A 144179-nucleotide genomic window follows, 5' to 3' on the forward strand; every position below is an offset into this window, starting at 1 on the left:
CAGAGCAACATGGGCAACGTTGGATGTACGAGCTCCCACAAAGCACACACCGCCTCTTCTCTAAGTAGGGCCCTCCAAGGACTGCGAGGCTCCTCGAGTGGAAGTGGAGTCACTGCAGCTACCTCAGTGTGAGGCCCTCTCTTGTTTTAGTGCCCTCACTCCCAGATGGCATCGCTTCATCAGGAATTGTTTCACTGACAAGCAAATGCTTCTATGACTTCCCCTTCAAAAACCACCACCAGAACAAAGTTGTCTGAAACCCAGCTGTGAAGTACTACAAAATCCAGCAGCTGAGTTAAATAGACCAAAAATACAGAGCATTCTTGACAGCTTGTTCTAACAATAACTTTGCTGAATATTCCAGTTAAAGCAATCAAGATGTTTGACGATTGCTTTAACATTTTTAATGTTCAAGCATTTCCACAAGCTGAGGAATAGAAGAAACAAAAATAAGAGATAATGATTAAATAACTAAGTATCCTGATTTATTTATTTTTTTAAAAACATCCATTCACAGTTGGAATCACATTTGATCGTGTTGCAGGTGCCCCGCTGTATCACTGCCCTACTCTACTGATCCCATTACACATAACACTTCAGGGTCAGGTCCCCACTCCTGTTGATGCCTGTGGGTTCTTCTTATTAACGTTAATGGGAGGTGTGTATGCACATCAGTGGGAGAGTTAAATGAATGATGAACTTTTACTGAGAATTCAGCTAAAGGAGGAAGTCAGTATGCCTTGCCGCTGGACAAGCCATAATATTAAAATCTGCTTTAGACAAGACAGCCATTTTTCCTCCAGAAAAGTGTGATGAATAAGAGTTTAACTGGACTCTTGGTTAAATGAAAGGGTAATGTGTTCATAGTTTCACATTGAAACGCTCAGGCCAAGAGGCTTCCCCTCAAAGATCATTCTCTAATTTTACCACAGACTTTTTGTTAGAATTTATATGTGTGGGAGCGATCTGTATTCAATCCATCACACCTTGCCTAACTTCTGCCTTTACGCTCAGACTCACTGCTTGGTCACTGTGTGGCTGTCCCTTAAGTCCTGAGCATGGAGCAGCACCACAGGGACCAAGCTTTGAATCCTACCAGTGCCATCCTCCTAAGCAGGGAGCAGAAGCATGGCTCTGCTTACTCTGTGCCTCCACAAATGTGGGAGACAGCAATGTCCTACACAGACCGTGGGCCCTCTCATCCTCCTGCACAGTGATTTCATACTTGTCTGTACAGATGGCAACCTTGCCCATACCACATACTGAAAGGAATGAACCACCTTTCCTCATAGCTATGATACTTTAAGATGACTTTACCTTTGAGAACACCTATGTGAAATATTCTAAACATTAAAGCAAATAGATTACATGCAGAAAGGATGAAATATTTTCCAGAATAGAATCTGTAAGAACTTCACTATTCTACAATTATTTAAGGCTACACTGTCAGAAAACTAATTCAAGAATTGTAATCTCTACATGGTATATTGGCACACAGAAAACTGATTAGATAATTTGATAAACTCTTCCAAGTACTAATTGTACTTTTGAACAAAAATAAGCAACAAAAACTATGAAGAAAGCACCGACAAGTCTGAGGAAAACATAACTGTCTCTTTCTAATTTGCTTCAAACACTTTGTTCTGTAGAAATTCTGTTCCATGCTTGAGATTTCAGTTAATGCACCAAAATGCACTATATGCTTAAGCCCCTATGGGGGCTTCTGCATCTAAGGCAGATTTCAGATAGGAAAGTATCGGTTCGCATAAAGCAGTAAGAAGAATATAATGACAAACAATGCATAAGAATGGGATCTACAAAGAAAGAACAACATGACAACTACTGATACTGTAACTAATTCATAAAAATCCCAGGGTGAATCCAATTATTGGTGTGACTGGTTTTGCATGGAAAATCCATATTCTACTGCCTGAAAATTAAACATTCATTTCCATTCTTTACACATTCAGTTTCCAGCCTTTGTACAGAATAAATCCAAATAAGGCAAACCTTCTTCCGCGTAGCACAAACTGGACCTGACTACTGTGGGAAAAGTCACATAATCTAGAAAGAGATTCTTCTTCCCAAATGTGCCCAATGCAGATTATTTTCAGTCTCTGCTATGTCTAAATTAAGGTTTCAGTGTCTTAGAAATCTGAATGATTAGATGTAAAATTGAAGTAATGCAACCCACAAACATAAACCCAAGTCATGACACTATTAGTTTAGTTTGGATTCTGTAAGAGGTTACTTGCTGCACCTTCCAAACTCATTTCTTCAATGGCAATGTTAAATATATTCTCCACTGGAATTAACTTCATCAGTTCCTACTGTTAAAAACTGTAAATTATTTTAAATCAAAATCTGTACAAAGAGACAACCAGTAAGAGACAAGTTTCAGCTTTAGGAAAGAGCGTTCAAACATCCACAAACAGAATGAGTAAAAACACTTCCACATCCATTGAAAGTTGCTTTTGATCAGCTTCTAAGACAGTTTCTATCATAGGAAAGCTATAAGGATTGGGAAAATCTGAGCATTTTCCTTATGCATATAAAATTAATGTTGATTATTATTATTATTATTAAATTCTACACTCAACATTACGTTTTACAAACCGAGCAACAAAAAGGACTAAAAGAGACAACTTGTAGCACTGCAAGATCATTCCTGGTTAAAGAGTTTTTGGATTATTCGTATTTAATAAATAAAGCTTCTGTAAATGAAGCAGCAATGTAATAACAGATTGAAAATCAGGCCTGTTAACCTTTAAATCTGAAAACCTGGCTCTGCAAATAAACCCTTTGGAAGGCACCAAATAAACTAAGAAGTGGAATTACAGTAGTCTTTAAAAAGGCCCTAGTGAACTTGTTAAGTAGTATGAAAATTTGAGAACCACATGAAACGTCTTTAGTATAGTATAGTCACTGTCTCCAATCTCACTGTACTTGACTATATACCCTAAAGCCAGGATGGTTCAAAGGTATTAAAAAGAAATATGAGAGAAAAAAATATAAATTGTCCTAATGATAATGGTCTAGGCTACCACTAATTCTCTCAATAGTATCCAAAACTTCTGTCTTCTACCCACCAAGTGCTAAAAAACAGTAAGACATCACCATCATTTATAAGAAAAACAAATTTGCTTGCTTTCCATACAGCAACAATTAAAATTTTAAATGAGACGTCATTACAGGCAAAGACAGTATTTGAATTGGGAAGCATTTTAAAAAAATAACATTTACTCAATAATCCACAATTTCAGTAATCTGACTTGGATTCAGCAGTCGGACAGTTAGTGTGATTCCAGTTAAAATATTTGGGACAAATAGGAATCTCAGAAGCACAGATATTTCCCTAATTTTAGTGGAAGCCAGAAGTGTTCACTGGTAAACTTTTTTTGTGATACTGTGGCTCCTTTTGTTCTTTGAAAGCTGCTGTTCCCAACCTGAATGTAAGCAAGGAAAATTTCTTTGTTGGGTGTGAATATTAATTCATTTGCTGGCAAATCACTTGGGGGAAAAAAAAAAAAAAAAAAAAAAAAAAAAAAAAGAACTCACTAATGTTGTCTTCTCCAAGAAGAAAGGTAAAAAATTCTGGTCTGACCTGTACTTCCAACAAAGGGCATACAGTAATCCCTAACACAGCTCAGAAAAGACTCAAACGAACGTCTATTCCAACAGAAGTCACAATATTTCTCATTCATTCTGAGCAGTTCAACTGCTTCCACCTCCTTCAGTCTTTCAACCTAACTTCCAACTGCTGACATTTTAAAGAAATACATATATATATATATATTTTTTAACGAAAAAATATCTTAGTAAAATCGTGCTCTATGAGCTTCCTACATTGGAATACACGAATACAGGAGGTGCTTTCAACAGAAAGTTACATAGTTTTACAGTACAACCTGTCTAAGGAGATTTGGAAGGGACCAAACTAATGATCTGGTCTCTTTGGATTAGGCAGAAGTACAGGCAAGAGGGAAAACCCCAATTTATGCCATATAGAGAGCTCGTTCCTGTCACAGACTGAAGAAACATTTATTTTATGTCAAAGTTCACCTGATGCCCAAATGCTAGTATTTTTCAAACCAACTGGATATCAAAAATGAAAACTTAATTGTACTAAGCTCCTGGAAAGAAACTCGGCATTAAACAACAGTATATTCATATATGCCATATTACTAAATGTTCTTCTCCACTGGTGGGCTTGGTTTTTGTGGTGGTGTTTTTCACTGTTGATTTTTTTCTTTACAGATCATCAACTTTTTCTTTTTTAGTGCAAATTATTGACCCTTAATCTGAATGCAGGCAGGTCAGAAGCTACAGTGTAAGAGCACTACAAAAAGTACACAAGAAGGAGCATACGCTAATTTGGAGAACCTCACATAAAATATTACTGAATTGTAAAACACAAAACAAACCCAAATGAATACAGCATCAGGTGGCTAGGGGAGGGACTGCTAACATGTTTGCATATAGCAAGGCTCCTCTAACACCAAGGATGTGCCTGATACTAAATGACGATTATATATTAAATCCCGCCATTTTGCATGTTGTGCACTTTAAAATGGAATGTTGATCTCATTTTCCATTTCCACAACAGATCTGTAGACTGTGACCGGAAATAATGATCATCTTGAAAGACAAAATTTCCTTAGAACCACAACCGCACTTTGTACCGTCCTTTAAGATTCTAGTAAAGTATGCCATCTACATACTTGCTGTCCTTTAGATTCTTTCATCTCAGTCCAGTGATTAAGTTCATCTTCTCCTGAGCTGTTAAGACCTAAGGAAATCCACCCTATCATCTCTTTTCGTTTCATGCTGCGTTTATTATATACAGACAATATGAGTGTCACATCTGAAAGCTGAAACAGTGCAACTTGGAAAACGAAGGTTTCTTTGTATACTGGATTTGGCTGTCCTCGACGGATTGAAGTTTTGCATTTGGACATCTCTTGCCCCATGGAGTTCAGCAGTGTTAGCTTAACATATGTATCTAAAAAATAAATCATAGTTTGGAATATCAGAAGTCTTAGAACAAACGTTTTTTGATAATGAGATATTTACAAGATTCTCAAGGATATGGTGTATACCAGGCTGATTGAACACAGCTTAGATTAGACACATGAAGAAGATGACAATTAAGCAAAACAGTACAAACACAATAACAAAGTAATTAACTTCAGTACTATGTAAATGGGTTAAATTAAAGGTATACCTCATGATCCTTCTTCCCATCAAGCCCCTTATTTGTTCAAAACAAACTTAAATTAACACTTAGCAAGCTCCAACTAGCCACAACACTGTAAAGCATACCACTGAATTTTCAGAGAATAAGAATGAGGTAGAATAAAGACAATGAAGAGAAAAAGAATAAGAAAAAAGTTGATATGCAGTGATGATATCAAAACAGCCAGGATGAAATGCTTAAGAATAATCTCTGCATGGATGTGGTTCTCATTTTGGGCTTTATTTTATTCGTTTTAAAGACCAAAACATAGCAAGATGCATTCAAAAGGGAAAGTTTACAAAATAAAAAATAAAATTACTAATTTATAGATTCATGAAGGAATACACTTTGCCTTTACAGAAATCATTTTTACACAATTCAGTATGGTTGTTTAAAGTGCTCTTAGCAAGTACATTTAGGAAGCTGATGTGAGTGAGTGTGGCTAGCATACACAGAATGTTAGTATTTGGATATAAATACTTATTTTTAAAGCTCTATTTTCATTTGACTAGAAGCATCAAGCCATGCTCCTGCAGAAAGTTGTGCATTTATGAAGTCATAGTTATAACTTATTTTAAGAAACATGCCACTATTAAATAATCTTTTTTTTTTTTTTTTTTTTTTTTTTTGCATTCTTTATTCCTGCCATGAATAATAGTGAATAATATTATTAAAAATTCAAGTTTCTGTAAAAAGAAACATTGCATAATTTCACTATGCAGGTACACTGAAATCCTGAAATCCCATCATCCATAATCAGAGATAAATGCAACTTGTGCATTAAAGAGTGTCACAAATAATAAACATATACTGTTATAAACCAATAAGGTAGGCAGCCGTGTATAGCTTTACTGCTGGCAAGTTTTCTTTTGCATGAAAAAGACAACATCCAATTAGTGTCTACAGGAACTCACCTCGGATTATATAAACCTGTCCACCTATCAAGTGTTTTAGACAACAGAACAGTCCATCTGACAACAGGGGGTGGAAAGCAGTAAAAGAAATAATGACCAGATGTCAATAGCTGGGTGAGAGAGGATCAAAGGTTAGAGTTTAAGAGGAAACACTATTCACTGGAGTGGAAGAGCACAAAACCTTAGCAGCATATATCAGGAAAAGGATTGAACAAAAGGATCGTTGGGTAAAATTTCATGAAATGACAATTTTGTGCAGTTTTTGTGTAATCTTTAACAAATTACACTGCTTATATAATGGGTTATCTTAGCACTTACAGCTACTGGGTTCTAAAGCACACTGAACACAGAAAGAATCATGCAGATGATCAGGTTACAGAAGACTGGGTTAAAATCACCGTATCCATTTTATCAACCCTTACGCTTTTTCATGCAAACTCCAGCATATTAAGAAAAACTGCACATGGTGGTTATACTTATACATTAAAAGCAATAAAATGAAAAATCACTGACCTGCAAACTAAGCTTCTTGTGCCCTTAGGTATTAGTTACAGCTACATTATTTTAACACTTTACTTCTTGAGTAGAAGGAGTTGGGCACAAGAATTACTCTAAAAGTCTACCCAAAGCTGAGGGATGCTTACATCCAAAATTAATGTATGAGTCTCTCTATTTAAATGCAAAGATCTCAGTTGTTAAAATTCATATATTTATGGATCTTGTGTGTGTGCAAATACGCATGCATGCATATAACATGCAAAAACTTTTCAACAAAATGTTAAGAGATACTAAGAAGCATCCTTCTTTTCTCAGACAAAATATTAATTGTCACAAAAAGAAAAGACAGACTCTATCACCAGCTTTGACTGCTTGCAGGATTTAGCTTATTTGCTTGTATAAGTCCCTAAATGAGTTACTAAATAAAATTTAAAATATGCAGCAGAGGAGCATAGACTACCAAGAAGCAGAAATGAAGAACTTAATCCTATTTGCTGCAGAAGCATTTCACAAAAATTGCATAGCTTTGTGATCCAGGATACAGGAAGGATCACTTGTGAGAAATAAAAATTGCTATCCTTTTTATTGGAGTTTCTCAAGACCTGAATGAAAACTGACCCGTGTATGCACTTTGCAGCACTACTAAAGATTTTGGAGCACTGATTGTTCAAACAACAAATGTGGTCAGAGCATTTTGCTATCAACCTCCTGGGCCTTAGTTTTCATTTTATGGAAATGGTATCACAGAGAATGGCTGTTATATGGTCACAATGCACTTGGCAGGGAGTTAGGAAATGGCAATTGCATGCATCTGGGTCCAGGAATTCACAAGAAATTCTTCTCATTTGGTGGGGGTGCACAAAACAACCAACAGAAGAAATTTGGATTCCACAATATTGTGTGCACTGTCTTACCAGACCTAGAAGGTACATTAGTTTCCATCTTTCTAGAAAGAAAATTCTAAACCCACATATGTAGAAGCAGAAGTGCACTGTTATTATTGTGAATATCAAAACTTTCTCCTATCCTTCAGAAAGGATGACAGAAGGTAACACACAAGAGTAGTTATTTGGAAACTTTTGTCATCAGAAAACCTACTCTCCAAAAAGAAGACAGAACATGCTATTACAGAGTTGTGTGTCATGTTCTATGCTGCTTTCTTGCATTCAAAGTAAAACTTTTGACCCTGGTGGTGTACGCGACTGTTAGCACTAGAGCAAAATTTGGGAATCAACTTACAGGGGAATAAACATACCTGTCTTCAAAACAAGCATGGACTCCCTGTTCCCAACTAATTCACATATTCTAAATGTTCAGAAAAACTTGACTTTCCCTAGAGATTCCAGTGTCTGTGGCTCTTCTTGGCTTTCCTCATCTATTTCTATGCTTTGTCTCTAAATAGGTGACTCCAGGGCAGCTACCTAATTATATAAAAGTATTTGAAATTCTTCTTTGGCTTTCCTTCTTTGGCCATATTAATGAATTCTGGCTCCATCAGTGTGAAAAGTATACAGAAAGCAGAGCAGAGTGTAGCTGAGCCAAACGTAATTAATGAATGGAATAAAACATGGGTCAGGAAAGAAAGAGAACATCAGTCTCAAGTTGTTTGGCTTACTTCCTAAAATGTGAACGCAATGTGAGATGTGAAAACCACTTACAAAACATCAGAAGCCTACTGGATAATCCAGTAGTGTCATACAAATCTGGGGATTAGAAACAGAAAGATAGACTAAAACCTGAGCCTCCAAGACTAAACCAAGAGGAACAGGTAGGTGTGTCTGGCTACAACTGATATAAATCAGACTCATCATCTAAAGAACAAGGAAAACAAAAGTTCATTACTAAAATTTCTCAAGCTTTTTCAAAGAATTAGAGACAGTAAAAATATTCTGTGTGTGACATTCCATCTGGCTGAAATTTAAAAGTTTATTTCAGACAAATGTATTTTTGAACAAATGCTTGAACATGCAGTTCAAGTCTTCGCTGATTATAAATCTTCCTTCTGTACAGTATATATGCCAAAGGTCTCCATTTGTTTCTATGCTGTCTTCATTGACATTCCTAAATTAAATATATTACTACCACGTATACACAGGCACGTAAGCAATTAAAGGCCGCAGTATCAAACCCTCTAGGAACAAGGGTAACTGTTCACAGTGTTTAGATTAATATTTGCTGGCATGTACTTTCTCTTTAAACACTAACTTTTTATTCTTGGCCCATGATGTGAGGCATTAGTAATTTAGCAATTAATCACTATGATAAAGGTAATTTATTACTCAGTCATCATGAAAAATTAAAGCAGCCTTGTCAACTTTCAATTAATATTTTGAATTTCGGATTTTTGCTATTTCCCAACTGACTAGAAATATAAAACATGAAACAGATTAGTTGATGATTGCTCTATTTCATTTTGATTGGGTAAGACTAAATGATAGGACTGAAGTCCTTACTACCAAGATCCCCACCAGTACAGAGGCATTAGAATGAAAAAAGATTTTCACTCACTGGGTGGTCTGTTTGCTGCCAAATTTTTGAAGTGGCTGCCTTTTATCACTTCTGCTGATAATCTTCCAGTTGTAGCATTATAAAGGAGGCCAATGAGGATTTCTGGAGCTGAGCCATGCACCAGAGACTGACAAGAGGAGGTGCTTTCACTGCAGGACACTTCTGACATGCTCATTTGAGAGTCACAACCCTATAAAACAAAAGAAAAAGTTCTGTGCATTCTATTCAAGTATGTTATTGGGAAGTTAATTTTTAGAATAACACACTGAAAACTAGAAAAGCAACTTAATAACGAATTCCATTCAGTCACCCAATAAGAAATGTAATTCCTTAATATATACTTGGTTCACAAGTAACAAAGACTAAAGTAGCCCAGAATTAAAGTAAGTCTTAATTTTGTGTTTCTGTTGCTTCATCATTCAGAAGAAATAATTAAAGAAGATGAAAAGCAGCCTTCATGGTCCCTATTTACTTCAATAGGTAAGATAAGACTTGTAACATAATTTGTTAGCATCCTGGAGAACATTAAACCTTGGATCCTTTACTTTCCAAGAATGGAAAGCACTAGTGGAACTTTGAAGATAATAAAATGCAGGAGATTCTTATTCATTTTTTGTAAATGTTATTCTCTAGACTGAGAAGTTGTGACTAGAAAAATAACAGAACACATGTAAATAGAAAAATCAACTCTCTCTAGAATAAATTAGCTTACAAGAAATTTAATTGATTCATGGTTACAGAATTCTAATAGAACCTTAATTTTGGGTGGGACAGGAAGAATGCCATCCTAAAAGTCAGCAAGGGATGCATTAATTTCCACCATACAAGCTTCCAAAAAATTCAGCTCTCTCACACATTCTCACGTCTTTGATTGGAGTTTCTAATATTCACTTTTATCCTTTTAATCCCCTCATTCCTGGCATTAAAAAAAAGCAAAAAAATACACTTTTGCTACACTGCCATGCTAATCATATCACAGTTATTCTACTTTAACTTCCTGCTTTCATGCACCAGCATCCCAAGTTGTACCAATTAAAACAAGAAACTGGACAGTATCTAGCCAATGGCATGCAATTTGCTTGGCAGCCAAGAACTTTGAATCATTAGCGCGTCCCTTTATGACTCTCTAAAAAACACGTAAATTGGATCCACGGATTTTTCAAATATGGCTTGACTCATTTGGGAATCTGACAGCACTCTTTCAAGGAGTCATGATGATTTTGTGAAGCTGATTATTCCTGATTCCAAATGTCTCTATCATTTCCAGCAACAGCTGACATGAGCATGAGATCAGTACTAAAACCTAAATTGCACAAATCCTCATCAAGATAAAAGTTAGCTTTAAAAGCAAGTAACTTAATTTGACATATAAAGCCCAAATGCATTACAGAATCTCAAATTATAGAAGAAACGGTACCTACGAAAAGAAGCGATCAGCCTACAAGATCCTTCATACTGACATTTGAACTACTTCTCAACAAAACGTTTCCAAGAAGTTTGACAGAACCTTCCAGTAGCAATCAATTTCCTCATTAGGAAACATTCACTGGTGCTAGCAAATGTGTTCTTAAAACTAAAGAAGGACCTCAAAAAAATTCTCTGACTTCATCCACCAAACTGCAAACTCTGATTTTAAATCTTTGGTTCTTTCTCCAGTAGTTCTTTACTCAATCCCAAGAACAAATTTCAAGTGGGTTACAAATTGTAAATCGCTGAAAATGAATTACAAGTATGCATTTATTCCCTTGTTCTTGGCACTCTCAAAACAGGAGATTACAAAGTGGAAAGTTTAAAAGAAAGATAACTTGATTCAGACTACACACTGCACATACACTTGAAAACCTCAGCCTGTCATGACTGCAGATCTTACTTAAGTTTTCTAGCCTTTCAAAAATTTAACATGTTATCCCTATGGTGCTTAGTCATATTGTTTTGTTGAGCCAGGAATTTAAACACAGCCAGCCCGATACTGTTCAAAGTGTTGGTCTCTAATTTGATTGTGGTCATTCAAAAAACAGAAGTCCACAAAAAAGTCCACAAGAGAAGAAGGTGCAGTTATATTTTGTCAGTTTTCTTTTGAAAGAAAACAAAGATCCTATGTGGAAACGCAAGAAGAAGAAAGAGAAACTGGGGAAGGTAGATTCAGCAGAGACCATCAGGAGTTGGACTTGATGATCCTTATGGGTCTCTTCCAACTTGGGATATTCTATGATTCCATGATGCTATGACTTAGATCAACAACTGTGGATTTTTGATTGCACGGCAAAGTTGAAATCAGGGATACTGAGTATCATTAGATGTCTTCTGAAAAGTATTTTCTCCAGTATAGAGTTGGTTGTTCAGATTATAGAATCTCTTCAGCATTTTAAACAAGGCATTCCAGGATACTCGCAGGTGTTTGTAAATAACCTGACTTCATGACAAGTCCATAAGCCGCCCCAGAATTTAAAATACAACAGGCACTTCTCCAAGTTCAATCTAACTTTTTGTTTGTTTCTCCTGGTTACATGGTCAAAATTCAAGAAGAATGCTAACTCATCAAAAAAAGAGCAAGAAAATAAGTTGCATTTTTACCTGCTAAGAATGTAAGCTTCACGATCACATGTCAAATTGTGAAACATTAACACTAAAGCCGCTAATTAGTACAACATGAATAGAAACTTAGCTACAACAAAGCTTTCATCTCATGACATTACAGTGCTACCAGAGTGCTTTTCATCTCTGTATAGATCTACACTCAATCCTTCTGTAAAAGTATGTATAGGTCACTTTGATAATGTAGTTTCACTGTGGGAAATGTAATATTTAGACCCAAGGTTTCCATTTGTTTGAAATAATCTGTCTACATAAGTTTATTTTTATAACTCTTCACTTTCTTCCTCTATAAACACTGCATGTAGTTTAATATACTAAGTTCAATATAATGACTAAGATTTCATAATAGCAAAAAGCCTTTTAAGGTCAGTGACATACCAGAATAGGCTAGGAAGGACTGCAACTTAACTGCAGATTTTGAAGAACCTAGATGAACTGTCAAGGTACTAATGGTCTTGCCACAGTACAAGAAGCTGAAGTGGATGGTATTTTGAGGTTCTCTCCAGGACATCAGTCTAAAGCTCTAACCTATTTTTCTCAATTCAGCCATAGCAAAAATATTTTATTAAGAGCAAACATTAGAAGTAAACAAATCAAAATAAACAAACACCAATAACCCACAACTTTAGGTAAAGTCTCTTCCAAATATTTGCTTCAAAGGTTTGTCTTACTATGGTGAATTAAAAATTTTCAGCTTTTCAATTTTATATCACAGAGCCTTGCCCAAAGGACTTAAACTTTTTTGCATATACACCACAGGACAGTACTTTATTACAAAGCTAGGCTGACTTTATTTGACCAATCTGTACAAGAATCATTGCTTTGCACCGTAGTACAGAAGTAATATGTATATTCTACAAAAACTTAATTACTCCAAAATACTGGCCCCGATGACTTTTTTTTCATACTTAGAGACGAAACACCACTCTTTAATAAATACATAACAAAAACATTCCCATTAAATAGTATTTGTATTTCACGTGCTGTACAAAAGTCAGCAATCAAAAAGAAGACACTTTTTCCCTTGGTCCCAATGGAAGAGAACACATACAATGCATGATGTCAGACCTGAACCCCTAAGGTGTATTTTCTAAGAATCTTTTTGATACTCACTGACAACATAGAGAACCTTATATTTGCAACAGTATATGTAAATGGATTTGTCTTCACTATAATTCCATTTACTGTTACTTTTGTATACTACTGAATTCTGCTCTTCAGCCAAATGAAGTTAATCATGAGGAACGATGTGGCCATACTCAGACAACAGTGAAAAGTTCATTCCCCTCATTGCATAGGTTAAAAGCATGCCTCTGTAGGCTTGCAAAACAAGAACATCTGATTCTCTTGGCTTTTCAAAATATACACAGGAAAGATGAAACCTTGCTGACAATCCTTCAGCAACAAAAATCTGATTCACAGCATGTTACTTGTCAAAATGTCTCTCTCAAATTTTAAATGTTAATGTTATACCACTAATCTCTTAAAGAACTTTGTTGCACATTACTTTCTTCTACTTCTATGGCAATACAACTGAGCTCATGGAAGAACTGTGAGGATTGATATACTTAAAAACACAAAGTCCTTAAAAATATGAAAGATGTAACAAACCAGTTCCTTAAATGAAATGACTGATACCCTTTCAGTATACTAAACTTGCAGGAAGTATCACGTTTTTGCTTTTATAGGTAGAACTCAGAAGTTACATGATAGTTGTAACAATATCATATATATTTCAAATATTAAGATTATTACTAGTAATGTCAATAATAAGATTTGGAAAAAAAAAAAACTGCAAAAAAACAAACAAACAAAAAAAACAATTAAATGAATAAGGTTTCTTTTTTGTTGTTTTTCTTTTTTCCTGTTATATTCCACTGTCATTTTGAAGCTTTTTCAATTTTAAAAACTACAATTCTAAATGCTTTTCAATCTCTGTAGGTTACAGTAAAAATATTTATTTATTTAAAGAAAACCTATACTTTTGAAATCAAAGTTACCTATCTTCACAATGTATTAGGGAATAAATTCCAATTTCTATTGTAACTGCCAGTCCTATTAGTCAAACTAAGAAAACACATAGGTTATTAGTCTTGCTTTAAACTAATAACCTGAAGTTAGAAACATTGATACATGGTTTTATTCACCTCACCTAAGATTCAGTCTTAAGAAAGCATCATTATTTAAGACACATAGGTGTTTTATTGAAGTTGTTTTGTTTTATGTAATTTATTTATCTATTTATGATTTACTATAAAACTTGAAGCAGATTCCACTTAGACAGAACATGCATTTTTTACTCATGTACTTACACTTTACAGTATTAATATCTTAGTCAATCTATATCATAAACAATACAAAAAATATTCTGACAATATTGCCAATATAATGGCTTTGTTTTAGTAACAAAACAATACTTTTTTGGGGGTAGAATGTTATTCTTTAAATGTTAGCAGCATATCCTATTCACAAATTCCAACTTAAAAGAATTCATCAAATAAATTCATTCAACATTAATGGTATTCTTCACATTAAATGTGGATTTTTTTTAATTATTAAAAATTATTAATGTAATTAAAAGGCAGATTATCTGAAGTGATAAAATTCACATTTCTTGTCAAAAGCTTCTGCTCTGCCTTGTTTTTGTAACTCTTGAAAAAACACAAGGATGCATAATTTTACAAAACAAGTTGTTTTGTCATAAATGAAGCACTCACAAACGTAGATCATATGAAAAATATAGTCCTTTCTATCACTACAGACAAGAGACTGAAACCTTACAAATTCTATGCATAGCTTTAATTTACCACATACACTGTAATGTTACAGAGTATAGACGCATGATGATAACATACTAATTTCACCTTTGTGTATTTCCTACTTAAGACAAATATAATAATTTTGAAATGTGGTTTGTTTTCAAGCTTTAGGATACTATGAATAATAATGGTAAAATTAAGATGACAAAATAAAATTTATATCATCTTTATAATGGCAAAACAGAATTCCACTTTTCTGTAATATTTTTAACCAAGTTCACAGTGACATTTCAGGTGCTTTTTTATTTCTTAAGAATTAGTGTTTTTTATCTGAAAGTCTTCTAACGATCAACTCTGTAGAACAGAACATTAATTATCTGCAGATAAGGAAGCATTTAAGTTTTCTATGACTTGTTTGCATTTTAAATTACACCTTTCGTTTCCTGCCATACTGTGAAACTGCATGTAGTTGCTACACAGACTGAATGTGCCTGAAATTTGCACACCAAACCTTAGCAGCAGTGGAAGGAATTTGAAATGAACGTACAATGGAATTTACTGCATTTACAGAAGTGTTTCATCTTTACATTGCAGAAAAGTCTACTCTCTGCTTATATAGCCATAGGTGAGGGAGAGAAATTGAATTCTGTTTCTTAGGTAAAAGACACTCAACACAAAAAAAAACACTGAGGCACTAAAAGCTGTTAGATGTTTGTGCTAGCAATTCAGGTAAGAATACCTTAAATAAAATGCGGACATTTCACCTGCACTCCTGATGAAGCTATGCTAACAGTTCCTGCCAGACTCATTTCCACATCTCCTCTCTTTACCTCCCTGCCAAACGTGACCCACGGAGATGTTATTGTGGGACAGAGTCCAAGACCAGACTATGTAATTAGCAGTACTCTATCCAGACAGAGATACATTTACTTACAGATCCAAAGCCACTTTCAGAGCACCCAGGCTCATTACCCAGCTCTCAGATCTGCCTCCTTACTACCTGTTTTCTCTGAAAAATCCTCTGAGCATCTTAGTCTTGTAAGATATAGAATATATCTGAGCATAGAATATGCTCAGTGGGGAAAGCAATAGCAAGTAGTTTGATTCTTCCCTTTTCTCTCTTGATTACACTCTTTCAAATTGGGAAGGGAGAAAAAGATTCAGTGATCAAACAGTACACATAATTTGTGAAAAGTCAATCTATGGACCAGTATTTGATTGAACAAAAAGTCATGCAATTATTTTTCACAATAAACATGCCTTTTATGTTATGGATTTGCTTATGATGCATTTGTCAATTAAATTATTTCCTTTTAACAGTTCACCTGGCTCTAATTAAGCCTGCTAGTGGTACCTCTTTTCATTTATTCAGGTCATGTTTAATCCCACGATGTGACGATGGTGTTTGCAGTTGGGAGGGATCTGCTTTAGTTCTCAGAGCTCTCATATGGACTACAAAGAAGAGCAAGAAGTGGAGACAAGCTGGGTTCTCTGGGGGCCAGCTGACAGCTAACTGAGCACAAAAGACAAAGACTGAGACTGTAAAGTGAAAGATGCAGCTCAAGGGCAGATAACGAGGGCCATCCTGACAAGAGGCTAACATGATGAGACAAAAAGGATCCCTTGCAAAGGACACCCTATGAAGAGAAAATGTTTACCTTATGCTGAATACAGACAGCTTCAATACACCAAAAAAAGTAATTATCTGGAAATACTCAAATCTGAAATGAAGGACGCTAATGTAGGATGGGTACATTATACTGCAAAGCCCAGGAGAAGAAGAATCACTACAGTAAGTAAACTCAAAAGTAACATTAAAGTCCACAAACATTTAAATTATACATTTTCAGACTAGGTAATTTCATGTATTTGTGCAATATATCTGATCAGGGTTTCCCCCAATGGAAACAAATAGGAGGAAAACAGTGTAGATGCTCTTGCTGAAGGGTGCTCAAAGCTGCAAATGTAACTGTTTCTGTGTTTTCCCTTTTTATCCCCCTTGAAAGAACAAAACAATAGTGAGTAGATTCTGTGTATAGCATACAGACAAAACAAGAAGAATTCAAATCATGAGAAAACAAATAGTTAGGAAAGTTAGTATCTAAGGGAAAGAAGTTCTCCCGGATGTAAAGCTGAAAGAACTGCTCAGAGAAGACTTAAACAGCAGCTTGAAGTCTTCAAAAGTGAGAATTTCACACTAGTAACAACCTCGTTAATATTGACTTATAAACTCCTTCTTAAAAGCTACTTCTGAGAAATTTACAATATGTTTTTGCAGCCTGATTATTTTGCTTACTGCCCTTTGAAACTGTTCTTTGGATTGGTAAATCATATTTATGTCACAGAGAATGATAGTCTGAGAATCTCACAGATACTCAGTCAAATTCACATTTTTTTTTCTAGCTTTATGTATTGATTTATTCTAGATTTATTCTAGCTTTATGTAGATTTAAAAAAAAAAGTGATCAAAACTAGACATACCATATCAGATAATGTTTGTCAATGGCAGACTGGTCTTCTGAGAATATATGAGTTTTGCACAAGTGGTTTACTTTGATTCAATATCGAAGTCATTCATGGCCTGCTGTCATTTGCCTGGGACATTTTAGAAACTCAAAAGCACCTTCATAACACTCAAAATAGCAATGCTGTGTCTGAAATGTAGTAATTTGCTGATATATAGAAATATTAAAGATTGTGAGGATCAAACTGAGTAAAGTTTTTTCAAGGAACTTGATAATTAAAAGGCAAAGTATACAAGTTTTTAATTGCTATTTTATTCGGTGCACATGTATTTAGACAAACACAAGGAGCAATCTTTTTTTTCTTTTTTTTTCCTCTTCTGGCAACGTGACCTATTTAGGACTTTGACATACAAATGAAATTCAAAGGATTCTCCAAGTATCCTTATTTTCAGGGTCATGGTAACAAACAAAAGCTATTCTGTATGGGACTCAAATGGTCTCACAATCTCAATACCTAGTCAAGTGCTTCTTGGTCGAATCGACTAAGTTATATGTCACAATTTGCCACAAAACATTAGATGTATTTACAGAAAAATCAGGAAAAGCAAACAGCATGGATTTTGAAAGCTAATCAATTTTTAACTGTGACCACTGAACCCATTCAGTGGCAGGTCCTTGTAATCTGGTCAGATTCCATTTGGGTTCTTGACCCTTCATCTGCTAGTGCAGTGCAGACAATTGTTTTCAGAGCACGGCTGCCAGCCTTTGAGTTTTCCCCTATACTCAGACCTGCGGAGAGGGAGCCATGGGCTAATACTTAAGTTCTCAGCTGACAGGAGCAGTGCTGGGGGACACCATGCACCAGGTACACTGGCTGAGGCAACCATGGCACTGAGAAGAAAATGGCTGCTGCCTGCAGGGTGCTCCCATAGGGTACTGCCTTGAAATGCTGAACAACCAGGCGAACGTGGGGAGGCCGCTTCATATATGATTTACCAAATGAAGTTCTCCTGTAGCTGCAGTAACACGATCACCACTTCCCAATCACTTAATTTCCTACAAAGAAAGTGTGAGAGCCTTATTTTTTGTTGTGTTAAAGGCCTAATTCTGATCTTTCATGTTTTACTCCACGAACTCAGATGAATTCAGCCAGTTATTCCCCTGATAAGAATGTGTTTGGTATTTAAAGATAATTGCCCCTTACTTTAACAGACAGAATTTTCACAAGCTAAGTGAAAGCATTTATGCACCATTCACATAAAAACCAAGTCTTTTTGGTAGAATTTGAGTTAAATAAAATCCTATGAACAAAATTTGCTATTTGAATCTCTTTTCCTAGACAAGTCTAATCCATCTTTTTCTTAGCTGATTTAAAGTATCATAATTGTAGCTACTGTTTCATAAAATACACGTATACATGCAAACTTCAGTATTTAGCCTTCCCCAAAAAATCCTGAATAGATCATACCATAAGCACATAGCAGTAACGTCATTAGTAGGCCTACAATGCTAGGATTTGCACAAAACTTGACAGCTCCACTCCAGAGGGGCCAAGAATTTCCAAAAAATAAATGCTATTCTGAAAACCTTTTTCCTGAGTTTATGAACTGGTAACATCCATGAGAAGGAATACTACAGATATGCCACACAAAGGGTAACATGAAATGAATACTATAAGCACAACACATAAACAAGTGCATATTAGGTGAATGACACAAATAAGTACATACGAAATAACTAACCATTGTCCTCAAAAGTGAGAGCGCATTTCTATACATTGCATACAGAAATGTCTTACATCACTCAAAAAATGTAATTAAAATATTTCTCTAGTAAAGATATACAAAATAATCCTTTATGCACATAGGATTGCATATGCCATCCATGCTTTGCTATAAGGGTCACATCTGGGAGTTCAATATGTTAGAAGTGAAGAATGTTTTAGAAAGTAAGAAAATTTAATTTAAGTTTCCATAGCAAACATCTTGTTATTGACAATGATGAAAGATTACTAGATTTGCTTAGCATGAAGAAGTATGTTTGTATCTTCTAAACTCTACTTAGAAAATCAATCAAAAACAATTAAATAAAATATATAATAAATAAAACAATTATTTTGTTTATATTCTACACCAGAAAAGCAACCTGTGGGATGGTGAAGATGGCTATGCATTTTTTTCTTTATTTTTGTTCATATATATGTATAATATATAAAATTTCCAAACAAATTTACTGAATAAAATGCTTTTATGATTTTATTATCAAGTACTGGAGGCTGCTGCTCACTGTTGGAAAAACTTCTTTGTGTATGAAGAGTGAAGAACAACTGAAGACAGGGCCATGGGGACTTCTTGAAGAAAAATAAACAGCATTGCAATGGATTCTGAACTCCAAGAGAAAGGAACAAAAATTGTCAACCATTGCATTAAAACTAGAATATCTTTAAGAGCATCAGGTCTTCCTAAACAAATTATACATACGCAAAACAGCAGTGTCCATCCCTGCTATTAACTTCTGATGCAATGGCGAATTTCTATTAAATCCGAAAGGGACAGGGAGTCTGAGGTAACAGTGACATAAACAGTCATATTAGTTCTGTTGCTTCTTGCTCAGTCAAGCATACATAGAAGGCAGCTAGAGGCATTTTACTCAACATGTGATAAATATGGGGCCTGACAATACTGCGTGAAGAGGAATTCCCTGGTTACACAGGAGAACTACAGCAACTCGTAACAAAGTGGTCTTAGGGAATGCGATGAAAGAGTTGAAACTACAGGGGCAGACATGGGGTAGGATAAATCCAAAGGAAATTATGCCTCAACAATTTAACTGCTCATGCAAAATTTGATATGTTTTGAGGAAGAAAGGAGGAAATAATATATGACAACATACCTAAAGACAAACGGCAATAAGACTGTGGGCAACAGGTACTATGCAAGCATTATTTGAAGCATGGAAAGGTGAGGGATACCCTGAAATCTTCATTGAGGAAGATGATTTGTGAACATATGAATCTGAAGCCACTTGTAGCTTTGAAACCTGTTTAAGGAACATACTAGTATCGTGTATTCACCATGTCAGGTAACTGTCCACACTTTAAAAATAAGCAGAGAAAGCTGCAGGAACAGCTCACGGAAGCATACCACTATGTTTCAAAGGCACTGAACTTGATGGTCCACTTTTACACAGATTCTCTTATGAGCAGCTTTAGTATATAACTGAAAAAATACTAAACTTCACAACATATGAACTGTTCTTGTAAGATCATAAGGCAGATGATTAGCTAATAAAATACATTAATATAGTATCAGACAGAGCAAATAAAATACATTTCTGCAGAAAAGATTAGCATAGATGTTTCAATGGATTAGGAATTTCAGTGACAGAAGGTATATTTAATATATAAAATCCATATAATGAGAATCAGTGGAAAAAAACAGGGCAATTGTCATGTGTCCAAATATCTTCATAAAAAGCTGTCAAATACAAACATTTCTCAGCAACAAAATATTCTACAACTGAGCAAAGTATATTTAATTCAGAATTTATGATGTACCCTCATCATGGATTTTATAGTTACAAATATTCCTGAACAGTTGGATCTCTCTACACTGAAACAACACTTACCTTCTCCTGTTCAGTAACTCCTAAGTAGCTTATGATTAGAAGGGCATAAAGATTATTGTTGGCTTATTCTAGCAAAAGGACAGCTGAGAAGGAATACAACCGATGTGTATAAACACACCCAGAGGCAAACACAAGAGAACTAATTAAGCTAAGAACAAATGGTTATAAATTGGCCATAAAGAAATTAAGGTTGGAAATGAAACAACCTGATCTTTTCAGATGAAAATTCAATTTTTTTTTTATTTATTTTTTTAAACAGGATGACTTGGCTGTCTGTAATACCCAGGGCTTGAACTCAATGACCCAGCATGTCCTCCCACTTCCAGTCAGATACCCTAAAAACATGACAAGTTTTAACATTCTTGTAAAATAACTATACATGTATGTTAAATCCTATAATAGAACTGCTCACTGAAAAAGCATGATATAGGTTATAAATAATACAAAAATAGATACTCAGACGTGAATGAATTTCTAAAGCTGTAAAAACTGATTTGCATATATATTTTTTAAATAAAACAACAAACACAACCCATGGATGCTTATTCAAGCTATCAAGACTATGAGCGTTCCTTTCAAGCAATAGGCAAGGCTAACAGAAATCTGCCTAAGCACCATTACAGCAACAATCTCTAGACCATTTCACTTCCTACCAGTATTACTTATTTGCATTCCTTTCCTCCCAAAAATAAGGACAAGAGAAGAATGTAGGCATGGCAACTTCACAGAAAATTAATAACAATCTCATTATCTTTGATTCCTTTTGAAATTTGTTTCTACTTTCTCTGCCACAAAAGCCCCCCAAAATAATAAAGAATAATGACCAAAGTGCATATGGGATATACCAATCAAAAGTCTGGCCCAATGCACATACGGAATATACCAATCAAAAGCACTGGCCTCTTTCACTGACATTGGTAATTTTTTTCTTTTTCCTTTTTATTTTTATATTTTTTTATTATTATTATTATTATTATTAACCAGACCCAATTGAGACACACACAAATTTAGCAGTACATTTAGAATATTCAGTGCTTTTTTTTCATGGGGCCTTTTTTTCCTAGCTACTAAACTAGCAAACTTGGCATTTTTAAAGTTCACAGTAGGTAAGTGAACTACTTCATCCTTGGAACAGACTGATTCATACTTCTTCATCAGCTGATGCTCCATCAGATCCACATTTTAGTCTCAGTTTTTGCTGATTTTCTGTAATTTATTTTTAATGGTGAAATACAATTGCATTTTATTTTGAATGCCTTTGCAATACTCAAGTTTGATAGAAATGCCATTTTAATGATACACTTTTTTTTTTTTGGAAAATGCAGAACAAATTAACTGCATTTTTTTCTACCTGAAAAAATCTTTTGCTTTCTTTTCCTTCTCCTTTTTTCCTTCAAAAAAGTTGGGGGGGGAAGGATTCCCTTGTTAAGCCACATTCTCTTTCTCCAAGAACTCTATTATCTAAAAAATAGTCATATCTTAAGCAAACCAATCCTCCTTGTCTAGGAAGCCTTGACTAGAACATTACAAACATTCTCTTTTTGACAAAAGCATATTTAAATACTTACAAAAACAAAAAGGAGATACACTGCCCAGACAGTGATGCTATAATCATTAATATGAATCTGAAAACCAACCTCATGAAAGACAGGAGATACAAGCTAAAGATCCCATGGGAAAAAGGGAGTTTTATCTGGAATCTGTTGTACTATTGGTAGCCACCCTCACCATTGGACAGCTGGATAATACAGATACAGATAACTCCAGTGTTTTTTGATAGTGATAACTAAGTTTATCTCTAATTACAGTTGCTTTGCTTTATTTCAAAAAGTATCAATAAATTATTTTGGGGGGACAAAAAATTGTCCATCAGACCGTCAAGCTTTTTTCCATCAAAAAATCCCTTGCTAGTAGTTTGCACTACTTTTCACACTATTTTTCACTTCAGACTGAATCAGAAATCAATTATTTACAAGATTCTAAACTAAAGTTATTAAAATGTCTTTGCACTCTCAGAATTGCCTCTTTCCTATCTTTCCTTCATGAAAAAAAATAACTATTGCAACCAAGATTTAATTGCAACAGATGGAGGGCACTGGCTAGTATAGCTTTTTTTTTTTTTTCTTTCTTATTTTTTAATTGAAGTGCTGTGGGTAGCAGGGTAAAAGAATATACAATTAAATGCATACATATGTAGCATGCATGTATACATGCATGCATATATTCACCACTATGTGCCTACTTATAAATCGGAAATTCTAAGTAATTAAAAGGAAAATACAGGCAGCTTTTGCAGGTAGAAATTGAATGTATTTACAGAAGTTTTCAGGAAAACATCTTGGTGTTAATACGGTGCTATGACTGTTGAAGAAATTCAGTGAATGTGATGATATAAATATATACACCATTCTTACAAAATTCAGGACAATGTATATCATTGCATTGTTATTCTGCTTCATTTAATACTCACAGACAGACTGTAAGAAGGTTCCAATATCACTGGCACTGACCATCTTCCCTTGAAGATTCAATTTTGTTAAGTAAAAATCTTTTCTCCCACAATCCTCTCTTTTTTCATGCGACGTACGCTGTAAAGTCGAAAGCGAACTGCGTAATTCCAATCATCTCAGACTCAACGTGATTAAATTTGAATGTCTCTGTGAAGACAGGCACGGTCCCCGCTGGATGCTGGTTTTTGCTCTCTGTTTCTTTATAGGGAGAAGAACTAGGTGTACTTGCCATGAGCTTCCACCTGTCCTGCTGTATGTAGGAATATCTGTGACAGCTGTCACTGTCACCAAAAGCTTCTGTTCCTGTGAAGTCATAGTCAAAAGTCACATCCAGTGTGCCATATTTAGCTACTGGCTCAGGATCAAAAGGTTTAGGAAGCTGTTGAAGATGATCCTCGAGCTGACATATCCTGAAGAAGAAGAAAAAAGCTTTTATTTATTTATTTATTTGCATTATATTATTAAGCTTAGCATGGAACTATATAGCTTTCTCTAAGCAAAATGAAGGGGACTATGATCTTTTTGTTCATTTCATAAACAAAGTAATTAAACACTGTAAGCTGAAGAGATGGCTGACTAGCAGCCAAGAAAAAAAAAAATCAAAAGATTTTACCTGGCCAATACTGCCAAAAGCCAGGAGCCAATCAGACATAGATTGGATTAAATTAGGCTGTATTTATGATCTCTTCTTCTCTGTCCCACATGTTAAAATGCATACACATATGTTACAAGATATAATTACCTTACTTTGGTGTGAGTATACACACATTTTAAGTTAACATTTTGTAGTGCTTTAAGACCTGCCTGGTGATTGAGAACACAGTGAGATGCCAGCAAAGAATACAGGAATTACAATACTTATTTGCACATGCAGCTCTTGCTGCAGTGAACAAAGATTCTATAGATGTGCCAAAAATTACCATGGTTTATTGATGCAGTTTTACCAGAACTGTGTCAAATTAGTCTGTTCTGAACTTTCCCATAAACAGCATCATTCCTAAAACCACACTGTAAACAATTTTAAAAACTGCTTATTATCACTTCAATTTTTGAATAAAATATTCACCCACTATGTTTTTAAAACAACTAGTTTGATAATGATACTGAAACAGTATTTAAAAGGGCTCAACATAATATTTACATAAGTTATCCCAAATAGGTAAATAAACATATTTCCTGTGTGTTTTCATGCTATCAAAGTATGCTTGCTTATACAAATAGATACTACAATATAGCCTTTCCAATCTAAAAATGTTATGTTCTTATTTTAAAACTGGATGCTACATAGCTATGGAAATTCCTTCTCTGACAACTTCATTCTACAAGTTGAGTGTCTATAAAAATATGCTGACAATATTCTGTATTCTTATTGTACACTTACACTATTGCCTGGTATGATGTGTAATGAGAAGAACCAGGGTTAGATCTCTTGTAGTTTGTTACTGTTTGAGGATCATATGTACACACTATGCCTTTCTCAGTAATGAAATTTGTGCTGATTGCAGTCCTAGCAGAGTGCCAGACACACGCAGACAGCTAGGTATTGGAGGACCTTGCATTCATATAGCAGGTGGGGCCTTCCAGATGTTGCACCAACACCTCAGAATGCAACAACTTACCACAGGTTTACTAAGACAGAAACAGCTGTTTGCACATCAGGACCTCTCCCTAATATGCACTTCAAAACTTCAGTTTAAAGACAAAAGACAAACTGTACCAAAAAAGGCTCTTCTGCACATTGCATCAGTAAAACAGTACCCATTACATACCAGTGCAGTAATTGTTTGTTAAAGATATATCAAGGAAATGTCAATAAAAGATGAATTCTTTGTAGTAATACTAAATAGATATCATTATAGTTTGTAATGGAAAAAGGGAAAATTAAGTGGACCAAATCTCTATTATACTATCAATAAAAATAAATAAATAAATAAACTTTATAATTTTTTCCCACCATTAAAGATATATTATGAGATGTTCAACTTGTAAAATGTTAACAGATCCATAGGAAAAATATGTGGAAGAAAAACAAGAAATAATTCACTCTTATTGGGACTTGTTTGAAAAATTAAAACTTAGTAACTATAAAGAACAATCTGAAATCCAGTTGTAGTATTTTCTTACAAATATATATATATTTTAATGGAGCTGTAATATGTTGTGTTTATATTTCTGTACACTGGTCTTTAGAAAAAAGCTCTCAAAAGGTTGCATTGCGCGATACTTCAGAACATTCAACTGTGTTCATTTACCTCTGGACTAAGGACAGCTGTGCTATCACTTGGTACATCCTCTTCATATCCTTTGTTATGAAACTTTCTATTTCGTGTCCTGTGCTTCCCTCACTTGGACACTTATATGAACATCTTGGACTGTTGCTACACTGGGAAAATTCACATTTACTGTCTCCACTTCAGAAGGCGTACATGAAAAGATGAGGAGAACCACTATCATCCTGGTATGGAGGTGGCTGCAGTTTCATCTAGCGGAGGTGTTCTTCTCATCCTCTGAATGCAGTTAGCTGAGAATAATAAAAATTCTTACTTACGTTCTGATTATTTACTGTTCAAAGTTCTGTAGAAAACAGTAAGTCCAGTTCTGGACAGAATATTAAAAATTGTTCTTAACAAATACTGCCAAAAAATATTAATTCAAAATGGAAACAAATGATCTCAGATGAAAGATGTGGAGAAAAGCAAAGGATTAAATATATAGTCAAAATGAACTGTGTAACCATATATAAATAAATATAGCACAAATATGACATGACAAGAAGTCTAGGTTTGAATTTTGGTAATGCTTACCTGGTAAAACCTTTGGGTATCTTGAGTCACATTTTGCACAGGTGGGAATGTAGACCAATTAAGCAAACAAAATACACTCCCTAAAGGCCATGATATCAAACTTCTGATTACCTCCCATGTAGTTGCTCACCCAGGGAGATAGTTAATTAAACTCTGAGGACAAATAAGTAGTAATAAATGCTGACACAAGCCTTTTCACACAAGTGAACTCTGCTCACCTGTGAATTTAATAAAAGAAGCGGTATCTCAGAGACAGATTCCTTTCTACTTATTAAGAGTGGCTACAGGTACATACCCAGTGTCTAAGAACGTAGACACTGGGTCCAGCCACCAAAAATAACAGAAAAAGTATCACGAGCAATCGGGTTGCCTGGGGGTGAATGCTGGATGCTTAACATCTTTGTTTCATACAGACAGATTAAACTAGATATTTGATAGATGGAACTGTGGTTATATATTGTCCTCAGAAAATAAAGCCAGAATGCATGGCTATGATACAGAAAGTTAATTCCAAACAATTACGTTTCAATTTTTGGTCTCATGTTTTACCACACAGTGTTAGGAAAAGACAGTAAGTATTCTTTAGCTGAAATGAAAGTAGTTCTAAGGACAATGTAAAACCTGTTTCACATATCATTTCTGTCAGCTATAGAGGTTTTAATGAAGGTTTCAATGCACCTCACAAATATAGGAATAACTTAAACACAAAAATTTCAGACATACTGCTGTCACACAAAGGAGAAAATCTATCAAAAAAAAGGAAGTTAACAGAAGTATGAGCATTGGTGTGACTCAAGTTTTGATTTCAGATTCTGCTAAGAAAGAAAATTATTTTCCTTCCTACATGACAAAGGTGGTATATTTTAGTTTCACCATCAATTTTTTTTGCGTAAGGGATTGCCCTGCCTATGTCCTAATTTCTCACCAGTATATGAACCTTTTAATTACTTCAGAGGCAATAACAAGTTTTTTCAATGTATCACTTGAACAAACAGACTATGCCTAAGAGTTACCCTTTATGGAACAAAGTTGAAAACAGTAAACACAGCACTCTCAAGCAACAAGAAGTCTCAGCATTCATGGGAAGCAAACCCAGACACATTGGCTAGAAGAGAGCCACGGTCCATTGTGATTGCCAGAGTTGGGCAATGGAGGGACAGGAACACCACAGCTCATTATGGAGTATATGTACAGCATCAATATATACAGGCCTCAAAGTTCATATCTTTTGGGAATGCAGGGCTCTTCTCTATACCACTGGGCTCCTAATGGAAATTCTCTGAGTTGTAGCTAAGGCAAACGAGTGATTAAAACAATGCAAAGTGCTCCTAGAAAATGATCCTGGAGTCAGGAATCCTCTCTCCTCTTATAAACCCATCAGAGGCAGCCTACCATTCAGAGCGATCCCAGGTAAAGCTCCTTTGCTGTTAGCTAGCCCAGTGCCACTAACTCCCAAAATGCCAGTCCCAGATAGGGAGTGGCAAAGAAAAAAAGAGCAGGCAGGGAATCCTACAGTCCAACTGCAGCCATTGGTCCTGCAGATGTACATAGAGCCTTACATGTGAAACTGAGTTCTCAAGTAGGACAATCAGAATCTTGAAATCACCATGCAGGAACCATGGGAAAGATCTAAACTGCAGAAAACAGAGATATGCGAAAGCACTTTTTTTTTGGACATCATATAACTCCTGCCTGTGAAACTAGATAGGCACCATTTTAGATTCTAAACTGATATTTTAATCATAATAAAATAATAAATATCATTTGACTTTCTATACCATCAAAACAGGACTATCTTTTCACTACTTAAATAATTAAGTATGCATTTAAACTTAGAGCAACAAAATTTCTGCTCATAAGTTGCTCAAAGGCAATAACAGCCTTAAAGATAGAGTAAATATAATGCAACTATGACTAAATGTCATTCTTTTTTACTTGTAGTCTGCAAAGCCTTTTTAACCCCCAGCTTTTTCACAATCTAAAGAAACAAAAATGTGTCTGGGTAACTAACAACACCATTATTGTCTTACATTAGTAAATAAAAGGCTCTGTGACTCACTTTTTTCCACTTTGATGAACTCCATTATATTTCCCTGTGGGAAAACTGCACAGGCTGCATGACAGAAAATGTACTTTTAATGTAGGTGGGGAAGAAGTGAAAAAAAGAAAATTCTTATTAACCAGCTGTGATTTAAAAATCTCAGAAAAGCAGAACACTGGGACAGGTTTTACCTAGTTATTTCTGAAAGTTTAGTTACCAAACAGAAATAATGTGTAAACACTTAAAACAAATACCCCATATCACGTTTAAAAGTCTAAGGACATCTTTATCAACATGCATACACTGTTTTTGAAGAAAAGTTCTCTCTAAATAAAAAGACATTTTAAAATAACCTTTTTAACTGAACAAATCTCATCTTAAATTAACTTCCCCTTCCCCACAGTAAATGGTTTGCTAAAATGATGACTTCATGTTACAGTTCTCTGAAAATACTATGATGTCATTTGAACTACATGATTACATAATTATTGATGATATCAAAAATAAACAGTATCACAGACAGAAGTAAATACAGCAACATTGAATAATGTCTGATACTAGGTATTTTCCTTAAAAATTGCATAGAAGTAGTAACTAAAATAATCAATCAATCAACAACACTCTGCATATGTATCAAAGTTTAAAATAAGAAAACAGTGCTAATGCATGCTGCCTACCCCTGGTTATATTAAATAAAAATGTTTGGATCTGGAAAAAAAGCATGTTCTGAAATGTCTATTTACATATGGGATCTGTAAATACACCTTGTGTCTTTAAAGTGTAAACTTATATGCAGTTACATTTATGCATACTTGTGTACTGTCACACCAAAGAATGCCTTTCATAGACCTGTGAATGTGGCTAAGTCTTGCTGAAGAGGTTATACTTAAGCAATTGTTAGTGAAATCCAAAATTAATTGGAGCATCTTTTCTGTGCTAGTTTACCATAATTTTTCTTCTCTCAAACGATACAGAAAATATATTTTACCAATTCCCCAGTAAACTTCAGCATATTAAGTTATCGCAACAATTTGGACCAGTCAGTGTGAAAAACAAGTCAACATATATCCCAAATCCCGGAAGACACGATTAATACAGAGAAACCAAATCTTGTACAGCCTGAGGTTCCTCCTATGCAGGAAATGCAAGAACAGGGAGGAAAGAACAAAAAGGAAAAAATAAATGTACAGATAAAGATCAACATCCAGTTTTCCACCCAAAATAGTTGATATTGTCATAACATGATGAAACAAAGTTGTTAGTAACAAATATTGGGTAAACTCTAACTTGAGATATAGTGTATTGCTCTCAATAAACAGATTTGCATAATCAATTTAGGTGTTAACGCTTTAATTAAATTTTCTTCCTTTAGTGGGCTAGAAAAATACTCAATTTTAACAGTGTATAATACTAGCTCAACAGCTGAAGAAAGCAGACATTACAAGCAAATACCTGACAAAGTCAGATTAGCATTTTGCTGGTATGCTCAGAAAATTAGAGCACATAACTATCATTAGCACATTTAAGTCAGAAGTAAATAAATGCTTTCTTTTAGTACTGTTTGTTAAACAACCAAGGTTAATCTGTTTTCCTAAATCTCTTTACATGGGATTGATTGAAAGCCGAGGGGACATAATATATATCTTGCCATTAGCCTCAAGAGACTGTCAATAAATCTGACTCAGCGATTACATTTGTGAGTAAGACTAGAGTATTCCTAGAATACACAAATTTTATAACTATGAGAAAATACATGGACTTTTTCAAAGTCATTTTTCCATGTGGAATTCCAATTTAAAGATATATGAACTTTCTATACAAAATGTTTTTTCTTTTAGGTTTTCAGTTACCTTTTGATATTTCTGCTCTCAGTGTTCTTAATTTTCTCTTCTCTGCCCTGGTCCCTTGTGGACCACACTAGGCTATACAACATTTTACCATGAAGCTGGCGATGTTCCTTTCCATGTTACAACGTTTAGACTTTGCTGCCTTAATTAAATTTCCCAGAGGTTGTCAGAAACAGCATCAGAAACCAAGCTTTCTTTAGCCCGTATTTCCTAATTCCATGAATGTCCATTTCAACATAGAGAAAAAGAAGTTATCCCCATGGTTGTAATTCCCATGTCTCATAAGCAATAATTAACTACACTTTTGCAACTTTTAGTTTCTCATATATATTACTCTTTTAAATATTCATGCTATTGTGGGAGGCAGGATTAACAGAAAACCTCTTTGGGAATCTGGTTTCCAGTTACTTCAAAACAAATATCACTATATAAATTAATAATTTTGCAAGCTATATTTTGTAATTACCAATGAATATCTTTATACTCAAACAGTATCTTTTCCTCCTATGTTTTCCACATACACCATACTTCAAATATTTTTTTAATCTAACATAAATTTCAAGTTTTCAAGCCTTCAAGGGGTTCTATGTAAATGTTAAGACAATTTAAATAAAACATAAAATGAATACTTGTTTAAAAATTAAAGAACCTTTCTTATTCTGAATGATTAAATACCCTTAGAGATTTCTGATATGCAGCACAGACAGTCCAAATGGAATTTTCATGTTTGAACTTTTCTACCATCTAAAATATTACGTTGACTGAATTACCCCACATTACGAGGAGTATAAAATATAAACATTAAATATTGAATGAAACCTCAGGGCTCTCCTCCCCTTAAAATGAAAATCTTATATTCATCTTTGTGAGGAAAAAAAAACACTTATTATTTCATGATAAAACAAATTACCTCAGCATTATATTATTCCTGTTCCAAAAGAGTTATGGCATAAGCCTTGCTTAATGAAATAAGGGGAATACAGGATTTATTCCAAGTGATTATGGGCAAGTGAAAAAATTCTTATCAGCTTTCTTCTTCCATTTGCCATATTTTAGACTTTTATTCATAGTAAAAATACTGTCTACACTAAGCAATTCACCATTAAACAAGAAAGCAGTCACATACAACTTTTTGGAAAAAAAATCCTTTGTTTCCTAATATTTAGGAAATTTACATATACTACAAGCTTGATCACAGACACATAGAAATTAAAACAGTGTTTAAGGATTTAAAAGCTCTTAGGCTAATTTCAATTTTCTTCCTCAAGAGAGATCTAAGACCTATTGACTCTATTGATTCTTGCATACTAAATTTATTATTATAATTTGTTTACATCACAAGCCTTCAGAACAACTTGGTTTTGGTTGCTTAAAAACAAAACAAAACAAAACAAAACAAAACAAACAAACAAAAAAAACAAAACAAAACAAAACAAAACAAAAACACTTTTTTCACTTTCCACCACTTCTGATTTGTAAGACCTTTCTTCCTGTCTAGTGGCAAGAAGAAATACTCATTCTGTTATAAAGAATATGGAACACTGCTACACTGGTGAAACACTCCAAGCTTTCTCTTTCCAAAATTAGCCTAAATTAGAACATTTAAACTACAAATGCATTATTAAAACATTATAGTGAACTAACTGTCAAAGACATTCTTTTGTTTCCTTCCCAAATATTTTGGTCGTCTTTCAGTGAAAATTATATATTAGCATCTCTTGAATTCATTTCCTTACAATTTAAGTATCATTCTCACATTACTTATACAGTATTTTATTAATTTGACTAGAAAATAGTTCAACCTAGTTCTTTCTGAACAGCTGTCCAAAATATATTTAAATATTTTATAAAACTATTGGTTCAATATGTTACTTTTATTGATGCAAATATCAGTAAACTTCTCTCTGAAAGATTTTTTTTTTTATCTTTTAAAAGGAGGTTTAAAACTCCACTTTTGTGAGCTTAGGTCCAACTCTGTAAAACTTTTTTGAAGCAGAGATCTTTAAGAAATGAAATTTTATAATTGTTTGCCTTTACTTCCACAATTATGTTTCCTTAGGTAAAATATTTGTAACATGTTCATTCAGCATCCTAAAAGCTTATTTTCTGTTCAATTCAGATATTGGTTTCACCTTTTAGTCACTTTTTACACTACTTTTCAGACCACACTGTTGGATAATTTCCTACATTAATAGCTATTACTTTGCACATTTGATTGCTGTTATTTATTTCCAAATTAGCAAAACTGTTGGTGAAAACACCACTTTCAAAAAGAGAAATTAAATCATAAAATTTTCCCTTTTTTCCCCCTCCTTTTAAAATACACTGTAAGTCTTACTTGCTGAAGGAGATTGACAACCAGCTTTGAAATCTTAAGAGGGCCTTGGTGACAAGGAAATGCCTTTCATCATCTCTGAAAATGTATCCAAATTCATCTCTCTCCAGCATTCAAGGATGCATGAGAGAAAATTTCAAGTTTAACAGCTAAAAAGCTCTTAAGAATCCACCCACTGTAAACAATTTCAAGACCCTGAAAACCCATATTTCTGACCAATCTGTGGACTGTAGCAGCTGGATGGGGACTGTAGAAAAACTTTTCTTGTCATTGCTATACTTCAGTTGCGTACATTTACCACTTTAAATTACAGCTCAAGTGCCAGTCCCATTTAATACCACTATACCTGCAATACAGGAGTCATGTAGGAGGATGAGCTGCTGGAAAGGTGAAAAAGACTCCAATGAGATACAAAATCAACTCCCAGTAAAATATTGTAACACACAGATAATATTCCTGTACTGTTCTGCCTCTCATTGTATTTGGTCTCAAGTAAGGGAAGAAGTATGATTTGTAAACAAGATTAATGTGTTTATATATATAATGTTCTTGAACATTTTAATATTTTTGGTTTATTTCAGGCACATTCATTTTGATTTGACAAAAAAAAAAAATGCAAAGTTTTCCAAATATTACAGAAAAGAACTCCAAGTTGTAAGTTTTTTATTTAATGACACAAATAAGATCCATGCAGCAGTATACACTGTACTTAAGTCTGTTCCTGAATCACCAAAATTCCATTTTTTCATACTTTGAACTTAAATAAGATGCAAGTATTAATAAGATGCAAGTACTACATTTAATGAGAACTCTTCCTGCAGCTTAAAATACTCCAACTTCAGTTTCTTAAAAAATAATTTCACCTCAGTAGCTGTATTTTGTAACTCTTTACTAAAAATTCTGTAAAGTTCCCATTTATTTTAGCTCTTTATTTATTGCTACCTTGATTGGTTAAAATGAAGCAGGAAAGATATTTTCCATCAAGAACTGCTTCCAAAATAGAAACACAAAGCTGGCTTTAATTCCTTTGCCTTGTTTTTATTGCAATTTTATGAGATATGATACTCTGCTGGAGTGAGTCGCTACCACAGTGCTGCACTACAATGATTCTACATGAAAATTTTCAGAAGAACATGTGTTAAATTTTCTGTCCATCCACTTAAGATACTTACATGATGCCGATTTAGACATAACTGGTGATACATACAAAGATTGTGGTGAAAGAGTAGAAGTTAATGCATTTGGCATTTCACAGATGGAAAACTGAATTACAGATTTAAACAAGAGGCAATAAAGATTGTTGTTAATCTAGCTCTGAAGTACTCATAATCACACAGAAAGCTTTCAATGAAGTGTGGAATTGAAACTTTGAAGTCTAGTACCCTAGCCATCTCTCCTGGTTTTATTTGTTTACTTTTACTTCAAGCCTTCTAAATTATTACTAGTCTAAGAATACACCTGAATTGTTTACCACTACTAGGTAAACCTCCAAACCACTAACTTGAGAACACCACAGAACTTTCCATTATCAGCTTTGCATTGAAAAATAAGAAAAAGAATATTAAAAAATTACAACATAGTGTGGGAGAAAAGGTGAGAAGAAGAAAAAGGCAAAAAGAAAAGGTAGGCATGATGATTTAGGAAACAAAGTGATTGATTGTTGGTAAATCAACAAAGGAATAAGGAGAAATAAAGGGAGAGAAATTTAGTAGATCTGTAAAGAAAATGAGAAAAAGAGCAAACAGTGAAAAAAAAAAAAAAGAACAGAAAAGATGCAAGCAGAAACAAAAAAAATTACAAACACCTAAAATAATAAAGCAAAAAGTGACAGCGAAAGGAAGGTGAAAGAAAGGGGAAAATAAAACAACATATGACATGCAAAAAAAAGTGGTTCAGATCTGAGAAAAAAGGAATGTCAACAGAGCAAAGACATAAAAGAGAAACTAGAGATACCTGATGGGTGGAAATATGTGTATTTGTAGGTGAAAATCTACACAACCTAGAGAACACAGCCAGCTACATTCCAGCAGAGGTAACAGGCTTCTCCAAATAGGCATTTTATATATTTTATATATATTTATTTATTTTTAACTTACGGGAAAGAGACAGTAGTAATAATTCAGATTGTGAGATTCAAAAGGACCTAAATTTCTCCTGTCTGTTCAGGCAGTTTTTTCCCTTCTTTTTTTGACACTGGCTCAATGACATCCTTTAGGAAAAACAGATGGTATTTCCTACAGTATATTGGAGTATTACTGTAAAACCAATTCTAGAAAACTCAGTTGTTTGTTTGTTATTTATTTATTTATTTTAAAACAGATCCTATAGCTTTATCAAATAATAAGATGCTAGAAGCCATGTGCCAGAAAAATTAAGGACCATCTTAGTTTGCAAGAGACCCTAATAGGTCAACAACAGCAGAGAATTATCTATATATGCTCATGAACTGTATATATGCTCATGACTGTAGAAAGTATACTTAGAAATAATGGCACAAATACCACTTCCGTGCACAACCACCCAGAAAAAGAAAGGAGAAATAGACATTGAGACAGAGAAAATGAGTATGCTTTCAAACTAAGGTATCTTTCCTTCACACATCCAGTACAAGGACTAAGAATGCACACACAAAAAAAGACACGGATTAAGCAGCAGGGAGCACATGAGTCTGCTCTACTCACTCCAGCAAAGCCTCAAACTAGTTTCTCAGGGTATACAGGAACACGATTACTGAAAACTGAGTTTTTACACTTCTTTGTGGTGATTCTGAGACCTCCCACTGTCACAGACAAGCTGCTTTACTAGGCTTGTATATACAATGCAGTTGTTGCTATGTTTCCATATAATTCACAAAACAGGTAATTGGCTGAATTCTGACAGCACTAGATGAATATATGTCTGGCTAGTGAAGATATTTTCATTCAACCATACCATGAAGTCATAAGATCTTTGGGTGAGCTTGTGAGAGTCAGAGAACAGTGGCCAAGCTGCATATTGCATACAGAGGGCTCATAAGGTCTTATCAAACAGCTGGAGACAAATTGTTCTTCCCTGTCATCCATCCAATGAAAGAATAATGCTAAACAAACAAGGATCAGAGTGCAGCATATTATTCTCAAACCTTTTAATTTCCCAAAACACTAACTGAAAAATTGTGTTGTCATGAGCACAGTTCTATACTTAAAATATTAAGCTTATTAGGGGCTGTGACACTGAGTAAAAACATGCATATCCAACAAAAATTTCTCATAAGCCTTTCTTACATTACTTAAAAGAATAAAATAAAACGTATATACCTGAAACTGCTGTTTGATGCTGCTTGTTGAATAAGAGACTTAAAGGTGATACACAGCAGTTAATTAGCAATCAAAGTCTGACAGCTACAGCTGCAAAATGTTTGTATGATAAATTGAAAATTATTTATTTCACTCTACATGAAATTAGTGTACACTCATTAGAAAGCGAGTGATTATCTTGAAAAGTATTACTGGAAGATTTCAGTAGATTTGCTACAGCATCAGAAAGCATACAACGTATTTCTCCAGACCTATTAGCATTATACCTGTTCTCAGGATTTGGTGTCAACATGGTCTTTAGATCTTGACATCACAACTGAAAACATACATGTACTCAGCAGAATAATGTTTAACAGAGTTCACAATCAGAACACCTTTTTTTTTTTTTTTTTTCCCCCCTTTCTTTTCTTTTTTAAAATCTCAGCTCTCATAGTTTGAACTACTTCATTAAACTATATATAAAGCCAGTATATGCAACTGATGTACATACACAATGCAACAAAGAAAATTCTCATTAAATGTAAGGAAAAAAAAAAACTCTGGAATAGATCCGAAGAGTTTACCCATAGACTCTGTTGTCCAATGCCTGGAAAGATTTAAAAGGTCTACCGGCTAAGACACAAAGCAGCCTGTTCTTACTTTGAAGTTAGCTCTCTTCCAGATCAGACCAGGTAACTTCCACAGGACCTTTTCAACCTATGATTTATTGATTCTACAATATATATTGGAAAAATATAGTCCCGTGCTAGGTAATCAGGGATGGGGATCATCTCAAATATAGACATCTCAAATTCTATAAAGCCACTTCTATAATACAGGAATTTAATAACTTATAGTAACATATAGCTCCATATATTTGTATATCTATATAGGATATACTAATTACACTGCTGTATTCTGATTTAAATACAAATACCTTGTCAGTGTAACCTTTCATGATATAAAAAAAAATAGAACTACTGAAAGCAAAACAAGAAGTGAAAGAGATTTGGAATACTTTGTTATCTGGTGCTGTTCTACTGCAGTACACCTTGCAGCTAAGAAGTCTTAGAGAATTCAGCATCACTGACATTTTTACTTTGATAAAATGAACATGTCAACATACTGGTTTTAGATAAAACCAACCAACCAACCAACATTGAATTCTGCATGTAATATAAAACTGTTGTTAAACACATACATGTAAACACAAATATATACATACACACATACCCCAAGGCCACATATAAGAAACAAGAAAAATTCAAGGTTTATGAAATATTAAATACAATTAAGATTACACTGAGAAAGTAATATCCATAACAAAATGCCAATGTTAGAAAGCAAATATTGACCTTTATAATTTATCAAGTTAAAAAGCCTCAATTTGCTCACTATTCAAACTTGAACAATAAGTATGATAGCTTAGATGGCAGAAAGAGGAAAAAAAAACAGTATTTGCTATCACTTTGCATTAACATTTTGACCAGTCAACAATTCGGTAGTGATGAAATGTGCAGTTTGATTCAAAGTAAGACAAGGCTATTTAAATAACTCAAAATAAGAAATGGGTATTGAAACATTAGAATTTTGATAAGCGATCACAGCTGCACTAGAATTAGTTTCTATAGCAACAGAGGAAATAATGTGGAGAATTGCACTGCAATACAAGATGGATTCCTTACAAACACTGCTGTTCAGACAGAAAACTTTAAAATTATTCACTGTATTAAAATATTTCTATTAAAATGGTTATTTAAATACCCTATACCTTGTGCCCCGTACATTGTTCTATTTTGGTTCTCAACAATTCAATTCTACTGCATCTATTCAAGTTTTATATTACATTTTCACATTTTTCCCCCAGTGCTTTCCTCCCTATTTTAAAACTAAAGTGACTTATTCTGGAATATACTGGAACTTCAATCTCAAACTAATCTGCATTTTCAATATTTATCTTTTATTATTCCTACATAGAAGCACTTATTGTGTTTATTTTTCCAGCAGTGCACTTGTAAAATATTACAGAATCCTTTTGCTTTGCATGTGCTATTTATAAGAAGCTGCATCACTGCCATGTGAATGAACATCACTATGGAACTTCTAAACTTGTGGTCATACGAGACATGCATGAGCTTTTTATCAGTGTGCACTCTCATGTCCTAAGCATGATTAAGAAACCATAGCATATCCATTGATATTCATGGTCTGAATGCCCATAAGATGGTAAGATAAAAGCCTTTCAGTTGAGCATATCTTTAGATTCCAAATGTTGACCATTTCTAGCACTAAGAATTATTGTTCCATTGCATCATCTCTGATTCTAGCTATTTTTGGCAACTAATTAAAAGCATATGCATGAACCTTTTATGTATTTTGCCCTTATAATGAGACCTATTACTCTGGCTTATTCAATCCCTTTGAGTTCCAAAGTATCTTTTGAGTTACCATGGATACAAGTGATATGCTTTCTCCCACAACTGCTTTGTGTGCCTTATCAAACACCAGAAAACTGACACAGTAGGAATCTGAGCCATCTATACAGGATGAATACCAAACCTCTTGGAAGTATCCCCACTCACCAGAATTGAGCTATACCATAAACAGCACTTGTAACGAAAGAAACAAGCAGGTTCTTTTCTATCACATGGAAAGCAAAATGAAAAAGATGCAGACATCAAACAATTTAGTCTGATCAATTCTGAAACAGCAATAAAATGAAAACAGAAGTACACAGAATACTTCTGAGTTTGCTATTTCCAGTTGACAGAGTTTAAGTGTTTCTAGATCAATAGATCCACTGAAGATGTAAAACATATGAAATGCTTGCTGAGATTTGCTAAAAGAGTTGCAGAAACATTGTATTAAACTCTGAGATTATGCAAAAACTTGAGTAAATAAAACTCCCTTAAATAGAAATTGTTAGGCCTCTTTATACAAATTTATTATGGGCATTTTCAAATGTAAATTGCATTCCAACAAGCTGGGAATAATTTGTACTAATCAGCTAAGAAGAGGGCAGTTAGTAAACTGATTTTCCCATTTTTATTTCCCTATTCCAACCTGTTCTTGAAAACAAAAGATCCTCTCCACTCAGACAGCAATATTAACAATGGATTCAAAACCAAAGTGCTGATATTAACATAATCTGAATGAATATATGAGAAATAAATGTGAATATCCAGAAGGAAAAAATATTGTAATATGAAATCAATATAAACACATTCAGAACCATCACTCAGCTCTGACTCCGTTTATGGTAAGAGAATAGCTACATTTAAGTGCCAAAAAGGCAGATGAGTACTTGAGAGCCACAGAAGAAGGGATAAGCACAATGCTCCTCTTGTCCTTTTTTCTCAGTTATCTAAACTTCTCTAAGTATTAGAGCAAAATACTCTACAAAAACTTACCTGACTTGTTTATATCCGCAAACTCAGCCTTGCTTTAAAATCCACGGATTTCAAAGCATAATATCTGAGCTAGATACGCTGAAGTATAAAAGACACCGACACTTACTCTTGTTTCTACTAGCATTAAGAATTAACTGTATCATTTTGATACATTCGTTTTCCACAAACAGATATATACTAAAGACATACTGCACATTTTCATTTTTTTTAACAGTAACGCTGTAGGTTAGCCTCACGTTTGGCTGGACATCATAAGATTCATTTCTTTTAACTTTTAAATTTGACTTTGAACTTTCTCAGGTCATGTTTTCATTCATTTGGGAATGAAAAACAACCCCATAATGCTTTTACTGTGAACACAACCATAATTACACCTCACATTTTTTTCCTGAAAAATTTATTTTAAAAATAATTTAGAGCTAGTAATACAATCAAAAGGAACTTAAAGTTGACTGCTACTTTGGCATTGATGATAAGTCATCTGTATTATCAAAACATGATTAAATCTTTAGTTTAATGTTGGAACCTCTTCTAAAAACAAAACAAAAAAGCTTCTGAAACAGCAGTGGTATTTGCACAATGGCTTGGTACTCCTGCCATCATAGTCACCTCTACTCCTGCTTATCATTTTGCCTGTTTATAATACTCTCCTGGATTATCTGCATTGTGCACAAAATCACAAAAGAGATCATCCATTTCTCCTTAGGTAAATATAGTTCAAACTGCTACTTTTCTCTTAAGAAATAACAAGACTAACACAGTTACTATCCTTCGTAAAAAAAGGTTAAGCTCTTCCTTCAGTAAATCTCAGAGATTTCAAGAAGTAGCCACTGCTGTTTCCTGCACCTTTGAGGCCATGAGATTGCCCTTAACACTAAAGACAACTAAAGTTTTTATTCCTGAAGATGTTCTTATTTTTATTTATTTATTTTTTTTTTTTTTCTGGTCAACAGGTAGGAAATGGCACCAGATAAAAGCAGATGATTCAGAGCAGTGTCTCTCATTGCCAGGGAAAGGAATTTTGCTCTGATAACAGCCATCATGGAACAGGATGATGAGTTTTTCAGATGGAGAGCATTAGGCATTAGTCCCTTAACAGCTGAGTTATTTCTCCATTTCTCAGAAAATAACCATCAACTCAAACTGTCTTTTCAAACTTTACCAGATCTACTCAAGAGTCACCTATTGACTGAATTTTGTGTGGACCAACAACACCTGATTCTAAATGTGACAGGAAGAGATCTCAGGGCAGAACAATCAACTTCATCTTCAAGAAGAGCTTTTCAGCAATACATTTACTTGCATAGAAATAATCACATGAAAATTAGCTAAGAAGTAAGCAAACAAGCACTTTAAAGTTTGTGGAAAATACATCATTATTCTCATTATGATCTAAGAATGGTTCCAGTCTGGCATTACAACCAGAATTTAACATAGCCATGTATGAAGTATTTCAAGCAAAATATATTCAAATATATATTGAAAATGTAGTTGTAAATTAATAAAAAATAGACTTTTTTTGTATCCGTCACTTTAAAATTAGTTCAACATATTTCTAGATTTTTTTTTTAATTTCTACTCAGATTGCCACAGATGCCACATTTACAACACAAATACAATACAAACACTTCAAAGTATAATAGATGTTAATAAAATATAACTTAGATGGCACTGTGTTTTTCATTTCAGAGTTGTCTTTTGTTCTATTAAAACTCACAGGAACCTTGAAAAAAATCTAAAATATACTAGCTGTTTGAAAATTTATTAAAATAGTGTTTTTAGTGTTGATGATTTCAAAATAAAGGTACAGAAGTCACTGCACGTACTACCAAACTACAGATTGCTGAAATACAGGGAAAACCAAGTAGATGTAACAAAAACAGGAACCACAAAATACTGGAAGCCACAAAATTTTGAGCAAATTCAAGTAAAAATTCCCTGAATACAAGAAGAAATGAGTCTAATTACTAGCACTAATGTTGAGCAATTTAAACAAGAACGGAGGCTGTCCCTCTCTCTTTTTTTTTTTTTTTTTTTTTCCTTCCCTGAAAGATGTAAGGTTAGCCTGACCTTTCAGTTATCATCATGTTTTCTGGTACAAACATCAGCTCTTTGCAGTAAACAACAGCAACCGTGTCACCTGTTCGAGTCACATATGTAAGTGATATTTGCCTCGGCTGAGCATTTTCAAAGGGAAGAAAACCACACCTGAAGTCAGCTTCTTGAAGAGACGAACATTTTGTAGTTTTATTCTCCGAGATTTGGATTTTCCAAATACACATGCTCTTATCAGCTCTATTTTTAACCTGCCGCTCATATAGGATACTTAAAATTCTGAACATGTTTACATTATCCACCCAGCAGGCTAATGGAACTGCATACCAGACAGTCATGCATAATTCAAATCAATATCCTCAGGCTTGCAACTCTAAGTCAAAGCTGCCTTTAAATAAGCTGGGTGTGACTTTAACATGAATAAAATGTATCTAATTTTTAACCTTTATCTGACAAATTGATATATTTGCAGAGGGATGTCATAAATCCGCTTTAAAAATTGAAACAAATAGAAAATCAGGATAACACCTTTAAGGAACATTTTTAAGGACAAAATTTAGAACTTTCAATAAGACTGAGCGTGAAGGTTACAAATAAAGAGGAGGATAATTATTATATATATTTATTTCTAAAAATGTACAAACATATACATAAAAACAAATGGTAGCAGAATACTAAATGACACAGAAGGTGAACACAGCAGGATTTCCTATTTACAAATTTTAAGATCAAGATTTAATTGAATTGGGCATAGGCGATTCCACACTGGAAATCCTATACCCAGCTAAGCATGTCTGCTAGCTTCTCTCTAAGGACCAGAATCAGAATTTCAGTAATAAAATAATTTTGCCTTCAAGTATTCTCATGTGCTTCTGTGAGACCGTGATTCATTCCATCACAGCAGATAACCTTCAAGAATGCTGAAATGACCAGAATCATGACTGTTATATTGGCTAAGGATTTATTTCCAGGTTAGTTCTAAATAAAGTGGAAGAAAAGTAACTGGAGTAAAAAGAAGAAATGACAGGGACAGGACAGGATGGGACTTCCACACTGTGTAATATAAAATCCTAATCCTTTTCCACCAAGGAGAATAACCCAACAAATCCTAAAATTTAGGGTAATTCTAAATCTACAAGTGTTGTAAATAGCACTTGCTTTAACAAAAGAGCTTATCTCAACAAGGGGAAAAATAAAAAAGAGAACAGATTTTTGCCACCACATGATTTTCATGTCAGATGCATTTAAAGTCCCAGTAAATAATATATACAATTAAAGTGGCTATGAAAAAAAAAAAAAAAAAGTCTATCAGGGAAGTTAGAATTAATAAAAACACCTTTAAATAAGAATAAATTATATCCTAATTGCTAGACAAAAATGGTTCATCTTTTACACAAACAAAATAGTCATGGAATAATTCTAAGGGAATACTTATGATATAGTTAGAGCATACACCTATGAAATGAATACATATGTGCATAAGGAAAAATATCTACTCTGAACAGACAACAAAACAAAGAGTTAAATTACAAAACCAACATGTTCTTTTGATAAGACTGGATTATTTAAAAACAAACAAACAAACAAGAAACAGCCCTAATGATAACTAATCTTTAACTGAGGGGAAAAGAAACTGGTTCCCTCTATCACTAGATATTACCTTAATACTAGGAAACAAAATGCCCATACCCAGAAGCTTTAGATCTTAGTAAAAGAAATGCCAAATTTTCAACGTGAGCTCTCAGATTAGCAAAAGTGCTAGGCTCATTGCAGAAGTGATCTTTCTTGCTGATGTAGTACTACCTCTTGCGTCTATATGACCTATCATTTTACTAACATGGAACACCTGTGTCAAATAAAATGCCACAAGGAATTATTTCAGCCACAATATACATGTAATCTTTTCCCACTTAATGAATGATCTTAGTCCTTTCATGAATCCCAGATGCAAACAGACCAGCAACTTATTAAAATGGTAAGTTTAAAATAAAATGGAAACTTTCCTGTAATTATTAATGTATGATTTACATCACTTCAGAGACATCACATTGCTAAGGGTGACTTTCTTCAAAGCCTTCACATCACTGCAAAGGGTATTTCTTCAAAGACTTCAAAATGCTGGCAGGAGGAACCTAATTTGTGAGATTGCTTTGCTCACTTGCACACATTAGAAAAAGTCCTTTTCCATTGGAAGGCAGTTGTTTTTTCATTGTTGTTATTGTGTTTTTGTCTGGTTGGTTGGTTGGTTTTTACCCCCTTTTAGAGTTGATCTAGGAGGAAAAGGAATTTTCATGTCGAAAATCTTATCATCATCACTGACTGATTTTTATTACTAGTTTTCTTCTCTCAGCAGTAGGTGACATGCATGCTTTAATATCTTTTTCCAGCATCTCTACTGTTAATCACACAGTAAATCCATAATTTCAGAATTATTAAAATTAATTCTATCGAGCTAGCCTGCGTGTTTTATTTGGTTGACAAAACAGTTAATGCGCACAACTTGGATCTCATCTATCTGACTTTTCAACTTAAATTCCTCAGTGTAACTCTTTTCTCTTCCAAACTGTATATAAATTCATCCCAGAATCTCCTTTGCACTTACCTCCCCTATTTACCTCAACAGCTCCATAATATTCCCCAAGAAAATTACAAGAATAATATTGAATTACACATGTATTTCCTGTATCTATATATGGACTCCATCCATTCTATATCTCTAGACTCCATTTATAAACAACATGCTTATCTGCCATTCATGTGGTTAAAGAACCATAACCACAATATGATCATATTGTAATAAGTGTTACATATGATCATATTCTAATAAGTAATATTTCTTTACTATCAGCAACCTTTCAAAACACAAAGAGTAACATTTTCTTGGGAAACAAAAAGTATATAAATTCCATAAAACTGAAGAAAAAGCAGAGCAAAAGTTAATCTTTAAATAAACTTAGTCTTAACAATGTTCAGTTCACTAAATCTTTTCAGAAACAGGCATCATAATTTCAAACGCTTAACAGAATTGACTGTCTTCCACTATTACAGAAGAATAATAGAGGACTGTCATAATGCACTAGGAAGGCACTTCAAAACTTTAAAAAAAAAACAACAACGTAAGAGAAACAAAACAGAACGCATGTTGAATGAAGTTTTCCTGGACAATTCTCTGTAGATCCTTGAATTTCAAAAGCATCATGCACTACACAGAACTACCCCTAAAACATGGATATAGATTACTATAGCAAGCTCTATATATCACTTGTTACGGATATGCATTGAACTGCCACACTCCCCAAGGCTTAAAAACCACAAGAAATTCTCTTGTAAGGGCTTTGAAAACAAGGAACGCTCACTTTGATTTACCAATGAATAGGAGGCAGACACACAATAATCAGAGACTAGAATTAATTATAATAATAATAATAAAAAAAAAACCACCTTTTTCTTTCACAAAAATTTCTAAGAAGTGCATCAAGAACCATAAAAACTAATAGTATACAAGTATACTATCAGCTAAGGTACATGAGTATGAGTAGTAGAATACCTCATAGCTGTAATGTGACTCAGCCCCCAAAACTTTGAAACATTTGGGAATTACTGCTCTGAAGTATCTTGATGAATGTACTGTTTGAAGCACGGTGTCTACCTAAAGCCACAGAGCAAAACGAATATTTTCTTTCAACAGATATTATACCAAAACAATTTCACAGATAATCTGATAAAGACACAGAGAAAAATGTGTAGTCACCTTCTTCCTCAATATTCTTTCCATTATATTTATTCCTTTAAAGCACGTGGAGGGAAAAAAAAGAGAAGTGACTATTTAAGTTAACATCACAACATGACAAATTATTCAACCGAGTTTCATTCCTCTAGTCTCAATACTAGTTCAAAGTTCTTATTCCACCTAAACCATCTTCTTGGCTTGTAATTCTTTGCATCTGAAACATAAGGATAGTCCAATTTGCAGAGAACTTCATGGCTATATTTTACTTAATATGATACAACTATACTGTGACACTCACTCCACAATTTTCCAACAGTAAGTCTTCATTCAGACTTGGCTTGAAAATAGATCTGCTTATATGTAAGGAACAACGAAAGAAACTAAACTGGAAACCATGTGATTTACTGAGGGATCCTTTTTTCCTATCTCAGCCTGTACAGTGGCTTTCACCTTTGCTTGACAAGTCTGAGGAAGGGCTTTAACAAAATGGGGAGATTCATCTGCATACCAACTTTGAGGTGCTTGTGAAAGAGCTTTTGGTTTTGTTGGGAAGATACTGACATAAAATCACTCTATACATTCGAGTTGCACAGTGAAGACACTTTTCCTGATAAATGAAAACTAACAGGAGAGAAAGAAAAGGCAAAAAGCTGCAAAAAGAATCAGATCCAAGACATTCCAGAAGAACAGTCGCCTTCACGTGCAAAGATTGACACTGAGGAGCAAGGCAAACATATGTCCAACAGACATATCAACATAAAGTGCCGAAAGCCTAGAGAAGAATAAAAGTGGAGAAGATAAACTACAAAAATAACATCATATTCTACCTTCACAATATGTAAAAGATGGACAAAATCCAGTAGCATATGCCTGCTAGTGCAGCAGATTCTCATTTAAGAGAACTTATGTTTTCTCACTGCAGTCTTTTAGTGCTTCCATATGTTTCCAAAAAACCTTGTGAAATGTAAGGCACTTGGGCCAGTCTCAGAAATAGAGCTTCTGAACAAACATGTCTTCAGCCGCAGGGCTTTACCAATTAAGATGTTAGAAAAAGACTTTAAAACAGGTTGGAGATGGAACCTGTGGCTGTACAAAGCTAGTAATCATAAATAAAGCATATCTGAGTATGCTAAGTAAGTTTTCAACTTTTTCCAGTATGATGCCACTTACTCCAGAATTGGGATCCGTTTCCTTGATTTGCTTGCTAATGTCTGGAATTTTGCACAGCTGTTAAAGAGTGAGACATGCTTTAAGAACAGCATAAACTAACTATAAAAAAATAAAAAAAAATAAAAAAAAATCTTTTCTCACCCTCTTCTCCCTTTCATTTCTGATAAGAGATTCAGAGAATCCTGATTGCAAAAGCAAAGAAGAACCTACAGCTTTTGACATTTGCCTGCAAAACACTGATTTCAATACATTTACCCTAACACTTGTAAGCATAAGAACCTCCACTTTCCAGAATTTAGACCGCTTCATTAAAGAAGATATATTGTATTTGCCTATGAAGCTTTCAGAGACAAAGACACAACTTGCCTGTATGAGGTTGAGGTTTTAAAGTTCATGAAGTAGCCACTGCTTTGGAGATGAGGAGGCTAAATTAATATCATACTGTAAATGTTTTGGAAATTGAAATTATTAGGAAAGCGGGGCCCATTTAAGATCACAACCAATACAGACACTAAAAAATACTTCAGTTACCAAAATGCAAAAGAATAACATCAACTTGAAATGTAAAGTCTGTAAACAAATGCACTTTCTTATTTAGGTCACCACTTCACAATAGTCTTCCGGTTAGCAGAAATATCTTACTGCGTTATTTAGGCTTTTTTTACTTCCTATTTTTGTTCTTTACTTTCTGAAACTGATGTGTAATACCACAGCCTACACTAATCCTATACTACCTACTCAACATGATAATAACAGCATTTGAAAGGGAAGGGAATAATATATAGGATGTATGTTGTCAAAAATGAATGGGAAGTTATATCAGGTAATGTATCAGGAAAAAGGAGAAAAGGTCACTTCAAGTAAGTATCCATACTTTATTGGATAATAAGGCAAAGAACAAAGAATACTTGAAAGAGATAAGGTTTCAGACTGAGCTGACCCTAGGAATCTGGGCCTAAACACAAAGACTGGATTCAGTCTACATATAGTTACCAAGAAATATTGTAATTATACAGGTTTCTGTCTTTTCCATGATTAATAGTTTTAAGTCATTTGTGCAATAGTCAAGCATCTTCTGAACCATTTACATTGCTGTTCTGTACTATTTTACTTTTATTTCTCATCATCTTGATTTTCTAATGAAACAGATTTTCTTTTAGAGATACTCTAGAATCAAGTCTGTCCGTCAGGAGCTCACTGTGAGAAAAAAAAAAAATCAAAAGCTTGGAGCCTGCAGACATGCTTGCATCTAAGCACTTTTTTTTTTTTTCATTTAAAATATATATTAAAAGTCATCAGAATCTAAATGCACCAAATGCAATATATAAATATATAAAGTAGATAGGAATCTGTCCATGAGCTGGTATCTGTGAATTAAAATTTTAAAAACATATTTCACAGAACAAACAAAAGTGTAACCAGAACTTTCCATCATCAAAATATACCCCAAAAATCCATAAAATATCTTGTTTTCCTCATTTAATGATTAAATTACGTATACAAAATTCTATGTCAGTTCTATATACGAAATATACTGAATATACTGAAAAGGAAGATTAATAAGGCCATCTAGAGGAGAAAAGAATGTTGTGAGAACATGTCACACAGTTTCAGACTTCAGAATAAGACATTTTTAGAGACACGCCAACGGAAAATATATGTAACTAAGTAATTGATAATAAGTGTTTTTTACAATAATATGATCAGATATTTTGGTGATTGTGGTAAATCAAACGATATATTGTACATGTTTTTAGCAATGCAAAGTTTAAAAGATGTATTAATACAGGCATGACTATATTTTTGTCTCTCGCAGAATTTTTGTGCAATGTTAAGTGCAGACATGTCTAAACAAACAAATTTTAAAAATGAAGATTAAAGTATAGTGCAGAGTAAATACTTATTAGGTAAACCATTTATTGACTCCTTTGAAAACACACAGCACACTGTCACAAGATACAACATGTGATAGAGATTAACTGCTCTAAGACGAAGTAACACAGGTTTTTCTGAAAATGAAACTTCCTATTTTCATCACTCATTACTCTACCTCTGATGGAATTTTTAATGATATCATCAGAGGCTGATTTACCAGAAATGAGCAGGGGAAAAACAGAGATGAGACAAAAATGAGTTCTCTTTTCATCACTGCACTGCAATGCTATCAATCCCTGGTCAATATATGGATTGATTGGTGCCATAGGCTGGAAGTGCTGCTGTAATGTTTACTTCTCAGAAGTAGAAATGATAACATACATATGAGGAAACAGAAGAATACAGACACCAGATATATTGATAATTATTTCTCATGTTTAATAATGTACATAGGAAAACACTGCTTGCTCCCCTTCCATTACAAAGAATCAAGACACAGTTCTATCATTTGTCTTTAAACATCTTATAAAAATAAGTCAATATCATATAAACCAATTACTTTACAAGTTGCAGGGTTCCCATGGCATTAGGTCTCTTATATATGTATGCCACAACCTTAAGGAATAGTAAAGCTTTGAAATTTTAAAAATTACACTGAAACATCAAGAATGTTGATGCTATCCCACTTGCAACAGATGATTTTTAACCTCACCTATTCAGTAAATCATTTCTCTGAAAACATATGAACTGTTTGGTAGTGTTAGCCAGTCTCTCTCTCGATTTTGACTGCAGACTTTCATATGATGTTTCCACCTTCTCTTTTTATCAAGTTCTTGGTTGAGCATCTTCCCTCCATAACGAGCATAATATAATGAGGCATACTCTGGGTTCTTCTCTAGTCAAACACATTTTTTATATTGTGCAAAGATTCTTGTTCAATATGAAGAACAACAAATTACTAACACTAATTACTCTAGTGTGCCACCTTCAGGACACCAAAAAGTGTAAAGTACTAGGCTAATTTGTTGCCATGTCCAATTCCATAAAAAATATTTTTAATACAATTGAACATACTTTTTGAGATCATTTGATAAAAAAAAAAAAAAAAAAAAAAAAAGAGTTAAAATCAGTCTAACTTGAAAGCATTGAAAGCTACTTTGCATGACTTTTGCAAGCATGGAATGACTGCAGGCTATCAAATAAACAACCATGCTGATTCTCCACTTGTAAAATGCTGGAAGAGAATGCTCTCACAAGCAGCAGCAAAAGCAGAACACTGACAGCACTAAAGCTGTTTGCAAGTAGAAGTATGTGGTTAAAAACATACAGTTTTCTAAGTTAGTATGTTTTGATAACTTTTGCTTTTTTTTCCCCTCCCAAACCCTGAGTGTTCTTTCATTATAATAAATTCAATTTACATACTAATTTTAGGTGCATGTTGTGTGTGCATATATAAAAATGAGTTTTAGATCCAGCCAGCTTCCTGAATGGAAGAAGTGTTGAGAAGGATAGCAGCTGGTGAAGCTATCTTTAGCAAGAGAATTAGAAAAAAAAAAAAAAAAAAAAAAGGAGGGGAACACAAGCATTACTTTCCTGCTGCAATGCTTGGACTTGCCACAGGTTCTTTTGTCTTGCATTCTAACCATGATAAAGATTTCAATACTGGAGTTCTCAATCCTCAGAAGAGAATTAAAGTCAGCTAATATGAATTTGACTATGTGAGAAGATGACAAAAGACTATTACAGAAACAAAAGTAGATGCAAGCTAAAATAATGACATTGAAGCTTAACACTTACAGGGACAAAGTGAAATGCTCAGATGAACTGAGAACTCTTCACTGAAAAGATGAACTAGGATCAAAAATCTGAACAACTGTGAAATAGAAAAAGGAACGTTATGTGTTCCTTCCAATATGAATCAGTCCATGACTATTTCAAAAAGTGGCCTCAACAGTTTGAAAAGAGACAAATACATTATTCTGGGTATCTAGAAGTAGTATTATTACAGAATTTTAAAAATACAATTGAATTTTCCATTTCCTGTTAATATACATCAACATTCCATCTGAACAGTGTCATCAGCCATAGTATCTTATCTTATTCCCCCCAACAATGCTGTTGATAAAGCTCAGTGTGTATATGTATACATACATACAGATATTTGTATATATATATAAACACACACCCCACAGGATACTTTGGTTATGTTTACTATCCCTTCCTCGTTGTTGTCCACATGACCTTATTACCACTTGACCTCTCTTTTGTGTCTCCTTCCCTGTTTGCTAGAACTCATCTCCCAGCCTTTAACAGCAAAGGAAAGAACTGAAAATTCTCATGATCAGAAAGTACTCCTCTTAGTCTGCAACTTACTTTCATGTCGTTTGTGTCTTACCACAGGACGCATGCACTAATTTCAAATTGTAGTGACAAGCAGACTTTCATATAATTGAATAAATAAATAAAGAAATAAAATTTTCTAGCTCTTCTGGACCATAGACAACATTTAAGTATAGACATATTTTAATTACAGGTGTCCAACGCTTCTTAGAAAAATCCAGTATCAAAAAACCCTGCACTTCAATATATTAAAATGCATCCAACAAATATCTTACTGTAATACAGCATCTATGTTAGAACCTGACTTTTACATAACTTCAATTGAGCTTGTCTTTCATGTTAGAAAAATGCCTACAGATACAGTTCTCACATGCAGCTATTTTCAAGCACAAAAAGCATATTGATGAAATATTGATTGCAGAATTCTCAGCCTCTACATCAGGCAGCTGCTGTCGCCCTTAGTCAAAATCAAGAGATATATACCACAAAAGGAAACCGTCCCATTGTTCACATCCAACTTTTACCTCCATGGATAGTTCAGATTAATCAAATAATTTCTTTTTCTGATTTCAAAAGAGAAAGTGCAGAACGTTCTAGTAATGCAAAATGCAAAAACTATATGCGCTGAGAACCAATAACTGATTCCATTTACTTTGCTGTTATGACAGGTTATCAATAAAGGTGTAATGGGTTTTATTTGCATTTCCAATACCACTGAATTCATCAAGAGTTGCCACATTTCCTTCCTAAACCAAAACAGTTTAAAGTAAATTCCCCAAAGAATGAAATGAGTAATGATAAAACTGGATGAAATTTAATATAACAAGATATTATATCATTTGCAGCATTTCTGGAAGAATACACAATTTTTTTTATTTTTCTTTTGGAGCATGCACACATATAAAAGGTATCTGGATATTTCTTGCTGACATTGATTATTTGCAAGTCAAGCTATTCCTGTCTACAACTTACTTATCCACAACATAACTCTGAAATTTGGAATAAAAGGAATGCTTTTAAATCAATCTTACCTTCATCTATTGAGGCTTCACTACTGTATCCATCATATTCTGCAGACAGGGGACTATATTTTTGTCTGGTTTCCCATACATAGTTTTTTTGCTGTCTGCCATCCACCACTGGCAGCCTGGAACTCTGGGTTCTAGACAAGGCCTCATGATATTTACCCAGTGCTTCATCTTCACTCTCAGATGATGAACCATGCTGATCTTTACTCATATAAGAGTTGTCTGTTTGAATAAAATAGAGCAAATCGACTACAGCTCAAAATAGAATACAAGAAAATAACCATAAGAGGTTATCATTGAAGATATTTAAGCTACTTCAACTAAAATTTCTGTAATAGTTTTAGATACCATCTTTCTGTTATTAGAGATATTGTGATTTTGTTATTTGAGAGCTAATTTTATTTTGGACAAAAACTGAGAGATGGTTAAGTCCCCAAAACATTCTAAAACTTATTAAATAGAGAATTGATCCATCTTTGTAAGCCGCACACACTGAAGTTCTTGAAACACTTCATTAACGAAGAAAATGCTCAAAGTATTTTATGTGAAGTAAAGTCAGTGCTGCTTCACTATCACACTTGGATACCTAACGTGTCACAGAAAGGCAACTCCTGATGCTTCACACCCAACTGATTTTTGCTGCAAGCATGCAAAATAAAGTAGAAATTAACCTGATTTATGAGAACAAGCCTATGACAAAATCATTTTAGGATATTTGTGTTAGTAGTACTTAAATTCACAAAAACAAATGGAAAAATGTCAGTATGGATGTTTGCATGCACAAATTCGTTTAACTTAGAATAAACAGCCCCTTGTTCAGTAACTCAAATTAATGCAGATTCTCATTACAGACACCTGGCAACAACCAAAGATGCACAGAACAACCTAACTGGGTAACTCTCTTATCCCAGTTTCTCTGCAATGCCTGCTTCCGTGGCCAACTTGATCCAACCCACATCTCTCAAGTATGACTTCCCCCACAAGTCAAAGAATCAGCTGCATTTTTAGTTCTGTAATAATAAAGTTTCCCCCTCCCTTTTCCAAACATGGCTTCCATCCATATTTAATATGCTATGCAGATGTTTTGTAGATCTCATGTTCTAACAGGCATTAAATGAGTTCACGTAAACTTAATAAAGGTCAGTATTACCACTGCTCTATGTGAGAAAGCCTACAGTATATAATCTGCCTACTGAAAGCAGAACTCCAAGATGCCCACAACACTGTTGTTATGCTCTTTATTCTGCTAGTGAACATTGTCTAACACGTGACCCAGACTAGCAGAGCCTCTTCTCCTCCCTTTCATGCCCTCATCCTAGTCCCTGGCCTAGCTCTAGTTCTGCATTTGGGCCCCTCAGTACAAGAAGGACATCAAGGCCCTGGAGTATGTCCAGAGCAGGGCCACGAAGCTGGTGAAGGGCCTGGAGCACAAGTCCTGTGAGGAGCACCTGAGGGAGCTGGCGTTGTTTGCTCTGGGGAAGAGGAGGCTCAGGAGAGACCTCATTGCTCTCTACAACTACCTGAAAGGAAGCTGTGGGTTGGCCTATTCGCAAAGGTAACTATTGACAGGACTAGAGGGAATGGCCTCAAGTTGCACCAGGGGAGGTTCAGGTTGGAAATGAGGAGACATTTCTTCTCAGAAAGAGCAGTCAGGCATTGGAATGGGTTGCCCAGGGAGGTGGTGGAGTCACTGTCTCTGGGGGTGTTCAAGGAAAGGTTGGATGTGGTGCTTAGGGATATGGTTTAGTGGATGATAGTGGTGGTAGGGAGATGGTTGGACCAGATGATCTTGGAGGTCTTTTCCGACGTTAATGATTCTGTGATTCCATGATTTCAGCTCCTATTAGTCTTCATCTTCACACCCAGCCAGCCTCACTCCTCTGCTTGGGCATTCTGACTAAAGAAGGGATTCAGCTTACTCAGAAATCAGCCATAGGAAATTTGAGTAATTCAACCCATACTAGCCATCTAAGTCTCTTTTACAGTCAAGTTTTTGTCTCTTCCTATTACAAAGGTCCTTTCTTCCCGATTTTAGGTAAGCTTCTACGTGTCTCTGACACTGGAGAAGTGCCTTCCTACATTTAAAGTACATACTCCAATACACAGAAGTGCTAAAGCGTTTTTTCCCATACTGGAAACAGCTAAAGTTTTTAAACTTGAAAAAAAAAAAATCAGATAGAAAGCATGTCAAATTTCATCCAAATTATTTCAAATTTGGCACACTGTTAAAAGTAAGGCCTTGTAATGGAAAATGTCAAGAAACCTTATCTGCAGATGGTGCTACCATTTCCACATGCAATGCATACATAATTTTAATTTAGTATTTGTAGGAAAACTGTTGCTTTAATAGACTGCTAATGAGCAACTAGATCTTCCAGCTGTAGGCTATCAATTTTAATTCACATCCAACAGACATAGTGCTTCCTATTGTACGGATGGCTCTAAAGCAAATTCAATTCCACTGTTCACCTGTTGAGAATGTCACGCTAGGTGGGATATATTCTGGTTAGCAGATTCACTACAAGAGGCTGCTCAGAAGTAGTCTCCTTCACTGCTATACAGACAAAAATTTTGCATCTCAGATGGCCCTCAGCAGGTTGAAAATTGTCACCTGGGAAACTTCCATAAATAAAACAGGGCATGCCAGGGCTCAAAGATAATGCTAGACATCAGCACTAGATACATCATTTACAAGGAATGTATTTCCAAATATGAAATTAGGTGAATTAATCAGTCTGCATAAAGTATCAAAAACAGAACAGCATAAATCATGGAAGCAGCATGTTTGAAACAAGCGCTGAAAGTTATGCCTCTAAGAATACACTGATATTTGTAAACAGCCAGAAGATCTCAGTGATACCACATATTTTTTGTCCAGTTCGTAATATAAAGAACAGGAAAGAGAGGACGTATACTACTAATAAAAGTAATGAAACAAGACCTCTTCAGAGGACCTGTTAGAGTTAAAACACAAGTTGTCCATGGAAAGATTTTTAAATGAACAATATAAATCTATTCAGTTTCTTTGGCAAGCTAAAACAACAAAAAAAAAGAAAAACACCTTCCTCTGGTATTTAAAAAAAATATATATGTATCCCTAAGGATTTTATGCCTTTCCTTGCCACTTACTTCTCTTTTAATGTTTATACCTTAGTCAGAAGCCTACCTAAAGAGAATTCATTTTCTTAAAGACTTCTGTTTATTTGGCTAACACAGCTCATATAGCATTATTAACCTATTGAAACCTATTTATTTATTTATTATAGCAGAGAAAATACAACTTTTGATAGAGAATATACTTTACAAATATTGTATCACATGAGGAAATAACAGATAAGATCACATTTTATGATACAAACACAGTAATCACCTACTAAATCAAATTTTAAAAAATTTAACTGAAATTTTCAGATAAGGAAACACACACTGAAAACAAACAAACAAACAAATAAAAAGCCTAAAACCTTATTTCCTTTATCAGATTATTCATTTCTCTACAGAAGCAGCATCTCCAGAAAAGCCTGTTGCTTTTTAAAAAATCACTACACAGCCTGCAACACAACTTTGTAAAAACACTGGATTTCACTTCTTATTCATAAACTTTTATTGCAATACCGTTGTCATATCGCTTAGAACTGGATGTTGAAGACAGCACACACAGCACTCATATCAACAACACACAGATTTCCTCTGTAAGACTACAACTTTCTTTAAGACAAGCCTTGTTCTTTCTATACTTAAAAGCATTAATTGTCACTTGTCATTCATTCTGTCTTGAAATTACCTTACATATCTTTGAAATACATTCTGAAGATCTGCTATAATGCCAATATAACAGAAGTTCATTTTCCCCCTCTGTCATCTTTGCACATTTTATGCAACGGTTTTAAAATACACAAAATCACAAAAAATACTTTAGCAGAACAAGTCTTAATTTCCAGTATTAATTAATTTCTAATCTTCGACAGAAGCCACAAAAGACACTTGAGAAAAGGTAAGAAAAACTGTACATAGAAAAAGAAAAGTTAGAACATAGGAAAGACATTTATTAATCAGTTCCTTTAACTAATACTTTAAAAAGTAATTAACTTCTCAAAAATATCAACATAATTATAAAATGAAGCCCTGACAAAACAGACCTACTTTCATTGACAGGAAACACTATTATTAAAGTGAAACGTGTAAATTATGTGAAAGAAGTAGGAAGTATTATAAGTTTCAGGAAAGGTTGAAGAATGCAGTTTGCTGACAGACTTCTCACCTTTTCCTGCTGTCTTCTTATTACAGAGCTCTCCTGATTTATTTTCTGATTTCTCTGAGTATTTCTTTTTACCTATTTTTACAATGGTAGCTGATGCATCACCTTCACTCTTGGTTATAGATTTTCCTTTTCTGTCAAAAAAGGTTTCAGATTTCTTTTCTTTGATTTCATTAATGCAATTGGGATGTTCATTGTGCGTCTTCCTCAAGCTGGAGTTTGATAATTTTTGCTTCTGTACATCAACACATTTTGTTTCTAAATCTTGTGGAACAGTCATATTGTGTACTTCTTCAGAATCATTACATTCAATTCCAGGAGATCGTTGTTTGTTTTTTTTATTCAATTGATTCTTAGAATTATCTGATACTGCATATATGCAACTACCTTGTTTCTCAGTAGATTCCTCCATCATAAGTTTCTTACTTTGCAGGCTACCATCCTTCAGTAACTTATCATTTGCAAAATACCCATTTTCTCCTACTGCTTCCCTTTTGAAAGATCTTCCTATATTCTTCAAATCCCAAGGAACTTCCGTATCATCTAAATGACCGTTACTATCTCTGCCTTTCAACTGGCACTGTTTTTTGCCCATGACATGGTCAGATACTCCATCTTCATTTGTACCTTTTTTTACAAGATCTAATGAATTGGAATAATGAGTTTCAGCAATACCATTCTTTGCTTTCATATACATTTCCTTAGGCTCAGTTAACAATGGTGTGTTTTCCTCTTTACCACCTTGCATAGGTTTATCATTCTGTATTTTGGAGCTTTCATCTTCTGCACGAAGGCCATTTATCATGCTTGTTACTTGTTCAGTTACCGTATCGGCTACGCTGTAGCTGACTTCTCCAACAACACTAGTCAGATCATCTACAACATTGCTGAGAGTGTCCACCAGAGAAGACACAGAGGGAAGACTCAGATTTTGGTGGAAGTTTCTGAAAAACGCCATTTGTCCAATCTATTCAGCAGCAAAACAAATTCTTTTTTTTTTTTGAAAGATCTTCCATTTCACAAACAGGTAAACATCATTTCTTCAAGTTCTATTTCATAGCTATTTACTTTTGCTACCTCAAACTCGATACATTTAACAGGGGAGACTGCAGCTTTGCTCTTTCCATTCAACATTCATAGAAAATAATAAGTTAAGTATCAAAAATAAATATCTTGAAATGAAGCCACAATCAACCAGCAATATGACAGTCTTCTATCAACTGTAGCATCAACTAGCCATAATAAAATTCATTATTTTCAAAAATAAGACAACTGTGTGAGGAACGAAAATGTATTTTTATTCTAACCTGCAAAGAAGAAGTTGTAAGACATTTAAATTATGACCTTTCATGAATGTCACACGACAGTAAGCTTTTAACATACTAACTGCACAAACACACATGTAATGGAGAATTCCTGAGCCCCAAATATGTGTTGTATTTTACATAACATAACATATTTCAAAACACAAAGACTTGTTCTGTAGCAAAAAGTACATTAAGAAGGAAAACTTGATTTCCAGAAGCAATAATTTTTTCTGTCTCCAAAAAAAAAGAAAATTTAGCTGCACTTTTTAAAAAGGTGGAAGGAAAGAAAGTCTCAAATTTCCTATTCTGTCCTCTGGTGCTTGTCTCTTCTTTCAAAGCAGCTAACAAAGTGCATTCAATACCTGCATCTCAGAGGTACTGAAAGTTTTGTTTTGTTTTAACCAAGCCTCCGTATCTTTTAGGACGTCTGCTTTTTTGTTTATAAATATATTATAAGACATTATTAAAAAAGCATAGAGATAAATTGTTAGCCAATTAAAAAGATCTACTTAGCTTCTGATGTTTTACTTCTTTAAGATTATTTTCCAAGTGAGTAAATACAATACCTTATCCAAAAAGTCAGTAAAAGATTTTAAAAGGCTGAGTGAAAACTCAAGAATTCCACCCACAAATTTACTTGAGAAGATTTAATCGTACACTATTATGGGGTGATTAAAATATGTTCAGGAGTATTCACACAGTGCATGAGAAATATCTAAATATGAGAAATATCTAAATAAGTAAATGTCAACTCCTTAGTTGCACTGTGCTTGAATTTCTGTGGCTTGTGAATACAAAAGTTTCTTCCTTTCCACATAATTCAGAATCACAGTAAAGAGTCAACGCAGTATGTTTTCATCACTTGAGCAAAATGATTATCTGAGTATTTCTACACCTCCTTGTAAAAATGCAGATTCTTGTAACTTGAAGTTTAATGTTATATTTCAGATACTTACAAAGTTTATCTCGTGAATTTGTTCTTGTAGTGTATCCAGAATCAAGATCTGGGAAGCCACCAACATTTTCAAAACACATCTTCTTATTAATATATAGGAAAAGTAGCAGCATGAGGATAATGAATACCCCGACAGCAGACAGGAATCCAATTGCTTCAGGAGATACTAAAAGAAAGAGAAAGACACATACAAAAAAAACAGTCTTGTAAAAATAAAACTTGTAAAAGTTTTATTATCTATCAGGATTGGTCATTAATAAACACTACTAAAGTTCCAAGTATAAGTAAGATATAATATACATCGGCTTCTTCATTACAGTTAATGTTTAACAGTGTTGAAGTTCTTCATTTTTTTCTCCTTTGATCATCTTTTCAGAGAATAGAAGGTATCTGGTTCTAGTAAGGGATGACTGACATTGTAAGTAAGAGGTTCTGCTGTAATACTGGACCCCATAATGAGATAGGACCTCAGCAGAAAATGGAGGGATTATCAGCATGCACTAAGGCTGATGACTTTTGATGGAATGCCTCGGAGCATCTCCCCTCTCCAGAAGGGGCATGAGGTTTGGCTACCTGGACTCAGAGACAACACTGCTGGGGAGTGACTGGGCCCTTGCTGGTGAGGACATTGCCTCTGCCAGCCTTGCTATGCTCAGCTTCTGGCTCCTCCTTCTTAGGGATCAGCTGGCCCTTGCTGCTCCTTAACAAACAGGATTCTGTGTGAGCAACAAAACTGAAAGAAAAAAGCACATGACTGTACGTTCCTTATCCTGGTATTTGTACTGCTTTCATATAAAACAAGAAAGAGCTATGTGAGATAAAGCATACTTAACTGAAACCTGGTAGAGGAACCAAGGCTGAAGTAGACTGATGCGTCTCAGTGTATAAAATAAAGAACATGTAATCGTCACAAAGCAGATAACTGAAAGGGAGTTTTGGGCATCTTTTGTGGGAACAGAATCTTGCAAGTCCATCAGAATCTAAGTATTCACAGCCGTAATACCATAAGGCCAAGATTATTTAGGAAATTGTTTTAAAAATACAGAACCTGGGAATGGATGTATGAAATGGGACCAATGAGGAAAAAGCAATTAGGGGCAACTTTATTATTTGAAATGAGTCTTCTTCTATTTACAGAAGATTTATTGGATTTGTTAATACCGTCTGCAAAGCCCTTGGCATTTTACATTAGGAGTTTAATATTGTGTGGCAACATCACTCACTACATAAAACAGAGCAGGATAAAAGAAAAGTTGACAGCAGACTCCGTGTTTGTGGAGATGCAAAACAGAAAGACAAGAAGCAACAGTCAGAAGTAGCAGCAAAGAAAATCACAGTTGGATATGGGGGCAAGGAGGGGTGGAATTCAGAATAAGAGGGGTTAAGCACTGGAACATAGTGCCTAGATTGTGCCCCTGCAGCCCATGGGTCCCACATGGAGCAGATCTCCACACTGCAGCCCCCCCCATGGGTGGAGGAGCCCCCGGTGGAGCAGGTGGATGTGGCCTGGAGGAGGCTGCGGCCCATGGAGAGCCCCCGCAGGAGCAGGCCCCGGGCCGGAGCTGCAGCCTGTGGACAGGAGCCCACGCAGGAGCAGAGGGTCTGGGGGGAGCTGCTGCCCACCCGTGGGGGACCCGTGCTGGAGCAGTTTGCTCCTGGGGGATGGACCCTGTGGGATGGAGCCGTGTGGGAGCAGTGCTTGGAGAGTTGCTGCCTGTGGAAAGCCACAGAGGATCAGTTTGGGAAGGACGGCATCCCGTGAGAGGGACCCTGCATGGGGCTGGGCAGAGAGTGACCGTGAAGGAGCATCAGAGATGAAGCGTTAGGGACTGACCACAACCTCCATTCCCCTGTGCTGCGTGGAAGATGGTAGAAGAGAGTGGATGGGGAAACGTGTTTTTAGTTTGCTTTTAGTTTCTGACTGCACTGGCCTGTCAGTAATAGGCAATAAATTACATTAATCTATTTTGTGTCTGTTTTGCTCATAAAAATTGGTGAGTGATGTCCCTGTCTTCATCTCAAACCTTGAGTCCTTTTCATCATTATTTTCTCCCCCTTTTCTTTTGAGGACTGGGAGTGAGAGAGAAGTTGTGGTGCAGCTTAGCTGCCCAGCTGAATAAAATCAAGGTGCGCTTTCCTAAAAAACTACATAGCAAAGAAATGCACCTTTCTAAAAGGAACTGCTCTGATTTGCACTTCCATCCTGAGCTGGACATCTGGATCCATCTGAAACAGTGCAAATAATTTTTACTCCACATTTACCTCTGACCAAGACATCATGTAATATTGTGCGTAAAACCCTCACCTCTCCCCCTACAACTTTCAGAAGAAAATGAACTTCGCTATAGCTTTGAACCATCCATCCTGACAAAATTACTGAAGAAATACCAAAATGTCAACCAAAGAAGACTCAAAGAAATAAACCATCATCAGATTAGAAGCTTGTATTTGGACAAGCTTCAGTATTTTTTTCATGTTTTATTAGATTATATCAGAATAATTAGGAAAGCATGAGCAATTTTTAATTAACTCAGTTAAGCTAGAAACTCTATCTTAAGAAGAACCGAAGGCAAAGTTAGAAATGATTGAAAGTCTTAAAGATCTCACCTTCACCTTTCAAACCACTGAAGTCCAAGACAAAACAAGAAATATAAAAACGCAGTACAACTACTGAATAGAAACAGAATTTAGAAAAAAAAAAAAAAGTCCAACAGGGTAGAGCAGGTGAGCCTAATTTTCAATTTCAGACAATGTACAGAGATCCATATAGTTAGAGCTCCCCATCAGTCCTTCAGGATGAGACAATCTGCTGTCAAGCAGAGCAACTAGGTGAGAAAAGTGGGATTTCTGTCCATAGAGAACAAAAAGTTATAACATTATCATTATATATATATTTTTAATTGTTTTCATTAACATGAATGAATAGAAAGAAAAACACTTTGCCTTATGAAACTTCTTGGTTGCACATGCTCTGATTACCTGATATTCTCTTCAAAAGTCTGTCTGTTTAATAAAATCTTATGATTTTATTAAAATCACTTGCTATAGCTGAAGTTTATGGCAACTCTGCCTCACACTGAAGGCCTTTAATTTTCAAGAAAAATAGTTAAGCCATGACCAAGAATGTGCTGGAAAAAAAAGTTACAGACATAGCCGTGATTTTTTTTTCTACTAAAAAATAAAGCAAAATAATTGAAAAAGCCCTGATATTCCCTGATTTAGAGGTAAATTTGGCAAGTTTCAGGCATCCATTAATCATTTTCATGAAATCTTCCTAAATATGAAAAAGCTTTGAAATTTTTGAAAAAAAGTCTCTGTGCTATGTATCTTCCTTTTTGACCTCAAAGTCCAATCGATGAAATCTCCCAAGGCTCTGCTGGCAGTAAGCATTCTCCCCTCCTCCCAAGACTGCATATGGATAAGTGAGAACATTTGAACAACATCCATTTTTCTCAGTTACTGATCCCAACCCAAATGAGACTAGAGACTGGGCTGAGAGCAGAGTTTCTTCTTTCTTCAGTAACTTCCAGTTCTAACATCTATTAAACACAGAGACAGAAAGGGCAGACAGAAGAGACCACAATTCACCATGAGACAGGGACCAACGGAAGTGAGAGTGAAGTGGGAGGCAGGAGTTAGGCAGACACAAAGGGGGTCCAGTGAGGAAATGGAAGGTATGAAATAACGCTGGGACAGAGTGCACAGAAAAAGTTGGAAAGGGAAAAGAAAACAGAAAAAGATAACAGATTAGGAGGAATAGACAGATTAAAGCAAGTGAGACCAGGCAAATTTATCTGAGAACAATTGCTTTTTTTATGGGAGCAGTCTGTCCTAAGCAACTTTGCCCAAATTTAACATCAATGCTGCTTTCAGCAGACTAAATTGCAATCCAGTCACTCTACAACTCTATACTTCACAATAAAGGAGGACAGTGTATGTTTTCTTTAAATAGATTAACTGTACAATACTTTATGACAAAAAAAAAATAAATTATTTCACTTTTGATCTTTTAAAGCTTTTTTTTTTTTAAACATATCGCAATTTAATACATATAACTTTTTTTTTTTTTTTATATTGTTCAGCATTCAAATTTGCTTTGATCCAACAAAATACGCACGTTAGGAATCTACAACCTAAAAGTAGCTTGAAAACACTTATGATTTTCCAGTACTTCCCGGATACTAATTAGTTAAAAGAGAGTCAGTACAGCTCTCTCTATGGAAACACAATATCTGATGACATCTTTCTGGAATAAAAAACATTGGCTGATACCTTATAAAAGAATGTAACTTTAGCTGTAGCAAGACTAATTATTTATGTAATTTAGTGTGAACATCGGACTTGAAGATTATATTTTAGTATAAATTTGCATCCACATAAAGAATTTTAGAATGCTTGTTCACAGATTAAATGTGTTATCAAGTTCAAAGCCTTTAATATATCATTATAAAGCCAGAAAAAAAAAAAGTTGTATGTCAATTTTCCACACATAAATGCATACAGATTCTCATCTATGAATGAAGGTTTTATCTATCGTATTAATTCTTCAATTAATTTTGCATAGCTAAAGTGTCAACCAGGTATACTTTGTAGACAGAAATAAAGTTATGTACTTTTTTTCCATACAAAACCCATCTGTGCCACATTCAGCACAGGAGTTAGTTACTTTCACCCAAAACATTTTAACATAAATTCTAATTTGTTTAGACATTAATTGTACCATGAAAAGCATTTTAAGAACTCTCAAAGATTCCCAATGCTTTTTTCAAGAATCACAAACTGGCAGAAGGGCAATACTTCAATAGTCAAACGTCAAATTCAAATGTCCTATTTTGATGAATTTCACAATTATCTTCAGCTCCTATGGAAAAACAACATGGAATGTTTGAAATTTATAATAATTTAACAGTTTTAGAAACACAAAAAGAACAAATGACTTACTACAAAGTTATTAGAACTAATTGAATTGCTGGTTGTGGAAATGACATAGAAAGTTATATTCACTACAGAAATATTAAATTAACAAAAGTGAATTAGCCTTGTTATTACCACTAAAATTAGAATTATTAGAATGCATAAACTTACCATCCCTTCATCTTAAATATCAAATTAACATCCTTCTCTAATACAGCTTTCTTGTTATTAAACAATTTTTTCTTTTCCGGAAAAAGATTTTAAACTCTTCAGAAAATATTCACATCTTCAAATAAATATAACCAAACAAAAATCCTCAGATGTATTAAAAAGTACTTTTTGAAATATGTATCCACATATACAAGCCTATACTGTCTAAAATATCTGTATTGTCCAGTCAAGTATTTTTGGAGCTTTCACTGCACATCTTACGGCTTATTTAGCCAGTAAAGTACGAAGCCACACATTTACCTCGGTGATGTTTTAATTATTCATTTACAAATGCAATGCTATCTCTTCTGTACACAAATTAAGTAACTAGGGGAACAGTCCAAAGTAATTCAATTGCCTTTACAACCCTAGCATAAAAGCATTTGAAATGAAACAGGTAGCTCATTTTTTGTTTCAAAGCTGATTTTTATGTTTATTTTTTATACAACTTGATCTAAAATATTTCAGTCTTTTTTAATTCTCTTAAATATAGAGGAGCACTGCTACTTGCATTTTGTCCTGCAGAAGCATTACATTGTTATTAGATCCGCTAATTTGACATTATTCATTATTAGATCCATCATTGGCATTACATGAAATTAACCTGTAATGTCCAGTTTACAAATATTTTGAATTCAAACACTATTTATTGCCACATTGCTTCATACCAACTCTGACTTGCAAGAGAAATTAACATATCTTCAGAAAACAGGTTACTGAACCACAAAATAAGATTTATGCCTTGATTGCCTTTTGTCAGCATTTAAATTATTTATCTTGACATGGCACGTTTATTTCTCACAAACTAGTTATGTCATAACGGGGAAAAAAAAAACAACAACCAAACACAAACCCCTGTGCCTCTGAGTCAACTTTGAAGTAAAATACTTGTCTGACTGTTTATTCAACGGGAATAAGAACTGCACTTCCACATGTGCTGGTTTTCAAGTAAATATTTTTCCTGTTATAATTACATAATATGGTCTCTTCTGTAAGTATAAGTAACTGAATCCGTTCCTAAACTTTTTTTTTTTTTAAAGGTGATCTCAATACACAAATTTCACAACTGAAAAGAATTTAGTTTACACGTTCAACACTTTAAATCTCTATATCCAGTATATTAGCTTGAGACAGGCAATTTTATGTGAATATAAACAGGAAATGACAATTGAATTTCAACGCAGTACTGAAAAGTGCATTCCCTAAATGCAAAAATTATTAACAATTTTTAGTAACATGAACCTTTCTGAAGTTTGAAAGACTGACAGAATGAAATCAGGATGAAAGTACTTATTTAACTTTCTATCTGGAATAGCAATGCCCTTCAAAAATTCTATTTATATACATTTCAAAGTAATACTGAGGAAAAGGGAAAACTGACATTATCTGAAGCGATACTTGATGCCATTTAAAGGGTAATTTATTAAAAAAAAAGTCATACACAACATTAAGTAAAAAAATAAATGTGCTTGCTTACATGAAAAAAAAAATTACTGCATCACGACAGCTACCCTGCCATAATGCCAGTGTTGCCCTTATTCTAGTTGAAAGCTATTTGGAATAACAGGAGGTTTTTTTCACCTTTTGGCTTACGTCTCTTCATCCTGGCTGAAGGGTATCTGCACTGCTATAGAGATAAAGCCAGAAAACACCACCACCTTTTTGTTGTTGTTGTTTTGTTTTTTGTTTTTACAAGTACTAGTTTATTTAATTTTATTATGAGCACTTAAATTACTTGACTGATTATTTACTTCAGAGTTCAACATACTTTGTAAATTAGTTAGTGTTAAAAAGGCCTTAGTTCAGCAAGTTAACTATTCACATACATAACTGCACAAAATACTTGTTGCAACTTTTATACTGCTGCTGCAGATCGTCATTTACAGGATTTCTTCCCTTTTCTTTTAAAATACCAAGCTGAAATTGTCTTTCAGAGATAAATGTAATTATATGAAAAGGAGGACCCTGGGCTCCGAATCATCACTGAACTAAGAAAGAATTTAGGAGTAACAGAAGCTATAGTCTGAACTGAAGATTTAAACTTTTGACGGAAATCTTTAAATTCGTAAATCCTTGTGAGCCGAGGATGTTCTCAGCCTGCCACCCCTGCTGATTTACCAGTCCCTCGATGTCTTCTCTCTCTAATACGGAATGTACCTCCTTGTAAGTAGTACCTCACAACAGAAATCTCTGAAAGGAAACAGCAAAGGAAACGTCGCATTTCTACTTAGAATAGACATAGATAAGGCGATACTCTTGATTACCTTCACGTCCCAATAATCTGTTGCAATCATATAGCATGTCACATGCCTGTGTTCTCCACATGGTGGGTGAGAGAACAGCAGTGATCGTAGATATTTAATGGATATTTAACTCAGATAATCCTCCCAGTGCAAAAGCGTTAGAGACCTGCGCAGATCTAGAGGCTTGTGCTGTCTAAATCCATAATTACTTCAAAGTTGCCCTCCAATACCAGGGAAAAATCCATGTAATAAAAAACCTTTATAATCACATTGCTATCAATTGTAATGGCTAATTGGAAAAAAAGTGCTAGACAAGCCAGAATTGCTAAACAGCACCGTGATTAACTAGCATATGTAGCAAAGCATCATGCTGTAGAAATTTTAATACAAACATTTTAAGTGAAGAAATGCCGGGAAATCAAAGTTTGGATACTGCAAAGCTCTTAGCAAGCTTTGTGTTTAAGGAAGAAAAGGAACTGAGACAGTTGGAACTAAAAGACCCCAGCATATGCTGCTTTTCAAAAGACTACAAAACACAGGAGAGCAAACAGAAATGTACTTTGCTTCCCTGAAGGGGTTATCAATCACCAAAAGAAAAATACTGGTTTCATATCATACTTCACTAGTACAAAATGTATCAACCCAGAATAGAGTAAATACTAAATCTTACTCTTTGTTAGAAAGCTAGTGTTGTTAATCCTGCTTGATTACTTTTATTTTTCCAATGAAAGTATCATCCAAATCTATTAAGTTTAGTATTTTCAGAACAAAAGACATACAATTTCTTGTGTTTCTAAACTACAACAAAATACATGTATTTCTCTATTTAAGGTTAATTACTGCACAACTATGAATCGATGAGTTACTATTTTCTGCGTATATTATAGAAGTAGCTTGAATTGCGTAGAGTTTTAATAAAGGTTTTATTCCTATCTCTGTCAAAAGAGAAAATGCCATTAACTTGGTGCTTTTCCTATGAGTAGAAAAATTTAGTAGAGTAGAAATAGAGTAGAAATACCTTAAAATGAGTAGAAACAACATATATTTATTTGTAATGTAAAACTTTACTGTGAGCTTACATAAATTAAAGAAATTTGCTACCATCTGTGGTCTCATATTTCTCTTGACAAAGAACTATTAGCACAAGAAGCTCTATCAACTGGATGATGACCAAGTTGAAGGAAAAATTATTTTGTTTCTTTTTCAGTAACACTTATTTAGTGTAAACTACCAAAAACTTCAATATAAATTCAATATCAGGTGCAGTTAACTTTAAAATAAAAAACATTAAAATGTTTGTAGTTGTAACAGGAAGCTAATGAATAAGTATTTCTTACTACTTCAATTAAATGCAACTGGCAACTTAACATTCAAGATTCATGCAAATAGATGATGATAGTTGACCACAAAGTTAAAAAGGACATAGTTCTACTTAGAATATACTTCTCACAAAACAAAAATTCATACCTTCTTATCTTTTCAAAATTATTATTAGAAGTGACATTCTACATTATCAGCCAAAGACATTGTCTCCTTGCAACTTCTTTCTTTTGCATATTAAAGACCACTTCTGTTCCATTATTAGTCACAAAGACAGTTTGCTGAATAATTTCCTTTGTTTGTAAGACTGCTACAATAGAAAGAACATCTTGCAAAGAAAAAAAGGTCTTATAAAAATAGTTATAAAAAATCTGAGCAACTCAGACCTCAGTCAGATATTCGATCTACATTTCCATGAATTAAATACAAAACACATTGCTGAGTTGGAAGTATCACTTCACATTACTTCAAAAATACACAAATTAACAATGAAAGGTGAAAGAGACCTGAAAATAAAGTATAAAATGCATGATCATGTTAATGAGACTTTCATATCATACAGTGAATATTATACATATCAGAATGCATTAAAAATAGGGGTTCTTCAGTTATAGTTCAATATGATAAACACCCATCACCTGTCTAGCTCATCTGTACAAACAGAACCTGAAAAACAGCCTTAATTAAGATATTAGTACATCTAACAACAGCTAACTCCAAGTTAGACTAGCAGCCTAGCTACAGGGCACTGCACAGCCAAAGATGCATGTTTCTGGTCTGTTCTCAAGTCCCCTAAATTCTTTTATGCCCACAGCAAATAAGCAAATGAACAGCTTACATAATTCTCATGATTCTCTCAAAAACATGTGGGTGTTACCAGCCAGAAAAAAAAGGCAGACCTTTACCAGAGTAGAATAAGCAGCAGAAGTACATTTCAGAAAACCCTGTCCTGCTCTTTTACTATGTCAAGAACCCAAAGGGACTGAATAAAGCGATGGAGTTACGAACCAAACTAAGCAGGGCTATTCCTTCCTTAGACATGTCGTGAACTTGAATTGTCAAACAGGTATAAATTTGGAAATAAGCACATCTCCAAACTTGCAGTAAGTGAAAACAGAAGCAAGCAAGCAGTTCACCTGTAATACAAGGAAAAATCTCTTTTTCCATTTTTCAATTTCCAGATTTTAACAATGTGTAAATACAAAACCATAGAAACAGTTCAACCACTATGCTACATTACACACAGAAGTGACAAATTTCAATGCTGTATTACCAAATTTCTGGAGTAATTGATTGTATTTCCCTAAAGTACTTTATTTTCTTTATCTGGGAAGTGTCTTTTTCTATATTTTGCAACCGCCAGATGTTACATAGTTGCCTTAATATATGCACATTTTTCAAGACGTGCAGTATATTCACTTAATTATAAGAAGATTTTATTTAAATATATATAAATTAGTTTTTAAGGTTTTGCAAAAAAAGTCTATCAGTATTCTTACCCCTAATCAACTTTTCAGACATGGTTCACAAACCTGTATGAATCTGCAAAAGGAAACTGTACAAGCAAGACACCACAGATATACACAATCCTTAGTGTACAGACTAGAAGTAGACCCACCACAGTCTACCTTGCACATCTGTGAAGCCATGACAACATTATGTGAAGCGGGAGCAGGCCCTACCTGGCATCACCTTCATTTAGCAGATCTGAGTTCTGTATTGGTACTGTATCGATATCATTCACATGAATTCAGATAATCTCAGCTATTCAGTAAGCATTACAACCAGTACTGGCACATCTTTGAGTCTTAGAAAGCTAAAAAATAAATCTACAACTCAAATTAGTTTTATTTGTTTCAGCGGAAGCATCAGTAACATCAAAGAAACTTTAATGATGCTTTTAAATGAAAACTCAAGTCTTCCGCATCATTTGTAGTCCTGGCACTGCAGCATGGAGTACATAAGAAAATCACAAAAGGGTTTGGGTTGAAAGGGACCTTAAAGATCTCCTCGTTCCAGCCCCCCCTGCCATGGGCAGGGACACCTCCCACCAGACCAGGCTGCCCAAATCCCCATCCAGCCTGGCCTTGAACACTTTCAGGGATGAGGCATCCACAAAAAAAAAATTAAATAAATAAATGAAAAATGAAATTTCATATGATTTTAAGAGCTGAATATATTCCATAGCAGAAATTGCAGTTTTGCATTTTATTTTTACAGTTATGCCTTCATACAGGTATATAATAATGTGAGCTCAGTGGTGGGGCCACACAGAGCCTTGCAGACATTTCTAGTCCTTTTTCCGATTTCAGCACCAGGGATCCCAAGGTTCTTACTTCCTTAGCAAAAATGAGTGAGCAGACAGGAAAGACAATTTACGAATTAGTTCGTTTGCTAAGCAGAAAGAAAAATTGATCACCAACAGATGTTCTTCCAGTTTTACAACCCTTATATAAATTCTAGTTATATGCCATCATTTAAAAACAGAAGTTTTCTGTTGCATTATTCATAGAAGACACACATTTGCTTGCTTTACTCTTTTCCCTACTTAGCCCAGGAGAAGTGAGATGGTACATCCCTGTTTACCATATAGCTGCTTCTCAGAGACAACATATTTGGAAGGACTATGAGAAAGATGGACAAACAAAGCACAGATGTGCACTAGGTATCTTGACAAACTCTGGTTACTTGCTCTGGTTACTTACCATTAACCTTTCTTTCAAAGACTCTAGCACTCTTCACGAGCACTCTAACTACAGTCATCAGGCAGTCAATCACCTACTGCCATCTGGCAGAAAGTATCAGAGGCTTTCAGGCGACTTTCAAAAGCAGAGCCCTTTTGTCAAACACCTTGATGAAAACGAATGAATAAATGCTAGGAGTGTGCAAGTGCATTCCCCTGGTACCACAGTCACACGGATGCCAGTGAAGAGGGAGAGGGGGACAGTGCACCTCGCTTCAAACAAGTCAAGAGCACGGGGAATTTTGCATGTGTCAATGTGAATACTTGAATTGTCCATCAAACTTCCACAGTGACTTCATGAGCCAAAGAAGCCTTTCTTTTCATGGCGCAGTCAAGAGATGGCAAAGGGGAAGGTCCCTACGCCACAAAACTTTTCAGCTTGCTCCTATGTAAGGTTGAAATTAGTATCCAGGGGCATTAGGGACAGGGCTGGGAGTTCCTGATTGGACCAGCTCCAGATTCCAGGTGGCCGGGAGTTCTCAGATTGGAAAGGATTTCATGTTCTGAGAAGGTAAATATGGATCCAGATCACGCACCCAGATCCTGGCAAACAAGCAAGCCTGGACACCTGGCACAAAGTAATCCTTAGGAGCCTGGCCATTGGTCAGACAAAAACAAACTAACAAACACACAAAAAAAAACACAATACATCTCGAATGCACCAGAATGCATCAGATGTTGTGAAATCCTAGATAAAGTAATCAATATATTAAATGCAAGGAATTGGAGCACTACACAACTGGAAGACTTGTAGTACAATGGCAAGCATATTCTGCTTTATAAGCATGTCAAGCAGAGAGAGGACAGACAAAAATGCACTCGTTCCACACACTACAAGCAGAAATTTATCAGTGACATGGCAGGGCATATGGGGCATACAAGGTTACAAGAATACACACGGAAACTCATCTAAAGGAAAAAGGAACCCACCAAACTACAGGTATAAATGGCACTAAGAGGATACTTCCCTTTTCATCACACTTATCCCTAGGCTAATTTATAACTAATGCTAAAACACACTCCATGCAAGTATTAAAAATTCGTTTACAGTATCTGATCAATCACTAAAGCAGATTAGACTCCAATGTCCAAATATCACACAGAACCATAAAAAGATACATCTCTCTTCATTTGAGCTTCCCAGCAATAACAAAAACAAAGTAATGCCTCCAAGAATGCACATTTTTTTTATTAAAAGTACAATACCCTGAAATAAAAAGGGGCTAGCAAGATTAATAGACTTTGCAACATCATCAGTAGGCTTCCTGAACTTTCTAGTTCAATGAGTTTCATAATTCAGAAAGAAAACCAGAGTCTATTACAGAAAGAATGCAGTGCACTGTGTGCACTGACTTATCCATCAAAGGAAAGACAGACAGCAATAAAGAGCTTACAAATAATAATAATAATAAAAAAAAGAACAACCTCCTCAAATGAGAAAGGAGTTACAGAAAGCCAGAATGGAATGATTTAGAGTTTTAAAAAGCAGAGAAGTGTTTTTAATTACAATACTGTCAAATGGCATACAACTTTCAATTATTCTTTCAATAAGTTATTTGGAAAAGACAACTTTTGGTCATAAAGCTATTTTTCACTTCAACTGGTAGACTAAATTTTGACACTAGCAGATAGGTTTTAATATATTTTTTAAAATATATATGCACTAAATTGTTGCAATAGGAACTAAGATTTATTCACAGGCCAAACAAAAGTTCTTCCTACCACGAATGATGTAGCAGAAATTTAACAATACCAGGGAGCCAGTCTAACAGTTAGCTGTTGTCAAGTCTAGCAGCCCTCCTCCTCCTCTTCTTCCACACTTTCTTACTCTTTACGTTTTGAAAATAACTGAATACTCTTCTGACCTAAGACACATAGATGTGGTAGATGTGGACATGCTTTTGTGGTAGACTTGACAGTGCTAGGTTAACAGCTGGACTTGGTGACCTTAAAGGTCTTTTCCAACCTAAATGATTCTCTGATTCTAGTGGTGAGTCAATTCAAGGAACTAAACCTTGAAGAAATTATACTTTTTTTGATAAGATTAGCCATCAGATCAGAACACAGCCACTCAGCAACACCACTGCAAGGGAAAAAGAAAAGAGTGTAGGGCTGGCAAAAGGAGAGGGCAGAAAACAGAACTGTATCTTGTCACTGCATCACCTGAGCTGTATCATCAAACTGCAACTGCAGCCACTGTAACTCAGCTTTAAACCTATGAAAGCCCTCTCTTGAGCACAGTTCTGTTTCATACTCTACCTATTCCTGGTGTTATTACTGGTAAAGTCGTTTTCAAAGAAGTCTCTTTGTCACGTGGACCTCAAGAACACATAGGAAGAAATTGCCAGTCCACTATATCACTTATTTAAAATACCCTCACAACAATCAATCATTACTTGAAATCAAATCAACTTACAAAAATCTGAAAGTACAGGGCAAAGATCAAAGTTCATGTATGTGGTTTCCTATCACAGATGAACAACGTTAACAACTTCCATGTAACTCAGGATATACTGGAAGAAAAAAAGTTTATCTTTTCATGAAAATTCATTTTTTATTTTGCAAATTTCAATATTTTTTTTTAAGTGACAGCGTCAGCATCAAAAGATTTTACAATGCAAACGTACAACATTAAGATCCAGAAAATGCACAACATTAACATTAGGTAGCAGATATCTCAGCAGTACTATTCACAAGCTAATAAGTTAACTTTCACAAATCATTGCTTACCTTTTCTAATGCAGATTAACTCATGTACACCACAAGTTCGTTCACCACCTATTTGGAAATAAATCATTAGAAAATATTAGCAATTAAAATGTACTTGGCTTCTTAACAAGACATAAACAGCGTGAAAGAAAAAGCTGCAAAACATATTATTTAATAAAAATGCAAAAGTCTATTTTCTCCAAAGGATATCCTGAATGAATTGAAAACTTCCTAATTAATAAATGTATCTTTGGCTTAACATTGCTAGCAACAGTGCAGTTTGAAGAGTCTTACAGAGAATTTATACTGACAAAATTAAAAACACAAGCAAATTAACTGAAATCATACTAAAATTATTTCCCAAATACAAAGCTTGATTTCCTGTTCTGAGGGAACCACCATCTACAGAAGATTTCTCAAAACATCAGAAATATTGGTAACACAATAGAACATCAAAATAATGTTTTGAGGCAAGGCAAGGCAAGGCAAGGCAAGGAAAAAGAAAGCCTGTAACTAAAGGCTGGGCTGCTTATCTGGAATTTATCTTCAAGAGTCTTGTTGGGTTTTTATTTAAGCTTTTAAACAGCTGTACAGAATTTTATTAAATATGTGAATAACAAGGTTTTTGGTAAAATATTATACTTTAAATTTCAATAGAAAAACATTTTAATGTTATAACTACAGCTAGTGAAGAAAAGACTAATGCATAACATACCCAGTAAGGACACTGACAGAACCACAATGGAAGAAGAATACAATCAGTCAAGTGAATTGAAATAGGAAGGTGTGACATTGGGAGAACTGTAGGGACGTACTGCTAAGCCCTGCAGCCAGAGGAACAGGCAGTTACAAACCATTGAAGAGATTCTTTTAATGGCATTGAGAAACTGTTGGAAGAGTTGATTTTTATTATCATTACTTTATATTGAATGAATTTATGGTATTCATCATCTTGTCCTCTTTTAAGTAAAAGGTTTTGGAATGATATTCCCCACAGTCAAACTTTTAGCAACACCAAGCTGTGGCTTGCCTTAACCAAACCTTAATGCCCACTAAGCCTCTTGCCACTGACCAAGGTCCATGTTTATCTGAACAGAACGCAGAACTGAAGGGCTCTGATCATACAGATCACCATACATGGTGCTCTGAAACTTCAAGAAAATACAAAACTGTTCCAGAAACCAACAGCCCATATACATCAATCACTATGGGATTCCAAACACTTCACAACACTCCAAAACAAACTCCAGATAATAAAATTATTTCCATCTCAAAAACAAAACAAAACAAAACAAAAAACATGAAAATCTGTTAAATCTGTTATACAGCACTTACTACTCTTCTTCATTCCATAATAAAGGAACTATGTCATGTCATAAAGGATGTTAAGATACAATATCAGTTGATATTTAAAAATCATAACTAATAACATTGCCAGCTGCTGTTATTAATGCTTTATGAAGATGCATGTATTTGTAGTGAAATTTACATTCTAAATAAATAATGGTAGGAAATGCATATATTAGAGAAAGAAGGATAAAAAGGACCAAAATAAGTGGAATAAAACAACTTCTACAACAAAATTAAATGTCTGTGAGATATGAAGTCAGAAAGCGTCCTCACTTTGAGCATACAATGCAACTATTGTTTTTAACACTCAGCAATCTGAAACACAAGCCTCAAAAATACTCTTGAATTGGAAATCAAAAATCAATGACCCTGATTATCCCAGAACTTCTTTACAGAACACAGCAACAGAAGAGTACTCTTCTAGATAGCAAAGAGTGCTCTTCTAGGAACTGACCAGTATCACTCTTATGTTTTGCTTTCAACATCTTTTCTGAGTAAGAAAAAATGGGTTGAAAATAAACAGGTTTTATGACAGAAACACATTAAAAAATGAGATTAGGGGAGATTACAGTCTTCTTTCAAGTCAGTGCAGTCATCCTCAGGCTACAAAAGAGAAGCTCAGAGTGACTGTAACACTTGCCTCTAGAATTTCTCCTCCCATTAGACTTAAATTCAGAAGTGAAGAAAAAAAAATGAACAAAAAAAAATATTTTTTTTTCATTCCAAAAGTGCTAGGCAGTTAAAAATAAAGATTCAAATAGAAATTACTGTGAGAAGGCCAGTGAGCAGCATTAGATTTTACTTGTATATTGCACTCAGTGACTTCAACAAGCATGAAATCTTAATATAGAATATTAACGTTAGTTGTGCATTCGGCATTGGTACCTTTTGTTTTCAAGAATACATGTAAATGATTGAAAAAGTTATTTAAGACATTGTAATGTTCTATTAAATAAAGCCTTTACATTAAGCCTTATACTGTTTTTTTAATTCACTACAACACTATACAGCAAATGTACATAACTTAACATGCATTCGTTCAGAATTTCAATTTTGTCTTTTCATTGTCCTGGAAGCTCCCAAATTATATGTCTTATTTAATGGGTGACTAATCTTTTACTCTTTCAAAACCACTTTTGAATGGAAACTGACTGTTGAATAAAAATCCATCACAAACTTCGTGTTCTGAAAACAAAGTTGAAGAAAGCGTCTTTAATATTTAACCAATTTATTAAACACAAAATATTATCCTCAAGTGACTCAGGCAGATTTTTTTTCCCCTAGTGCTCTTCAAAATCGTGGAACTATTACATTTTTCACACCTTGGTTTTACTCACAGTTTAACAAACGAACACAAGTTTTCCTGTCTTTCCAACTCCCGAGAAGGCTCTTAGCTTTGAATAAACTTGTCATTGAAAGAAACTAAAGTGTAAATATGAAAACTTTCTGCATGACAGCAAGGTGTCAACTGTTAACCTAGCACTCCTGCAGGCTGAAAAGACTGGCTTTGTGTCTGTTAGCCCACAAATCCCAAAGGTTCACTGGTATGACCCTCTTAAATTTTACAATCTTCAAATGTTAAAATAATTAATTTTAATGTAGTGGTGGGTCACCATGCTTTTATAGTTAATAGTCTGATTTAGATACAGATTATTATTAATTCTGTTTCATCTTGACTGTGAACATCTCTTTTATTTAACAGTTTAAAGTTTTAAGTGGTTTTGCACATAAGATGAAGTAATACTGTGCCCAAAATGCTGAAGAATAAAAACTGAGAATATGAGAAAAACTGGGAACGAAGCTTTTCATATCTTTTCAGACAATGGAAGCAAAACGAGAAATAATGAAAGATGAATTAATTTTATAATTATAGATTCAAACACCAGTTTTCTTGAGCTAGACTGACCATCTAGTGGCCCTAAGATCTACATCATCCAGACATTTAGCACAAACTAAACAGACGGAGGTTTTACTTACAACAAAAGGCAGCTGCTGAGATATTGACAAAGTTTAATTTTCTCAATTTAAATTCTCAATTTAAAATATTTTGTACGCCAAGTCTCTATCTGTGAGGATGACTATCACAATTTATTGCACCAAAACTACAAAAAGTTGCTCACCAAAGAAAAAAACTACACCTCAGTTTTGTATTGATTATATTGTAACATTTCATTTCCTTCTGAATTTTGAATTGTACTAGTTTCATAGGTCTGCTATGTTTGGACTTGAGTTGAAACTCCATTACTAGGTGCTGAAAGTAATTGGCTAAAAAACTGGGAGCAACTTGTGGCTCTCTGAGAGACTCCAGACAACAATCATCCTCACAGGAGGTTTCTCAGGGCCTCAACCAACCAAGATCTGCAAGGACAGAAATTCTGAGAGCTGGTTTGCAGCGGTGCTATCGTGAACATATCTTCCTTATACCCGGTCAGAATTTCCCATTTTAGCCCATGCCTGCCACCTCACGTGCATTCACTGTGCACTCAAAGAAGCCACCTCCCTTTCCCAAGCCCCTTCTGGTATGCCAAGTACTACAGCCCACCACCAGCTTCGCAGCTCTCTTCTGGAATCCCTTGTGTGGCGATCTGTCTCACACTGCGTTAACAGCCCACACTGCTGCTGAGGCACGCGGCTGATCCACGTCCAACTTGCTGACCACCAGGACCTCGAGGCTCTTTTGTGCAAACTCCTAGAATCATTAAGGTTGGAAAAGCCTTCCAAAGTCATCTGGTCCAACCATCTCCCTACCACCACTATCACCCACTAAACCACATCCCTAAGCACCACATCCAACCTTTCCTTGAACACCCCCAGGGACGGTGACTCCACCACCTCGCTGGGCAACCCGTCCCAGTGCCTGACTGCTCTTTCTCACAAGAAATGTCTCCTCATTTCCAACCTGAACTTCCCCTGGTGCAACTTGAGGCCATTCCCTCTAGGCCTATCACTAGTTACCTGCGAGAATAGGCTGATCCCCAGCTCCCCACACCTTCCTTTCAGGTAGCTGTAGAGAGCAATGAGGTCTCTCCTGAGCCTCCTCTTCTCCAGACTAAACAACCCCAGCTCCCTCAGCTCTTCCTCACAGAACTTGTGCTCCTGCCAGCCTGTCCCAAGCTTGCAGTGCTGCATGGGCTTGCTACCCCTGGTCCAGGACTTGACATTTGTTCTTGTTGAAGTTCACACAGTTACCATCAGCCCTGCCCTCCTGCATACGAACTGCTCCCCTCCCTGCTGTCACCCACAGCTCAGTGAGGGTGCACTCCATCGCTCTGACGAACACATCCGAGACTTGTTTCCAGAATTAAGACCATGGTACAGCTTAGGACACTGTGTATACAACACATACTTCTTCAGTTTAGCAGCAAATCCACACATTACTACTTGCAACACAACATCACACTGCACCACTGAAGTCTTTGTCAGCAGGTGTAACTTCAGGGGCACATTTTTTATGTAATACATTACTTTCCAACTGAGGTTTGTATTTTAATTAGCATTTTGATAAGTTTGGACTACATTCAACAAACATGCACTTAACGTTGTATTCCGCATTAGCTCTCTTTTCCCTTGACTAACCCGCAAAGTCTAAGTGCAGAACACCAACACCAAAGGCACTGTGTGGCATGAAAAGCGCGAGTCGCAGCGGTACGACCCATGAGAGCCCTTGTTGCTATGCCACAGAAATGTAGAATGGGACAAGCTAAAAGCCGAATCAGTTGTGTGATGGGCTAACTTGCCTGGTGCATGTGTAAAATACCAGTGCTTTGGCTATGAATGCAAGATACTTAGGAAATCTATTCTTAGAAGAATTATGCTATCTCATAACATATACCAAATTTATTCTAAAATACAACTATAAGGAGAGTGTTCTGGCTTACGCATACCAACAAATCTACTTGAAAATTTGTCTCAAATAGTGAACTGATCTTAAGAAAGAATCTGATTTTAGAAGAAAGAACAGCTAACTAAAAGGAAAAAAAAAAAAACAAAAAACAAACAAACAAACAAACAAACAAACAAAAAACGCTGGAAACACTTCTAAAGAACAGCAACTCTGTAGCGGGTATCAGTAAGGTATTTTTTCCTAAAAGGTTACATACAGTCATCAGCACATCCTCACAGGTGGTGTAAAATTAACTTTGTATTCCTGCAGTACACTTGTTACAATTTTAGTCTGTAAACAATATTGTCTATGTAAAAACTGAAATGTTTACAGTTGAATGCTCACTAGTGGTCAAAAAGCAAACAACATTAGACTTTATTAGTAAATAGAAAGTAAAAAAAATGCTACTTTATGTTCTTTAATCACCAGTGATAGGACCCGTGGGAATGGTGTCAAGCTGAGGCAGGGGAGGTTTAGGCTAGACATCAGGATGAGGTTCTTCACCGAGAGGGTGCTCGCACCCTGGAACAGGCTCCCCAGGGAAGTAGTCACTGCACGAAGCCTGTCTGAATTTAAGAAGTGTTTGGACTGTGCGCTTAGTCATGTGGTCTGAATTTTTGGGTAGACCTGTGTGGTGCCAGGAGTTGGACTTGATGATCCTTATGGGTCCCTTCCAACTCGGGATATTCTATGATTCTGTGATTGTTATGTACCCTCATCCTGCACATTTTGTGTGGTTGGGACTCCTCTCTGACCTTCCATCCTAAAGAATAAAACAAAACTACAGAAGGCACAAAGAAAGGAGGAAGTAAGTCCATAAAAATACACAGTGGTTTTCATAGGAGGAGTGATTTAACAGACTCTTGGACTCTGGAAAAAAAGATGCAACAGATGGTGTGTATAAGCAGGTAAATAAAGAAGAGTTATTCACTGTCTAACCCACTAATAAGAGAAATAAGTATCTGATTAAATTAGCAGCAGATGTGTTCAAGGCAAACAGTTTTCAAGAGTAAGTTAAGGTTATAAAAACATAAGATTGATTTCCAACTTCCACTGTAAAGACCATCTCCTCTGCTGGCACCATTTAGAATGATAACTATCTAATAATTCACAGAATCACAGAATTTCTAGGTTGGAAGAGACCTCAAGATCATTGAGTCCAACCTCTGACCTAACACTAACAGTCCTCCACTAAACCATATCCCTAAGCTCTACAGCTAAATGAAAATTCTAAAAATTCTTTAGCTTATAAAATCATCTAATCTGTCCTGAATTAATTTAAGAATATTTTGTTTGTTATCTGACCATAAAAGTAGTGACAAACATTAGAACTTTTGTGACACGCAGAATACTTCATTTTTAATTATATTTATATTCAGCAACACCGATGCCACTGACTAATGAATTAGCAATCAGTGACAATTAACCAAGAATAGCATAGCCATTTCTGTTTCTCAAAAAAATGTTGGGGCCAATCCTATCCACAATTCCACAAAAATGGAAGCATCTTCACTGAGTTTCTGAAGCTAAGAAAAAAAGAGGTTAGACAGATTGTATAAACAGATTATATCATAAAGTTGAGAGGTTCTCAGGGACCATCTTTCCCTCACCATGAAAATATCATCTCAGTTGCCTTTCTACCCAGAATCACAAGACACTTATCTTTCCTCACTCTTCTGACAACTGAAATACAATTTTACCTTGTTTTCAGTCAAGTACTTCTTCAAATAAGTCTTATTAGTGGAAATGAAGAGGTACAGTATATATCAGTAGCAACAGCAACAGTATAAATGGTTTGAACCTGACCTAAGACCTGTGCAGTATTTTTCTTTAAATATGAGTAGAAAGAGAACCCGCAGCTACAGTAAGAATGGTTATCTCACTGCAAATGACAAGAAGATAGTAGTGCATATTGGCTGGGGGTGTATACTCTATCAAATGCTCTGGAACTAAGAAAGAAGATGTCAACAACAAAAGTTGATAGTAACAAAGAGATAAAAAAAAAATCAGTACATCTCTTAACTAATTCCTACAGTTTTTAGCTAATATACCACTGAATCAACACTCGAGAGCAAAGTTTCACAACAGAAAGTAAGCCAAGAAACAGGATTTTTTTTTTTTTTGATTAATGATCTATGGATTTGTGTATAATTTATTTTAGAAGTATATGTTTTAAAAATTTTAATCAAAAAAAATGTGAGAAATAATTCATGGAAATAGTACATGTAATTGTATTTCTCGTATTTCAGATAAAATAGTAAGGTTATGATACAAAAAGAAATTATACCAAGAATTTGTATTTCAAAAGATCCCAGAATGTAGGAAGAATGCTTACTTTAGATTACAAAATAAATACTTGTAAAATGTGTGTCAATCACAATGAACCTATCATTTTTCACATTGAAGATTATGTTCCTCATGAAGATTATGAGGTGATTTGCCAACAGATTCAACTTTCATTTGCTGTCTTACAAATAACTTTCAAAACCATGCCAACGTTTCTCCATCTCACTCCAGAGATGGTTTTACACAGAAAGCTTCTCCCACCTGCAAGAGTTAAATACTCAAAGATTAGAAAGTGCAAGGATTAAAAGCTGACTTGAAATCCCTACTCCAATCCCCAGGTGCACATTTAGCTCAGTATACAATATAAGACCTTTGCCTTTTTCAGTGTGAGACCTGACAATATTCAGAAAAAAGCCAGGGACTGTCAACTGTGGGTCCCTCACATCAGTCAGTGCAGAAGCTGGAAGAAGCCTACAGGGTAAGCCTGTGAATAAGGTGAAGAGAAAATATGACCCAACAGTCACAGCAGTTGAAAGTTTTCCAGAAGACAGCTAGACTTTCCTTTTATTTATAAATCTCCTGCATTTTGATGGGCAATATATGCCAACATTTTTAATCAGGCAGCCACTGGATGTTTGCTTTCTTGTATGCCCATCCTGAATGCTAAGAGTTCTCATTTGCAATAGTGCTAAGCGTTCAAAATGAACCAGATTCCAGAATTTCGCTCTGAACAGATCACCTCTTCTTATATGAAGTATGATAACTTCATCTCAGCCCATGGGGAGCTTGTCAAATAGATGTCTGTAGAGGATTAGAGGTTAGATGTTTTTAAAAGGCACCCCACTCTATTACCATCAAAAAGGCAAAGAACTAATGGCTTTTTTATTTCAGTAGCTCCGTAACACTCCAGTGATGATGATGTAACGCAAATCCATCCAGGAAATTGTTACTTTTGCACATGGCGAGGCTTTACTGTCATCAGCAAATAATGTAGGGAATCATACTTACAATGGCAACAACAAAAAAAAAGAATACCAGGTAACACCCACTGAATAGTTTCCACTGCAGACGGTGAATGAGCATAAAATAGTATTAAACAGATTCTGTGTGGCTGATCAAATTCAATACCCTGACGCTTGATCCACCCCACATTTAACAAATGTGTTTGAAGTGGGCCTTGGTATAAAATAGGGCTTCTTATGTTTAGGCTTTATTCAACACTGCTGCTACTCCTCAACACGCACCCTGGCTGCAGCAGCATGGGTCCAGAAGCACCACAGCCTATTCAGGTCAGCGCCAACTGGACCTCTGTGTCACCTCCTGCCCTACAGCACAGAATATCTGGGGTAGCCTGGAGTCTAGGTAAAACTGCTCCCTAGGCCAGATTCAACCCACGGGCCACACATACAATAGTCCCACCTAGGCACTGTATGTAGCTCGTTCCTTGGTTTCTCCTCTGGATTATGAAGTTTTTGCCTAGGCATGGTTTTCACGTAACCCATATGAAGCAGTCAGTGTTCTAACTCCTTTTTCTTCTTATATCCATAAATAAAAAGTAGGTTCATTTAGCAATTTTGGCTTTGTTTCCCAATGAAGTGAGGGTTATATAACTTAACAATCTACTGCCAATGAATTCAGGAGCTAATTTACATTAAAATTGACACAAAGTTGTCAGAACTTAATACTTTCAGGATTCAAAGCTTCATGAACATCAGCAGCCACCAATCTCACCAAACCCAGGGACATCCAGCCAGCCAATAAATCCATGTAAACAGCTGCACCTGCGGCAGCCAACTAAACAGCTGGCAGACAAGGATTGGAAGGGAGAACGAGCTTGTCAGAAACAGCAAGCTGAGTACACGCCAGAGACACTCTGGAGACCCAGGGACAAAAAGAAAAGCATTCAAAAAAGCCTACACACATGAAGAGGACCTCAGAGTACAACAGGAGTGTACCAGGAAACCGTAATGAAAAACGGTTACACTGGTGGGATCAGAAGGGGAAAATACAGGAAGCCAGGTTCATTAGTCTCATTACTCAATCAATAATTTAGTAAATGACAGCACTATGCTATAATTCCTTCTTCTCTGCTACATTCACTTTATCTGTACAACTCACTACTCTCTTTAACACTGCTTCTGAATTCTTAGCACTGAACCCCTCACAATGCAAGATAACTCGGTCTGGAACAGCTCACCTCTGAACACATTCCCTTCCTTGAGAAATGCACAGCTTTCTATAGCCTGCACCGCATTAGAGCACATTCAAGTGCAGCCCACAAACCTGGCACAAGCAGATCCATGAGGATACGCAGTTCTGCCTCAGGTTATAAAGCCTCCCACTGTGACCTTTACCTTTCTCCTCCCTGCAATATGATTTCCATTGCTAGCTCCTCACCCAGACCTCAAATCCCAACTCTTAAGGCAGGTGCCTAAGTCTTGCGACTGCTCAGAGGAGCAAAAGCAGCATACAGAAACCAAATTAACGCTGCCATGAGGAACATTACCATGGTGATGCTGAAGGACTCTCAGAAACGGCTCCTCCACTCTCGCTCTTCCCATCCCCAGCAAATGGCCACCAGACCCCATGCCGAGGCAGCCGCCATCGGGAAGACCCAAATCCCAAGCTACCTGCTGTGCTGGTCTTACCGCTCTCCTCCATATCTGCCATCCTCCGCATCCCAGTATTCTCTGTACTGAATGAATTTAGCATTCTTCTACATTATGTGGAAACACTACACAATAAATAACCTTGCATCTCAAAATAGAGCTGCTACTAAAGACTAACACTCATTTTGTTTAGGAAGAGAAATATGACAGAAATAAGAACTGCAGATAAAATTATTTAATCCTATTTAAGACAAAACTTTTCCCAATAGATTCCCTGCTGCTGTTTCCTAGCAAATCTGATTGCCCAAACTATGCAAACTATATACCTGATGCCTGTATAAAACAAAACACCTAAGAAACAAATAGAAACATCTTTTAAGATGACATTAACTTTTAAAGAGAAAGATTTAACTGCTCCTGCAATCACTACATTAGGGCTTTGAACCTGGTCACATGAAGAATATAGGGTTTTTTTTTTGTTTGTTTGTTTGTTTGTTTGTTTAAAAAAAAAAAGGTCCAGCAGTAACCACAATGCAAAAAAGTACCTAACTGTTGGCACTGACCGGAAGAGCAACGGTCACTGCTCATGGTCACTGGCTCCTTGGTTCTCTATACCGCTTCATATAAAAAGCCTTCTTTGTTTTTTAGACAAAAAGAATGAGTTTTAACATTAGAACTGATGTAAACTTGTAAGCTGACAGAGTGACACTAGAAACAGCACTTAAAGATTTTTAAAAGCAGTCAACAGACTAAATTTCTTGCAGCTAACAAATCCTATTTTAAATTTCTGTACTTTGCACATATAACTATATATAACCTGCTTCAAGAGAGTTTTGAACTATTTTGCATTTATTCTTCAGTCAAAAGTTATTAGCCTTGCTTATTGCATATGACTTTACCACCTCCCAAAAATCTGTGCAACTGCAAAGTCTTTTGAACCAAACAAAGTATTTTTTTTCCTGTTAACTTAATCACAAACATTTACAAATTTACTTGGACATAATACAAATTCTGTGTTTTGCCCCTTTGGACTATAAGTCCAGGGGATTCATCCTGTCTTCAAGAGTCAGTATTCATCCAAACCCAACCCATATTTTTAAACACTGCTGACCAGTTGCAGCAGGATACTGCAACACAAACAGAAGGAGGTGGAGTTCACCAAGATGAGGAATAAAAATTGTAACACCTACCTACTAACAAATCTATAGGAATCAGCTATTTGGTTGTCAACAAAGAGGATGCCACATTCCTGCTACAGACTACACCGGAAAAATGCATTTTGGTTTCTGTCTTCAGACAGAGAACAAAGTGAAAAACCTAGTAGGTCAGTTTCATGATTGGATATTTTTACCCTGCCTCCCCTTTAATTAGAAACTACAAAGCAAATTCCGGATTCATAGAACGGTTTGGGCTGGAAGGGACCCTAAAGTCCATTTGTTGCCAGCCCCCTGCCATGGGCAGGGACACCTCCCACCAGACCAGGCTGCCCAAAGCCCCATCCAGCCTGGCCTTCAAAGACTTCCAGAGCCTAAGTCCCATGATAACAATTTCACATTCGTACAAGGCAGGCTATTTCTACATCTGGCCTTGATGAGAGAGGTGTTGTATTCTTTTCAGAGGCTAAATTGCTTAACTCATTCATGATCGTTTGCTTTAACTTTTAAGGAGAGATGCCCTAAATCATCTGAAAATATCAAACATGGATTATTATTATTTAGTTTTTTTTTTGGCGAATACTTTCCAATCCAACTAATTCCCACAGCTTTCTGGAATAACGCAGCCTCAATTACTAACCCAAGGAAACCGGCAGCACAGGAGCATCCCACACGAACACAATCCGGAGCTGTTTGTGTGGTTTCTCCCCTCGCTCTTTTCCTCCCCTGGAAGTTACGACAACCGCTTTCGGAAGCGAGCGCTGCAGCAAGGGAGCAGCACACCTTAAAGCCTTATTTCCCTGCCATTAAAGTTCGGGGATTTTTATTATTATTATTATTATTTTTAAGGAATTCCCAACAAAGCCCACTCTGTGAGCGGAGCGGGGAGGCGTCGGGGCGCAGCCTCCACCCCGGGCGGCCAACAAGTGCTCGCAGCATCCCCCTGCCTTCCCCTCTGCCGCCTGAGCGCGGAGCCTCCCTGGCGCCCCGCCAGCCCCGGGGCCCGGCTGGGAAGCGCTCGGTGCAGAGAGGAGGGCCCGTTCATCCCGTTATTTTTTCATTATTTTTTTATTTTTTTTTTTACCCAGGGCATCCTCTGCAGGAGGAGGCGGAGGGGATGAAGGGGGCGCCGTGCCCGGGGGAGGGGAACGGAGGAGGAGGAGGAGGAGGAGGAGGCGGCGGAGGAGGAGGAGGAGGAGGGGAGCGCGTTATTGGCCTACTTACCGTCAATCGCCATGATCCCGGCGGTGGGCTGTGCCGTGCCGGGCCGGGCCGGGCCGGGCCGTGCCGGGAGGAGAGGGGAGGGAGAGGGGGGGGGGGCAGCGGAGGCGCTGCCGGCCGCGGCGCTGCCGGGCGGGAGCGCGGAGCGGGGCCGGGCCGGGCCGGGCCGGGGCGGGGGCTCGTGGCTCCGCCCCGCTCCCGCCGCCGCCACCGCCCAACGGCCGTGCGCGTGCCCGCGCGGCGGCAGTTTAACCGGCGGGGCGCGCGCTCCCTCCCACCCGCCCCGCCCCGCCCCGCGCCCGGCCGAGAGGCGAGGCCCCGCCCAGCCGCCTCTGTGGCGGGGGCTGCGCGTCCGCTGCCCCTCACGGCTGTGTGGTTAAAGGGGGGGGGGGGGGGAAGGTTGGGTCCCTCCCACCATAAAGACGTGTGGTTTTTATTTTCAACCCGTTGGGATAAGCACGGTTTTCAAACGTTGCTGCCCTGGTGTCAACAGCTGGCGGCTCTGGAAGTCCCCAGCACCTCCTAAATTTTTGGGGAGAAAATGATAAAGGTCGCACCACTTCGCATATTTTTATCTTTTATTATTATTATTATTATTTATTTATGATTATTATGATTTTCCCAGAGCTTTTGGTCAAACCAGACACCGAAACCATGGAAGCGTTAGTTTCAGTCGGTCTGCGGTTCCACAAGCACCTCCCCAACTCCCCTGTCAGGTGTGCAGAGCTCATCTATGCAGCTAAAGAGTTGCACATCACAGTAAAAACGCTGGGAAAAAAAAAAAAAATAAAAAACAAACAAAGCTACTTTTGCCAAGTAAAGCCATTGAAAGATGGGAAATGTCAGAATTAAAATTACCCAAGTGGTCGTAAGCCACCGTACAATGCATTGCAATACAGTGCCACTGCACGATCGATCACAGACACTGCTCCCTCCTGTCGCACCTCTGACTGACTCGGAGCACAAGGCAGATGGCATCTGAGAGTGAATCAGGACACAGTAGTGAACAAAGATGCCAGAAATCTCGGTTTTGGTAGCTTTTGTTCCCAACTTTAATATTCTGTAACCATAGTGTCCATTTTCCTCTAGTTTTGTTGGCATAAAACTGAACTAACACTGTTATGTGGAGCCATGTTCACAAGCACGCTATGTATCTTCAGAAGAGCCTGACACCTTCACATTTACAATGATCTTCCACAAACGCTTGAAGCACATTTAATGCTAGAAGGGATTAGAAGAAAATAGAAAGGGTTAATGGATCTGCAGTACTTTATGTAGTTGTTTCTTGAGGGAGCAGGTTGTTGTCTGGTGGAAACCTGCCTATGGAGGTCCTCTGTTGTGTCTTGCACACTACCTTCACTTCCCCTTCCCACCTTTGGCTCCTGCCCCACTGCTTGCTCCTTCCTTTGTCACACTCCCTCCTGAACTTTATCCTTCCTCTCCTTCGTTGCTGCTTCTGAGCTCTGTTGCCTCCAGCACTCCCAGCCATCTCTAAAGGTCTGCAGATGTTGTCCCCCACGGGATACCTTGCTTCTGCGCCCTGCTCCTCAGGCCCCAGGCTCCTCACACCCTACTAAAGAAGCAGCAAAGGGTATGCAGTCTTCGTGCTCCCTGGCCCTGCGGCATTTAACACAGGATGCTTGGAGCCAGAAGGAAGTCCTGCCAGGCTGTGAAGAGCTCCTACAAGTAACAGAGCAAACAGAAGGACTGTGTTATGGATATTATGAAAGACAGCAGCCAGTATGTAAAATGCCTTTGCTGCGTAGGAAAGCTACTTGTACAATTGGAGCTGTAAGGGAAAAGAACACAGCTGTATACCTGAACAGTTTCTTTGGACATGAACTGACCAAGCAGGAAAATTTTCACAAGATCATGAGAAGAAGCCAATTTGGTACCAATATAATCCTTCTGTTAAATGATAAGTTGCTGTTCAAATCATGGAAACATTAATCTCCTCCAGCCTAACCGCCTTCAGAAATGTTTTGTCATATGGCAAAATCAATGCATTTTCTCAATTTCATTCCTCACTGAAGTTAGAAAAAGCAACTACAGAGCTGAAAAGCAAAGTCAGGCTGAGCAAAATGGCCATCTCAGAAATCATGAGTCCCTAATGATAGACATTTGTCCAGATTAAAGCAACAGTAAAAAGGATTTTGAAAGAGAAAATGTCAGCAAAGCTTACGAGCAAACATAGTTCTTTGTCCCAGCACTGACATTTACCTCAGATCACCCCTATGATTTTCTATTCTTTCCTAGAAAGTGTTCCAGCCCTAAAATTTTCTGCACAATTTGTCTTGATCACCATCTTTCTGACAGCATTACTGTGTTCGGTACAGGAATGAGGACTCCTGTGGGATCAAGTATGTATGAGTTGTTAGCTGTTCTTCTCAACATTTTTTTTTTTTTTTCCTTTTAACCTTTTTTTCTCCCTTTTAGGCAGTATCCCAGAACAAAGGATCTACCAGCCATGGATGTCAGCAGAATGTCCCAGGACACAAACTCCCACCCATAAAGAATCTGAGATGCAGTTTGCAAGATGTTTAAAGGGTCATCTAAATTTTTTGAGACCCTCACAAGCTGTCACACTTAAGTGTGCAATTTGCAATCATGTTTGCAACTGACATCATGGAATACTTTTTTTTCATAAGGATATGTTTAAAATTTCTAAGCATATTCGTACATCATATACTTCTGCCCACCACCATAACAGCCTACATTTTTCAGCATTATCAGGAGGGACACCTCTTGGACAAACTATTAAAGATCAGCTGTTTTGGTTTTGCTCTCACGTTACAATTGCAACAGTGTAAGCTGTATCTTCATCCATTCGCCTCATAAAAGGAACACAGCTGATCAGTTCTGAATGTCAGAGGCTTTCTCCTAAATCCAGGGGCAGCTCTTTTTGATGAAGGCACTTAAACTACTTGTCTGCCTGCTGCACAGAAGGACAGCTGTGCACAGACAGCTCAAAGTGAAACCTTAAGTACCTGATAAATCAATAGAGACTACAAATGATTTGCAGGTTATCAATAGTTTCCTACCAAAAGGAAGAATATCATCTGTTGCAATGACACATTTGCCAACAGCAAGTTTACTACCATAATAAAACTAACTGATGCATATAGATAAAAGTTTTATCCCATAAGCCCCAAAGCTTTCAGCAAACAACCTACACAGGAGAATCTTCTCCCACTGCACAGATGTGAAGCCACTTTGGTGATTAAAATTGAAAGCTGCTGGAAAAATTTGGCATGAGGGCCATAGGAGAATAAACACATTAAAAATCATGAAGATCTCAGTTACTGCAAAAACAAGGACAGTAATATAATGTGTCTATATGAGATATAGCATAGTTTAGTCTACATAGGATAGTGACACAATTGCATGTTAAGACTAACTTATCAGTATCATTTACATACATTTGTGTTTGCTACGTATAAATATTTGATTTTTCTGAGAACTCTAAAACTTTTTCTCAAAATCAGCAAATATTTATTATGAGAGATTACCTTGTAATTCTAAGTTATCTGATCCCTGCTATAAATGGATTATTTGCATATTTAAGGTAAGATCTTCACCAAACCTACCAGAGTTTTTTCTTCCACCTTGGCTATACTCATTATTGTATGAGTATATATGTATATATTTATATGTGTATAGATATGATTAGAGTCAATGCTTAATGAAGATATAGAATATATAAAAACTATAGCATATACGAATGAAAAACCTAACTAAAGGGTTAGAAGACCTAGGCCAGCAGTAACCAGAAAGGTTGAGGCTCTAGATTAGTACCCTCCTATTTAGGATGCCAGACAGATATGCTATCTATAACTGTCCTGACATGAACAAAATGAGCTCACAGTTAAATAAGTTAAATGCAGAAATACGATGGTTTCAATGAAATACCATTGGGAGTGATGAAATGAAGAGCATATGCAAGGTATTTTATTTAAAACAGAACAAAACGCCTTTTTGTTTCAAATCTTTTTACTTCTTATCATATTTAACTTAATATTGAAATTTAAATGAACCATCTTGATTTTATCAAAATAAACTCTTTCTGTAAGAGAACTCAACCTTTTGTTGAAATTTCACTTAGTGGGATCTTCCAAGGGTACGTGTTTCTGTGTGCATACACGTGTGCATGCATTCGCTCATGTGTTCCTTTTGTCTGGTTGTCTTCCAATCTGGAATGAAAACAGATTTTGAAAGAATAGATGAAAACTCCCACAGAACCGAAACTTTTTTTTTTTGTTGTTGTTGTTTTGGTTGGTTGGTTGTTTTGTTTGCTTTTGTTTACCTGTTTTTTTAAACCAGGAGCCTTAATAAAGTTCCCGTAGCTTGACGTACACTTCTAGGGTATTCTACCCTTGCAGATTATTTACAACAATGTAAAAATATGTCTTGCAGCAACAGCAAAACAGATGAGACAATCCCAAATGCTCTAACCCAGAATGTTGAAGTTAAAACCTGACCTCTGAGGTATCTTCAAAAGATAGCTCTCAAAGCTATACTTGCTCCAGTAACTGAAAAGATGGCTAAGAATTATAATACAGTGCTGTTGTCCTAATTGATTTGGGATATCAGTTTACATCTTTCCCTAAGAATTGCTGGCAGCAAATTTGTGTATGCTGCCAATCAGATTTGGATGTTAAGTCTATTCAGATTAGTTTCTCACACAAAGTGCTCTTTACTAGGACGTTAAATGCCTGACCTTTTAATATTAAAGTTTGCATTATCAGGCTGTTGGCACTAAGCAAACAATCTGTGACTCTCAGTCTTAGCTTCTCAGAGTTTTTGTGAAAAGGTTATGAAAGACAGCCTGGGCCCTCTGACAGAAATTGCCTGGCTACATCTGGTAAGAGAGATCTACCAGATACCCTCAAGTCTGCCATTGTTGGATGAGGATCATAAACCCGACTCCTGAAGCAAATTATCTGGCCAAATACCACTCAGCGTGTAACTTCATATTCATGAATAAATGATTGAGAAACTCAGAATATTTCCAGCAGCACCTTCCTGCTGCCAAGTACAGGACTCCATGAGGTCAGATTTTCAACTCAGATACAGTTGGAAAGGGTCTTGTGAGCTAAGACAAAGAGCAACCAAAGATTGTTGTTCAGTTTCATATTGCTAATCTGTGGGTAATATATCTGCTACAGAAAAAATCTGAAAATGTAAATAAAAATGTGAATTTTGGTGCTTATTATTTTCGCTGATGTTCTATTAGCCACACAAGTTGCATGCAGATGTTAGGGCTGAATAAATTCAACAAGGACTCTTAATGGTACACTCAAAGAACTCAGGTGGCTCAGGTTACTGAAGTAAACGTCATTCCACTGTGCTGCACTGTTACGAAACAAAAGCATCGTGAAGGTACAGTTAGGACTGCTAAGTGCAATCCCAAAGCAAATGTGCTCATCAGTTAAAACATGACCTCTTACAAATGACAAAATTTATAAACTAAAACTGTGCCAAAAAATCCTGTGTCAAATTAATCCAAAACCCACGTGGACATGACATTTTTTCCATGAGACAGGTTACCTGCAGATGTAGACTTTCACCACTTCCCTCCCTCCTCAGAGGGGTATCTTTAGCTCTTCCCATCACATCCTCTGCTATACCACCAGAGGTAACAGCACATGCTGCAATTATTCCAGAGCTTTGCATATGACATTTGGTCAGTCAAGAAGCTGCCAAACAAAAAGTATAAACAATGAACTGTCATAATTGATGACATTTCGTCATTTCTCCTGGCTTTTTCTTCAGTGGGGGCACTAATTTCATTTTCCCCTTCCTCTACATGGATGTTCATTTCCACAAAACTAGAAGGAACCTAATTATCTCTGGGATCTTGATGAACTTGATCAACCGTTTCAAAGCTGAGGTTCCCCTCAGCTTTGACAGGCAGAAGCATTTCACAAAGCAAGCATGTTGACAGAAGCCTCATTTGCTTGGAAAATCAGTCTAATCATTTCAAAGACCAGCAAGCAGCCTACACAATTCCTGCAAAATAGGAAAAAATGAGCCATTCAGCTACAGCAGCAAAATAGTATGTACAATTTAATATAAACGTTACATGAACAACAACAGAAAAATGTTGCTTTTTCAAAGAAAGGTATCACATGCAGATCTCTCAACATACAAGCGGATGGAAACGATGGTACTTTCTTACAGAACACTTCTGCGGGCTTCTAATTAGAGAAACCATGACACATGACAGTGATGTGAAAAGAGGCAGATATATGATATGAACAAGCAGCCATTCAGAAAATCATGTCTATTTTATGGAATAAATGTTCTTCCTCAAAAAGTGATCAAAGGTAATCCCGCAGAACAACACACTGGACCAGCACTGTCCCCTTAGCAACTGACAATGCTGTAGCCGCAGTCAGACCACTCGGGGTCTGTTCTTAGCAACGAAGAGATGCTGGTTGGTATCCTCAGCCAGTTTAATTTCTGTCTAACTGCAGTGATTTAGCGGGCACGTGCTCCTGAGAGCTCAAAAGCCTGTGGGGTGCCTAGTGCTTTCCTTTTCCATTGGACTTAGATGCTAGGAGCAGCACTGCAAAATTGATTTTAAAAGTCATAAGGGTTCAACACGCTGCATCCAGATAATCTGATGCTTCTTTTACTGATAAAAGCTTTACTTTGCCTTTAATTATTTTGAATATTCCCAAGGTACACAGCAACATATGATCTACTCTGATTTCTGGACTTCGCAGAGCCGTTCTTAATGCGTTCTGAACATATGTTCTGTTCTTACTTTTAAAATAACTTCCAGAATATGTCATTAATTCTGATGGCACCACAAGTACTCTATTGTTGCATTAATAACACTACTGAATTTAAAGAAACATTTTTCTAAAAATGTATGCAACATGCAGAATTATTAAAATCATTGTTAAATGCAGGAAACCTATTTAAATAAATTTTATGACTAATATCTGTATTGTCTTATTAAAAGGTTATCTCTGATGAAAAAAACACATTGTATGTAAACTGGAACTATAGTCCTGCTTTTTCTAAATATTACTTCTCTATAGGATCCTAGTAAGATTAAGAATTCTGCAGAAGAGCTCTAGAACTGAAGTCAGAGTATAATTAGTATGAAATACTCAGGCTTTATTTACATCTGTAAGGTAATTAATAAAAAATAAAAAACGGAAAAGTTCATTAAAACCATTCTGTATTTGTTAGCTTAAGCTTTACATTAGACATCTAAATGTTTTTCACAAAAAGATGTATCTTAATTTCTCTGCTTTTCTAAAAGCTTAAAGTAGATGTATTGAAGTAAAACAGTGTTTAATTTCAGATTCATTAAATGTCCATCTAGCGCTCACATCTTTTCCAAGAGAGACAAATAAGCAAATTCCTTTGGGAAAAAATGTAATGCAAAATTCAAATAAAATGGAAAAAATACTTACAAATGTATTATTTTTTTTTTTTAAATGATGCTGAAAACAAGTTACTGTGTCATGCTGTTATTACAATATTGATAAAACTGTGAGGCAACAGCTGGAATAGTCCTTTCTAACTTTCTGCCTTCTTTGTCCCACTCCAGCATCAGGCTTCTGTTTCATTCTCTACAGCTATACACTACTCTCCACACCTGGGACTCCTCTGCCAGCCTCAATCTACCCAATTTCTCTGCCTTTGCAGTTCTTGTCGGCTCCCAGAATTGCTCTGAGTCCAAGCCATGGCCCAAGTGAAAGCTGCATTCCCCATCACCATTTTCTTTGCCAATTCTTCCAAAGTCCTCATTGCTGGTTATCATCTGTTTGTTTCATTCCCTCTCCTCTGTGCACACTTCCCAGACTTGGAAGGTCATTCTTTGGCTCTGTGTTTCATTTGAACCCGCTCCCAAGCCTCAGCTTTGACATTCTTCCAACTGCAAAGTGTGTGACTCTCCGAAAGAGAAAAGTACTCTGCTGGAATTACATCATTGTAGTTTAAGATGGAATCTGGCGCTTCCTCTTTAAATTATTTAACAAGACACTTACCTGATTAACTACTTGGTGCATCATAGAATATTTCAGTTGAAGAGAAATCAAGACCCTTTGGTTAAATTTTCAGTAAGAGCTGCTTCAGCTTGCAATAACTGCAGACATTGAACGAAGCTTTTTCATTACTGCTAAATTTCATTTATTCCTTAGCACAGTGTAATTTAAATTATTATTTTTAATCTCAAAGCCTGTATTTGCTGTCATTAACATGGCAAATGACTAGCCAAACCACACAGATTACATTGTGTACATCTTAAATGATATGCAGGAACAGCTGGTTTTGTCAGCATTTCCTTACATTTTTCATTGGTTACAAAAGGTATAAATTTATTGGTATAAATGAGTCCATCCTGAAAAATGCCTTTGACTATCCAGAGTTTTGTGCCTGGAAAAGTTTAGATCTATTAAACAAAGAAAACATAGAAAACACAGTAGGAAAAACTTATATAGCAAATCATTTGAGAAAAATGGAATTATGTCTAGTCTACAAGAATGTCAATAAAAGATTATATCAGATGGGACAATGACGAGAATGGGTGCATCTCAGACTAACTGAACCTCAAATATAGATAGTAGCTGCATAAACAAATGTAGCAAAATTTGCACTTATTTTATGTTATGCCTACACTTTACTGTCTTCACTGTATTGATCTCCACAACACTACTCCAAGGTAAGGAAATATGTTTTTCTTTATTCTACAGAAAAATAACTATGATGAAGAAGCCACACCTACATTGCTCAATAAAAAAAGGACCAGGGACTATCCATAGGGTCACTTGGTATAGCCTGGATGCATCCACCATGTATGGCCCTGCATTCTTTTTTGGCCTCATGCAGTAACTCTGTGGTCTAAATATATTATTATTGTATACATGCTTTTTCTTTTTCTCCCCCCCCCCCTTTTTTTTTTTCCTACACAGAATGCCTGAAATAGCATAAGAGCCACATGCAGTCTATAAAAATGTATATCTGTGGCATTTTTTGATGTGTAGGTAGATGTTGAATACCATTGGGCATGTTATGATGGTACGAGGAGGTGATTAAGTCATCTAGAAATTTGTTCAAAAACTATGTAGGGCACAGGGACCTGGTACAGGTTTTCCTGAGCTACCCAGTTGCAAAATTTTGCTGTGACAAATGGCTTACAAGCTTTTCATGAGGTTAAGGAGCAGGAGCAGGGAACTGTATCCCTTAATTAAACATACCAAGTAGTCTAGATGTACTATGGACACTTTGCCCAGCCATGAAAATCTAATGGAGTCAATTTTTCTCACACTGATTAAGTGCAGGACACATCCCTAGGATGTTAATGTACAGACTACAATCTGTCTTTCAGAATAGGGATAGCACAATGACACTGATGCCAGGCAATTCATAACGTAGAAGAAGACACCGTCAGAAAACAATTTGGCTTTGCTCATTCTCTCTATGGAAAGGTTGTTCCCATAAAATCTGAGGGAATTTATTGTCAAAGATATCTCATCCTCAGCACTATTTCTCATGGCTGAGTTCCATTGGGTTTATTTATTTATTTTTAAATGAAAAGTGCATTGACTCCAATCTTGTGCTCCGCTTTTCATTAAATGGTTTGAAATGGGAACAGGTACATGCTCATTTAGCTATTAAAATAAGTTGATAAGATCTATAATTCACAAAATGTGAATTACTATACAGACTGAATTAATGAGCTTATATGAATTCATAAATTATGTTAAATGAATTAATACACAAACTCCAAGAGGAGATAACACTCCGGGCTTGATGTTGCATGGAAACACTCTGCCACTCAACTGCATGTTAACATTGCTATCAGAAACAAACAAAGCTGGTGTATTCAGTCTAGCAGACCAGTGCCTTCATTTAATCCATCTGAATGAACAGTGCTACTAGATACTGCCATGGCACAGAGTACAGTTCTCATAGTTAAGGCAAATCTGCCCAAGTCTAGACAGCATTAAAGTGGAGCCTTTTTGCTACCACGACAGCACAGCAAACAGAGCTTGGAGCTTACATTCGTGAGTTACATGATATGATGGGTTTTAGACAACTGAATAGTCTCTCGATGAAAAGAAATAGTTTTTATCTAAGATGCATGATAAAAATACACTTCGGATGATTCAGGAGCGAATCACTTACACGTGTTACCAATCAAGCAACACACTATCAATGACTACCAACATATAGTTTCTCTGTTCCAGTCACTAATCTACTGAGTGTCTCTAGGTAATATTCACACTAAATGCATTCAGCTGCAGTTATTTGGTAAGGTACCAAGGAAAAAGAAAACATATTTGTTTCATACATTGTTTTTTGTAGCATCCTGTTAAGGAATAAAATCTTAACATGAACAGATCATAAGGAGTTTTATGGCAGAAAAGCTAAACCTAATGAATGCATTGGTTTTCCAAATCACATGTATACAACTGAAGCACAAGAAGTCAATGTTTTTTGTTTGTTTTGTAATTGTTGATTTGGGGTTTGATTTTTTTTTTTTTTTTTTTTGGGGGGGGGGAGGAAGGGGAGAGCTAATGCTGTTATGGCATAAAATTAGGGAATTTGTTAACTAGCTACCGTTTGCAATAGTCTCACAATAGAGGACAACTGGTCATAACAAAATCACAACATACCTTCCTACCATTCATAATTAACTTTTCCTTGGAATGAGAGGAACACGTTGTCCTGTTGCAAAAATAACAGCGCACTTGGTTTTGAGCCAGAGACTGTAATCACAAACGTATTTCTCACAGGCAGCAACTTAATTTACAAGAATCTAATTAAATAAATGAATAAATAAATGAAACTGAGAAAACGCAGCCATATAAGGAAGACCATTTTGATCTCCAGCACCAAACACAAGACTGGAGTCATAAGACTTGGTTTGCTCACAGCTACCATTAACTTCCCGTATAACCACATGTAAGTCATAGGTTGTCTCTGTCTCAGTTACTTTGATCTGGCAATTAGCAACTTTTGGACATGGCTTAGATCTCTAGGCTTCAAATGTGATCAATGGCTAAAGTGTGCAGCTTATACAGAAGAAGTTCCAGTTATTTCAATAAGTAGGAGATTCACATTTTCAACAGTTCAGGCTTTCAAAGTGAATTATACCTTGTCTACAGGTATTCATAAGGGAATTTTAGTAGAATTATATGCCCACATGATATGATTAAGATCAAAGGCAGTGGATATAATCCAGCTTTGTGCAAAATCAGATCCATGCTCTACAAATCCCACTCACAGGTTTTGCCACAAAATATACTTTTCTTCTAAAAGTCTGCATTTGCTTCAAGTCAACATATTACAACTGTATCATACCAGTCAGATCAGCAAAATTACCATTTAACCTTCAGAGTCAGTCAACAGACATTTATATTTAAAGATAATTTACCACCATGTCCTAAATGAGACAGAGATATGCAATTGAACAGAAAGTATGCAATTATATGCTGATGTTCAGTACGCTGAGAATGGTTCTGAGTGACTCCACTGATAAATACATACAAGAAATACACTGAGCTATAATGAAGTTAAATGCCAACCCTTTAAAAGTTTCTACTTCTAGAAAGGAAGTTAGCAAACATTCGTCACCACCACCTGAGAATGACCATACATCCTTCTACCACTGACTCCCAACTCTACTACTTTCCTAGTTCAGTACAGGGACTTGTAACAAGCCAAAATCCAAATCCAACATATATTTGTAGTACCCTGTGGAAGCCACAGAAATCTACCATTTCCACAGATGTAACAGAATCTGGAATTTTGCTCTGAAAATGTTGGTGCATTTCATTAAATGTGTCCAAATTATCCTGAAGTAACCAAAGACACCAAAACATGTGGGAAATGGGTCTTCGTTTTCCTGATACATACTCATTTTCACTGGAGCCTTCTCTGATTCAGAGCACAGACAGAACAGAACTCTTAAATCACAATCAATCATAATTTTAAGGCAAGTCTTCTCTGTCCAACTCATATCCTTTATTTTAGAAACTGAGATGTGCACTATAACAAATGAGGAGCTGTAGGGAGAGAAAGAATAGTTTTCTCAATAAAGAACTGGGCAGGCACTGGAGAACTGTGTTTTATTGCCAGCTCTACCACACGTTGCTGATGCTATGCTAGACAAATCAACATTTTTAGACAGATATTCCTCATACAGCTGAAAGAGGAAAGAAAAACTAAAGCTCATGTTTTGTTTTAAAGTTATTTGTCAGAACAGCTTTTTGGGGATTATCTTTCCAATTTTTCTCAATTTCAAAAACAATTTTAAAAACCTCCTTGGAAAAGATTGATTTTTTGATGCTTTGGATAGGAAAGAGACAAGGAGAGAAAAAGAAAAACATGCTTCACTTTCATATGTGCATAAATTAAGACCATAAAGGAAAAAAAAAAAAAAATCAAAGGATCTGACTTCCAAGCTTTCAAAAGCACTATCCCATATGGCTTACATTTTGCCCAAAGAAATAGATTCTGCTAGCTAGGGACAGCGAGAGAACAACACTGGGGAAGCGTGTTCAGCAGCGTCTAAGCAGCCTCTGACCTGTGAAGCTGTGCTCCCACGCTGATCCACGGTGACAGTACAAAAGGGTGCGTAGGAAGCAAGAGTAGGCGTATGGCTGCTGAATCCATGCCAGTGCCATTCCTCTGGCAAAGTCCCCTCTCGGGGAAGCGGAGCTGTTGCAGAGGCTCGTGCACGCTGAGGGCTGCAGCTGCGTGCAGGCAGCACTTCCAGTTCTGCATGGCCTGGGGACAGGTCAGGGGCAACTTTACCACCCACATGGGGTGCCTCTGCTGGACTTTCCCATTTTCGCTTGGGATAGCAGACAGAATCAAGCTCCAAAACCAGGATCTATTAATAAGAATTAAAAGAAATAATCAATGCATTCTCTATAACACAACTTCAACACGCCCAAGTTCATCCACTGCTCTTTATGGCACTGCTGCCATAATGGGAACAGAAGGTGGCTCTGAGGAGTTACAGAGCAGTGGTTCAAAAAGGGACACAAAGGCATTTACAGAAGCTGCAGGGAAATAACATAACTTTTCTTTTACCACTATGCTTGCAGTTTCTGTTTTGACACTGCTAGCACAAGAATAAATACTGAGAAGAGAAATTTAATCTATATTCAAAGAAATGTGATTCTAAAAAGACAGATCAAATCATTTTTTTCAATACATTGCGACAGTGTTCTTGAAATGAAGGGCTGCTTTGTGTAAAAATAGGCATGGATTAGACCTATCTCCTGAATTTTATCCTAGGATCAGTATTTTACAGAAGCACTGAAACTGACACATTTTTATCTAAAAAAAATAGAAAAAAGATTATGGGTTGTATTCACCTGATACTCAGCTCTCAGTAGAAGTAATTAATGCACATAACAAAACACTATGTCTTTAGATACTGCTGTCTTCAGATATTTCTTTTTTATCATCTCTTACATAGCTTTACAGAGCAAATTTCAAGGCCTGGCAAGCAGAGACAAACTGCTACTGTCGGAGCCCTTTACAGCTTGGGAAGACAAAGTTACCATCCGTATAACTTCCAAGCACTTGCGTGGGGAGTCCATTTGCAAATTAATTACATAATGCTTCATTTGACATCGGGTGTACGTGTATTTTTTTTAGACAGTGGTGCTCATTTAGAACCCAGGCCAAAGCATCTTGAACGGTTATTACAATTTTGAATCTTTAACAGAAGCAGGATGGAGTCATCACTTTAAAACTATATAAAATTCTAGAGAGCTTTAATTCTATATATACTCCATCTTGTATCCCTGAACATAAATCTGTTTTGCAAATGCAGAATGAATATGTCTTTATACAACACCCACCTTAGTTCACTGTTGCTAATAGAGAGACTATGTGGTTTAAAATACAAGAACAAAAAGCTCCTGTGTCTCTGGGTGGCCTGTCATGGAAATCCATAGGAGGAGTTCTCAAGAGATTTTAGGTGGAAAATTACAGTAACAATTATCAGCTTCCAACCTGCGTTCCCATGAATTGATGTGGTGACACGTATTTGCATTTCTCTGATAGGAAATGGTAGGGCATGCTAATAGCTATTGAGTAGTTTAACAATTATTTAAATTCAGGTTAACCCTAATTACATTTTCTTTTAAATCCAGTGATTTTCCCCACCTTCAGTGAGAAGAACCACGTGGCAAGGCTTGTGTGCAAAGAATGGTTTCTCCAGCTTGTCTCCTGCCAGCTCCTGCTGGGAAAGCCCTGAGGAAGCCATGGTTTTTGATCTCCTGCCTCTTTCCCCAGCCCTAGGAAGCTGAGGGATCTGAAAGGATCAGTGCAGGTTCAGTCCCATAGAAACAGTAATTGAGCTTCGCTGATCCTTTTCAGCCTGGTAGCCCAGCTGCACCACTGAGCCGTCCACCTGGCCCAACCAATACCGATAACGCAGGACCCAAACTCTGCCATAAAAGCTGGGTGCAGGACAATCAGCGAGGCTGCTAGAGAGGATGGCAATCCTGATTCACACTGCTATCTTCATGGAAACTCTGATTTAAGCCTTCACCAGAGGGCTGCCCAGGCTGCACCACATCCCTGTGTACAGCAGACATCATCAGAAGTGTTATCTTCTCACTCCTAAACAGCATGAGGAAGCCAACAGGCACAGAAAACCTCTTTTGCAGAACAAAACTAAGGGGGATTTGCTCTTTGTACTCTCTGTGCTTCTTTCTGTTCAGCCAAAAAGACCAGATGATCTTGGAGGTCTTTTCCAACCTTAATGATTCTGTGATTCTAAGTAAAAACAAATTCCCTCCACATCCCAAAAGAGATTACATGATTCCCTAACATCTTCCAGAATGTCAACCCTGGATCTTCTTTACCCTCTAATTTGCTTATTACCAACAGATAGTGATTGAAACACACACACACAAGCCATCTCAATGATTTCAATGAGGGTTTTCTTTAGGAAACCTTGACACAGTATAATCAGAATCACAGCCATTGTTCATTCTCACCATTGACTAATTTAATTTAGCTTTTAACGTGTGACTAATTTTAATACTATGGGATAATAATTATGTTTGTGTTCTAATGATCAGTGTTAACCTAATTAGTGACCATGAGAATTCCCAGGGAAAGCAATTACATTAGAATTAAGATTGTAAATATTTTCTTAATGGAAAACTTCCAGGAGAAGACTAATGTGCTCAAAGGCTACAGAAATAGGAAAATACATAGCATATGTAAAATGACTGGCATAATGAATTTGCAATTCCTAACTGCTGCACAAGATAAGAACGTATGTAACGTGATGTTAGAAACTTATCCATACATAACAAGTCAGCCATGTAATACTTAAATCAAGGCATTTAAGCTTCAGCTCACCAGACATGGCAGAAAGCCTTTTCAAGAACCTCCTTATCTGCTTTCCAGACAGAAGAGCTGTTCTGTCCCAATGAAAACTGTTTTGGGGACAGGACCAATCCCCCCTTGCCTATTTGTCCTTCATTCCTGTCACTTTCCCACTGATAATCCCATTTCCTGGGGATCTGTCCTTGATGTTGGCATTTCCCCACTCACAATTCAGCACGGGAAACCCTTAGAGCATGGTGGAAGATGCAGTGAGTTGGCACTTGCAAGCCAGAGGGCTGCAGCATCATGCACAGCAAGTAACTCCAAAATTGCTGCTGGGCCCTGGAAAACACAAACCAGATGCAAACTGTATGGGTAGAATAGAGAATGCAGCTAAAGTCATCACAAGACAATGACTGGTATGCAAATAGAAGGACAATCTCCAAGAAAGCACCATCTGTTCCAGGAGACACATTTCCTTCCTGGCCTAATCAAAGGTCTGCTGTAAAGAGCTTGCTTATACGGCACCCACAGAAAAACTCTTCCAAGTCCTCCTTTGCCAGAAAGTGGTGCTCTGCTATGTTATTCTGCACAGCCATCCTTGTAATTAAATGACACCAAATACCTGAATCATGACAGTTCCCCTGAGATGATACAGTTATTCATACCTGAATCTGACCCTCCTCTCATTCACTTTGGTTTAAAAAGCTTTCTTTTATGTCACTTGTTGCAAGCACTCTGCTAGATTTACATTATTTTGTAACACACTGCTCAGCATACAAAAAAAATTATTTTGTAACACACTAAGGAGAATCTCCATCCTTTACTGGATGCAGGGAGAAACTTAGTTACAAGAGATGAGGAAAAGGCGGAGGTGCTCAATGCCTTCTTTGCCTCAGTCTTTAGCAGCAATACCGGATGTTCTCTGGATACTCAGTACCCTGAGCTGGTGGAAGGGGATGGGGAGCAGGATGTGGCCCTCATTATCCATGAAGAACTGGTTGGTGACCTGCTACGGCACTTAGATGTGCACAAGTCGATGGGGCCGGATGGGATCCACCCAAGGGTACTGAGGGAACTGGCAGAGGAGCTGGCCAAGCCACTATCCATCATTTATCAACAGTCCTGGCTATCGGAGGAGGTCCCAATCAACTGGCGGCTAGCAAACGTGACGCCCATCTACAAGAAGGGCCGGAGGGCAGACCCGGGAAACTACAGGCCTGTCAGTTTGACCTCAGTGCCAGGAAAGCTCATGGAGCAGATCCTCCTGAGAGTCATCATGCAGCACTTGCAGGGGAAGCAGGCGATCAGGCCCAGTCAGCATGGCTTTATGAAAGGCAGGTCATGCCTGACGAACCTGATCTCCTTCTATGACAGAGTGACGCGCTGGGTGGATGAGGGAAAGGCTGTGGATGTGGTCTACCTTGACTTCAGCAAGGCTTTTGACACCGTCTCCCACAGCATTCTCCTCAAGAAACTGGCTGCTCTTGGCTTGGACTGGCGCACGCTTCGTTGGGTTAGAAACTGGCTGGATAGCCGGGCCCAAAGAGTCGTGGTGAATGGAGTCAAATCCAGTTGGAGGCCAGTCACTAGTGGCGTCCCCCAGGGCTCAGTGCTGGGGCCGGTCCTCTTTAATATCTTCATCGATGATCTGGACGAGGGCATCGAGTGCACCCTCAGTAAGTTCGCAGATGACACCAAGTTAGGTGCGTGTGTCGATCTGCTTGAGGGTAGGAAAGCTCTGCAGGAGGATCTGGATAGGCTGCACCGATGGGCTGAGGTCAACTGCATGAAGCTCAACAAGGCCAAGTGCCGGGTCCTGCACCTGGGGCGCAATAACCCCAAGCAGAACTACAGGCTGGGAGAGGAATGGTTGGAGAGCTGCCAGGCAGAGAAGGACCTGGGAGTGATGGTGGATAGTCGGCTGAATATGAGCCAGCAGTGTGCTCAGGTGGCCAAGAAGGCCAGCGGCATCCTGGCTTGTATCAGGAACAGTGTGACCAGCAGGGCTAGGGAGGTGATCGTCCCCCTGTACTCAGCTCTGGTGAGGCCGCACCTCGAGTACTGTGTTCAGTTTTGGGCCCCTCGCTACAAGAAGGACATCGAGGTGCTTGAGCGGGTGCAGAGAAGGGCGACAAAGCTGGTGAGGGGCCTGGAGAACAAGTCCTACGAGGAGCGGCTGAGGGAGCTGGGCTTGTTCAGCCTGGAGAAGAGGAGGCTCAGGGGTGACCTTATCGCTCTTTTTAGGTACCTCAAGGGAGGCTGTAGCGAGGTGGGGGTTGGCCTGTTCTCCCACGTGCCTGGTGACAGGACGAGGGGGAATGGGTTTAAGTTGAGCCAGGGGAGTTTTAGGCTGGATGTTAGGAAGAACTTCTTCACTGAAAGGGTTGTGAGGCACTGGAACAGGCTGCCCAGGGAAGTGGTGGAGTCACCATCCCTGGAAGTCTTCAAAAGACGTTTAGATGTAGAGCTTAGGGATATGGTTTAGTGGAGGGCTGCTAGCGTTAGGTCAGAGGTTGGACTCGATGACCTTGAGGTCTCTTCCAACCTAGAAAATTCTGTGATTCTGTATGATCCTCAGAGGCTACTTACCCTTCCCAGGTACTGGGATGATTCCAGTTAGAATATTGATTTAAGATAAAAGCTTCATATTGGATTGGAAATGGATCTTTCACTTGACCAGATCGTGTTGTATTATGGAACCATGCACAGGTCTCCTCTGAAAACCCTTCCTTCCATGTGCTGCTCAGAGTCAATCTTCCCCAGACATGCAGAAATAATACCTGGAAACATCACTTCCAGCTTTTGTGGGGATTCAAAGTGAACAGGGCAAGCACTATTCTCTTGTCACCTTCCAGCTCTTGGATAAACAATTTATCTCAGTTTCCAGCTGTATGCAAAGAGTGCCAGAAACACATCAAGCCTGTATTACATCTTATCAATTATGTATTGTCTCCAAACACAATACAGTTCTTGAAGTCTAAGACACAAAATAGAAAAATAGAGAATGTGTTCCTGCTGAGCTACAACGTATCATTTATGCATAAGATAAGGATTTTCACTCTGAAAAGTGCAGCTTTTCCCCTTTTTATCTTCTCCCATGGTTTCTAATCTAAGTTACATATTTAAAACAGAGACAACTAACCCACTGAAGAAGTAGTGCAGGTGATATATAGAGGAGATGCTACCCCCAGTATGCTGTACATTTATCTTCTGCAAGAACTTGTAAGGAAATCAGTTTTCTAGCTTCCTACCTCTGTACTTTGGCTGTATTACATACACACTTGTGCCTGAGCTTCCCTCTGCTTGATAGTAACCACACCTGCATTTCACAGTGTCATAGGTGTTGATACTTGTGGATGCTGCAAAGGGTAGCCGTGTTCCTGCACATGCCATGAGCTGTTTGCTGCCTTGTATTTCACTCCACTACTTTCAATACCTCATCACAAGGTATCATTAATGGTAACACTAATGATAGAGCTGTCTCAGGCTGAAAAGATCATTAGTAAATGCTTTATAGAGAGCAAGAAATAAACAAGTCATACAATAGTCAATCAGTATTGATTTTTGGGGACTGATCTCCTAGAAGTCTGTATCAGTTTTCAATAACTTAATGTATTCTGCAAAACACTGCAATTTCCACCGACCTATATTGCATTAATCTCTACCTACATGGAGTTTTTTTTTTTGTTGTTGTTTTGTTTTGTTTTGTTTTTTCCTTTCTATTTATCTTTATGTACTAATGGTTGAAATTCCATGTTTTGGAAATCTGTTTACCATAACATGGAAAGCCTGTTGTTTTTCAAACATGCGAAACACAAAAAGCTACAGGTATTGGGTAGGTAATTTATTCATGCAATAATGCAGTGTTTGCAGTCCTGGCTTTCAGAAAATCAAAAGGTTAGGTCATTAATAATTTCTGAAATTCATTACCATGATGAGAAATAATCTGAAGCCAAGTTTTTTGATTAACAGAGATTTGTTAAGTGGAAAGACATTGTTGCTACGTACTTAATTTTGAGGGTGTTGACATGAAATGTTTTAAGTACAATATATGACTGAATTAAAATTTCATTGTAGATAGCATGAATCCCTAGAACTCTGATCTGTCTTCTTCAATCACACTTGACAAGTTCTGTTTAGCTACAGAACAGTGCTTGTATCAAGCTCATGTATACATTTATTTATTTTTTATTTTTTAAAGAGAAAACCCACATCCCTCTGAACTCCTGTAAGAAAAAGTTTCATACTTGCAGACACTAAACTTAAGACTGCATTTAAGTTAGTAATGAACTTACAAATTTTCCTTGGAAAAATAACTACGGCATAGCAGTTTTGATATTATTTATCAATACGGAACATCTTTCACTTAATTTCCCACTGACATCAGAACTTCAATGTCTAGGTTTTAATGTGTTTAATTCAGCTTGAATGTCAAAAAATGGGTTAGTATCATGTGAATAAGTAAATGCACAAAGCCAAAATTGCCACATATAGGCAACATAGAGCAATACAGGCACAAAATACAACTGTGATGTGGAGGCCTGATTTACCATCTTGTGTTAGCCTGCTTCCTGCTAGCAGTGAGGCAAAGAATGGAGACACATTCAGGAACATAGTGAGGATATTTTTGGGCCCCGCCAATCCACCTGCTTCTTTTGCTTTTTAAGACCTTTGGCAGCGAGAGTAATTTAAAACATCTCTAAATTATTCATGGGGACCAGACCTGTGCACAGCTGACAGACAACTGGGGAGCATTAAGTTTACCTTTGTGGGTTTTCCAGGGCTATCTGGGGGGTCTCTAGCAGGTCTGGGTCACCAGGACCATCCAGCTGTTCTTCTTCTAGACAAGTCCATGGCAAGGTCTGAGGAAGAGGATTTGCTTCCTACATAACCAGTTACAGAAATAGCTTTGTACTGCACAGATTAAAGCATCAGGAAATTTTATATTTCTCACTGGAGAAAAGTATTTGTCAATGCTGAAGAAAGGCAAGGTGAAGGCATTTTTAAATGCTTTTGTTCTTCCACCCAGAAAGAATGGCTTTTTAAAATTCATTTCACCATTATTTGGAGCAAACCCAAACAAACATAATTGTAGATATAAATTCACCTTTGAGTCAGCATCTCGTGTTTCAGCATGTCTAGTCACAGCATCTTTCAGAACAGTACATCACCCGTCTGCTTCATATACATCATTTACCTTTCCAGTAAATCAAAAGATAAATGCTGAACTCCAGAACACAACCTCAAAAATTCCTTGGCTTTTTTAGCAAATCGTATTGATACTTCTGGTCAAACCTATTTATGAGTGTGAGATGGCAAGATTTCCATACATAATTCAGACACAAAATTAATCGGAAATAAGAAAGATTGTCAAGTGGTGAGCACTTGCAGTAGCTAGACAGGAATATTCTAAGGTAATGGTGAAAAACAAATAAATATAGATACAATAAAGAATAAACTCCTTTTAAATATTATTTGTATGAAGTAAGAGAGAGGTATAAAAGCATTGCAGGAGCTTCAGAAATTGTGCTTTTATTTCAAGAAATCGAATGTTTTTTTGTTGTTGTTGTTATTTGTTCAGTTGTCCATGCCCTTCTTCCCCACCCCCATGAAACAATCTCAGGATGAGGTCTCCAATAGAACAGATTTACTTAAAACACATTAGAAACAACCAGAAAAAAATGGAGGCTAGCCAGGACCGATAATGGATGTACAAGGTAACTGGTACCCTTGTGGGCCAGTTATTCAGTCTCATCTGCTGAGCTTTTTTTCAGATTAATTCCTCCAGGCTGAAGGAAGATAACTGACCAAGATTTCTAAATTTCATACAGTATATGATCAAGCCCCTTTCCTTTTATAACACTCAAATAGCAAACATTTATGCTTTTTAAGGCCTGTTGCCCACCATTTTACCTATGTGGACTACGACTGCATTACTGCACACCTTAAGCATCCCTCAAAACAAGTGAAGACATTCAATCCTAAATCACCTTCACATCCCACTAATATGGTGTCCCTTCAAACCATGTTCTTACAACAAGTCACAATGCAAAATTATGAAGTGAGGTTGCAGGGTCATTTGAATATACACAGCCCTTCCAGACCTTCAGAATCACGGCTTAAGGCCATAAGCATGCTTTTCCAACTGTATTCTTACTCAGCATCATCTGCTTTACATTCATAGCTTGTCCTCTTCACTATCTGCATCAAAGCACCCTGCTAAAAAACTGACCAATTCTGTTAATGCTTTATTGATAGAGAATGCTTCCTGCTTGGCATTTTTGTGTCTTCCAGAGGTCAGGAAGGAAGGAGAATTTGCTGTATTTCCAAACAATCCCTCTGATGACTGTTGGAAATGTTAGTAACTAGATTAAAAGTTATACCTGCCCTTGTGGAGGATTCTGAGTGTAATCAGATTTCTTCCTTCCATTAGGTTAGGGAGAAAATTAATCCTATAACTCATCTGATGAATAGGAACTTCAGGAATGTTGTCAATTTGTGAGTTGTGACTGATCTAAAGGGATGCCAGTTTGAATCTGTTGCTCTCTTCCAGTCCAGTCCTCTTTATTTGACTTTGAGCTTTTACATTAAGCAAAGCTGTTTATCCAAGGTGCATTTTATAAATTAAACAAGTGAGCCTTGGGTGTGTGAACTAAGTCAGTTTATCTTACATTTTGAAATGCAGCTGTAGGTCTCAGTACTCAAGAGTTTCCTCATCAGGTCATTCCTTTAGGTCAAGAGCAGGGAGCACATAAATTGGCAATGATTCTTATCTCGGAGTCTGCTTGTATTGATAAGCTACTTAAACATAATAGCAGTAATTGTATAAGGAAATTAGAATTGTTCATTTAAGCTATGTAATACTTTGTGGGATAGGCAGGGGTATATTGTAATAATTTATTCCAGTATTTAATCACTTAGAAGAAGAAAGCAAGCTTTTAGCACAAGAAGCAATTACCACATGAAGAGTTTAGGGCAGGAAATGAAGAACATGATTTCCAAACAAAGGTTCATCCAGAATTCAAGAAGGCAGAGGTGGCTTCAGGAGCAACACCTGGTCTTTACGCCCCACCCCTGAGCAGCAAAATGTTCACCAGGCTTTAGGAAGAGGCAAACCAGCCTTGAGCTGAGCTGTCAGCTGTGCAGGAGAGCACTCTGCCAATCCTTTTGCATTAAAAGCAGCTGTTTCCTCCTCCCCATCATATCTTTGTAAGCACATGACTTCTTTATGTATTATTTCTGGTTGGCACTTTACTTCCACACAATACTTGGTGATTTGTCATAGAAACAAATATTTAGCTATTGAATTTGTGTTAAAACATATTTCAGAGAGTTTTAACACAAGTTTAATGGATTGTTTTAACATCACTTTTGAATGTTTGTTCTCCAAAGTAGTCAAAGCACTTCAAGACATTTGATTTCCAAACGTAGCCTCTGAGGGCAGGCACTGACAACCATTTCTTACATAGTTTTGCAGTCAGCTACTGCTGTTTTGTGCCACTGTGGCACAGAAATATTAATCTTTTTTCCTCCGATGGATAATGGAGTGAGAAATTCTGTCTTCTCTAGGAGCACTACTGTTTTCTTTCTTCACAATGTCAACCCACCTCAACAGAGGTCCTGAACTGCCTTCTCTGGTCAGGTTTATTGTTACTCTTCTCAAACTTAAGTTTTACTTAACCACCTCCAGAACTGACATCAGCAAGGAAAATATTAATTTCATAGTGAAACAAGGCAATGTTATTTGGCAGCTTTGTAGGACTCTTCCTGGACACTATTAGATATTAGAGCTGCAGTACTGTGTGACATCCAGAAGCCTCCTTTGGAGCCAGCACTAACATTTTACAGTGTAGTAGAGTCTTTCATTTTCATCTGCTACCTTCTATGATGGTATGACTAATTGGGTAGATGAGGAGAGAGCAGTGGATGTGGTCTACCTTGACTTCAGCAAGGCTTTTGATGCTGTCTCCAATAACATCCTCACAGACAAGTTTGGGAAGTGCGGCCTAGATGAGCGGACAATGAGGTGGATTGGCAATTGGCTGTATGGCAGAGCTCAGAGGGTTGTGCTTGGTGGTGCAGTCTAGTTGGAGGCCTGTAGCTAGCAATGTCCCCTGGGCTCAGCACTGGGTCCGGTGTTGTTCAAATTATTCATCAATGACCTGGACAACAGAACAGAGTGCACCCTCAGCAAATTTGCTGGTGACACAAAGCTGGGAGGAGCGGCTGATACCCCAGCGAGCTGTGCTGCCATTCAGAGAGACCTGGACAAGCTGGGCTGGAGGGCTGGGCCGAGAGAAACCTCATGAAGTTCAACAAGGGCAAATGCAGGGTCCCTGCACCTAGAGAGGAATAACCTCAAGCACGAGTGCAGGCTGGGGGTGATCTGCTGGAGAGCAGCTCTGCAGAGTGACCTGGAAGTCCTGGTGGACAGCAGGCTGACCATGTGTCACTGATGTGCCCTGGTGGTGAAGAAAGCCAACAGGATCCTGGGGTGCATTTGGAAGAGTATTGCCAGCAGGTCAAGGGAGGTGATCCTCCCCCTCTACTCATCTCTCGTGAGACCACACCTGAAATGTTGTTTCCAGTCCTGGGCTCCCCAGTACAAGAGGGATGTGGAGCTACTGGAGCAAGTCCAGAGGAGGGCTACAAAGATGATCAGAGGACTGGAGCACCTGTCATACGAGGACAGGCTGAGAGAACTGGGCCTGTTTAGTCTCGAAAAGAGAAGACTGAGGGGAGACCTCATCAATGTTTATAAATATCTGAGGGGAGGGCATCAAGAGGATGGAGCAGGTTTCTTTTCAGTTGTGCCCAGCGACAGGACAAGAAGCACCAGGCACAAACTGAAGCACAGGAGGTTCCATCTGAATATGAGAGTACACTTCTTTACTGTGAGGGTGACAGAACACGGGGACAAGTTGCCCAGAGAGGTTGTGGAGTCTCTTTCTCTCTGGAGATATCCAAAACTCACCTGGATGCCATCCTGCGCAATGTGCTCTAGGTGATCCTGCTCAGCTAGAGGTTGGACTAGATGATCTTCAGAGGTCCCTGCCAACTTAGAATCATAGAAACACAAGGTTGGAAAGGACCTGTAAGATCATCTAGTCCAACTGTCTCAGCCACTCTGTGATTTTTATACATAAAGGAAGTACAATACCGTGCAAAGGTTCAGACACCCGGACCTGTGAGGTAGCATGGCAACTTCTCCCCTACTCAATGGCCAGTGATTATAGAACAGCCAAAGATATGACTCTCTTTTCAATCAGCACTAACATTTTATAGGAAAATGATTTATCAATGGGACAACTTTTTTCATTTTTATGCAGAGAAACCCTCCAAAAACAAGAGAAGATGACAGGGTTTGGAGAGGAGGATGAGTAATTCAGTGGGTTGTATTTAGTTAGTGAATGTGATATCCTTTCTGAGAGAAACAAGCTTTCTGTGTTCATTCCTCAGTTGATGGAAAACTGCTTATTGTTATTGTACAATTACAGAGCAGAGGGACGGGAGGGGGTAGAGTTGATCAGATTAACTAATTAGGCTTGTGGTGGACATGCAAGCAAACCATGAAGGCAAGAGCAATTCAGGCACGTGTGCAGACTAGCCTCCTGTCCTCCCTCCTGTCCCCATTGCCCTGGCTTCCTGAAATCATCCACTTTGGTCCAAACACTGATCTGCACCACATATTAAGCTGTTTGCCTGTAATAATGCTCGAGTAGATACCACACTGCATATGACAGGTTGCCTGGCAACTTAAATTCATTTAGCAAAATTTAATTTCCTTTATATTATTTTTATTCCATAACATGCAGGGCCAAGTAACAAATTCTTACATTTTTTCTACCAAGAAGGGATTTAATTTCTGTTAAAACTTCCCTTTGGAGTGAATATAACAGCAAACAGAAGAAGGATAGGAGGAAGGGAGGCACAACAGAGATGAACATTTTGACCTAGCTTTAAGTTACAGCTAAGCAATCGAATGTCACAGTATGCTAATTACTTAATCAACCCACATCTTCTCTGCTGTTCATGTATTATTCTAACTATCAGTCGAACACCATCTGCCCTGACAGAAGAATGTTCCTACAGCCCGCAGAATATCTGGCTAGCACGTAACTATCACCATACTCATGAACCTGGGAGAACCTGAGGAGCACTGGGGCATTCACAGCAGCTCTGGCCTGCCTCCTCTGGAGGATAAATAAACAATTTCCTTTGACATTTCAAGTAGTTTCATTAATATCTTTGGGAGCTGGCACTCCCGCTCCCTTGGAGGAGCGTGGGAAGCCGTGGCAGCAGCAGCAAGGAAGAGGAGGAGGAGGAAGAGAAGAGGCAGCAGCTGCGGCTCAGGCCAAGCTGTTCCTCCCCGCCAGCCTCCCTCAGCACTCCCTGCTCTCTCTGGTCAGAGAGCCCTGGCCTGAGATACATTTTGTAAGGTCAAGAGATAACTCTACACCTCAAACAGGAGAACTGGCTTTGTGAATGATAGCCTGGTAAAATACTCTAGAGAAAGGATTTGGGAAAGGTTATTTAGTAGGTGTAGGTGATAAGGGGATTTTACCTTGAGTAGATAAAATGAAATATAAAGCCTTGCTGAGAGCAAGGAATAACACAGAACCTATGCCAAAGGGGGAATAATATTACTTCTTTCATTTTTAAACTAACAAAATAGACAAGACAATAGTGAAACTTTGTTCCAAATTGTTAGACATGCAGCACAGTTGGCCTCCTCATCAGTTTCCAACCAGATGCTGCCTGTTAGGGAATCCTGGCCAGCTCTCCACATAAATAGGTACAAACATCACACACGCTACCAGAAAAAAACAAGCACAGAGGCAGCCAAAATGTCTTTGGGCACTGTTTAGAAACAACTTTTGCAAAAAACATCCCTAGTTGGTAGATCAGCTACTACAGCCTGCTGCCCATTGGTCTCACGGCCTGGCGCAAAGCACATAAACCCAGGCCTACCCAGGAAGGACAGCCAACAGCTCCAGACCAGTGTCACCCATACCGGCAAAGAGCTGCCAGCAAGGCATGGACGGATCCACCTACCAAAACAAAATCACTGGGCCCTGACAGCTCTGCCATCCTCGTACTGAATTCCTTGGAGCAGGACCAGGGATTTCCAGTGGGACTGGAACTGGGCCCAGTGTGCCACAGTCCCATAAAACACAACTGTCTATTGGTTAAACAACGCCAAGCGTGTCTCAGACAGATGCTTGTTTACTGACTACTGAGAAAGAAAAAAAAACTCTCAGATGCTACTGCTTGGGATCACAGGATGTAGGGCATATTAATTATGAACAAATGAAATGATCACAAAACAGAGATGAGCCACGTAACTTGGTTTGGCTGCAGTTCTTGGTACATGAAAAAACAGTACAATAACCACAGGCCTTGATGAACATAAGTTCTTCATTAAAAATTATTTCATTATATAGTGTTTACGTGCTTAAGGTAATAGTTCTTTCTTCTGCTATATGGGCTACTGGACTATAAAATATGTTAATTTATCATCCATTTATCACAAATACTTTCTATAGTAAAGGATGTGCCAACCTAGCACAGACCCAGCATACCTCAGCAAGACAAGCAGAGCGCATCACAGAATCACAAAATGGTTTGGGTTGGAAGGGACCTTAAAGACCATCTAGTTCCAACCCCCCTGTTATGGGCAGGGACACCTCCCACTAGACCAGGTTGCTCAGGGCCTCGTCCAACCTGGCCTTGAACACCTCCAGGGATGGGGCATCCACAGCTTCTCTGGGCAACCCGTGCCAGTGCCTCAGCACCTTCTAAAGCAATTTTTGAATAGAAGGAGTGGACTGCTTTAAAAGTCCTAGTGGTTATACAACTAAACATCTCTGAGTGGTATTTGTCTTTTTTCTCATTATCATCATACAGTCGATTCCTGTTTACTCCGTGGTCCACACCACCATCTCACTGCATTTTTGTAGATCTTTCTTGTTGAACAGTATATTTTGTCATCCTGCACTGTGCATTTTATTATTCCAGCCTAAGAGTATTATCTTGACCTTGTCCAAGTTGATTTTTTTTTTTTTAGGCCATTCTTCCTATTTGTTGAAAACATCTTGAATTCAGATTCTGCCCTACTTATTTACATTTTGCAAATGATAAGAATACTCCTTTGACCATCACTGGCTATTAATGAATCCAGACTTGCTCCAGAACAGACAGTAATGGAAAGCTTGCGATGTCTGCTGTGACAACTGCCCTCAAGGTACACCACCCACCCAGCCTGGCATCTCAATGACCTTAAGGCTCTTCTTAGCTTTACATGTCACAGACATGTAAATCAAGATAAAGAACCTCTAGAGCTTCTTCTCTGGCCACTCTTTCATAGAAAGAAATTAGCTTGGTTTGATGTAGTTTGTCTTTTTTTTGTTTTTAAAATCAGTCACTTCTCCTATAGGTGCTTTCAAATTGTTTTGGAAATGTGTCTTAAAAGTTCCAAGCTGATGTAGACTGCTTTATAAATCCCAAAGTTTGCTCTACCCCACAACACACGCACTTGTTAAAGACGGGCACCGCCTCAGCCTTTCCTGATCTGCCAGTATCTTGCCTCCCCAAAACCAGATCTCAGAAATTTTGACCACAGCTCCTGAGATTGCTTTCAACAATTCCATGCTCACACAGGGATGCAATTCACCAGGCCTGGTTAACCTTAAAACAGCCTTCTTAAATCTTCTCTAAGTTATGCCTTCCCTGTCTTAGGCTCACCTTATCCCCTTCACCACTCGCGTTAGCTGCACGAGCCATCTGTTCCCTCTAACTTTCTCAGTGAGCACAAATGCAGAGCAATCAAACATCCAATTCCTCAGTATTATCTGTAGGCTGCTCTTCCTCTCCGCTGAAAAGCAGGCCAGACCTTTTACTGGTCTTCCTGTTACTAATGAGATAATGGGTTTTTGTTGTAGCAGGTATCTTTTAATAGTTACTGCAGCTGAAATATGTCATCCAAAAGGCCTTCTGGAAACCCGAGAGCTGGTTTCAAGGGAGACAATTTCTTGAAGCCTTCAGCTCAAGAAAGAAGCATTCAGAGGTGAATGAAGCAAGGGAAGAACAAAACAATTGTGTAGAACTCAGACTGTGATGGGTACCTCCCTCTCCCACCAAAGTCATGCAAAAAATGAGAAAAGAAGGCGCTCAACATAGCCAGAGTTTCCATTTCTCTTCTCTTAATACATTAACTAGAGGCCAGAAAAGTTTCCAGAGCACGTAGTCTGAGCTACAAGAAAATCTGAAAGAAAGTTAGTTTCATAGACTGGGGGGAACAAACCTTTCCTGAACTTTCCTTAATGACAGTGAGATGTTCCTTTCCCAGCAAAAGCTGACTGCTACTCTTGACATGCCTGATGTCAGCTGGAGGAACAGATGGCTCAATGGTTCATTTCAAACTGTTCACTCAGCCAAACAGCACAAATTGCATTAATTGCCTCACAGTACGAGCAAAGAACTGAGCACTCTGCATGTCTTAGCTGTGAATCACTGAGACTTTTTATCATTATTCTGAGGCGACAGGTCACTCAGGAACTTCTCCACATACTAGGAGGAGCAGGGGTAGAAGGAGCACAAGACAAAGAGTGCCCGAGTATAGGCAAGTAACAGAAAACACCAAAGAGCAGATTTGTCCTTGGCTTTGGTTTTAAAATGGTTTCCTAAGCACAATGCCACTTTCTGAATTAGGATTTCTTAACACTAAAATGCATGCAATAACGTACCTGACTTCAACAAGCCCCTGTAGCCAGGAACAGGGAACAAGGAAAAAAAACACACACACAAAACAAAACAAACTGATAGAAGCAAAGAGCTTGAAACAGGTACTTATTCGTTGTTTCTGTAAGTTGGGAGTCTTGCATATGTTTAATTTAGTAGTATGTACATGTGATCATCTGAAAAGTTGTTGCAGAAGATGAGTCCAAACAAAGAGTTCTGCTTTAAGCCTAACTGCTCGAAGCCTCGTATCACAAAACAATTTATTAGCTATTCCATACCGTGTTGAAAAGCTCTGACACTTCACTTTGAAAATGGAAAGTGTTAGTATTCTGCCCACTGAGGACACAGTTACATTTACTTTAGCTAAGAAAAAGATTTGGCAAATTGCCATGTAAGATCAGAAGCGTAAGGATACAGACTTTGAGTTTGTTTGATCACTGGTGTTTCCCTGCTACCTACTGAATATACTTTCTTTAGGTCAACAATTCCAGTAAAATACAATACAGTGAAAATACTAACCTTCGCCTCTCACAGGCCATTGAGGCTCCTGCTGCAAAGCTCACAGGCAAGTCCTGCTGCTCTTTCTTCCCCTCTGCCTCAGAGGGAGCAGAAACATTGTGTGTTTCCCACATGGGGACAAATTTCTATTCCATATCTTTATGCACTGCAAAATTGCGCTTGAAACCCTGCTGCAGGAAGAAACACAGAAGTAGGAAGAAAATAAAAAGAAAAAACAATGCGTTATACAAAACCAGCCCCACCTGCTGTGCTGTAACTCCCCCACAAGTCACAAACTGGCTGTAGATCTCATTACTGCAGATAGGTAGCAACTGAGGGGGTTCATTTTCTCCACCCCAGCTTAGTGAAGGCTCTGTCTGCACCCTCCTTCCTAGCTCCTCCTATGCTACCCTCAGGTCCTACATGTTTCTGGAGCAGGTTTTCCTCTTCACTGTTTTCCTCTCTTAACTACCTGTCAACAGAAGGGAAAGGACACCTAACTGTATCTAACTAAGAAAAAACACGAATTTCAGGGCTCTGCTCATATGAAAGTTACCTTATAGCATTAATCGCTTTGCCTCACGCAACATTTGGGGTAACAAAAAGCTGGATCCATGTTTATTCCACTCTGTACCTCAGAAAGAATGCAGCAAAATTCATAGATTCAAATCTTGTTACGCTGGAGATTTGATCCTGATGCCTTGTACCTTGCTGCCTAGGTCAGGCTGCCCTGCTCGCTTTTCCCATCTGGTGAGGACAGCTCCTGCACTGCCAGACACCCCCCGTGCCCTGGTGCTTGCAGCACCACAGCCGAGACCTCTTCCAGAGACTTGCCCTGGTACATTTTCCCACTCTGAAGTAGCTTGGGCAGTGCGTTTCAGTGCTCAGATTCTTAGTGCTATTTGATGGCTTCTGTGGAAGCAGGATCTGGCTGCTCTTCTGACTGCTGCTCCTCCAGGAGGACAAAGCGGCCTGCTTTGTGCCTCCTACAGGTCCCCCATCTCCCATGGACTAGTTCCAGCAAATGTACCCATGCCAGCATTTAAGGTGAGATGTTTCATAAAGCTTCTAAGCACTCTGAGAGCTTCTGCACTGAAACAAAACCTTTCTATGGTCCCTTTCCTTTGGACTCAAGCAAGCAGTCTCTGAAGGTACCGCAAAGCTTTCTGCCTGTAGCAGGAATTAATTCAGACACTGGTTTATTCCTCTGAGATTTCTTCCTGCCTTAGCTGTGTTTTAACTGCTTTTATTAACCTTTCACAATACCGTTGCAGGAGAAGAGAAGCCATAACTGAGCTACAAAGCATCCTGAAAGATAGGAAATGGCAGGAGACTGCATTCAGTGCCACTGGATGGATGTTGCTGTGCTCGGGGAGGGGGTAACAGGCAGCAGAGCAGCAGTGAGCCAAGCGGCAACCTCAGACATTGTTATTCCAAGCTTCCTGCTTCCTTTCCATAAAACCAGATGCAGTAGTTGCAACAGGGGAAAAGCAAAACCAGGCTTAGGAGCAAATAATCAAAGTAACAGCACTGCGTTCAGTGATTTCTGAGAATCCCAAATGGCATCATCAGACCGGTTTGTTCTCCATCTACTCCAGCTTTCTGCCAGCCCTGGCTGCTCCAGAGGAAGCCACAAGACTCTTTCAAAAGAAACCTTCCTCCCCAGACCACCACTTGGTGGAGGCTCCAGTGGTCGTCTTCAGTCTGCTCTTCCATGCCGACCGCTGCCCCAACAGCTGCAGGGCCTCTGTTCGGGTTTGCCTCACTCCCTTCACGCCTTGAGGGGAGGCCTCATGGCGGCCTGCAGCTCCCTCATGAGGACAGCGGAGGGGCAGGCGCTGAGCTCTGCTCTCTGGGGACAGCGACAGGACCCGAGGGAACGGCATGGAGCTGGGACAGGGGAGGGTCAGGCTGGGAGTTAGGGAAAGGGTCTGCACCCAGGGGGTGCTCAGGCACTGGGACAGGCTCCCGAGGGCAGTGGTCACAGCACTGAGCCTGACAGAGTTCAGGAAGTGTTTGGGCAGTGCTCTCAGAAACAAGGTCTGATTTTTGGGTGGTCCTGTGTGGAGCCAGGAGCTGGACTTGATGATCCTTGTGGGTCCCTTCCAACGCAGGATATCCTGTGATACCATGATTTCATGCTTACACTCGTGACTTGGTACAAAACTGATTCGTTTTTTCCTGCTTTAAAAAAGATAAATATGCAGTTTAAGCTAAATATTCATTATTTACTAACGTATTAATTAAAGAGCTGTGAGAGCTTCTGAATCCTGACACCCCAGGCATGTAAACAATGTGGAGATTACTGCTTCTTTCTCGCTAACAACTAGATGCTGACAGTAGTTTTTCAAGCATGGCCTCTGCTGGAGAATTCTCCTTTTGGCAGTGTAATGGAGGGGCTAATAATAGACCTGGTAGCATCCTGACAGAATGCCACTTTAGCACCTTTGGTGACATCCCTTTAGATTTATGCAAGTGTCACTGTCAAGAATTTGACCCAGGCAATGTAATGTCACACGCAGCCCATAAGACTTTGGTGTGATTTTGCTGTTTTGTCTGAAAGACTAAGGCCAAATTTCTGTGTTTTTTTTTTTTTTTTTTTTTTTTTTCTTTTTTCGTTGTTGTTGCGGTGATGTAATTATGTTGTCAGCTGCTCCAAGGTTACTGCTTTTGTCCTGTGTCTTGTTTCCTTGAATCTTACCTTGATCTCTCTTGCATCCTTTCCTGAAGATTCCTGCATCTGTTTTACACAATCAAATATTTATTTCTAAAGTACCACTCAGCATTATGATCATTTCAATGCCTCCATTTCAGGTACAACTCACCAATTCCCAGTCCACCCAACAAAACAACCACCACCCACCCACTCCAAGCAAAACTGAAACTAATGGTTAATTAAAATGTAACCAGCCCTGTGCTAATTATCCTTTGCCATCAGCTCAGCAAAGAGGATGAGATTTAAAACCACGGGGACCAATCTACATCTTGGCTCTAGTGTGGGCAAAAGCATCCTCTTGACTGGGATGAGAGCTGAGTTGGAGTAACGCAAATATATCATAAGCCCTGGGCTGTGCCTTTGAGCTAATGCAGAAGCTTGGGGAGCTCTCAGACAACTCTTCACTGTAACAGAGATGGTGAAGAGAGGAGTCCTCTGCCCTGCAGGAGAGCTGCTGCCTGGGGCAGGGATGGATTGCTATCCTGTACCTGCTCCCACACCCCTATCTCTCTGCACAGCCTCCTCTTACCTCCACCGTATGTTCTATCATGGAGGAGCTTTCTGAAAACCCTCCTGCAAAACAAGCTGTTTCCTCAGCCAATCTTGGCTACCAAGTCCAAATAAAAAATCCCCTGGAGAGGAACTCCTGGCGCTGAGGCAACAAGAGCATGACTAACACAAAGCTCAGAAACCCTGGCAGCGTGTGACAGCACAACTGTAAAGTAATTGCTAATTCTCCTGTTGTTAACAAGAATGCTCCAGTTTCTATCTCACATGATTTGTCCCGTGTCTCCCAATGACTGCTACAAAGCTAACAATCTGCCTCCTTACAGTTTCTCAACTCCATAGACAGCATCCTTAAGTCACCTTTCCCTCCCTCCTCTGCATTAATACAGTCATGAGCAGAAGGCTGGCTCCTATCCTGTGATCACATTTTCATTAAAAAAAAAAAAAAAAATAGATTGCCTTTTTGTCATCTTTGAAGGGAGCAACAAAACATAGCAAACCTATTACCCTAATTAAGTTTTGTTAGTGAAAAAGGGATCCATTATAACATTAGCTCATCTACTGAAAGAATAATCCTAAAATCACAGAATCATTACAGTTGGAAGAGACCTCCAAGGTCATCTGGTCCAACCATCTCCCTACCACCAATGTCACCCACTAAGCCATGTCCCCAAGCACCACATCCAACCTCTCCTTGAACACCTGCAGGGACGGTGACTCCACCACCTCCCTGGGCAACCCGTCCCAGTGCCTGACTGCTCTGAGGAGAAATGTCTCCTCATTGCCAACCTGAATCTCCCCTGGCGCAACTTGAGGCCATTCCCTCTGGTCCTGTCACTGGTTACCTGTGAGAAGAGGTAGATATGCCTTTCTCTTGGTCATCAACTAGGTTTTTTTGAGACAGAAACTGCTGAAAAGTTCTTGTTAAACATCTTAATCCCAGTATATTCTTACTCTTGAGTTTGAATTCCCAGGAGCTAGCTAACGCTTCAGCACTCCTGCATTAGCAGCTGGCATCTGGCAAGCCTTCTGCCTGATGCCAGTCAACTCTCACATTGTGATACAACACATTTCACGAATAAAAAGAACTCAGAATTAGTTTTCAGTGCTCAGAGATTCTCTTGAAACACGACTAAAGAGGGTTTTTAAGAAACATCACCGCCCTCTTAGAAGTACAGTGCCAAAGCCAAAATGAACAAAATTTTGTTTTAGATTTGTCTTTCCTCAAGAGAATTAATTACTCAACATTGGTGAATTCTTGGAAAAATTTGCAATGCTAAGACTACATGCTGTCAAGGAAGAAAAAAAGGTAAAATATTGTATTTGATAGCATCTTTTCTTATTCTATGTATGTCAATCTTTAATAAGCACTGAATAATTAAAAAAAAGATTTAACCTTTGAATAATTAAAAACAAAAAAGAAACCTGTATGTAGGTACTCCATTTCTAAAACTACGAGTGTCCACAGTAATGAATGAGGCTCGGGGGCTGGCTCACCATCACCAGTTCTATTGGGTTTCAGAAGCCACCTCTCTGAAAGCCACGTTGTCATGAGGAAAATGTGCTATAAGACAAGCTCTTAAGCACCTCATTTAGAGCCAATCCTCTATTCCAGCAAATGAAGCATGGTTATCAGTGAACACGCATCCAGGAGGGGCCAGACTCTGACCTCAGGGCTTGCCCTTTCACGGTAACTCACCGTATTTGGAGCCACTCTGGGATGAACTGCTTTGCAGAGCCTTGCTGTGAGCTGCACCACGGAATTATTTTAAATAAAATAAAAAGGGGGCAGAGGAGATGTTTTAAGTAAGACCAAATCCTACACCCAGTTCACCACTGCTCTACTGACAGCTGAGCCATGGGAACATCATGGCAGAAGGGTAGGGAGGAAACTCCTCCACATCATCGCCAAGACAGGAGCCCCCTGTACCACCAGACCTGTCTGATCTGCTGGTGCTGCTTCCCAGGCAGCCCGAGCCTGTAAGACTCCCTGCTAACGCCAGTAGGATTGTCAGCGCAGAAAAATCTCAAGCATGAGCACTCTGAGGACAATCACGTATCTAATCTGTGATTGCATCTAGGGGCACTGAAAGAAGACAGTAAAGAGGCATTTGTATGTTACTTCGGAGATCAGTGAATTGTAATTGGTAATCAACATTTTAAAAAAATGCACAGCTGGACTACACACCTCAATATCAAAGTACACTTGTTTTAGGAATAAAACAGGTAGTCACTAGAAAAAATATGAGTCTCAAACTACAGTTTGGCCCCACGCCCACCAAGGCACTTTGCTATTAGCTTCAGCAAGAACAGAAAAATCCTTGCGTAGGCTCTGGAACAATACTCTTGCTGTTTCTTTAAGCAGTAGGTGCACTGCATCATTTTATCTCCCTAAGTAGCTATCCCACTTTAGCTTTCTCAGAGGTCAGCTATTCATCTGTGCTAAGCACATCCGGTGTAGGAAGAAAATGCCTTAATCCTGTTTTGTGTGCCTGCTTTTATATGCACATCCACAATTCTCCCACATAAAGCCTACGCCATACAAGAAGCATCCTCAGTGCTGCTCTGGCTGTCTCTGCTCCACAGCAGACAGATGTTCCCAGGAGCTCTGCTTTGGCTGGCTCTTAACTCTTGTGTGCTATGGCAGAGGTACTTAAAGTTAACAGAAACCATCACTTCAAATGAAAAGCAAGAAACTGCATGGGTTGGTGTGTCTGCTAAATGATTTCAGGACGTCAGTTAACTACTTATGTTCACAGCCTCTGAGAAATACAGGAATAAAAAATACGATAAAAAATTGGCTAAAATAATATGCCTGTGCAGTCACTGACGGAGTTTATTTCACTAGTATACTTATTTAAGCCTCCTTGACGAGAATTCCTTCAAGTCTCATCTCAGCATGGATGTTTTCCTTCTGCGTTTGGGCTTGCACAGGACTCACCTGCCCCTCTACAGAACAGTCTTCCCACAGTCTTAACACAGGCTTACAAAACCCAATCTCTCTACATTTAGCTCCTTTTACATTACACTTAGCTTCCTAGAAGTAGAAGAAAAGCAGCAGCACCGTGACACTTCCATAAGCAACCGTTAAGAGCAGCAGACTAAAAGAAAACAAAAAACAAAACCCACCCACGGTGCGAGATGAGAGAACACAGGTATTTGCAACTGCACCACAGGGTTTTGTACTCCACAAGACTGCTTTGGTGGTCACGGGGCTTAGCTTGGCTTTTCTGCCTGACAAATTCAACTCTGATTTTTCCTTCAGAAAAAATAAAAATAAAAAAATATCTGGTAAAACTGACAGGCCAGGGTGCTGAAGGGAGGGTTGTAAATAGCAGACATAAATATTTAGGTCACTCTGGAAAAAATACAGAACCTCAGCTTGTACCCCAGCAAGTTCAGCTCTCATTCAGTGTCTTTGTGCTGAAGAGGCTTTGCCTGCACCTCTCTTACCCAGGCTTACAAAATAATGACTGCCTTCATACTTGGGCACAGTTTTTTTACCTACATTAAATGAAAAAGTTGCCTTTGATAAAAGAAGGAGTTTGCACCAGAAAATTAAGTGAAACAATCCAATCCAAAGGTATTTATCACACCACCAATTTTTACTGAAGAGTGAGTTTTCCTCTATACAAGAATAGTGATAACTCTGGATTGATTTTTGTTTTTATACAGAAAAAAACCTTGAATGACATTCTTTGTTTCTTGTTGGACAGAGAACTGAAACATAAAATTTCATACTGCATGAACAATTTCAGCAGAACTTAGTAAAAGGGACTAAAAAATTTAAAACATTTCTAAAATGCAACATCAAAAAGTGCATTAGGAGTAAAAACCAGGTCCATTGATTTGTCTTGCCTGCAGTATCACTTAATCATTTTCTCCTGTAACAAAGAGGTGCACATTTTTCTTGGACTGGAGCATTTGAGCTGTGCGATCTATGCCAACCACTGCAGCCAATTTCTGAGCATCATACTTGGAGTACAGCACAGTACAGGTCCACGTAGCATCCACTCCACTGTCTGTGGCCTTCATCATATTGCAAATCTCACTGTAGAAGTGGGAGTAGGTTGGTAACTCATAGAAAATGAGGTTCCTAATACCTTTTATTGTATACCTGTAGGAGAAAAAAAAAGAAAAAGTAAAGTAACTTTGTCAGAATTTTGTACAAAGTGTGCATGTTACCAATCCCATCTCCCTTCCTCCAATTTCCACTATCTTCAATGCGCTTCAGCTCAACTCTGCAAACCCTGTATCACAGACTAACGACTAAACTTGCCATGGGTGTGGAATTAAGGGAGGTCTAATGCTGCCAGGCACTGTGACTTCCTCTAAAGTACAGCCCACTACCAATTTTGCAGTATTCAGCCTCTTTGGCTTAGATTCTAACATAGTAAAGTCTGATCGCACTGATACTCATGATTTTTTTTTTTTTTTTATTATATATTTGCCAAAACATCTTCTGCTAATAGCAAAATCTGTTCCATCAGGAACTTCCGACCAGCTCCAGTCAGGATGCAGCAGATTTTTCCTTTGGCCTCAGCCTGCTATATTGAATTATTGAACTAATTGCATAACCTTTTCCAGAATTTTTTGTAGTTACAGTGGCTCAGATGAGCACTAATAAAAGGCACAGAGAACCTCATTTTGCAGGATGTATCATCCTCTCCCGACATCAGTGGAACTTGGCAGCACGCACCCTACTGAATAAAGTCCTGTGCATACCAAAGCATTAGAAGCTCTGCAAGGGACCATGGCAGCATGCAGAAAATTTTCAAGTAAACTGAGAAGCTCTTATATCACTCAAAGAACTCCTTAGGAAGATCAAACAAGTTCAAAAAGCACTACAGCCCATCTATGACTAAGGTCACTACACTTCCAAAACAGTACACATGCAACCCACAGGAAGACTCAGGCCTCTTTTGTAAAAGTGGAATTCCCAATTCACCTTTTATAAAAGTGGAAGCGCTCAGTGAGCAGTAAGAACTGCTTCTCTCCCTCGAGAAAGAAGCGCCGTGCTCTGCAGATGCCACCCTTTTTAGTGTATTCACAAATGTGAGCAAAATTCAGGTCCTCTTTCTTGAAGTAATTTCGAAGACGCACGTAGTCAAAATACGACGGAACATAAATGAGCGTGTGTGACATGATGGCATCGCGGTACTCGGGCAAAACCTTGTCGATGAAAAACTGAAACCTAAGTTAAGAAAGCATGCGTGTTTTAATCAGAGTTAACACCTGTTTTCCAATGCTGATATAACCTCAGACAGGAATACCATCAGACACAACAGGCTACTGAACATTTTAACTATGTATTTCCTTCTTTAAACTTAGGATATCTACACTTGTAGAAGATAATGGTCTAAAGCTTCATCAGCTCTGTACAGGTACGGTAGAGACCGGTATTGCTTTCCAATGTTTTATTCTCCAGTGCCTTAGACAAGAACTTCCACATTCCCTTAAAGCTGTGCAGAGTCCAGCCCATGTCAGAAGGCCCACGAAGGCACATTTCTATTGAGAAATCCCCCTGGCCCTACGCTCTGCAGGAAGCAATATGCTCAACTAAATCTGAAGTTGTGGTCACGAGGGCACAGCAAAACGGTTTGGAACACAGAGTACCTTGTATCTATCACGGAAGTTAAGTTTTCAGCTTCTATCCTCCGAAAAACATGAGGGAGCTGGACCACAACACGGCTAATGGAGCCAATGAGCGGTACGTTGCGGACAGCCACCTGTGGGAACAAAGCAGGATGCTCAGGGAAGCAGCATCTCAATGCAGCCACACCCCAGCCAGCCTTCTGCTAGCATCTCACATCTGTGAGCAGTGCACAAGGCTGATTTTAAGAAAGCTCCAATACCAAAATACATTCACATATACTTAACCAAGCTGCTAAAGATGCACAACAGCTGCTTATGTCCTGCCTTTCAATAATTTGAGATGGACAACTCAGATTTTTACTTTTTCTTTCAAATAGCTGCTTGTGCTTCAGACATAGCAGGAATCATAAAAACAAAAGATGTTGAACCCTTGGTTTGACAACAGATTCAATAGAACAAGATAATCTGCATCAGATTAAGAAAAAATAAAACCTAATTTCAAACATGAAACAAAAGGATCAAGTACTGCTGCAAGAAGAGTGTATTTTTATGGCTTTGGCACAGCATTAGATATTGTCATGCAGCATCATGCAGACTCAGACTGAAACACTTTGATAATGGAATTACTGGCACACAGACTTTTACAACTAAAATACAGTTTTTCCACACATTGGGTTTTCCTCTTCTACTCCCCCTCCGTTATGCCTAAAGAAGTCTTGAGCTCATCTGTGAACTCACCTGCCCTGTATAATTGAAGCAGTGTTTGTTGAAGATGGAGTTAATCTGGGGATCTTGAAGAGCACTGAACAGCAGCGTCTGACGGTAGTACTTCGACCAGTTGTTGAGACTCAGCATTCGCACTCGGGAGAAGTCTACCCCATGGGATTCCAAAGGCAGCAGGTTAATGTGCTTCATCAGGTGCTACACAGAGACAGAAACACATAATTGCAGACTGATATCACTGCACCCAGACTGCACGAGCCTTAACTGCAGCAAAAAGTGGGCAGGGATGAGCAAGAAAGCACAGAATTTAACAGTAGTGATCTCCCAAGACACAGCTGTTTGGAGTTTATTGACCATATCAAGAGTACTTTAAAAATTTCATTCCATAGAACTTAGAAATGCCATCTCTTAAGTCATCAGTAACAGCAGCCTTTGCTGCTTCTCCCACAGGGCATATCTAATGGATCTGTCTGTTTGTACCAACGTCAATGGGCCCACGGTTTCTGAGCCAGAAGCAGCCCAACTCCAGTCCCTGCTGCATTCAGCACCAGGCTGGGTTCCAGCCACGAAATTCACCCCAATTTGGCCTCACTAAATGATGCTTCGGACCAGTATTGCTGCTGCTGCATGGCAGGCAGCTGCACTCAAAAGCAAAAGAGAGAACAGGCTCCAGCACACATTCTGTGAGCATCGTGTAGGCTCCTGGGCCTCACCAGGAAGCAAGATGCCTTCTGGGCTCATTCCAAACGTACAGTAACATCACGCTGTTGCAATGTCAGGCCAAAAAACCTCTAAGGTGTTTCCGTGTGAAACAAACAAACAAACAAAAACAATCCTCAACCTTTCAATCTTGAAAACTTTTATTAACCTAAAGCCATATCGTATGGGTACTAGCACAAACTAACCACAATCCTACAGCTATATTTTCGCTATCCATACATGAAAAGCTTTAGACTGCTTAACTTAGGACATGACTACTGGTTAATATTTCTGCAGTCAGCGGAGACAAGCACCAGTACCCATTGCTTTCTGGGGGAACCTCAAATAGATTGCACAAATTCCTCACACGGCTGCAGTCTGACAGACACCGGGCAGTCAGACAACTGGCAGACTTTCTCCCAGATGTGATTAAAGGAATCATCATTATTGCATCCTGCAAGACAATTAAAACTCCCCAAAACAACAAGCAAAAAACTTTTGATAACACACACCACTAAAGCACCAAATACTAAGGTTTACTCAGAACAATTACTGAATACTACCAAAAGCTGTAGGAAAATCTTTCATAGCGTAAGAAAAATAAACAGCAGGGTGAAGGAGAGAAAAGGAACAAGCATATGTGTCTAGTTAGAAAAAAAAAAAGTAAAACTGTTCATTGTTAAAAATAAGTTGTAATCAGACTAACAAGACACAGTGCAGCTGAAAAAAATTATGGAAAACGCACCAGAACATGTTCCCAATTTTGCATCAGATAAATATCTGCTTGATCAATTATGAGCATTTCTATCGACGACAGAAAATCGAAATCTCTCTTCTTCTCCCCCTCTGCGCCAATGACAGTCCTCATGCCCAGGGGAGAGGCAATGATGATGTCCGATGAGTAAAATGGTGCATACAATCTCATACTCTTCTGCAGAATCGCAACCCCTGTCCGACAGCAAACAGCATTTTCTTAGTCAAGGTCAATTATCAACCGTTTTCTTCCCGAAGGCTCTGTAACAGTAACTCCTGTGTTCCTTCTCCCTTAGCACATGCTAGTGATGAGAGCTGGACAAATCAATCTGGCTGAAACTCTTTCCTGAAAATGTGCTTATCCACCCCACCCCCATTCCACAGCCTTCGGCAGATTTTCATGAAGTTCTGCAAACTCTTTTGGAAGTTGTGTTTTTTTTTTTCCCCAGATTTTTCTTAGCTTGAACAACATTTTTGAACTGAAACACATTTCTCCTGATTTTCTGTTAAAAAAAAAAAAAAGGGAAGGCTAAAAAGATTCAGGAACACAAAAGCAGAAATGATTAACTGTTCCCTTTACCCTAATCTCTGGGCTTCAGTCTCTGCCATTACGTGCTGTAATGAGTTACCTTAATCTGTCATGCAAGATTCAGTGTGGACCTCTTGACTATAGACTGCTTTCATTCACAGGACCGCTTCAGTTGCTACTAAAATGCCAAGGACAAGGCTTAGCACCTTACAGAGGCTGCAAGCACCAACAGTGCTGCACTACTGCCAGGCACCTGGCTTCTCAAGATGCACGCTGCAGTGTGCAGGACAGATTAGCTCATGCATCACCTCTCGTGCTACAGAGGGGAAAAGGAAGGAATCAAAGGAGTCTATTACTTGTGCCATAGCTACTGGGCAACATACAGTTTTCTGATCTTAAAATCCAGATCTGAACCGTGTTCAAATGGTTCAACCAGAGGCTGCCCAGCAGAGGGGTCTCTTCAGCTTCTCTCCCTATCTGTGTGATGACAGCGACCACAGCTACAGCTGAAGGCTCTTTAAGATGCTTTCAAGAATTCCAGGGACCTCTCCTGCTATCTATTTTAACCTGATGATAAAATGAAATAAAAGGCACAACTGGTTGAATTTCCAGGAAGAAAGCACCACTTTCCCCCAAAACATGTCATCACATACACAGTTTAACAACTGTAAGTCATCTTTGGTTTAAAGATGTGAAAGGGTGGGTTTTAGTAAGGCATAACAAACACAATTTAAATTACATCTTAGCGCTGAAGTAACAGGGTGTGAAGCACACTAAGAAAGAATAATTATGCTGCTTCTCTGACTTGCTTCTGCAAGTAACAGCACTGAAAGTTTCTTCAAGCATTTCTTCACCCCTAGTAAGTGGATCAAACAGGCTGTAGTACAGGAGAGGGTTGAAAGGAAAATTATTTTGCTACAAAAAGTAAGATGTTCTCAGCAAGATAGATATTCACTGGGGAAGCAAGTAGTTCCCACTCAGTCTTTCTTGCATCTTCCACTGTATCGTTAAATCTCTTGGGATGCCAATTTATCTTTCAAGGGGCAATAATTTCAAGAGCCTCTTATCTGTCAAGCTAAGTTAGAAACACTGCCTACTCACTGTGGCAGCTCCAGGAACTGAGCTAATTCCCTGCACACTGAGTTACTACAACAGCATGACATTACGTTACGAAATAGTCTTAAATTTGCTGCTTGTCCAACAGTCCTACCTGCTGGCCATCCCTTTGCATTCATGAAGGCCATGTGCAATACAGCAGAGAACTGCTTTGCTTAGTACTGAGCTTTAATTTTGTTCCCACTGTTACTGATTTATAGATAAATTGTGAATAACTGCTAACTTGAGATGATTTTTTTTTTAATAAAATGAAAGATTTTGCTGCATAAATCAAGATGGTTGCCCACACCTCTATAATGAGGTGTGGGCAACCCTGCCACAATAAAGCACTCAGTGTATTTTAAGCGACTCTGAACTTGATGTGAAAATCATTACCTCTGCATTTTCTCTTCCTTTTTTGTGGTAAGGCACAGAATATTTTCAGAAATATTCAAGTTGCTGATACAAAAACCAGCATAAATACCTCAGAATCTAAAGTCCCACCAGCCCTGATGGCTCCCAGACATTTAGCAAACACTTGTTAGATTACCTCCCCCTGCTTTACAAGCTAAAGTCATCTGTTCTGTAGGTCATTACCAATTCTGAAATGGTCATCAATGTTGCCAGCGAAGACAGCTTCATAATCTTCAGGTCTTTTCAGATTGGGGGGCCTCTCTTCTGGGTCAGAGCCAAACTCTCCCTTGAAGCGCTTTTTATTACTTACATCTATTTTTCTTTTGTCATTCACTTCAAGAAGACTGATGAGAATGTGCACAATTCTCAAAGCACATTCCCGGAAGGGCACTATCATCAGCACCTGCACAGATCAACAGTTACAACAGAACAACTCATAAAATATGTAATGATTTTGACTTGGATCTGCCCCCACTGGGCTTCCCAACAGTCAAAACAAAACCTCAGCCCCCTTCCCCAGTACAATCACCAACCATCTCTGCCTACGTGACAAAACCTGATCTGACAGATAGGCCTGTGCCCTAAGTCAAGGCACACACATCTACGCTGGAGGAGGCCCCTAGCTTGTGACTTCCTTATGGCATGTCACCAGTTAGCTTCTCTGAGGAAAGGCAGGCCCAGATGGGTCCACACGGAAGCAGAACAAGCCAGATTCTGACATGCAGCAAGGAGAGAGGATGTGCTGGGACACAGCGTGCTTGTGGACACGGACTGGCCAGCAGAGCAGTGCGGTCCTCCATCTCACACAGAGGGTATGATTACAGGGCATGGTTAAACACATTTTTCTGTTCTCCCAACCCCTCTTTGGGTTTTGAATCCAGCTCTGTAGACTGCAACGGGCACAGGAACAGGCTGGCTGAAACTTGTGCTCGCTGCTTCTCCCAAGGTATCTGCCCTGCAGATGACTCCCAGGCATGGCCAAGGGCTGCAGAAAGGCACATGCCTAGGATTCCGTCACGTAACAGGGCAGAAGGATGTTTACACAGCCTGACCAAGCACCCAGGGTGGGCAGGGGAATCACGTCTATGAAGCTCTCTTACCTTAGGCCTGGTGAGCCCCTGGTCCCTGTAGTCATCGCTGTCCGTCCCTGGCTTCTGGTCTCTCTTCTTGGCGTTGTTGCTGAGCACCTGGGCATTCGCCTTCAGGACATGGTTCAAGGCGTGCAAGCAGTACGCGTGCCGGATTTCCTCTCCATTCGTTAAAGCATTTCTTTCTGGATAGAACAAGTCCTTGTAGGCACTCATGATAGAGAGGAGCTCTCTTTGTAAGGGGGTAAAAGAGGGATCACTTGGTTTGGTGGTTGGCGACAGGAACTGCTTATTCACTTTTGGCCATGTGGATTCTAAAGGCTTATGAAGATGAAGCTGCTTCACATCAAATTCTTTGTCTGGTTTTAATATTGTATTTTTCTCCGAAGCGGAAGAAAAAGTTAACTGACCCAGCCTCGGCCACTGAAGGAAAAAATATATATATATATATATATAACACATTGATACATAAAAGGAAGAGCCAAATATACGAAATTTGGTACAGCTAAAAGCACAAAAGTACACCACCACAACTGATAGTTTAATCAGGTTCATGAAATTTGAGAAACTACCTTTTCCTTAGTATTTACCCCAGAAAATAACAATAAACTTGAACTCACTAGACCTGGATGTATTTTGCAGTGACGTGGCTACAACTGTCCTCATTTTGCCAATGAGAAAACTGAGGAAGAAGAAGGATGTCATTTCTGCCAGCCCTGGAGCTTAACCACGTTTACAGATCAGCCACACTGAGGTGTGCACTGCTTTTGAAGGGTGAAACCTTTCAGTGCATCGGGAAAACTGTAAGCCTCCTGCCACACAAGTTGTCCCATTCTGTTTCCATAATGTTGCTCCACCCAATTAAGTAAAGATGTATCATACATTGCTTTAGGTGGCACTGGTATTTTTGGCCACCATATTTAAAAAAAAAACAAAAACAACTACAAAAAGTCACAGCTTGCTCCCTGACTGACTGTTGGATCTCTTCCAACAAATGTCACCCAGCATATGGCTGACCAGAATGCAGGGCAACCCTCCAAAACGAAATCAGATGTGAAAAAGTTAAGAAGCAAAGGTTCGTCTAAAAATGACTATTTTGAAAACCAGTATTCTGCTTCAAGCACTGAGGTGTTTTTCTGGTACTGTAATTCACACATTACTTCCAGTATTAACAAATGGGTTAAAACCCACCTTTACCTGCTTGTGAACGTGTACGGAGATACAAGTGTCTTGAACAAAAACATGAGGGGGCATCACAACTACTTGTAAGACTGCAAAGGGTCACCTGACAAATTCAGTTGCAGAGCGTGTCTCTGGCATCCTCCTGTTACTACGCAGAGACCAGTCCTGTTCCCACCCAGCGCCACGAGCACACACCTCTTATCTCAGGATTATAAACTAAACTCTAAAACTTTTTTTCAGGCATGTCACCATGCACTGATGTAACAGCAGACTTTACATTTCAACTCTTGCTCAGCATTAAGCTAAGAAGAAAACACTTCAGCAACAATGCAGTGACAAAACCTTGACAATTCTGGAGCCAACAATAATACGAACCTACTGCACTTGTATACAATACGTTATTTTTATCTCAGCATCTTTTGGAGCTTTGAATTGCTACAGGACAACGTTACCTTGATTTGACTTGAAGTTTTAGAAAGCGTAGACATTTTTTCTACTTCTTTTTCTTCAAGTTCTTTGTCCATGTGCTGTTTAAATGGATCTATGTGTAACAACAACAACAAAGAGTCCTGAGAACTGTTGTAGCTAATACCAGAATCAAGTTTCAGAACGGATTTGCAAATGACACGAACAGTTTCTGTGCTGGCCAACACCACAGCTAAAACTAGTTATTTCAAAGCACCAGAGATGCGAAAAAGGATGTCAAATTCTCTCTACAAAAACACAGAGAACAGATTTGACAGATTGCCCAAAAAAAAAAAAAAAAAAAGGGGGAGGGAAGCAGAGAAAGAAAACGAAGCACTTATGGAAGCGCTAGGACTTTCAGTCACAAAACAAATGTTGGACAGGAAAGCAGTATGTAGTAGAAAAGACTGGCAGTTTTCTGCTTGAAGCTCTGACACTGATAAACATCAGTTAGCATTTCTGCTCCTTGCAGGTGAAATAGGCTGTCAACAGCAAAGACCCAAGTGAGCTTACTGCCGAGGGCTCTGCATCATGGACGTCACTAGTGGCGTCCCCCAGGGCTCGGTGCTGGGGCCGGTCCTCTTTAATATCTTCATCGATGATCTGGACGAGGGCATTGAGTGCACCCTCAGTAAGTTCGCAGATGACACCAAGTTAGGTGCGTGTGTCGATCTGCTTGAGGGTAGGAAAGCTCTGCAGGAGGATCTGGATAGGCTGCACCGATGGGCTGAGGTCAACTGCATGAAGCTCAACAAGGCCAAGTGCCGGGTCCTGCACCTGGGGCGCAATAACCCCAAGCAGAGCTACAGGCTGGGAGAGGAATGGTTGGAGAGCTGCCAGGCAGAGAAGGACCTGGGAGAGATGGTGGATAGTCGGCTGAATATGAGCCAGCAGTGTGCTCAGGTGGCCAAGAAGGCCAACGGCATCCTGGCTTGTATCAGGAACAGTGTGACCAGCAGGGCTAGGGAGGTGATCGTCCCCCTGTACTCAGCTCTGGTGAGGCCGCACCTCGAGTACTGTGTTCAGTTTTGGGCCCCTCGCTACAAGAAGGACATCGAGGTGCTTGAGCGGGTGCAGAGAAGGGCGACGAAGCTGGTGAGGGGCCTGGAGAACAAGTTCTACGAGGAGCGGCTGAGGGAGCTGGGCTTGTTCAGCCTGGAGAAGAGGAGGCTCAGGGGCGACCTTATCGCTCTCTATAGGTACCTCAAGGGAGGCTGTAGCGAGGTGGGGGTTGGCCTGTTCTCCCACGTGCCTGGTGACAGGACGAGGGGGAATGGGCTTAAGTTGAGCCAGGGGAGTTTTAGGTTAGATGTTAGGAAGAACTTCTTCACTGAAAGGGTTGTGAGGCACTGGAACAGGCTGCCCAGGGAAGTGGTGGAGTCACCATCCCTGGAGGTCTTTAAAAGACGTTTAGATGTAGAGCTTAGGGATATGGTTTAGTGGGGACTGTTAGCGTTAGGTCAGAGGTTGGACTCGATGACCTTGAGGTCTCTTCCAACCTAGAAATTCTGTGATTCTGTGATTCTGTGATCTCCGGGCACTGATAGGAACACACTGATAAAGCAGATAAAGAGAAGGAGATCTGGGTGAAGGAAGGCAAAAATTGCCAAAAGTGAACAAAAGTACAATTTATCTAATCAGCATTTCTTTTCAGAAAGCAGAGGGAGGCAGGAAACTGTAACATCGTATTATATGCAAAGACTCAGGGATGCACAATTAGCAATTAATATGCAAAGCTTATTTTGAAAACCAAACCCCACATACTGCTTGCAGCACAGTAGCACTCACTGCATGAGGAAGAGCAATTAGAGGACACTAGTGCTTGCCAGAGGATATCTAGCCCAAGTTATCCAGCAAAAGTCAAGGCATTTGCTAATCAGGACATACTGCCATCTAATCTATGTTCCCAGCAATGCAATCGAAGGGCTATAATTTAATTGTAGCAGGTGCTCTCTCTTCAGTAAGTGCTACCAATTCCCCAAGTTGTCAAATTAAGAGGAGGAAAGACAACAAAGCATTTTCAGAAATTCTAGTCATCCCAGGACCCGAGGAGAGATTCATTCACTTTCTGGTATCTTAGGCATATAAGATCTTCTGTAACAGATTACAAAGCCACTCCCGAGCTACAGCAACCCACTGAAAAGTAGTGCATCATTTATAGGTTGAATAAAGCTGTTAGGATACTTGGCATGCAGTTGGAGAGCTGTGGTTCTCATTAAAACGCAACGCCAACAGCCTAAGTAATATTCTCATGGTAACAAGAAGGAGCTGTTTCTTCTATCACATGGCCCTTTGATGCTTCCCCACATTTCATGTATCAGCTAGGCTGCCTCCCAGATCTAATGTCAGCTGCTGCTCTAAGATGACAAGCCAGCATCACTAGGGATGCTACAAACATATTCCCCTCTCGCAAACTACGCCATCTGATATTAAAACCACAGAGCATGAAATATGAATAGGAGCTCTGCGAGTGCCAGCGTGTGGCATATCACTGAAAGATCACAAACCTGTGCACACGGCTATTGGTATTACACGTGGTGGGATGACTCCAGCACCAGGGCGCAGCCTTCACCCATGGGCGCACTGCGGCACCGAGACGCTGGGCGGCTCCCTCAGCAGACACCGCACAGACTGCTCTGCACAACCTTCAAAATCCAAGAGCCCTGAGCAGTTTTCTAGATTACTGTACCTGCCTCGGCTCCTCTCCTCTAACTCCACCCAGCTGTGAAGGATCCTCTCACTGGTCAGTTGTGTGACCACCTCCAGCACCGTCCGTGCCAAGAATACGTTCCAAGTGCAGGCCTGCAGGACCCCTTACATTGCACCATATTTTTTTTTTTTTTAACTACCACTAACACGTTAGAAGAAGACAACCCCCTCCACGCACATTTCTAGTTCCTGGTATTTTAGGCTTTACAAGTCACAGCAGAAACAAATCCCTGTCCACAGGCGCTGCAGGAAACAAGTGGTTCATCTACACGCCCGCATTAGCTTTAAGTGTCCCTTATGCAATGGGCTCACACGTGGGCAATGCAATGAATCACGCAGCCAGAGAACTCAGAAGCTATACAGCATCTCATTAAGGAATTTGGTAATTTACATGGTACAGATGCTCCTCAAGAGGCAGCTCACTAAGCAAAGTACACTACGTTTTACCTTGTGAAAAGGCTCGTGAGGAATTGCTCTCTTTCTTGTCCGCATCGCAACCTCCACTCTCCTCTTCCATGAAATTGGTTTCCAAGCTAAATTCAGATTCATGTTTCACATCAGTGAACTCCTCGATTGCTCCATGGCTTAGGTCACAAGAGGCATCCGCACCATCATCCTGCTCCTGGCCGAGTGCCTCTTCTGCTGTGTCTTCAGCTGTGACTTGTTAGAGAGAGGAAGAGGTTATCATCTTCTGGGAAAGTTATTATTGATTGCTACCTCTGGCTGCCTACGTTGTTCACTTGGAGAAAAAGTTTTTCTCCAAATACTGTATGCAAAAAGATAAAAATGGGCTTTGTATTTTACATTTTGGAAAAAAAAGAAATAACCTTTGGCTGGCTAGCATGCCAAACATTAAATAATACAAAACATGTTTCCCCAGGGAAAATATAAGGAATAACCTATACAGAAAACACAACTTTTAGTTTCTGATAACCTAAAACAACTTAAAATAATGAAAAATTGACTCCTCTCAGAATTTCTTTGCAGACTTCATGAATGAGGTTGTCTTGTCATAAGGGAGGAGGTTTCCTTGTATTTTAAATATACTTTCCTCCACTGTGAGGCAAACCTTTCTCTCCTCTCAGTGGCAGCAGCCAAACCAGATGCTGTGTGAGAGAACAGCTTGCGTCTCCCAGTGAGTGGGTGAGAACCCCTGGTATGCTGCTCCATGTGGATTTCCCCTGTGCTGCCGCACAAACAACATCTGAGGGAGAAGCAGCGGGCTGCCTGCCGGAAAACGAGCAGAGCTACCCCCCGCCCTGCAAAACCCCCCGGCAGCTGCTGCTCCCACCCACCAAGAGGCAACGGAGCAACCAGCAGAGCACCCAGCCAGCAAGCAGGATCCTGGCTAAGAGCAGGCATTGCTCAAACCTTCTTACTGAAGCAACGTTTACCAGAGTAAGGGAAAAGGCAACCTACCTTCCTCCTGGGATGGTACTTCATCCTCGTCTGCTTCAACGCCATCTGCTTCTTTGGGCTCCTGGGAGCCTTCGCTGCCCAACTCTGCCTCGCTCTCGCCAGCCTCTTCCGATTCACTTTCCTCTTCCTCGCTTTCAGACTCAGGAGAGGTCTTCAGGGTAGCCAGTAGCTTGTGGTACACAGGGACAGGTTCCACCTCAATCTCCGAATCACTTTCTGCACTCGATTTATCAGAGTTGTCAGACTAAAAGTGAAAACAGTAACACTATTATGCAGCACATGAACACCCTCACCTCTAGATCCCATGCTACACTTTCCTCTTCCCATTCTATCCCTGTGCAGATGCAGTGGGACTTCTCAAAAACCTCCATATACCAACATAACAACCAACATAAATAGTTATTCTGGACACCTCCGTTTAGATTTTGAAAGCATCTTGGTAGACCTAGGCCCTAGTACCTCATTCTGCACTGATTTGAGTCTGAGCATCTCAAAATTTGGTTCTTTTAGGCCCAGCTGAGTCAGTACATTTGTTCTCCACAGACAAACCGGCCCTGGATTTTCCGAGCAAAACCATGCACACAACAAAAATTGTAGAAGGGCATGCATACAAGCAGAAAATGCTTCCAGGTTTCAAGGAAATAAGGGAAATAACCTTCAGCTGACAGAAATCCACCGAGGAGTTGGTCAGGTTTGGCTCAGCTCTAAGCTTCAAACAAGCTAGACTCTAAGAGCCAGTTCTGTCCCAGGCCTGAACAAACCAACCACAACGTGCCTGGTTATAGTCACAATTACAGTGAAACCAGGAGTACAAGCAAAGCACCATTTGCTTCCTTTTTAGGTTCTTTCAGTCCAAGGTGAGCACTCAGTATATACAACATTAATGCAGTAAGTGCTAAAGGAAACAAGTGGACAGTGTAACTCATTGTTTTTCCAGACTGAAACTCTGAAGTGTTTAATTTATCTGACAATAAAGGAGGTTAACTGAAAGAAAACTAAAGCATTGGCAATTTGAAGAAGGGGAACGAGCATGAACATTTGCTCGAATGAACATGAAATTTCTTCATTCAGCAGAGAACAAAACATCTCATCCCCTAACTCACGCACCCCCAACTTTATTAGTATTATAATAACAACTTACAACATCGTTTACTTTTCACCATGATTAAGTAATGTGAAAAAAAACAGAACCAGCCAAGAACAGCAATATTATATCCTGCTTCTTCTGATGTCTCATGGTTTTCACAGTCTGACACTACAGAGAACAATTCAGAGATACACAAAAATCATTCATTTTTTCCTCCTAAGAAGCAGGTTTTCTAAAACAGAACTGAATCAGCCTGAACAATGCAAAATGCTCAGTGCTTCACTCCACTGAAGTGCACAAAGATGAAAGTGAGGAAGAAACAAAAATATATTACCAGTTCACAGATCTGAGTTGCTTCTAGTGTTCCAGAAACCCTGGAGAAAAAAAAAAAAAAAAAAAAGATTGAAATATTTTACTCTGTCAATGTTACTATGTACAGTATAAAAACAGATGGGGGGGAGAAGAAATTATTGAATCACAGGAGTCTTAGAGAAGAGCAAGCTTAAAACCATCACACGTCACGCCATTGTCCCTAAGAAAACAGACTCAGTGCTCACCCTGAGAGGTTTCTCTCTCAGCTGATACGGCCTATAAATGAAGCCTGAGTACAAATGATCAAAAAGAGAAGTATTTTAAAGCAGAATCCGTCTTTAAACAGAAGGCTGTTTATATACATACCCACAAGAGTATAAACACTGTAAAAGCTACGTGTAAAGTGAAGAACACCCTGCAAGACAAAACTGTACCTGGCGAGGCTCAGAAGGAAATTTGCTCCTCTCTTCTCAGAGGAGAAAGGCCAGGCCAGAGCTACCTGAAAGGAAGGGCTGTAGGACAACTTTTAAAGGATCATAAAAGTTAGGCAAGAGCGTGAGGGATCCCTAGAGCTGGCAAGGCTGACGTTTGGCTCAGGATAATAAGTTCACAGCGATGAGAGCGACCGCTCAGCCGGAGGAGAAGATTCAGCAGGCAGCAGCCGCGGTTGGGCCGTACCAGGCGCATCCTCTGGCTGCTGCCTCCCCCAGACCCGGGTACCAAACCTGCTCGGCGTTTTTTTTTAAAGGCCCTTGGTGCAGCACAGCTACCCAGGGCAGGAGCCCGCCTGCTGTGCTAAACATCGATCTGCCAAGCAGGGCAGCCTACCGCAGGGCTTCCCCTCGCCTCTCGGGGCCCCCACTCACTTGTCGTGGAAGGGGTGCTCCTCCCCGAAGTCCTTCAGGTGCTTTTTCTGCCTCTTGCTCAGGCCCAGAGCCGCCGCCGCCGCCCGCCCGCCGCCGCCGCGCTTCCCCATGCCGCCCGCCCGCCTTTACGGCCCGGCCGTCAGGCGCCGCCGTCGCGCTGCCGGCCGCGCCCCCTCCCGCGGCAGCCCTCAGCCCGCGGGGAGCCCTGGAAGCGCCCCGGTGCCCGCTGAGCGGGGACACCGAGAGCACAGGAGGGCAGCCGGGAGGGTTTTGGATAACTCTAAAGGAGACCTCACAGCCTGTCCGGGCAGCCTGTCCCGGCGCTCTGTCCCCGCACAGTACAGAGGCGCCCCCTCACGTTGAGCAGGAAGCCCCGGGGCTTCAGTTTGTGCCCGGAGCCGTGGCAAAGAGAGCGGCGCCGTCCCCTCGGCACCCTCCCCTCGGGTATTTACACACACTGATGAGGCCTCCCCTCAGCCTTCTCTTTTCCAGACCCTGCTCTCTCAGCCTGTCCTCGCACAGATGCTCCTGTCCTCTAGCCCCAGCCTTCCCCTCAATCTGCTTCGCAGTATTTCAAATGAGAATCTTAATTCACACTCGATTCTTTGTTTCAAAATACTTCACATTCTTTCATATCTCCTGATTTCTGTTTGGCCTAGCAGAAGCTGCTCTACCTAGGGCAGGAGAGGCCACAAATATCATTATAACACAGGACACTGCCCCACACTGCCAGTCTCTCCTGTAAAGCACGCGCAACAGATTTCAGTTCATCTCCTGGAGAAAAGGGTACCAAAGGGAAGTGGAGGCAAGGTAAGCCCAACAATGATGGGGGCGTGAAGAATTTCAGGTAAAAATATAGCAGCTAGGTAGTCTGTCTTGATTTGAGAGCATCCATGGATTTGACTGAGGCTAGGAAGTATGAACTGCATTCCAGTTTAAGAGAAGCCCCCAGGAGTTAGACGATACATTTCATGACACTTTACTTTCCTTAACTAGGAAGGACACTTTAGATATTTGTCAACTCCTGTGTGTTATTAATACCACTTTCTTCTGATTATATATAACCCAGAAAGTTGTCTGAGTTGAAAGATAATCAATACTGGTGCGGAAAAGTTGTCCTAACCCAGGCCATTCCATTATAGTCTGGTCTGCTACTCAATGGGTAGCCCCACAGCATGTAAAATGACATACTTGAGAGCTCCAGTGGTGGTAAATGTCTTCAGTAGGCTTCACCACATCATGTAACAACATTGAGTAGCATAACCGATTTTTGATCAGTAGTTTTTCTGTAGATATGGAAGACACAATCTTTAAGAGGAAAAATATTGCCAATCAATCCTCTCTGTCAGAAATGTAGGGGAAAAAAAAAAAGTTTCATCCCCACCTAGCAGGGTTATTTGCATGTTGTAGTACTTGCTGCTTATTGATTTCTACAGCACAGCAGCTGAGAGAGCAGAAGGAAAAAGTCTTCATTCACAGCTGAACTATGAGGGCTTAGTAGATTTTGGAGACTGAACAGAGCACAACTACTGAGACAGTGAACAGCTGCAAGCCTATGCATGCGGATGTGTGTTAAATCAACAAACGGGCAATTACCACTACTACCAACAAGCTCCTGTGAGGATACAGCTTTGATTTGAGTGTTGTTTGTACACTCCCAAATTCAGGATCTGATAATGTTTCACACTACCAACTTGAGTTTCATTCTGTTTTTTTTTTTTTTTTTTAAACATTACATTATGAATTAAAAATGTATTTACCTTGTCCTTTTTTTTTGATGCTTTGAATGTTTCTGATCACAGAATGCTTCTGTAATCACTTACTCACACTTCTTTTGAGAATAATTAAGTTTTTATATTGGCTTGCAGGTTTGGGCCTGTGGCACAGGCTCAACTGTCCCCTACTTTTCTTCATCCTGACTTTAATTTCATCCTTGAAAACAGTTATACTCTTGGGACCACTGATGTCTTTCAGCTCTGACTCCTTTCTCCTATGTCCTCCCCATACCTTGTGTGAGGAAGGATCCTGCCTGAGTAGGGTTTGGCACTTAGGATTAAATTGTTTGCAAACTACGTAAAACATTAAGACCCATTTGTGAATGGCAGCACAGATTTGTTCCCCTGCAGAATAACAAACACGTCACCTTCTCCTGGATGAGGAACAGACAACAAAACAGCACAGACCTTAACATCCCCTGGGACTGCAGAGCATGCAGGCACTAGGTGCAGTATGATAATGCTCTTCCTAAACTAGATCACCTTTCCTCAGAGCACATGTAGCAATGTCAAATATACATATATATATATTTAACATCGCCAACTTACATGCTGGATGCAATAGATTTTTCCCAAGCCAAGCAAGAGGAGGAGGATGTAACGAAAGCCCTTTCTGTTTGTTATCAGGGGCCCTGCAAATAACAGCTACACATCACCCTCTGCACTCTTTGCTGAAGCACGTTTTCTGTCAGGCCATTGCAGGCACGCCAACATGAGGGCTGAGCTTGGCAGGAGTGGTCAGCCCTGAGTGTGGTGGCACTCCTGCCATGACAGCAGCTCGTGGAAGCGCCCACCTCTTGGCGTACCTGTGCTGTTTCCCCGGCAGCACGAGCAGAGCTAGAAGGCCACGGCCCATGTCCTGCTAGCGGTGAGATCTCCCCGCCAGGGCTGGCTGCCGCCCTCCCTCCCTCTCCACAGGGTAATGACGCGGCGCCATCTTGAGGGCGGCAGGGCGGGTGGCAGGGATCCTTCCGCTCCTATCCACTGGAGAGACTAGCAGCAAAGCGGGATTTGGTTCATGCGGTAGTGCTGGGAGAGAAAACTGAGGGGAAAAAAGCTTGAATTTTGTAGTCTGTTCTGCTGACCTAATTCTGTCAGCAGCTGCATGACTAGACCCAGCAGTATTCTGCAGCTGCTACCTGTGCATCGTCATCCTTTTGATCCCTGTGACATGCGCTTAATATAAGCTGCTTCCTTCAGAGTGCTCTGTTAAGCTAAATACAACTGATTCCTCTTTGCTAGCCTACTGCCAGCATTTGTTTGCCTCATTCCATTAGTAAAGTGCAGCACTCGCTTTCATCCCTGGTTTGCCACTTTTACTTTTCCCTTCATGAAATGCTTCCCCCCCCCCCCCCCCCCATTTTAGCATATATATATATTCTTTTATCACGATAAATGTATTGATCATTCTCTTTTCCTATCTAAATGTAACTAAAATTTAAATAGCTCTGCTGTAAGTTACTTAGGCAACGTAAGTTAAACCACAGTTGGTAAAACAGAAGTTCCTGTTCTTTTCCTTATGCAAAGGCAGGTACCTTGATGTTGTCTTGATGTGCTATTTGCATAAAAGGAGAGAACAAGAAGAAAATACAATACTTGTGAAAATCCAAAAGCACAGCCATGACAAGAGAAATTCCTGCTTTCTGGGTTATTGGTGACCAATACATCAAAAGCAAACATCCAAACTTTCTACTTATTCACAGGCAAGTTATCCTATGATTCTAACGAAGCTGAAAGTTCTTTTCACAAGCAAGGTTCAAATACCTGTAGAGTTGGACATTTCAGCAGGTCTGTTCAGTTACAGGTATTTTAGGATGAGGCATTAACTTGACTCAACTGATGTAATGGGTTTCGAGTTATACCCACAACATTTTAAAAACTGAAATTAATTTTACACTTCAAATAATCAATCATGGGTGTTAGTGCTGTTATAAATGATGTCTCAACTCAATCTGAATTTTGTAATATTTATAAAACAAATATTTCTAAAAGGTATAAAAGGCAAGTAAACAGCGCTGGGTGTGGGGGGAGTCTACGCTCCACCAACACGCACACACAAACATCAAACATTCTAAGTATACAGAACATCGCTTTTACATACTCAACCCAAGTATGCCTATACATATGTACAATCAGAAAAGGTAACAAACAATCCTCTAAGTTCCATGACTTAACAGTCTCCATTTTCCATTCCTTTTCTTGATTACAAACAAGTCTCCATTTTCCATTCCCTTTGAACAATAAGTCTTGCTTTAAGTTGTCAAGCAACTCGGCCTTCAGGCCTTATGTTTCCCATTCTTCCCAGATCGAAGAAAAGCATATCCATCTCCTTTTCAAGGCCAATAGGCCTGGGTCAAAAGGCACGTCCAGGTCACCAGGGGGCGTAACAGCAAAAACCTTCAATGGCTGTAGCAGCAGAGGGGCCCATGGCATATCAGTCAGATCAGTAAAGGAGCCCGCAGCTCCCTCATTATCTGGCAAACGACACATTTCTGACTGTGGTCCCACATGGCTCTTTAAGACCTCAGAGATAGCTCTCCGGGTGCCGAGCAATCCCACTGCAACCTTGTAGTTTTTAGTTGCAGAGTCCCACACCTTGACCTCAGTTTGGCCCCATATTTCAGGATCATGAACTGTCCAATTGTTAATAAGAAGAATAAGCTGTAAGGTTACCAGGACAGTCTTTGTTCCTAAGGACGTATGATTCCCCATAATGCGCAACTGCTTACCAGCGAGAGGCAGTTGTGTGCACGGGTCCGCTTCTCTCAGCTTGAGCTTCTCTCCAGCTCCAGTGCGCCTATTTACAGCGACTTTCTGTACGAGCTTCTCTGAGCTGTTTGCTGAGTTTGGCCGAACCTGTCTTCATGAGGCAATCAATGTGCCTGCTCCTGTCCTGGTCTCCATTCTGCCAGCCTGTTCCTCTTCACTTCTTTTTTTCTGCTTCTTTATTGATGTAACATTCTCTTTGTCTTGAGGGCAGGCTCCCCTCTTATACCCTTCTCTCCACAGCTGTTCTTTTCAAAACAACTTTTCATTGGTCAAACAACTTTGAATGTAACAACAGCAGCAAACACCCAGAAACATCCATGCCTTAATGGCTGGAGAACAAGAAACCATTTGGAGAAGAAGAAACCAGAGACTGCATGGAGTCTCCTGAATCACCCTTCTTTGTTCCCTCTAAAGTCTTTTATATTCCTGCTGACCTCATTGTTAAGAGTCTAATGTTACCTCAACCACAGGGCTTTCCAACCCCTAAAGCCACATTCCTAAATCTCCCCCTTCTTTATTAAGATCAACCATCTTCTCAACACAAATTACCACTCCATATATAACATTGGGGTCCAAGGGGCTCCTGTTATCTGGAGGTCTAAGCGCAGTACAGGCACAGTACATTGCAAATGTAGCACATACTCATTCTTAATCAATGGCTCTCTAATTTCTAATTCCATGTTTCAGCTGCAGCATACTTGCTCTCTTCCAGATCCACGGGTATTCTACTATTAATATTAATGTTCAAAGCCTGACAGACCCAGTCCTCCATGGACCCAAATATCGGCCAGAATACAAGGGGTCTTAAGGGTTCTTTTGGTCATTCTATCGTATAATACTGGACCATTTTTAATTTACTCTTTTGTTTTCTGGGGCCCCTATCATTCCAGTTTCTAATCGTTATTCCTAATGGACTTTCTGATGGTATGTCTGGTATTTTGTTCCCTTCCTTCTGGTCCTTGGTCTTCAATTTTGTCTGACCCATCTAGGAATTTTACTTATGGCAATTCCCCACAGCCCTTGGTTACCTTAGTAAGAGTGTCTTGCAGGGGGTTTAGGACCTATCACCCACCCACGAATCCTATAGGAATCGCTTCGGTCCTTCACCGGCCAAGTCCCTCGAGGCAGATTGGAACCACGGTTAGAAGACCTCCACTCACTTCAGAGCTAAGTTCTGTCTCAGTTACACTCTTACACACACAGGCAACCAGATCCCACCAAACCAAACAGTATACTCCTTAAACACTTACGACTCCGTTGTCTTCATTCGGATCTTCGCGCGCAGACTTACGGGCAAAATACAGTGCTGCAGCTGGCAAGGGAGCTCATAAAAAAATGAAGATCTTTGCTTACCTTTATTCAGGTTCAAGATGGCATCAGTCCTGACCTGACTTGAACAGGAGCCACCAAATGGTGGGTCACCTCTCATAGATCAAACCAGAATTCAGGAACCAAAGCCATCCCAGACAAGCCTGTAGTTGTTATAAACGGCTCAGTCTTCAAAATAGGACTATAATCAAAGTTTACAATTTATTAAAGGAACAGAGGCAAGCAAACAGCGCTGGGTACGCTGGGAGTCTCTGCTACACCCAGACTCACACCAGTTACATCAAGCAGCTGATTTTTATGCTCCTAGGCTAATACATATTCATTACTGCTTCTAAAACAACCAGGGTTATTATAATTAGTTTCTGGAATCCAAACCCTCCTACTGGCACATGCGTATCAGTCCCCAGTGGTCCCTCTGGGGGTCTCTCATGCTGAAGGCTCATAGTCTTCCTCCCTCTTGTCCTTCTCTTTTGTCCAACTTGGCTGTATGTCAGAGACTCGTGCAGCGCCCCCTGCAAGCTTTGTCTTTTAGTCGTTCTTCAGCTTCCCCCGTCTCCTTAGTCTCCTGGCCAGGTACCAGAGACTTGCGTAGTGTCCCATGCAATAGTCATAATAGTTAGCAGCTATTCTGACACCCCCCCGGACCCCCCAGATATCAGAAACTTCAAGGAAAAGCCTACAAACTACATTTCCCTTCAAGCTCTCTATTGACAGGAATTGCTAAAACATTCCTTCGCAAGGTACAAGAACTATATACATAAACCACTCTGTTTTTCTTAGACACTTGGTTATACAAGGGTCTGTAGGACAGAAGGTCACATTCATCATACCTTGCGGCCCTAGCATTGTTCCATATTGACACAAATCAGATGAACACGTTTCACAGTACTGCCACTGTTGAAGACAGGGAAAAACTTCTGAGCTCTTCCATAGGATTGTCTGAGGGCTCCTCAGAGAACGTAGTGTTCCCAATTCCCCGTCCAGTATCTTCTTCTTGCAGCCCCCGGGATAACTGTACCTGCTGCTTCCCTAAAGTGCCTGTACAGCAGTGCACAGAGCATGGGAAATAAACAGGATGAGCTCAAGATCTGTGTTCAGTCGCAGGGCCACAGTCTCGTTGGGATCACTGAGACGTGGTGGGACAGCTCGCATGACTAGAACGCAATCATGGAGGGCTACGTCCTCTTTAGGAGAGACAGGCTGGGGAAGGGAGGGGGTGGGGTTGCCCTTTATGTGAGGGAGCAAATAGTGTACCCAGCTCCAGCTGAGAAAGGGTGATGGACAAGTGGAGAACTTGTCAATACGAATCAAGGGGTGGGCTGGTATGGGAGACACAGCAGTGTGGGCCTACTACAGGTCTCCAGACCAGGAGGAGAAAGACGATCAGACTGGATGATAGCCAATATGACCCCCGTCATCAAAAAGAATAGGAAGAAAGATCTGGGAAACAACAGGTAGTGTCTCACCTCGGTCCCTGGAAAAGTATTGGAGCAGCTTCTTCAGGATGCCATCTCGAAGCAAAAGGGCTGGGGACCAGAAAGACGCTTACCCGTGATAGCTGAGACTCGGGTTCATAGAGCTTGGGACGAAGTGCAATTCTCTTTAAGGTGCTGGACCTGTTCAGGAAGCAGTCCCCAGCTGAGACCCAGGCCTGAAGGGAAGATGACAGACTTTCCTCATGCTGCTTTTGGCCTGCATCTTGTGAAAACAGTGTTTCTTTTATGAACAACAGCACATTCTCACGATTTCCACTTAGTCAAAGTAGCAATCTTTCCACCAGTATCCATCCCAACCTCTTTCTACTTACCACAAGGCCAAATCTGCATTCACATTAAGGCACCTTGTTCACACAGCCCGTTTGTCAATCTTCCAAATACTTAAGAACCTTCTTCAACGTCAGGCTGACCTGTGTGCACTTGGGCTTGTGAGGCCTTTTTTTTGTTTGTTTGTTTTTCTTCCAGTGCTTGGAAGGGAGCTTAGAATCCACCTAAGTAATTTCACAGAAAACAGACAAGGTGAAGGAAGTACTCAAACTCCTCAGCAGTAACAACCACAGAACCCAGGAACACTTACCTGCTGTCTCCTGAACTCCAGTCACTTCCAAAGTTGCTTCGCAGTGAAAGAGTGCCACCAGGGTTTTTCTGAAGAAGGCACCACCAACGTAACTAGCTCATAGAGTCTCTAAAACTATTTCACAGAGAGGGCAGAAAACATGAAGGAAAAGCAGCCTAGTAGGGAACACGGAGACCAATTCACCACGAGAGAAAAACACCCCCAGGCTACCCAAGCCTCAGTCTCCCCTGGGGAGGCAATTCCCCCCACAAGTCCTCAGGCTTCCTATATAGCAAAGGTCAAATGACCCACACCTGGCAGGTTTCACTTAACAAGGGTGGAGCCA

At 38.5% G+C, this 144179-nt stretch overlaps 2 protein-coding genes across 2 annotated transcripts; both read right to left on the reverse strand.

The window, feature by feature from the left end:
• Positions 1-3559: 3559 nt before the first annotated feature.
• On the reverse strand, positions 3560-84245 carry SYT14 (synaptotagmin 14). The gene is given in 15 exon segments (XM_032184414.1): positions 3560-5002; positions 6151-6207; positions 9157-9346; positions 23073-23221; positions 23224-23271; positions 23274-23421; positions 23423-23494; positions 23496-23522; positions 25365-25429; positions 25432-25588; positions 25590-25633; positions 51026-51244; positions 57544-57708; positions 71703-71750; positions 84188-84245. Coding segments are annotated over 15 exon segments (1716 nt in total). The 5' UTR covers positions 84201-84245; the 3' UTR covers positions 3560-4688.
• A 36310-nt stretch (positions 84246-120555) lies between these two features.
• On the reverse strand, positions 120556-136018 carry UTP25 (UTP25 small subunit processor component). Its single transcript, XM_032185204.1, has 12 exons — positions 135909-136018; positions 135065-135104; positions 133644-133887; positions 132672-132884; positions 129503-129591; positions 127881-128291; positions 126964-127183; positions 124735-124937; positions 123306-123488; positions 122589-122701; positions 121921-122166; positions 120556-121089 (listed from the first exon to the last, which is right to left on the reverse strand). The coding sequence occupies exons 1-12, from the start codon at positions 136016-136018 to the stop codon at positions 120843-120845; spliced, it is 2319 nt and encodes a 772-aa protein (XP_032041095.1). The 3' UTR covers positions 120556-120842.
• Positions 136019-144179: the final 8161 nt, after the last annotated feature.

Source organism: Aythya fuligula, chromosome 3 (assembly GCF_009819795.1).
Source record: "Aythya fuligula isolate bAytFul2 chromosome 3, bAytFul2.pri, whole genome shotgun sequence".
Lineage (NCBI taxonomy): Eukaryota > Metazoa > Chordata > Aves > Anseriformes > Anatidae > Aythya > Aythya fuligula.

Coding starts and splice junctions, on each gene's coding strand:
- UTP25 (XM_032185204.1), bottom strand. CDS start 136,018: ATGGGGAAGCGCGGCGGCGGCGGGCGGGCGGCGGCGGCGGCTCTGGGC. Junction 133,888..135,064: donor CAACTCAGATCTGTGAACTG/GTAATATATTTT, acceptor TTTCACTTTTAG/TCTGACAACTCTGATAAATC. Junction 129,592..132,671: donor CTCACGAGCCTTTTCACAAG/GTAAAACGTAGT, acceptor TGTTACACATAG/ATCCATTTAAACAGCACATG.